The sequence below is a fragment of the Equus asinus genome, chromosome 15, assembly GCF_041296235.1.
Source record: "Equus asinus isolate D_3611 breed Donkey chromosome 15, EquAss-T2T_v2, whole genome shotgun sequence".
Classification (NCBI taxonomy): domain Eukaryota; kingdom Metazoa; phylum Chordata; class Mammalia; order Perissodactyla; family Equidae; genus Equus; species Equus asinus.
The window spans coordinates 2,345,253-2,478,323 of record NC_091804.1 but is presented as its reverse complement, the minus strand read 5'-3'; the positions used below and the strand labels follow the sequence as shown (position 1 = coordinate 2,478,323).

Below are 133,071 nucleotides of genomic sequence, written 5' to 3'. Positions count from 1 at the left end.
TCCTCCTGCCAGAGTGGGAGCCCTCCAGTAGGCAACCTTGGCACCAAGGTTGCCCCTGGGCTGGCTAGGATTTCTCAGAGCTCTCCCTCCCCAATCCTCCGTCCTTTGATTTCTACTTTCATGAATATCAGAGCTGCATTGCACTGGCTCTCTCAACCCTTTCTCCTCTATAGACAAGGATCTCCCCATAAATCTCCTGCATGTCTGATTTCATCTTGGCATCTGCTTCCTGAACTGACACATCATCCAAATTCACCGTGATCACATCTAATGGCAAGAACTCACAGGAAGCCTGTTTCGCTTTGGCATGATTAGAAAGTTCCTTCTTATTGTTTCATCAGGGTGTTGGCAGAAAACAGATTTCAACTCAGATGGTTTAGATAAGCACTTTAATGGAGGGAGACGTATGCAAGTGTAAGGGAACAAACCAGGGGTGATGGAGCCTGTGGAGTGGGCAACCCCTCGAAGCTGTCTACACCCTAGGGCTGAAGGGCTGGGGAGCTCAGTGTTCCTGCAGCCCCGTGGGACTGAAGCCACTCGGGGTGCAGCCACTGTGAGCCGTGGTGCCAAGACAGGGACGGGAAGGGGAAGAAGTGCCACAGCCCAGGCGGGCACAGGAGGCAGGCCACAGGGCACTGGGCAGGGCGGGGACACAGGGGGAAGGGCAAGGAGAGAGCAGCGTCCACTTACCAAACAGTTCTGTCTCTTCTTTTGTGACCACTTGTGGGTCACTGGGTATCTCCTTTATTGCTAGTCTCGTTTTGTGTCCTACCCATGATTGCCTCAATATTTACTTTTTCATTTCAGCATGATATTTACTTTTACCTTTTCCCCACCTCCTCTGGGTTCACTCCACAGGTCCTCATGCAGCACACTCCTCGGGCACACTCCCTTCTTGCCAGGTCCCTTGTGCCATCAACCAAAGCCAGAATGAGCCTTCCATGGAAGGCATGCCGCAGACGGGGACCCTGAAGCCATCTCCCTCTAGACACACTGTATCTTGGCCGACTGAAAATGTTTACCCAACCACAGGACTCTGTGAACCTCTGTTGACAGCTGCGGATTCAGAAGTCAGGGACCACCAGAGACCGCCTCATTCCGTGGATTGTTTGTGGTTAAAACTAGTTTCTAAGACTGACCATGGCCCTCCCCACACCAAGCCCGCAGATCTGCGGTGATCAGGCACAGGGCACTACACACCCACTCAGTGCTTTGAAACCAGAACCAGAGTCCAAGAAAATGTCACCATCATTGAGTTATGATATACAAAATATGTGAAACATACAACAATCCAAATTTACTCAACAAATCCCAAGGGAGTCGATTGCTTAACTGTTGTGCTTTATATGTGAGGGCCACGTGATGCACAAGGCCTGGAGTTTCACCTGCGGTATAGCTTGACTGATGCACTGATCCAAACGTGATGCCATGGCTGTGTCACAGAAAAACCCAGAAGCTGTGGCATGGGATGGAAACAAAGGGTCCGCTTTACCAGCACAGCATCCCAGACCATGCAACTCTTACTCAGGAAAATCAGGGCTTAAAGTTACTGCAAGTTTTTTATTCTAAAAACTATAATATTACAGAAATTTTTGAAAAATGGTGAAAGGCTTTGATTTTTAATGGAATTCTCTGACAGTTCTTTTCAGGCACACATCTGCTGCAGAAGGAAAGAGCCCCTCGACTCAATTGTCTAATTTCACCCTGAGAGTAACGTCGGTTTTCCAGGGGCCAGTGGCCGGTGGAGTGAAAGCCCGTCTCTCCCACCTACCAGCAACACATACCCCAACCTCCCTCGGACCCTGCAGAGACACACCACCCCCAGAGACCTTGGGGGACGGAGGACCCTGGCATGGGCTGTCCCTGTTTGCACGCGGACCTTTACAAAAGTCACCCAGCCTGCACCTAGTGCCTGTGGAGACGATGAGGAGCTCACTCCCCATGGCCTGAGTGGAGGGCAGGGCCAGCTTTGCTCATCTCTGCTTTTTCAGTACTCAGCCAGGCCCGACCTGGCCCAGAGTGGGTGCCAGGCACTGTGCTCACATACCTCTCTCTCTCGTTCTCTCTCCCTCTCTCTCTCCTCCCCCATGTCTACCCATGGGACCAGCCACATTGTGAGGAAGCCCAGGCCACTTGGGGAGCAAATGTGGAGTCCCAGCAGAGAGCCAGCAGCCCCTCCAAGCTCATGGGTGGATGACTTCAGATGACTCTAGTCCCTGGCCTTCACATCTTCCAGATGAGGCCTTGTCATGGAGCAAACACAAGCCATCCTGCTGTGCCGTGTCTGAATTCCTGACCCAGGGACACTGTGGGACATAATCAACGGTGATTGCTGTTTGAAACCCCAGATCTGGGGGCAATGGGTCATGTAGCCATGGACAACCACCCAGGCATAGGGGAGATGGTCAGCAAGTGCCTCAAAGCTCCAAGCTGCTCCTCCTCCTGCCCACCCCCTGCCTCTCCCCGTGGCCTTCCCATGGCCCAGCTCGACTCTCTGCTCTCTCTTTAACTGAAGGCCCTAGTTCTCATCCCAGCACTGTCCCTTTTCTCTCTGTGGTCTGTCTGCCACTGTCTATGCCATGCATTCCTCCCTCCGCTGTGGACCTGGCCAGGTGGTGCAGCTGGGTGATCTGTGGGAGACCCAGCTCCCCAGTTACAAGTGACATTCCAGATGAAACGCCCTGAGAGCTCCACTGCCTCCACACGAGTCACGCTGCAGGGAAGCACCGTGGTAACGAAGTGACTTCTAGAAAGAAGTCCCTAATTGGGATCATCTTTAGGCCATGACGTTCAACCACATCTGAAGTCGAACTTCAAGTGGCCCGCCTGGCACCGCCACCTCCTTCTCCCTCAGCTTGCTTGCTCCACCAGCCCCCACTGCCCTTCAGGAGCTGCACCCAGATGCCAGCTGCTGGCCCCTCCCTCTGCTTCCTCACCACCCGGACGCTCTATTCTTACCCCTCGAAATTCTCACTATAGGCAAACTCATCCATTCTATGAATGGGAAGAGCCCTATTAACCACAATGACGCCCAATTATAAACCCAGGTCGATTTCTCCCCTGACCTCCAGTTTTGATTTTCCAACTGCCTGGGGACCACCCCACATGGGCGCCTCATGGACCTCATGCCCCAAACAGGCTCAGATGGGGCTCTGGCTTCTTCCAGCACATGGTGTTCAAGGCAAAAATCCTGATTCCTCCCTTTTCCTCATCCCATCAGCAAATCCTGTCAATGTAATCTCCAAAATGCATCGACCCATGGCCCCTTTCATCCATTTTCACTGCCACTACCTCCCCTGGCCACTGTGACCTCTTTCCTCAAGTACTTCAAATGTCTCCAGATTGCCTCCACCCCAACCCCAGCATCACCATCACCAGCATCCCCACCCACTCCACCCCCACCACCACCACCACCATCATCACCATCACAACCACCCCCAACACCCCACCCTTCTTCACCACCATCACCATCACCACTACCCAGACCACCCCCCCACCACCACCATCACTGCCTCCACCACAACAACACCCATTCCCACCCCACCCCCAGCCTCCTCACTACCACCACCATCACTGCCCTCACCACCATCACTTGCAACATAATCATCACTACCACCGTTATCCCCACCACCCTCACCATCCCACCACCAATATCACCATTACCATTACCATCAACAACATCCCCACCCCCACCATGACCATAACCATCACGCCACCACCACTTCCACCACCTCACTACTATCAACATTATCCCCCCACCACAACTATAACCGCCAACATTGCCAGCCCCCATACCCACCACTGCCATCACCATCACCCCCACCACCACTACCCACAGCCCCACCATCACCACTACCACCATCACCCCTCTCACTACCACCCTCACCTCCAGTATCACCATTACCACCACCACAACCCCCACCCCCACCCCATCACCCCCACCACCACCATTTCGCTAGCCCCCATATCCAACCCTACCATCATTATTATCACCATGGCTACCACCACCACCATCACCCCTACCACCATCAACACAACCCTCACTCCTATCCTACCCCCACACCCTCACCACCACCACCACTACTCCCATCTGCCACTCTCTCCCCACCCACAGCTCTGCAGCTCATCTCCCGTAGAGTTACAGAGGTGATGCCCTTTAATGTGCGTGTATTACATCACTGCCGTGCTTAAAACTTTTCCAGTGGCTTCCCACCAGTCAAGAACAAAACTCCTCTCTGTTCCTGGCATCTTGGCCCAGTGTGATCTGTCTCTGGAGCCCCCACCAGATTTGTCTCATGCCATTCTCTCCCCACTAACATTGTGCACCAGCCATTGGGGTTGTCCTTCTGCCCCTTGAACTTTCCCAAATCTTATTTCATGGCATTTGCCATAACTGTTCCCTTTGCCTGAAATGATCTTCTCCTCCTCATCTTTAAGGCTTGTCTTAAACGTCCACTCTTGGAGAGGCCATCTCCTAACAATCCTACCTAAAGCCATCTTCACTTTCTTATTCTAGTGACCTAATCTTTATGAGTTATTTAATTTCAAATAGGTCAGGCTGGTTCTGGGTTCTATCTCATCCTCCTGTTTGTTTCCCTCATAACACACAAGTGTGCCCCAACCTTCTTTGTCATTCTGTGTGTGTGTGTGTGTGTGTGTATGTGTGTGTGTGATCTGTTTTCACCACTCAAGGGCAAGACCATGACTATTATTTATTGCTGCATCTCTAATGGCTCTAAGCCGACACTCAGTTAACATCTGTTGAATGAATGAGTGAGCATGCATGGTGGGGCCATACCAAGGACACGGCAGGCTTTCATTTGTAAGCCTTAATCCTAGAAGATGAGAAATGATGCCAAGTTTTGTCATCTGCTGATGTTTTCTGGTGAATGCCCTGTCAGGGACGTGGAAAAATAGGAAAAAAATTCAGAGACTTGTTTTTTCCTGGGTTTTTTTGGTTCATTCATTCATTCACAGAGACTTGTTAGTCACAAGAAAAGAGGTCCCTTTCTCCACAGACTCAAAGAAGGAGGCATTGTTATGCCTTGTGAACTCTGTCTGAGACCATCCGATAAAGAGCTGACACAGCGAGTCTCCCGGGACTGACGCCAGCTGCGTATTAATGGTCCAGAGTGAGGCCGCCTTCATTTCTAGGAGTGACATGAGGCAGGGAGGCAACTGCAGGTCTGTTTGCCCTACTAGAGGCTAGGTACCTTCAGCCACCTGGCATTATGACTGACGTAGGTGTTACTGAACTAATCACAAGCTGGTGACCTTGGCACCAAGGTTCTCAGCTAACAATATGTTGTTTCGTTGCTTCAGCTGATGAAGCTCAGGGAAGTTACATGTTTGCTTCTGTGTTTGCCTCTGGAGTTACAAGGCAAGTAGGGAAAGAGAAACCAGAACATTCTGTCGAAAACATTGTCAGGTTCCCAAAGTGATACTTAGCAAAAAGGCTTATCTGTCTTTAAGTATTAAAAATGGTAATAATGACAAACATAGGCTATTTCAGAGCCCCACATTCTGTCTTTCAGAGACAGGAGACCAGATTGCTCTCTCAAAGATTGCCTTGGGGCCAGCCCAGTGATGCAGCCATGAAGTTTGCACATTCTGCTTTGGCAACTCAGGGTTGGCCAGTTCAGATCCCGGGTGCAGACCTACACACTGCTTATCAAGCCATGCTGTGGTCGGCATCCTACACATAAAGTAGAGGAAGACTGACACAGATGTTGGCTCAGGGCTAATCTTCCTCAAAAAAAAAAAAAAAAAAGGTTGCCTTGTTTATTCATTCCAAAAACACGTATTCAGCCCCAATCGTGGGTCAAGCACTAAGCTATAGCCCAAAAACAAGAATGAGCAAGACACGCCCTGCCCTCCAAGAATTTGCCTGTAAATGGAGAAGGCAGAGAAATAAGCAAACAGTCCCAAAATGGCAGGGCAGTGACAGGTGTGCCCAGGGCATGGCCAGATGGGAATATTGAGGAGTTGGTGAGGGGGCAGCAAGGGCAGAGCCAGAGGAGAGAGCTCTGGAAATGTCATTTGGGTGGAAGTTAACGATGTCGGGGGAGGTGGGGGATGGGATTAAGTAGGGCTGTTAAGACCTACCCTCTTGCCTCAAGGATTAGCATGTAACGCTGCTAGATGAAGAACTTTTCCCACAGGAGGCTGGGCAAGGGAAAGGCTGGTGCCAGGAACGCTCACCTTTTGGAGGTCAGAGTCTTGTGCCCTCTCTTTGTAGAGCACTCAGTGACGATGTGGTTTGATGTGTTATGTCCCATCTTCGCAAAGACCTGGGAAGCTCTTTCCTTCTCCACTATCTGCCCAAACGTCTGCGAGGAGAATCCCAGCCGGGCCAGGCGTTGAGGTGTGAGGATGAAGAAGACGCCATCATCTCCCCAGCCGTGACCACAAAGCAGTCTTTGAAGGCCAAGCCGGCCTTGATGTCAAGTTCAATGGGAACTCTTCAAACATTTGCTGGTTCAGCTTCTTCCCCAACTTTGTCTCTCCTTTCCTCTTAAACTCTAGCCCATGGCACATGCACCAGGAACACACTTCTGGAAGATGGAGAGGTTGTCTGGGGAGCGCAGACAAAGGACAATAGTACTTAAACTTTTCATCACTATCATGTTTAGCAGATGTCATAAACTCTCGAAAATGATTTTGATTGTGATAACTTTGGAATACGGAGTCAAATATTTTTATAACCGCTAATTATGTAAAGCAAACCTCAGACATCATGATATGTCACCCCCTAAATACTTGGCATGGAGACAGGTTAAAATTTGATTCTTGGAGAGCCACCCCTGATGGCCTAGTGGTTACAGTTTGGCATGCTCAGCTTCAGCAGCCCAGGTTTGGCTCCTGGGCACAGAACCACCCCACTCATCTGTCAGTAGCCATGCGATGGCAGAGGCTCACATGGAAGAACTAGAAGGACCTACAACTAGAATATATAACTATGTACTGGGGCTTTGGGGAGGAAAAAGAAGAGAGAGAAAAAGGAAGATTGGCAATAGATGTTAGCTCAGGGTGAATCTTTCCCAACAAAAAAAAAAAACAAACATTGATTCTGGTAGGCTCAGGGCCATGTCTCCAGAAAAAATAAATAAATAAAAATAATAATCCTTGACTCACAAAGAACATACGAAAGGAATGGATTTTTGGTCTACAACTTATAAGTTTAAAAAAAAAACAAGTTTTGATATGGAGAGTGAATTTCATGAATTGGGCAATTCCAAGTAAATTTAGACTATTGTTTATCCTAGGCTCCATATACAGCAGTCGCTGCCACATTCAAAGTACAAAAAATGGCCACATGATACCTTCCAGCCACTCTCCAAAAACATCATCAAGTGAGTATCTGTTTCAGCTGTCTACTGCTTAGTAGCAAACCAACACAGTCCTTTGTGACTCAAAACAACAACAATTTGTTAGTTCTCACAATTCTGTGGACTGCCTGGGCAATTATCTTGTACTCATCTGGGCTCACGCGTGTGGTTCCACTTGGCTGATAATGGGCTGGGTGGTCGATGACAGCCTCACTCACATGTCTGGCTGGCAGTTGATGCTGGCTGTTGGCTGGGGCACCTCGGACCTCCTTGACGTGGCGTCTATCCTCCAGCAGGCAGGACCAAACTTCCAACCACTATGCAAGTCCCAGGGCTCCAAGAGAGTGACAGTGGGAGCTCTCAGGGCTCTTGAGGCTCCAGAACTTGCCCAATGTCACTTCCTCCACATTATTTTGGTCAACGCAGTTCACAGGGCCAGGCAAGATTGAGGGGATGGAAAAACAGGCCCTACTCCTTGATGGGAAGAATATCAGCCCCACAGCGCAAACGGGTGGGGCAAAAGATTCACTGATTTCACTGAGATTCACTGGGGGCCCTTATTACAACCATCTGTCTCCCCGTGTCAAGCAGAGCACAAATTAACCTCAGATTGTGCAATGCATGGAATTCTGCTAAAGGTTCCTAGAAAGGCAGATATCCCCGAGAGATGGCCCTGATGCCTAAGGGGACAGGCTGCTCCACCTGGGGGGGATGCCTGGCCCAAAGTCAAAGCTGCACATTTGCCACAGGTCTCATGGGCCTATTAATCTGTTTCCTTCAAACTTGTGAGCAAATGACCAGCGGGAGCGCCTCCCGGTGGCCTTTGCCTGAGGCACTGTCCCACTCAGATGTGCAATTTCAAACCAGCATTCCTCCAGGAGATGCTACCCAGCCAGCGTGCGTCAGCTGCGCATCCAGTGAACCCATGGATGAGAAAGCGCATTCTCCTGGCCTCACTTTGGGGTGAAGGTCAGTTTATTCACTGCTATTCAAAAAGAGAGCAAGGTCACCCGAGGCCCCTGCAGACGCTGGCTCACCCAAACTGCTGTTCTTGGTGAACCTCTGCAGGTTCGTTCTCGAGGTGGAGTGTTTTCACACTCCATTTCCAGGCTCAGTCCCCCAAGGAAACTGCTCCAGACTCTTAAGCAAACTTGCAGAAAAGCCCGAGGTCTGGTCAGCACAAGCATGCCCCTCCTGACAACTTGAGCTCACCTGGGCAGGAAGGTGTAGCGGGGAGAAGCACCGTCTGTCCCCACCTCAGTACCCTGTCCCAACCACCCTGCAAGCTCAGGAACATGGGCCCCACTTCTTAAGCAAGCACTCTAAATTCAACAACATCCTGGCGAGTCACCAAGAGCTGGTGTCTCATTCATCCATGGTTATCTAGCAAGATTTCCACGCCTGCCAGCCACAGGCCCCAAGCAGGTCGAGACAGTTCCTGTGTATCCCCCGACACATCCTAGCCCCAATACTCCTCATCTCCTCCCAGGCCATCCCTGCCACCAGGAACAGTCAGGGGTCTGGTTTGCAAGTAACAAAATCTGAAGCCAACTATCAGGCAAAAGGGGAAATTTCGTGGAAGGTTTTCAGAGCCCACAGAATGGACGGGAAGTTTGAGAACCACTGTCTTACGTGCTATTCCAGACTCATCTGACGCAGCCGAGGGGCTCCCGGAAGCCTTCCCAGTTCAACGACACCTGAGCGGAGACCTGAGGATGGATAAAAATGGTCAGTGGTGGGGAGTCAGGAAGGCCCAGCAGAACCCTCCCCTCCCCTCCAGCCTCCCTCAGTTCTGCCCAGCCCGCTCTCTTGCACTAGACTTCAGGAAGGAGAGAAAACCAGGCGAGCAGACCTGAAAGTGACCTGGGGGTGGCCTAGTCTGGTCTAGTGAGAAAAGCACGCTCATGGGGTCAGAAGGTGGGAATTTTTGTCCAGGACCCCAGGAATAACACCAAACAGCTCTGGGCCTCCGTCCCTTCCGGATGAGGGAGCAGCTGTTACTGATGACTTTGAAGGCCCGTCCAGCTGACATTCTGATGGGCAGCAGAGAATCCGGGCACGCCTGCACTCTGGTGTCAGCTCTAGAAAATCAGGACCAGGTCTGCAGATCAGTTACAACAGCTGCTCTTTCCTGAGCACCTCTGAAGCCCAGCTCCCGTTCTAATGAACTTCACTCTGAGGTTCCTAAGTTCCAGCACGATGCAGAGTCAGCAGCCCCCCGACTCCCATGTAACCTGTCCGCCAAATGTCTCTGGGTTTCAAAACTCTCAGGGTACAAATGTACAAATGTACAAAATGTGCCAGGAAAAGGACTCCAATGCACACCCCCTCCCCACACACACACAGAGGACGCCCCTACATGGGTCCACAAGGCCAGCTGTTAGTGGCAGTGGCACACGACATCTGTCTACCATGTCCCTCTTCCCCTCTGTGGCTATCCCCTGTTGCCTTCTGCTGTTCACGCACCAGCTGCCACTCAGGAAGGAGCCCGACATACCACAATCCACTCCTGACCTCCCTCACTGTGTGGACGCTGGAGCAGGGCCGGGCCCTCGTAGGGTGAGGGAACTCTCTCCGACTCTGTCACTAATGTGGCTACTTGGTCCCCGAAAAAGCTCAGCCTTTACCCACATTCCACATGGAGTTTGCTCTTTTTTATTTATTTATTTTTTTGGTGAGCAAGATTGTCCCCGAGCTAACATCTGTTGCCGATCTTCCTATTTTTCCTTCTCCCCAAAGCCCCAGTACATAGTTGTATATTCTAGTTGTAGGCCCCTCTGGTTGTGCTATGTGGGACGCTGCCTCAGCATGGCCGAAAGAGCAGTGCCATGTCCACACCCAGGATCCGAATCAGTGAAACCCCCGGCTCGCCAAAATGGAGCACATGAACCTAACCACTAGGCCACAGGGCCGGGCCCTGCAGGAGTCTTGAGGAGCCGTCTCCTGCATCTGGCCTTGCTCACACCCAGTCCACGGCACTGCGTTCAGATGTCATGCCCTCTTCCCTAAGGGCCGCCATGCCCAATCAAATCCTTCCCCCTTCCCCTGGTTCAAAACCCAAAGCCCCGGGCAGAACTGGTTACATGATCTGCTGGGTCCAGTGCAGGCTGAAAATTTGGGATCCCTTTTTCAAAAATTAAGAATTTCGAGATAGCAACTGAAAAGCAATAAACCAAGTTCAGGGCCCTCCTGAGCCAGGGCTCTGTGCGACTGGTCGGGTCGCACACGGGGAGGCTGACCCTGGTCCCCAGGACATGGATGGGCATCCTCTGGTGGTGAAGAGGGTCTCATGGGCAGTGTCGGGTGCTGGAAGACCCGGTGACACACAGATGGGGAAACTGAGGCACTGCATGTCTGCACACTCACCCATGGCTTCCTCCCATTCACTCCCCTCAAAAGTGCTCAGCGAAGGAATTTAACAGTTGAAGGAAGGAAGGACAGAATCAAGGAGGCAGAAGAATCAGGACCCGTGCTTATGTTTTCCAGGCCCTTCCTCACGGTTTCCATTCTCCCACCTACCCAGTGTATTGAGGGAGCGGTTTGCACCCAGGAAAAGTTGTCATGTTTACTTCATGTGGAGCTCAGAGTGACCCTCCTTTCCTACCCTGCAAGGAGCTCAGGCCCCACCCTCTCAACTGACCCTCTCAAATATTTACCAACCTCCTCCCAGTGCCCAGACCTCTCTGTGCTCGCTTGAGATGGGCCTGGCCCCCAGCAAGTCTGGGAACAGAACCAGGCTCCCGGGACCGAGGGCCCTGCTTGGAAATGAGAACCCACGCTCCTTTGAGGAGGACCCTAAGCCGAAACTGCACGTCTGTCCTTCCGCCTTCGCCGGGAAGATGTCTCTGGAAGGCCCGGATTATTCCCCACCAACATTTCTGCTTGTGTCCTGAGCCCAGCATGAAAACCCACTCACCTGGCTCGAGCGCAAGCCTCCTGAGGAGCTGCCGGCATCTCCCCCCCAACGCTGGGGCCGACATGAGGGCCCTGTGGTGGGCTTGTCCTGAGGACGGCTTGCATTTGAATCAGTTCCACCTCAGTCTTTCTTCTTCTTTTCCTCTGCCCTATTCCTCTAAACAAACAACTATTAGCTAACAACGGGGAGAAGATTAAACCAAAGTAATCTTTCCTGTGTTCTTGTTGTGTCCAGATCTCGCAGGCACCGTGCCCTCTGACCCTGATGGCACTTACTCAGTCAGTGGCCCTGGCCCGCAGGATGCTCAATGCCCAGGGTGAGACCTCCTGATGTTGTAAATGGCCCAAGGGCGGCGAGCGCCTGGCTCTGCCCCAGGGCCCACACACAGAGAGCTGCGCAGGGTGGGGCCCCCACACTCAGGGATTCCGGTTTTCATCACGTTTAGGCAAAGCTAACCACACTGACATTCCTGGTCCGCTAATCTCAAACATTCTGATTTCTAAAGTGCGATGAGGTAGCTTACACTCCAGAAGACAGAGGGGAAGAAGACAGAAAGGAGAGACTATTCTGTCCTAAACGCCCAGGACTGGCACGCTAACAGGTGCATGGAAACCAAATGCGGCCCTTCGGGTGACTCCCAGGGTGCTGCCCAGGGGCAGCCCCTTAGAGAAATCCCAGGCTGATCAAAGCAGGCTCCTTTCTCTGCCCCACCCCTGCCAGGGTTTGGTTTCTAAATCTTGATTTTCACATAATGTAAGACCTCGTTCATCAGAATCGAAGTGCCCACAATTTTCAGCCATCACATGTCTTTTGGTTATTCATTTTCTAAGATGAAGTCCAACAAGAGAAGCTGATATCTGGATTAACTAGGGACAGTCCACGTGTGGATTTCCCCATAAAATTAGGGAATGGAGCACCAATGAAATAAACCAATGTGGGGTGGATGCTGTGCATCCCCCAGACACCACCCCATTCCCCAGCAGTCCAGGGTCATCTGCCAAACGCTTATTGCTGAGCCCTCCTCCGTGAAGTTCCCTGGGCCAAAGACAGCCACACTGTCCTAGGCCCCTCGTGAGTCCCTTGTCATCTACCTTCCGACATGTGTTTCATTCATTCGCTCATTACCAGAAGAGGTTCCAATGCACAGCAAGCCTGCAAAAGTTGGGTGACAAGGAAAGGGTGAGTGTGCAGGGGAGTGGAACAAACCAGAAGTAATGACCCAGGATGCAGGCACGTGCTGAATATTCAGTGTTTGCCGGATTATTGACCTATGGATGGAAACACTTGTCAATAACTAAGGATTGACCCTGCCAAAAGCAAAACAGTCCCCCTCCCACGCCCCCTGGACGTGCCAGGCTCCAGAGCCTGCATCCCACACCAGCCCAGCGAGCGTGATCCGAGCACTGTGACTTCACCACGTGCTTACACCAGGGCGTTTCCACTTTGGCACCAGCGACATTTGGGGTTGATTGTTCCCCGTTGTGGGGGCTGACCTGTGCATTGTAGGATGCTTGACACCATCTCTGACCTCTACCCACCAGCCACCAGTAGCACCTCCCACCAGTGTCTCGTAACACCTGAAGACGTCTCAGACACTGACAAATGTCCTTTAAGGGGCAAAATCAGCCCCCTTGAGAACCAATGGTTTAGAGTGACAGGCTGGAAGAATTAAATATTTCTTTAGGGAAAAAAATCTGAATTATCTATCCTCTGCTCTGCAGCATCCTTTTTCAATAAGTACCGGCCCTAAAAGGCTCTACCCTCCCACCTCTGTTGGCAAGAGGCAAACAAGATCCCAGACTCGACAGGAATTTGTTCCAAGCATCCTGTTCTCCAAGGTTCCGTTGTGTCAAGTTTCCCAAAGACCAAGGTTTACTGTATCAGGATTTTGTCTCCCTTCCCCTGAAACAGCTAGAACCCCCACCTGGGAGCAGCTTTTTTGTTCCTTCATGCATCCCATGTATTTACTGAGCGCCTGTTACTTGCCAGCACTGTTCTCAGGAAGGAGCACAGAGCTGTAAACAAAGCAGGGGCCAGCCCAGCCCTCAAGGCCCTCCATCTCCCGGAGGGGAAGGGGAAAACGCACAAGACAGGAATGCGCACCTGCGGTGAGCGGTCGTGGAGAATCACAGCGCACCAGACAGAGTGGGTTTTAGGTAGAAGGGTCAGGGAAGGTCTCCCAGGGGAGGTGAATTTGAGTGGAGCACAGGACAAAGAGGGTGCCCCGGGCAAGGCCTCCACCAGAGTGAACAGTGAGCGCAGGGCCCCAAGACAGGACACACGCCGAGCACTCTGGAAACAGACAGGAGGGCACTGTGGCTGCCGTGGGTACGGGTGCACAAGGGTGGGAGTGGGTGGGAGTAGGTTGGAGTAGGAGGAGACGAGGTCGGCGAGGTGAGGGGGGCATATATCACACGTCACGCAGGGACCTTGATGGCTTGGATATTTTGGTTTTTGGTCAGAATGAGAGGGAAGCCATCGAGGGTTTCCAGCAGAGGAGGGACAACTTACGTTTAAGGAAGCACCCTGGTTGCTATGTTGGGAATAGGGAGGGGCCTGGGCCAAGGCAGAAGTGAGAAGACCATGTAGGACCTGTGTGTTTGTTGGGATCAGCACAAAATCCTCAAATAACAGATTTCAATAACATAGACATTTCTCTCTCTAATGTAAACAAAGTCCACAGATAGGCAGATCAAGGCTGGCATTGCGACTCCAGATTTCCTTCCAGCTTGCTTCCCTACCATCCTAAGTTGCTGCCTCGTGGTCCCAGGTGGTGCTTCTGCTCCAGCCAGTGCAACTGCATTCCAGCCAGCCAGAATGAGGAGAGAGTGAGGACGGATGCAGCCTGAGCCGCTGGACTGACCAGGGACATAAGTCTAAACAGGATCCGGACTCCTGGGGAGGCCGAGGCTCTAACCCCCATACAGGAAAGGCTCCTGGGCCCCCAGCCAGAGCACCCAAGCTGAGAGGACCGGACCAGGGCAAGGGGCCGCATTAATGTGCAGATCCTGAGTCTGCAGGTCTGGGGTGGGCTCCTGGCAGCCAGTTCCTGGGCTGTTCACAGCAGCACGAATGCCTGTCACAGCAGAACAGATTAATAGATTGTGGCATATTTAGTTTTACATTGTGGCTACTACTCCCAATGTACAGATGAGGGAACTGAGGCTGGGGGTTATGCGCTCTGCCCAACATCTCTTGGCTAGCAAGTGGGGCAGTGAGGGTGATGGAGGGAGGTCCCCAGCCCCCACGTGGGAACCCAGGCTGCCGGGGTCCTTGATGGGCTAGGAGCAGCTGCTTCCTCAGTTGGTATGTGAGAAAAGCAGCTCTACCGGGGGCTCCTTCTGCCCTGGCAACCACATCATCAAGTTAACGTGCAGGAAAACGTCCTCTGCAAAGTCACTGGCTGTGAGATCTCGAAGACCAGCAGGGGGCAGAGGGAGCCGAGATGGAGATGCGGCGCTGCTCCAGCAGCGCTCAGCTGCCGTGGGCACGTGGCTGCCTCCACCCCAGGCACAGCGTCTGAGAGGACATCGGTCAAGGTGCCTGGGATGTGGCCCAGCCAGAGTGTCAGCACGAATGTCACAGTTCCTATGCTTCTCCTCTGTTTTGTTTTGTTCTTTTAAACTTGACTCTCAACGATCAGAGTTTCACTTGAAAACTGGAGCTATTCATCCAAGAGCCCTTCCTCGAGGGCCAACAGGCTGTGCTATCTACAAGCTCAGCCCAGGCCAGGACAGTAGGAGGGTGCTGCCCTTTAGCAACACCAGCCTCCTGTGGGATCTGAACTGAGAGCACACTGCCTGCGGCTGTGACGGGTGTGTGATAACGCCTTGCTGCTGTTATGGTACATGAGACGTTCTAACACCTCCCTTCGCTGTGACATAGGATGCGTGACAATCCCTCACTGCTGTCTGGATACCAGCCCCTTGCCCAACTTCCCGCACACCCACTGCGTGCTCACAGTCACAATCTCTGATTGTGTGTTGTTGCCAACATGTAAGCAAGTGTCTCTGAGAGGGAAGAAGGGAGAGAGGGAGGGCCATCTCTTTTAATTGATCAATTATATTTAAATTAAGTTTTATAGGTGCACATGATTTTAAAAATCATATAGATCATATAAAAGTAGAGAATGATATCAAAAGGCAAGTAAAATTCTCCCTCTACCTCCCGCGCCACTCAGCCACCACCAGCTCCAGGGTGGGAACGAGGGTACTAGGAGGGTCTGGCCCCATACAGCGTGCATGGGCCAGCAGCAGCAGCAGAGTGACAGCAGGTCCGTTGTCATGGCGCAAGTGTTCTTGAGCCGCTTCGGCTGCTGACTTCCCACCCATAGCTCCGCCTCCTAGGGTCTATCAGGCGGAGTGGACCCTGCCATGGAAGTTCAGGATTTTAGCTCGCGCCTGAAAAGCTGGTTGGTTGTTGGGTTTAGCTAGAGAAAGTGGCATGCTCAAGGTGACAACCCGTCATCCTGTTTGCCTGGGAATGAGGGTTTCCTGGGACGTGGCACTTTGAGCGCTAAGACGAGGACAGCCCTAAGCAAACTGCAGTGAGTGGTCACCCTGGCTCCAGGCCACACAGTGTGGATGAGAATTGGCATCCTGAGGCAGGGCCTCATCTTCCAGCCTTAGGGACAGACGGGGAAGAGCCTGCGGGCCCACACTGCATGGACACTTGGAGGAGGAGCCTCCTGCCTCAGTGGGCAGAGTTGATGCAGGGCCTGAGAGGCGGGTTCGACCCACGTTCCCAAGGACAGTCACACAGCAAAACCACCAGGATGTGCCCAGCACATGGGCAATAACCAAGTACACCCCAGCCTGGCCTTTCCCAGATCTCGGCCAAATGGACCTGCATCACCTGACCGTGTTCCCACTCCCACCCGTGGAGACGGGGGCCCACCCAGGATTTGTGCCAGCGTACCTCTTGGGGGAGGACTCCAGGCCAGACAAAGCTCCCTGACTCTCCAGCAGACGCTGGACGGCTGAGCTTCCTGGGGACTTCAGCAAGAACTGCTTCTAGACAGAGAGGACACATGCAGAGGCTGGACACCTGGCCAGGTGCCGCGGAAATCGCCACTGAGCCTGCACCTCACAGCCAGAGCCAAGTGACCTTGATGCGGGGTCAGTGAGCCGAGGAGTCAAAAGAAAGATTTCTTAGACTCTTAAGATCTGGCAGTAGTGCTCTTTTATTTAGAGAATAGTGTAGCATGGGGACAGGACCCCATGGGCAGTCAGAGCTTCTGCTGCCACCGCTTCTGCTGCGCCCGCTGGCATGGGGACAGGGCCCATGGGCAGGCAGAGCCGCTGCTGCTGCCCCCACTGGCTTGAGGACAGGACCCATGGGCAGGCAGAGCTGGTGCGTGGGGACAGGACCCACGGGCAGTCAGAGCTCCTACTGCTGCCCCGAGTTGAGGGTTAGGGCTAATTTTATAAGGCATGGGTATGTGAGTCATTTCTTTACAAGATAAAGGAAAGAACATGAAAAAAAAGTTAAAATGGTATCAGTGCAGGTGGGGTCTGGTCATTGGGTGATCCCATGACTTTTAGACAAGAATCAAATCGGATTAAGTAAAGGTTAGAAAGGTTAGATGCCACCACCCTAAACCAGTTACATGAGATTGCCAGACGACATCCAACTTAAGTTCTTGCCTTCCCCATTAAGACTTTCTAGGGACAAGGGCATCGCTCCTCTTCTTCCTGGTACAGAGAGGGAGGCACGTTTTACAGGTAGAGATTTACCTTACAAATGTAAATGTGTCCTAACAAGGGCAAGTTCCATTCCCCAGAGCCTCCTTCCCTGTCCCAGTTTATCGAAAGCAATCAGCCCCAAACAATCCCGATGCCAAAGAGACATATCCTGGGGTGGCCAATTTCAGGTCCCTACAAGGTCATCCCCCCTTCCTTCACAAACGCAAATGTCTCTCAAAAGGCAAGCAAAGTTCCAGTCCTCAGAGCCTGCTTCTCATCTGTAGTTTTAAAAGTAACCAGTCTAAAAATCCTCATCATAAACCGTTTTAAAATTAAGCAGCCTAAAAATCTTCATCAACCTGACCGTGACATTTGAAGCTAGGAACCCTGCCCTTGCCCCAGAGACCAGAGAAGAGCTTGGTAACAGCTGAAGGCCGAGCAAAACTGCCCTGACTAATACCAGCTTGGCACAAGGTGGACGTAAGGGAAGCCATACAGTAGAAAAGACACCGTGCTCACTTTGAATGACCTCTGAATAACCAAGCCAGCTAGATGTGGCCCCTCCGTGAGCTCTACCTGCTCTGCAGATTTTAAGGCACCTTCCAGCTGTGTAAGTAGATAAGTTTGTTCTTTTGAGTTCCTTGGGAATATGATGACCCTAGGCAGAGAGTCTATGCTGATAGCCATCATCAATGACAACAGAAATACCAGGGTATAGGGCGTTGCTCCCATCTCTGAAGCTTATCCAATCAAACAAAAGACTATAAGGAACTAAGAACAGATGTCTGCCCCACCTGAGGCCAGATGTCTGCCCCAACTGAGACCAGAGGTCTGCCCCACCCAGAGACCAGGCCCCTATGTAACTGGCCCGTAGTCTTTGCTCTGTAAGATGGTTCTTTTGGACATTAGCCGGCCATCCTCTCCCTTGCTAGCAGGCTGTAATAAATCCCTTCCTCTCCTACCACCTTGCCTCTTGACATTGGCATGTCTTGTGGCAGGCAGATGACCCCCCTTGGGCAGTAACATGACCAGATTGCAAAACTGTCATCTCGATGTGGGCCTACCCATGTCACATGAAGGGGCGGGACTTGGGGCCTGGATTCAGTTCCCCGGGCAGGACAGCCTGGACAACACTGAGCCAGCCCTTCCTAGAGCCCACGTTGTCCTTACTCTGAGTCTCTGATCAGGACACTGATTTCCCAGTTGGGTCCCCCACCACATTCCACCCCTACCTAGAGGGGCTATGAGGCCAGACCCTGGAATGGAGGAACACGGTGTGAACACCATCCTTCCCAGCTTGGCACCCTGGCAGCCAGGAGACACCCTCTAAACCTCAGCAAGATGGGTGCCAACAGTGAAGGCACCTCTGTGAGGAGACTCAGGGAACCCATCACATGGTGAGTGATGAGGATTTTTAGGCTGCTTAATTTTAAAATGGCTTATGATGAGGATTTTTAGGCTGGTTAGTTTTAAAACCACAGATGAGATTCAGGCTCCAAGGAGTGGAATTTGTTTGCCCCTTTGTTGGGAAACATTTACATTTCTAAGGGAAACCTCTATCTGTGAAGATGCCTCCCTCTCTGTGCCAGGAAGAAGGGGGGATGGTCTTATCTCTAGAAGCTCTTAATGGGGAAGGCAAGAACTTAAGTTGGTTGCTGCCTGGCAATCTCATGTAACTGGTTTAGGGTGGTGGCGTCTAACCTTTCTAACCTTTACTTAATCCGATTTGATTCTTGTCTAAAAGTCATGGGATCACCCAATGGCCAGACCCCACCTGCACTGATGCCATTTTAACTTCTTTTTCATGTTCTTTCCTTTGTCTTGTAAAGAGATGACTCACATACCTATGCCTTAAATTTAGTCCTAACCCTCAACTTGGGGCAGCAGCAGGAGCTCTGACTGCCCGTGGGTCCTGTCCCCACACACCAGCTCTGCCTGCCCATGGGTCCTGTCCCCATGCCAGCGGGGGCAGCAGCAGAAGCTCTGACTGCCCATGGGTCCTGTCCCCATGCTATTCCACACTATTCTCTAAATAAAAGAGCACTACTGCCAGATCTTAAGAGTCTAAGAGATCTTTCTTTCGACTCCTCAGCTCACCGACCCCGCATCAGTGAGCACAGTTCCTGACACACATACTCAATAAATGATAAGTAGGAGGTATAATTAGATGCTACTGAGTAGACAGGAAACAAGTTCTGGCAGAGTCTCTGAGAATGGGCTGGCCACATCAGGGTGCGCCAGCTGCCTGGGTCAAAGCTCGTGTGCGGGCGCTCAGATCTGGAGACCCCTCGTGGCGTCCGTCTCAGATTCGACTAGGGGAAGCAGGCTGCTTGAGTCCAACTTGAGAGCCACGGCAGACACAGAGCTGCTTGCTCCTCGCAAGGCCAGCTGAGGCCTCACGGGGACATGTCCTGCTGCCCTGCTCCCTGCCCTTCTCCACGCAGACTCTCTGATGAACTTCCTGCACACCAGTCTCACCTCAGGACTCCCTCCTCAAGGAAGCAACCACCCAGAGGGACGCATCAGAACTGTGCTGAGCACCTTGAGACATTCCCTCCTCCCTTCCTGCAATGTCACCACGGGGGAGATGCTCCTCCCGTCGCGGACGAGGCACAGAGGGGCTGAGAAGCTACTTGCAGTGGGAAGGGCCCACGAGATCCACAGGGGATGTGGAGGGGCCACAGGTAAGGGAGCCCTAAGGAGTGAAAAGGGGCCAAGAGGCAGGATGTGGGGAAGGGGCGCGTCTGGCGGGATGGCTTGGAGAGGACGGCAGCTGCTCAGTGATGTCATTCCCAGCAATATGCAGGAGGGGAGTGTTCTGGGAAACGAGCACTGAAGGAGGCAAGAGGTGGTTGCAGACGGGAGGCAATTGTCTGGGGTTCTAGCCTCATACAGTCTGGAACCAGTGGCCCTGTGTGCACCCTTCCCCCACCCCAGAGCCCCTCCCCCAGCCAGGACTGTGCACAGTTCTCCTAGGAGCACCAAGAAGGACTGTGGCAGGAGCCAGCCAGGCTGTGACGGTTTTTCCAGATTTTGTTTTGTCTCTTTGGCAAAAGGGCAGAGTTGCAGCCCCAAGCTCCAGGTCAAAGCATTCTCCTGTTTAATTATCCCATTTCTTCTTCTTTTGTTTTTTGTTGCTGAGGATGATTAGCCCTGAGCTAACATCCGCACTGGTCTTCCTCTGTTTTGTATGTGGGTTACTGCCACAGCATCGCTGACAACTGGTATAGGTCCACGCCCAGGTTCCAAACACGAGAACTCTGACCCACCAAAGTGGAGCGTGCCGAATTCAACCACTATGCCACAGGACCGGCCACAGTTATCCACTTCTTATACCTAGGAACTTGGGGTAAAAACAAAATTCCTTTTTAATGGGCAGAGGGACTTTGGACTGCCATTTAGACCAAGGAAAAGCATTCAGTAGGTGTTTATCATATTTCCTTCAAATGAATGCAATTACAAAGAATTTGGCCACATTGTTACAATAATGTAATATTTTACCTTTAAATAATTAAAGTTTTAAAATTTAAATTACTTTTAATTTAAATTTCAATAACATTAAAAGTTGTTTTTAAGTAGTATTGTAGGGGGCCGGCCCCGTGGCCGAGTGGTTAAGTTCATGCACTCTGCTTCAGCAGCCCAGGGTTTCGCTGGTTCGGATCCTGGGCACGGACATGGCACTATTCATCAGGCCAGGTTGAGGCAGCATCCCACATGCCACAACTAGAAGGACCCACAACTAAAAAAATGTACAACTATGTACTGGGGGGATTTGGGGAGAAAAAGCAGAAAAAAAAAATTGGCAATAGTTGTTAGCTCAGGTGCCAATCTTGAAAAAGAAAAAAATAGTATTGTATCGTGAAATGGGTTGCCTCCCCTTGACTCTGAACATGCAGAGCTGCACACAGCAGCGGCGGTCAGCATGGGGGCTCGGGCGGCCTCTTGCACTTGCTCAGCTGCAGGGGCCCGGGCTGGCTGCGGTGTGGTTCTTGGGCTCCAGCAGTTTGGGAGAGGCAACACGGAGGAACTCAGGCAGCTGGTGTCAGTGAACACAAATAACTGTGGAGCAAAAGCTGGTGATATCTATAGGGGATTTGTGGCAGCTGTGTGGCCTTCCGTTTCTTCAGTGGGGAAATCTGCTGGGTTTCTCTGCAGAGCAGGTTGCCTTGAGCCTGGATCGCTCCCACCGCATGGCTGCTGATATAGCCCTTGCTTTTCTTCCTTGTTCCTAGCTGTCTGTCACACAAAGGAACCCACATAAGGCTATCAGCAGATTTCTCAGCAGAGACCTTGCAGGCCAGGAGAGAACAAGATATAGTCAAAGCTCTGAAAAAAAGAAATTGCCAGCTGAGCACACTTAACCCAGCAAAGTTGTCCTTCAGAAATGAAGGGAGATAAAGCCTTTCCTTTACAAATAAAAGCTGAGGAAATTCATCACCACTCAATTTGCCTTACCACTCGATTTGCCTTACAAGAAATGCTAAAAGCTGTTATTCAAGCTGAAATGAAAAGAAGCTAATTAGTAACACGAAAACATGAAAATATACAAAACATTGGTAAAGGTAAACATATAGTCAGATTTGGAATACTTTAACACTGTAAATGTAAACATGGTGGTGTGTTAATCACTTTAATATAAAAGTTAAAGGACAAAAGGATTAAAAATCGCCACAGCTACAGTAATTCGTTAATGCATATACAATATAAAAGTGGTAAATTGTGACATTTTTTGATATGATTTTGTCACATAAAAGGGGGACTAAAAGGGTAGAGTTTTGTATGAGGTCAAAGCTAAATTGCAATCAGTGTAAAATAGACTGTTACATCTATAAGATGTTTCATGTGAGCCTCATTGTAACTACAAAGCAAAACCTACAGTAGATTCACAAAAGATAAACAGAAAGGAATTTAAGCATACCACCAGAGAAAATCGATTCACAAAGGAAAGCAGCAAGAGAGGGAGAAAGGAACAAGGGTACAACAAAACAGCCGGAAAATAATTAATAAGATGGCATTAATAAGTTCTCACCTATCAATTATTACTCTAAATGTAAATGGATTAAAGTCTCCAATCAAAAGACATAGAGTAGCTGGATGAATAAGAAAGCAAGATCCAACTATATGCTGCCTACAAGAGACTCAATTCAGCTTTAAGGATATACACAGGCTCAAAATGAAAAGAAGGAAAAAGATATCCCATGAAAGTGGAAACCAAAAGAGAGCAGGGATGGCTATACCTATATAAGACAAAATGGACTTTAAGCCAAAAACAGTAACAAGAGACAAAGAAGGTCATTATGTAATGATAAAGAGCTCAATTCATCAAGAAGGTATAACAATCACAAATATATATCCACCCGACATTGAAGGACCTAAATATATTAAACACATGTTCACAGATTTGAAGGGACAAATAAACAACAATACATTAATAGCAGGGGACTTTTATACTCTACTTTCAACAATGGATAGATCATCCAGACAGGAAATCAACAAGGATACGTTGAACATGACCCCTACTTTAGACCAAATGGACCTAACAGCCATATATAGAACATTCCATTCAACAGCAGCAGAATACACATTCTTCTCAAGCACACACAGTACATTCTCCAGAATAGATCATATGTTACATCACAGAATAAGTCTTAGATAATTTAAGAAGATAGAAATCATAGTAAATATTTCTTCTGACCACAGTGGCATGAAACTAGAAATCAATAACAGGGGGAAAGCTGGTAATTTTACAAATATGTGGAAATTAAACAACACTCTCCTGAACAATCAACCAATGGGTCAAAGAAGAAACCAAAAGGGAAATAAAAAAAATCTTGAAACAAACAAAAATGGAAACAAAATACATCAAAATCTAAGGGATGCTAGAAAATCAGTTTTAAGAGGAAAGTTTACAGTGATAAATGCCTACATTAAGAAAAAAGAAATATCTCAAATAAACAACCTAACTTTACACTTCAAGGAACTAGAAAAAGAAGAAATTAAGACCAAAGTTAGCACAAGGAAGAAAATTACAAAGATCAGAGCAGAAATAAATGAAATGGACAACAGAAAAAAGAATAGGAAAGATTGATGAAACTAACAGTTGGTATTTTGAAAAGACAAACAAAATTGGCAAAACTTTAGCTAGACTAAGAAATAAAAGAGAAGACTCAAGTAAACAAAATTGGAAATGAAAGAGGAGACACTGCAACTGATGCCACAGAAATACAAACGGTCATAAGAGACTGCTGTGGACAATTATACACCAACGAATTGGATGACCCAGAAGAAATGGAGAAATTCCTAGGAATACACAACATACCAAGACTGAACCAGGAAGAAAACTGAAAATCTGAAGAGAACAGCAATGAGCAAGGAGATTGAATCAGGACTCAGAAACCTCCCAACAAAGAAAAGCCCGGGACCAGATGGTCCCACTGGTGAATTCTACCAAATATTTAAAGAAGAATTAATGCAAATCCTTCTCAAACTCTTCCAAAAAATTGAAGAGAAGGGAACACTCCCAAACTCATTTTACAAGGTGAGCATTACCCTGATTAGCCAGATAAGGACACTACAAGAAAAGAAAACTACAGACCAATATCATTGATGAACATAGATGCAAAAACTCTCAACAGAATGTTAGCACAGCAAATTCAACAACGTGTGAAAAAGATCACACACATTGGTCAAGTGAGATTTATCCCTGGGGTGCAAGGATGATTCCACGTATGCAAATCAATACATGTAATAATAAGTGTAATACACCGCATTAATAGACCAAAAGATAAAAATCATACTATCATCTCAATACATGCAGAAAAGGCATTTGACAACATATGACATCCTTTTGAGTTTCATTGAGCTCAGCAAATTGAATACAGAAGGAGCATGTCTCAACATGATAAAGGCCATATATGACAAGCCCACAGCTAACGTCATACTCAATGGTGAAAATCTGAAAGCTTTTCCTCTAAGATCAGGAACAAGACAAGGATGCCCAGTCTTACTATTCCTATTCAGCTTAGCACTGGAAGTCCTAGTCAGGCAGTCAGGAAAGAAAAGGAAATAAAAGGAATCCAAATTGGAAAGGAAGAAGTAAAACTGTCCTTGTGGGGCCGGCCTGGTGGCGCAGTGGTTAAGTGCGCACGTTCCGCTTTGGCAGCCCAGGGTTCTCCAGTTCAGATCCCGGGTGCGGATATGGCACTGGTTGACAGGCCATGCTGTGGCAGGCATCCCACATATAAAGTGGAGGAAGATGGGCACGGATGTTAGCTCAGGGCCAGTCTTCCTCAGCAAAAAGAGGAGGATTGGCAGCAGATGTTAGCTCAGGGCTAATCTTCCTCAAAAAAAAAAAATTGTCTGTTTGCAGATGATATAGTCTTATATATAGAAAATCCTAAAGACTCCCCCAAAAAACTGTTAGAACTAATCAACAAATTCAGTAAAGTTGTAGGATACAAAATCAACATACAGAAATCAGTTGTGTTTCCATACACTAATGACAAAACATCTGAAAAAGAAAACAACCCCATTCACAACAGCATCAAAAAAGTAAAATACTTAGGAAGAAATTTAACCAAGGAGGGGAGAAATCTGTACACTGAAAACAACAAGACTGATGGTAAAAAATGAAGATACAAACAAATGGAAAGCTATCCCATGTTCATAGATCAGAAGGATTAATATTGTTAAAATGTCCACATTTCCTAAAGCCACCTATAGATTCAACGCAATCCCTTTCAAAATTCTAATGACATTTTTTGCAGAAAAACAAAAGACAATCCTAAAATTTGTATAGAATCCCCAAAAAACAAGAATAGCCAAAGCAATCTCGAGAAAGCAGAACAAAGCTGGAAGTATCACACTTCCTGATTTCAAACTATAATACAAAGCTACAGTGATCAAAACAGTATGGCACGGCATTAAAACAGACACATGTACCAATGGAGTAGAACTGAGAGCCCAGAAAGAAACTCTCACATGTACAGTCAACTAATATTTGACAAGAAAGCCAAGAATATTCACAGGGAAAAGCATTGTCTCTTCAATAAATGATATTGGGAAAACTTCATACCCACGTGCAAAAGAATGAAATTGGACCCCTATTTTACACCAGTCACGAAAATCAACTCAAAATGGATTAAATACTAAAACATAAAAACTGAAACTGTAAAACTCCTTCAAGAACACATAAGGGAAAGTCTCCTTGACATCGGTCTTGGCAATGATTTTTTGGATGACACAAAAGGTACAGGCAATGAAAGCAAAAATTAATAAATGGGACTACGTCAAACTAAGAAGCTTCTGCACAGCAAAACAACAACCTGCAGAACGGGAGAAACTATTTGCAAATCATATATCTGATAAAAGGTCAATACTTAAAATATATAAAGAACTCATGCAACTCAATAGTATAAAAACGATCTGATTGGGGACAGGCTGGTGGCGCAGTGGTTAAGTACGCAAGTTCTACTTCGGTGGCCTGGGGTTTGCTGGTTCGGATCCTGAGTGCCAACATGGCACTGCTTGGCAAGCCATGCTGTGGCAGGCGTCCCACATATAAAGTAGAGGAAGACGGGCATGGATGTTAGCTCAGGGCGAGTCTTCCTCAGCAAAAAGAGGAAGATTAGCAGTAGATGTTAGCTGAGGGCTAATCTTCCTCAAAAACAAAACAAAACAAACAAACAATCTGATTAAAAATTGGGCAAAGGAACATTTTTCCAAAGACATACAAATGGCCAACACATACATGAAAAGGTGCTCAACATCACTAATCATCAGGGAAATGCAAATCAAAACCACAATGAGCTATCACCTCACACCCATTAGAATGGCTGTCATCAAAAAGACAAGGGATAAGAAGTGCTGTAGAAGATGTGGAGAAAAGGGGACCCTTGTGCACTGTTGGTAGGAATGTAAATTGGTGCAGCTGCTATGGAAAACAGTATGCAGGTCCCTCAAAAAATCAAAAATACAACTACCATATCATACAGCAATTCCACTTCTGGCTATGTATATACCCAAAAGAAATGAAATCAGAATCTCAAAGACAGATCTGCACTCTCGTGTTCACTGCAGCATTGTCACAATAGCCAAGATATGGAAACGACCTAAGTGTCTGCCAGTGGATGGATGGACAAAGAAGATGTGGTATATATACAGTGGAATATTATTCAGCCATGAAAAAGGAAGAAATGCTGCTGTTCACAACAAGGATAGACTTTGAGGGCATTATCCTAAGTGAAATAAGTCAGACAGAGAAGACAAACACTGTATGATCTCACTTACATATGGAATCTAAAAACGCCAAACTCGTTGAAACAAAGAGTAGAATGATGATTACCAGGTGCTGGGGTGGGGGAAATGGGGAGATGGTGGTCACAGGGAACAAACTTCCAGGTAGAAAATAGTGAAGTTCTGGGAATCTAACGCACAGCATGGTGACTACAGTTAATACTGTATTACACGCTTGAAAGTTGCTAAGAGAGTAGATCTTAAATGTTCTCACCATTAAAAAGAAAGGGTAACTATGTGACGTGAGGGAGGTGTTAGCCAATGCTATGACAGTAATCATTTTCAAATAAAAAGTCTATCAAATCAACACATTGCACACCATAAATTTACACAGTGTTATGTGTCAATTACATCTCAATAAAACTGGGGAAAATTTTTTTTTTAAAAAAAAAAGAAGAGGAGATGAGGACACAGATACCCAGAGGGAAGACCACATGAAGACGGCCGTCTCCAAGCCGAGGAGAGAGGCCTCAGAAGAAACCAGCCCTGCCAACGCCTTGATCGCACACTCTAGCCTTCAGAAAGTGGCTGGATAAATAAATTTTCCACATGTGAAGAATAAGTGTCTGCTGTTTACGTCCTCCAGGCTTGGTGTTTTGCTGTGGCAGCCTGAGCCGACCACGCAAACGATGACCTCGCCCTCCCAGCCCGGGTGTCCTCATCTGTAAAACGGAAATCGTCACAAACTGTCGCGAAGACGTCTGTAAACTGTGTACAAATCCATACACAGAAAGAAGCAGTCATTATCTAAGACAGTAAAAACAACTTTTAACTCAGAATTACGAAAAACAGTTTTCAGTTTGGAGCATCAATTTGCCTTTCCAAAAATCAATCTCCATAATTCGTGAGCTGCTGCCAGTCATTAATCCTGACAGCGCATGGTGATAAGTTTGCAATCCTTTTACACAGTTCTTTAAAATAAAGTATCGTCTGATCTGGTTTCTAACTTACAAGGTTCGTTCCTAAGCAACAAGCAGCAGTTTTAAGAAATACTCACAAGAGCCGAGAGAACCAGGCTTTGGAGAGGGGATTTCACAGATGTTGGGGGGCAGGGCTGTGCTGGGTCAGCATAGCTGTAGCTGTGTGCCCACCTCTGTCACCACTGGATCCTTGCTCTCGGGGACACCATCTGCTCTTCTTCTGGGAGGCAGTGGACCCCCGAGGCAGGCCCCAAGCCCTGGTGGACCATTTGCTTAATATCTGGGCCCCAAAAGGAAAATTATCCCATGTTCCCAGTCCTCTAAGCCCCTGGGGCCACCCTAGATGCCCTTCCCAGGCCCAACATGGCCCTCTAGCTCCCAGCCATTGCTCCTGTTCCCAAATCACCAAGGTCCAAAGCCCACACTCTTACCCAGAGCTGGGAATGCAGTTTCTGTAGCGCCACCTCAAGTTGGTTGATCGGTTTGTCGGGGTCCATGGGTGAGCTCCCTCCTGCCCCTGCCCTGGGGGTTCCCCCAGAAACAGGCCTCCATGCCCTAAGACCCATGCGCCCAGCCAAACTGAGCTGCCCTTGTGAGGCCTCCTGGTTGTCATGTGCCATGGTCCCCCTGCCATGTCATGTACATTTCCCCTCCCCACCTGGCACCTTCCCCATGCCCGTGAGCACCCAGCAGCTCCCCACTCAGTCCCACCCATCCCTTCTCAGTGGGCGCACACCATAGTTTCCGTCTTCTTCCTCCATGAAAGCTCATCACACATGAAGCCAACCAGACCCCACTGGTGCTTGCTGCTGCTGAGGTCAACAACGGGTTCCAGCAGTGTAACAATCAGATCAAATGCGGGTGGATCCCTCTCTTGTGCAGCTTTGCTATGTCCACCAACGTGTTGATTTCCCACCTTCTGAAAAGATTAGATCCTCGAGAGCTAAAATGGCTACCCCAGCTGAAGAACTTTATCTGAAAAAGGGGATGCTGATCTTGGCTCATGAGACATCTTGGATTTATTCTTTGTCACCACCACCCAAGGACAGAAGTTGGGAGAATTTCTCCATCAAAGACAATTTGTGGAGCTCACTCTTCTTCTGCATGGCTATGATGCAGGGTCGGTGAGCCGAGGAGTCGAAAGAAAGATTTCTTGGACTCTCAACATCTGGCAGTAGTGCTCTTTTTATTTAGAGAATAGTGTGGAATAGCATGGGGACAGGACCCATGGGCAGTCAGAGCTTCTGCTGCTGCTGCATGGGGACAGGACCCATGGGCAGTCAGAGTTCCTGCTGCTGCATGGGGACAGGACCCATGGGCAGTCAGAGCTGCTGCTGCTGCCCTGAGTTGAGGGTTAGGGCTAATTTTATAAGGCATGGGTACGTGACTTATTTTTACCGGAAAAAGAAAAGATGATGTAAAAAGTCATTAAATGATTTCGGTGCAGATGGGGTCTGGTTATTGTGCAGTCATATAACTTTTAGATACGAATCTGGCCATATAGATCGGCATGTGGGTGAGGATGCCCTGGGCTTCTCTCCCTGGGGCAGCCCTAATTCATACCATAAAAAAATCCACTGGGTCATATAGTTTGGCATGTAGGCCAGGTCACCTTGGGCTTCTCTAGCCAGGGCAGCCTTAATCCACATCAGCTACACTCCACTCTCAACAGTCTGGCACACACAGTTCAAGGGTACAACAAAACGTCACTAAGCGTGATGAAACTCAATGTCTCCCATGTCCGCCACTGTCCCCCATGACCACCCACACTCATGCTGCCTGTACTTGGCCTTGCTCCCTCCTCTCTTCTGCATTTTATTCATTTCTTCCTTTGATCAAATATTTAAGACATAGGATTCCTGTACGCAGAGGCCGGGCTAAGCTTGTCTCCCACAAAGATGAAAAGGTTGCACATCTTATCCTCAAAGATGCTCCAGAAAGGAGAACAAAACAGTTGCAGAACTCTAAAAGAAAGCAGGAAAGAAGCAGTGTCATGTGAAACCTAGTTCTCAAAATCCAAACCACCTGGGTGGGGAGGCGTTCTTACAGCTTCGGATTCCTAGGACCTGCCCACGCTGACTGAATCAAAACATCGAGATGGGTATTGGGATCTACATTTTAAGCAAGCCCTTTGTGTAGTTTTTTTGCCTGTGGTTGCACAGCACATAGTTTGAAAACCAAACTGTCAATAGTTAGAGACAAGCACTCATATAAATAGGGAGCTCCTCTGGCCTCGGATGTAGAATGCTTTAAATAAGAGGCAGTGCTGGCCCGCTGGAGGAGGTGAAAGAAGGCAGGCGCCTTGCGATAATCCAAGTGTGACGTCATGACTGAGGGGGAGGGAATGCAAAAGAGCAGGACAGATATAGGAGATGTGGAGACAGAAGGGACTGAAATGACCCTCCCGAATCCGGTCTCAGAAGCAGAGCCTGAGATGGGGATGTGGGCGCCCATAATTTGAGGGAGGCCTCAGGAGAAAGAGAGGGAGAGAGGCAGAATAGGGCCAGCTAAGCATGGACCTCAGCCTCAGCTGGCCCCAAGGGTGCGTGAGCTGTGCCATAGGCTGATCCTACTTGGAGACATGGGTGCCATTGTAGCACTGTTATTGCCAGCCAACACGCGCAGCAGCTAGGGGTGAGGCAGTGACCAGTGAAAGGACTCGGGCAGGGCACCAGCAGCAACACACTCCTGGAACACCCAAGGCTTTCAGACCTACCCACAGGCCCAGTTACAAGCCAAAATACACTCCCCAAAAGGGTGCTGGTGCTGGCTGAGCGAGGCACTATTGGTGTCAGAAGGAGAGAAGGAATTAACCTCTGAAGAAGATGCTGCTTCTTCCGAGATCTGATGGCTTTGTTTACGTGGCTTTTCCTTGGTGTTTTTTCCTAAGCAAAGTATACTGGAAAATTCTACAAGAGACTTGAAGGGGACTGGAGAAGGGAAGAAGGGGGAGGTGACAAATGCAATGGCTTAGGAAGATAAAGGTATCATTAACAGAGATAGATGACGCTCACATCTTTTTTCTGTTTCTCAGATGCTCCCTAAAGCCATATTTGACCTGCTAAGCTCTTTCCCCCAGGGACCCAATCCCTGGTGCATTAATTCACCCTTCCCACCCAAAAGCCTCATCAAAAGCCTCAAATCTCATATTCTCTAGATAAAGGTGAGCTATTTACTGATATTTGTACAAACCTGTGCTTAGCAGGAAATTTCTAAAGAATCATTCAAATGAAATGCCAGACCTGGAAAGAGAGAATCATTTCACTGGGAATGGATTTTCTATTTTCCTACAAACACCAATGATGTCTCCCTCAATCATCCATCCACACTCATCCAGGCACATCCCCTTTTGGCATGGAACTGGTCCAGTGAGTAAAGTGAAGGCAGGACAGGTTGGTTCAAGGACTGAGGGCCAGGTGTGCAGCCTAGATAAGTGGGCTCTGACCTTTGTCCCTGTTGGACCCATGGTTGGACACGAGAATGGCGTAGATGTTCACAGAACTGGTTTCTGCCGAGGTAGTAAATGTTGTTTCACAGACAGCAGGGTCTCTGGGAACTCCTCTTCTGCATCGCCCACTTACAAAACATGATCTTCTTATTTCAGGTGGTTTAGATTGGCCAGTGGTTGGTGGTAATAAGAACATCAACCCTATCATCAACTAACTAATCCCTGAGGATTTTCATTAAAATTATTAATTACTACCCACTATTGTAAAACATCAGTGTTTCCTGAATAAATACTGCTTTTATAACCTTTGGTTTCCATTTTATAATAAATTTTTCAAACCCTTCCTATATGGATTTAACTTATAAGAGCTGTGATCAATGAACAGCCACCAACACATATGAACAAAGACAAATCAATCATCCAGAAGCCGGTTGCCCCTGCCTTTACCTGCGTCCTAGGCCAGAGGAGTCCCTCCTCTTGTCTTCGTTTCCCTGCTAAGTAAGCCCCCTCTGCCCACTGGAGGGAGGCAAATACAAGGGAATAATCCACACCTCCCGCCTCACCGGTGCTCCCCTTCCTGAAACCAGATGCCCTTTTGTCTTCCATCAGCTCCCGGTTAAATAACACTACCGCCCTTAATGCTGTCCCTTTTCAGACTCCGCCAGGGGGACAGCCTGCGGCGCTCACACCTCGCTGAGGTGCTGGTCCCCGTGTGACCTCTCTGCCTTTCCCTGCAGTCTTTCTTAATCTCCTACTTATTGAAACTTTGGCTGACGGGCCTACAGAGAACTCCTTCAGAAAAAGTACCGGATGACCATCTACAAAGGGCTGCAGAACCTCCAGCCTGGAGGCTAAGGAGCCGCTTCCAGCCTGGGAGGCCCAGGCAGCCCAGCGGGTTCCTCCCGCGTCCACTCAGGCCTGAGGCTGGCCCCTCAGTTGCTATAGCAACTGAATCAGCACTTCATCTCACCTCTCAAGTGACTTCAGGCCAAGGTATTTTTGGAGTGTAAGGAGCCTGGAAGAGGATAAGGTCCCAGCTGCTGCCCTTTTCTGGAACTGCAACTAAAGCCCCTCCCCCTTAAATCCTCCCAAATAGCCCCTCCCTCTCCCCGGGGATTTTCCTCCATGAATCATCCACCTGTTCTGTACTTTCAGGTCCTTAAATCATTTAAGTGTCCCCAGGTGACTGTGTGAGCTCTGATTCGTCACACCTCTGCAATCCTTCCCGAGCTCAATTTACTCTGAAAATAACTCTATTTTTCCATCTGATTTGCCATTTTCATTTTTCTCTCCTACTAGAAGTAAATAAATTCTAATATTCAGCAGATACAGAAGAACCTATGGAAAGAGTGAACTACAACTAATACATTGGCTGTCGCAAACCACACAAGACCCTCAAAAACACACCACGTGATATGATCATGGTGACCGCCACTTATTAAGAGCTTCCTCTAGGCCTGCTACATCCCAAATTGGCCCCTTTTACTTCTCATTGTGCCTGTACCCCGAAGCAAGGTCAACCAGGCCAGCCATCCTGCAGCTCTGCAGCCGCTTCTGCTGACCTTCCTGGGACAGACCTCTCCTGACGTCGCGTTCGGTGTTCCTGCTGTGCTGACGGCTCAGGACAAACCTCCCTCAGAAGCTGACCACAGAGCGGCCACTGGCACCAAAGTGACGCAGGCTGGCAGGGGATCCAGGAGCTGATCCAGAGAGCCGTTGGTGGCAAAAGGAGGCCAGCTAGATGCTCCCTGTCTATTACTTCAGCCCTAATGCCAGCCAGGGAGGGGGCCACGCTCAAAGGGCTCTCGCTTTCAGTCTCGTCCAAACTGAAGAAACTTTTCCAGGAAAACTGAGTTGGGCCAAGGGCAGCTCTGGCAGCGTTTCTTGGAGCCCTTTGTTCTCCAGGATCAAATCTACCGATGAGCAGCCACGCATGCAAGTGATACAGACCATCAGCTCCTTCATAGCCACCTCACGACCCTCAGATCCTGCCACTGAGGATACTATGGACCTTCCCAGGCAGGGACCTTGGGGGATCCACGTTCCGCAAGTGCCCTAGAGTGCTGTGACCCTGCACAGGAGCCCCTTCCCAGGAGACGCCCCTCGACCCATCCTTGTCACCTCATACCAGGCTCCCCACGAGGCTGCCCGGTGAGGCCACGGGCTGTGTGTCCTCCCTAAAACCTCTACCCTCCAGGGATGGAGAGGGAGACCCCTGCAAAGAGGAGCTCAGTGGGCCGCACGTCAAACACAGCAAGCCCACACAACCTCAGCTTCAAGCTCTTTGCTTTCTCTCACTCAGTAATTCTTCCACCCAAATTCAGCCCTGCTGCCAGATCCTACAGAGCTGCCCATTTTCACATGCCACAAAGCCCCCTTTCTAGCACGTTTGTCTTACTCAGTGCCCCAGGGGCTGCTTTGGTTTGGCCTGCCCACCATATGCCCCACCCCTTATCTAGGGTCTGAGTTGATTCGACTGGTCACAGAGGTGGCCACAAGCCTGGGCCGAGCCAATCAGATTACTCCATGCTTTGTCACAGCTAAGTGCTTATGGCAGTTACTCTGACTGAGTAACAAATTAGCCCCAAATTTAGTGGCGGTGTAACCGAACTCAAGGGGTTTGCCTCTTGGCGAGAGCAGAGCCAAAAAGCACAACCAAGACTGAAGCAGGTGAAGAAAAGTTTTATTGCTCCCACAAGTGATGGAGTACACCAGGGATATTTCCCAAAAGCAATGTCTCCCTGATGAGCTCAGCACCGTGGGAGACTATGCACAAGGCTGCAAGGATTACAGTTATTTGTTACAACTGTGTAACAACTGTGCTTCCCATGTGTATCAGGTAAGTAGGCCATTACACAGTTCAAGGTAACTTGTAGACACTTGGGGCTGGAGGGTTTTGCTGAAAGCATGCAAGTTTCTCTGCAAGATGGCAACATCTGCAAGACCGGAGGTCAACTTCTGAAAAAATAAAACATTTAGTTTCTCCTTGCTGGGAAACATTTCACAGCCAAGGTCAGTCATTGAACAGATTCCCAATAACCCTTTCCTTGCTGGTTCCCCAGTCACAGCAGGAAACAGTCGTTTATTTCATCCATGGTTTCTGTGGGTCAGGAATTTCAATAGTGTACAGTGGGGACAGCTGGTTTCCGTTTCATGATATCTGGAACCTCAGCTAGATAACTCAGAGGCTCACTCACTACATGTCTGATGGTCAATGCTAGCTGTCACCTGGGCCTCATCTCTTCCTCAGACAGGCCACTCTGTGTCCTCTTTCCAGCTAGAAGTTCAGGCTTCCTCTCAGCGTGACAGCTGGGTTCAAGGGCAAGCGTCGAGAGAGACAGAGAGAGGGACAGAGGGAGAAGTGGAGGGAGTGTGAGAAGGAGAGAGAGCAAGCAAGCCAGGTGGAAGCCATCTCACTTTCTATGACCCGGCTCAGAACACAACTTTCCCAGGTTCCGGGGAAAAGAACATAGATGCTGCCTCTTTTGCGAGGAGTGCCATTCAACTATCAAGATCTGATATGGGAGACAGACAACAGTGTGGCCACCTGTGACTATGTGATCTGCCATAGCACACACCAGAGATGCAAGGCAGGTGACTATAATAGTTAGGATTAGACTTGATGGCATCTAACAAATGGACTCAAAATGAAGTAAACAAAATAGAATTATATTTTTCAGTCACCTAAAAGAAGTCTGTGTGTATGCAATCCAGAGCTCTTGGGGTAGCTCCCGTGAAATCACAAGGGAACCAAGTCCTTCCACCCTCCACTCCACCATCCCTAGGATATGGCCCACATCTACCTGGTCCAAACGGGCAGCCAAAGCACCAGCCATCACATCTGCATTTCAAGTAGTGGAATGGAGAAGGGAGAAAAGATGGTCTACACTCCATTCTTTCAGGAAGTCCCACACAACACTTCAAATTATATCTCATCAACCAAAAGAGTCACATGCCAGGTCTAACTGTGAGAGAAACTAGGAAGCATGGTCTTCAGGCACAGTGGGCATGTGACATTACAAATCAGGATACTGTTACTATAGGAGGAGGCGAGCACGGAGTTGACTGCAACTCGCTAAGACGGGCCTTAGGAAGAAAAGGCTGAGAGGACTGACACTTCATCCGGGAGAGCAGGGAGAGACGATATTCTCTATCACTGATGGGACAGGGAGCAGAGGAGTAATTATTTATTTCAAGCTACAAAGGTAACCCCTGGAACTAAACATAATAAAGTTGGCTGAGCGTCTGTCTTGTAAGTGAGCTTTCCTTATAATGGAGTCATCGGAGACCGTCTAAAGTTGATAAATGAAGCAACTGAATTACAAGCTTATTATTTAGAATTATAGAGGTAACAGCCAAAGAGACAAAAAATAGAAACAGTGGCCAGTGTTGGCCCCAGGGACGTAGACAGGGAGGGGAAGAACGACAGGACAAGAGGCGGTGGATTTTCCTTATAAACTCTTGTATAGTCTTTAATAGCTGTACCATGTGCCAGAACTCGGGCCTAAATCTTTAAATTAAATCAAAGGCAGCCTCTGCTCCACTCAGGGTGGAGCACAGCAGAGTTACTAGAAAGTGGACACAACCACCCGGCCATTTGCTGACGGCTGCCCTTCTCCCCCTCCTGAAGCCAGGCCCTCCTGGGACTATGGAGGGTGGGCTGCGAGGCTTGGGGCACGGCCAGTTCCCCTTGTCAGGGCCCCGTGGGCCCCCCAGCAGAAATGGGATCCCTCACTGCTCTGAGCACCCCGAGGGCCCCGTGGCCCGAGTAGGAAGATCAGCCTGGGAGTGTTTGCCTGCCCTGACCGTCTCAGCGCATCCAGGGGACATCGTGAGGGGCAGTGTCTTCTCAACAACTTCTCCCCACCATTGGCACCTAGCCGGCGAGAACTGGCTCCCTCAGGGACCTTCGCCCCTGAACTGATCCTTCCACCCACTCATCATTTTTGCCATTTTGTCCTACATACACTGTTCATCTATCGCCTTGAAACCTCCCCCAGGCAGAAGTTAAAAATCCCAAATATTTGACCACAACATTAACAAAGCAGCATTTGAGACAGCACCTCAGAGATTCCAAACAGTACAACTCTGCTGCTTTGGGAGGCAAAGAGACAGCCACTTCCCCAAAAGGCTCTACGACCACTCCTAGGGAGAGAAGAAACAACAAAGGCAGCGCAGTGTCCAGACAAGGCTGCTCTTGGCCTTCGCAGCATTTTCAAACGTTTGAGGAATGGAGCACTTCCATTTGGTGATGAGAACACCCTCACAGTCTCGGAGCTGACCAGGCAGCAGAGATGCCCCGGACGCTGTCCCTGCGCCTCCGCTGTGGAGAGCAGCTCCTGCCGGAGCCTGGACGACACTCATGTGGCCACTGCTGTGAACAGCAGCTCAGAACCACGAGCAGGCCGAGCCCAGGCGGCTTCAAAGGCGGGCAAACTACACTCCAGGCAGGTCTGAAGGAATGGCCAGGGGAGCAGAAAGTAATACTTGATTTAATACTTGATGACCATGAGACATCAGAATTCCAGGCATTGTTTTTATCAGCAGACATTAGGAGGCCTTAGCTCTATGGTTGTTTCCTGCCAGCCCTCACAGCCCCTCTGAGCCTGACCCCGTGTGCTCTGTGCTGTGGTTGAGGGCACTGCTTCTCAAGCTGAGGCCCCCTGACCAGCAGCTCCAGCATGCTCTGGGAGTGGGTTAGGAACGCAGTCCTACGGCGGCTGAGGCTCTGGCACCTGTGAGTTAACAACCCTGCAGAGGGTTCCGATGCTCCCTCAAGTCTGGGCGCCTCTGTTTGCAGTTTGTTAGCACTAGATGTGTTTGGTTTTATGACTGCCTGTCACCAAAACAGAGCTGATGACCAAGGCGTTGACCCTTCGCAGGACTGCGACAACCCCTCTGGACAAGCCCCAGGAGTTTCCGTGTGAAGAGAGTCTTGTCTTCTTGCTCACTGCTGAGGCTTGTTCCCCAACAGCAGACTCTGAGACAGTCGCTCCAGTGCAGGCGAGCACTGGGGAGGTGATCCCAGGACGCACCTGATTGGGGGGGGCAGGGAGAAGAGCCAGCCCAGGCTGTGTCAGTGGGCAGGCTGGCAATGGGGGAGGCTGGGGCCAGTCCCTGGGGAGCTCCAGGGACAGTGGAGGGCATGCCCCAGAGATGTCCCACCCAGGGCTAGAAGCCTGGAATATTTATCCTCCATCTGCCCCATCTGCCATTGTTGAGGACAGCTCTTGGGTGTCGACCCCCGGGCCTCCTGCCCTGGGTGATGCTAGGGTCTGTGGCCAGAGGACCCTCCTCTAGGAAGGAGAGTGGAGGCCACTCACTGTCTGCTCCATGCAGCCTCCCCAGGCCTCCAGGGAGTGAAAAGTTCTCGTAACTTCCTTCTGAGCTCCTAAGACTATAGTTTCTGGTTCCACTCCTCCTCATTGATCAGGGGCTCCTGAGTCCCATCTTCCCTGGATGCCTCAGTGTCTGCAGTTTGAGAGCTGCCTCTCCAGACACACAGAGCAGCCCTCGAATCAGCTCCTCACTCAGACGTCTCTGCTGACTCTGGGCAGAAGGAGAGCCACACAGCCTGGCGTGCCCAGTGCTCGGGTGGGAGAGAATCCTTCCACGGAGGACTGAAACTGGGGACGCAGCGAGACGGAGACACACGGAACATTTGAGGGTCTTCCTAGAAGTTGTGAAGTGGGATCTCATTGGGGTTTTGATTGGCATTTCCAGGGCAGGTCATTTTACAGGGTCATTGTTTCCTGATGACCTCACTTTGACAGGCTTCGTGCCCTCAGCTCAAAGGTCAGCTCATTGAGGGTGGGGATCGAGAAACACCTCGCCTTTCCACGTGTGGTCAGCTCAGAGCACCCATGGCTTAAGCAGCTACACACGGGCATTGGTACCTCCAGATCTGCAGTCACCCCGCTTGACTGGGCATCTGGGGGTGATAGCCCTGGCACCAGACACCTCATGGTTGCACCCAGCAACACCAAGGGGTGGCCTGTACAGGACACTGAGTGTGCAGGGTCACCCAGGGCTCATGTGCATGCACGACCACTTACAATGCCTGCCCGAGGCAGCACCATTGTGCCCACCCACCGGCCTAGGCCCTGCCACTTCAGTGGGCTGCAGCTGATTTCCAAATACCTGAGGGCTTTTTTCCAGACTTGTGGAAGAAAAACCTCTCGGCCTCTCTTGCCAGCAGGCCAGAAATACCAGGAAATGACATCCTCCCTGCAGCTCTCCACTCTCAGGAGTCAGTGTGTGCATCCCCTAGCTCCCTCTTCCATCTCCGGTGGGACCACCTGCAGGCAGGTGCGTGCTATGCTGCCATTTGCTGAGTTCTGCAGCGTGGTTTGGCTCCAGCCGCCCACAGTGGGAGCTAGCTGAGTAATCTCCTAATATTCTAATCCTGACACCACTTCCAATGTGTAGGGTTTTTTCCCCCCACACTAAGCAATTCTCCAATACCAGCTGGGAGTCCTACAATTCAACTCAGTTCTGACACTATCTACCTGGAGACAGTATCAGATCCCAGAAGACTGCCCCCACTTCAGATGCCAATCGCCAGTTCAGCGCGTCCCCTGTGCTTCTGACCAGCTGACTATAAACCAAAGTTCCCACGACCCCCTCCTCGGCTTCCATTAATTTGTAGAGCGGCTCACAGAACTCAGAGACACATTTTACTCACTAGATTGCCAGTTTATTATACAAGGATATGACTCAGGAGCGGCCAGATGGAAGAGATGCACAGGGCAAGGTGTGGGGAAGGGGGCGGACCTCCCATGCCCTCTCCAGGTGCCACTCTCCCCACATCGCCACATGTTCACCAGCCAGGTGCTCTCCGAGCCCCGTCCTTCAGAGTTTTTCTCGGGGCTTCAATACTAGGCACAACTGATTGAACCACTGGCCTTTGGTGATTGAACTCCATCTCCAGCCCCTCCCCCCTCTTAGGTGCTTTCCAAAGCTCACCTCATTAATATAACATAAGACACCTTTATCCCTCTCATTAGGGAATTCCAAGTGCTCTAGGAGCTCTGTGCAGGGAGGGGATGAAGACCAAACAGGTGTCTTATTATAAATCACAGTGTCACATCTGCTTCCCCGTCTCCATCCCCACTCCCCTTCCGGTCCTCCTGAGCCTTCCAAATCAACAACTGGCTTCAGTGCCTGCTCTGGATCCGCTTCCTGGGGAATCCAAATAAAGACGTCCACCAGGCACCAGGCACTTCATACACATTAATTCATGGAAACTGTTTAGAAGCAAAGAAATAAGATGGCCCTCCAAGAGTTAAAAGTCAGCAAGACTGATTGGAGCAGACATATGCAATGGCACCTTGGAGAGAAAGGAGGCTCCCTGCCCCCTGGCTATGACGTCAGTGAAGGGATGAAGATATCTACCAGCACAGAGCAGAAATGAAGCACACAAGACCAGGGGTGGGGATATTCACAGGGGCAAATGTGGGCAGTGCTGGTGGAGTGAGCTGTGCTCACAGGACTCCTTGGTCTGGTCTCCCTGGTGACACTTTCCCTCCTGGGAACAGAGATCCTTCAGGCCCTGTCAGCTCCCTGCCGCTGGCTGAGGGGCTCAGGCCATCCCCCTCTCCTCCCACCCCCGTCTCCTTCTTCTGGCCCGTGCTCACGGAGTCGTCTGTCCACGCTGCTGTGGCTCTCACCTCACCTGCCCACACAGAGAGAATGTGCTGTCTTGCAAAGGGGAGTGTTCTAGTCCCTGGGAAACTGGTTGTGGCTATAGACGAACAAACCGACAGCTCTCTCGGAATCACAGTCTTGTGTCTCATTTTCAGAGGTCAGGAGGGAGCCCGCCTCAGGACTGTGGAGAGTTCTTTGAGGTGGTATCACCTTGTAAGGCCTTGTGGGGCCAGGTCTTCCTTTAGCTGCAAGTGGCAAACCCAGTTCCTACAGACTGCATCCTGTGGGCTGGAGGCTCTCTCCTGCAGCCTCAGGGCAGGGCCTCGCGGGCCGCAGGGATAAAGATGAGAAAGGGTTCTGGCTCCCTTGCTACGTAACAGACCACAATGAACCTTAGTGGATTAACAGGGCAACAATCATTTATTTTCCTCACAAATCTGCCATTTGGGCAGGGCATGGCAGAGAAGGCTCATTTCTGCTCTAAGCCACATCAGCCCAGGCAGCCCAACTTGGGCCTGGAGGGTCCATTTCCAAGGCAGCCCACTCACAGGCCTGCTGGCTGTCGGGGGAGCAAGCTGGTTCTTGTCCACAGACCCGTTCATGAAGCCAGGGCTACACACAGCTGGAGAGCCCAGCAGAGGCCGTATTGCTGAGTTCACGGCAGCATCGTTTCTCTCCAGCTCTGTCACTGGAGGGCTGCCTCACACGATCACATAGGTGCCACTGATGAGGGGACCTAACGCATCTCCTGATGGGAGGTGGCAAGGCAAGGTTCTGGACGAGCATGTGGGACCAAAATATTTTTGGGGCCATTCATGGAACATACAATCTGCCACAGTCAGGAAGGAGAAACCACTGGGAATCAAGGCAGCCACTCTGCACAGCTCATGGGTGTGCGTGAGCATGTGTCTGTCTGTCTGTCTTAGTCCAGCTTTCCCTCTCCTTCTCTCTCTCTCTCTGGTCACATGGCTTTACGCTTCTGCTGCATCATCTCCTCTCTGTGCTCATGGCCACGTTTCAGCTTTTAAGCTTACGGGCCTCAGTTCTTCCCAGAATCTCCCCAAAAGTCAGGTCCTCAAGGGACCTCCCAGAAGTGTAGTCCCAGTTCGCTCTGGTACAGCTCGGATGGTTTTTTTAAGGCAAGGGGAAAAACCAACACGTTTCGTTTTGGTGGCAGGGCATTACAGGCACAACTGCCCAGCGCCCGCAGACGGTCTGTCTCCAAGTCATGTAGCCTCTCGCGGCAAACGAATGCTGTTAGAGCCTGCACCAGAGAAGTATGTCACAGTGGGGAGCAGCTCAGTCCTGTGCTTACAGACATGAAGCCCTGTCAGTCAGGCCTGCCTTCAGAGCTGCCAGCGGCTCAGCATGTGTGACCAGATGTGCCCTTCCTCCTGGGACGGACTCCATGTGACAAATGGGGCCGCTGCTTAGGCCAGGCTCATCTTCCGGATGGTGCCCATGGGATTTGTTGACAAATCCTACCAATTTGTCAGTATGCCTGTCCCTAGTTTAAAAGCCAGTTATTGGGAGAATTGCTGGCAAACAAAGCAGTTACTGTCATACAAAACGTCAAAGCATATTGACACTGTCTGCATGCCCCCTTGTGTTTGCCCAGCGGTAAGCACTTACCACACATTGTTTCATTCACTCCTCACATCAACCTAAGGAGATGGCTGTTATTACTATTCCTATCCTACAGATGAGGCAGCTGAGCCTCAGGGAGCTTACTCATTTGCTACAATCACTCTACTAACACACTAAAACACAGTAGTTCAGTTACAAGTACCTTTGCATTTATGCGCCTTTTCAAATAGTATTTAAAAATGAAAGGAATTTATTAGCTCTTGAAACTGGAAAGTACAAACTTCAGGGCTGATTTCATTCCCAACACAGTCATCAAGGCCTAATTTCTCCCCACCTCTCCTGTCTGCAACGTTGTCCAGGGGCTCTTCCTCAGGGTGGCAAGATGGCAGCAGCTGCACCACATGTCCAAAAGGAGAAAAAGAAAAGCATTTCCCCCAAAGCCCCTAGCAAACATTTTCTCCAAGCTCAGTGGCCCTAACTGGGCCTCTCGCCACCCCAGAACTGTGCTCAAGGCATACAATGCCAGTGTTACATCCCTTAGAACCAAAGATGTCTCTAACCACCCAAACTCAAGGACTTCAGGGGGAATAAAAATCAGGCTTGCTTCCAACGGTGGGGTGGTGACTGTTAGAGAGGAGTTATCACAACTAGAATGTTATGGAGCAATGCCTGTCTGTTCATTCAAACAATATTTATTGAGCCCTTGCTGTGGGTCAGGCACCATTTTAGATGTTGGAGACACAAACTGAAAGGTTCGTGCCCTCCCACCCTCCTGCTGTTACCAAACACAAACACAGGTTCATTTACCCGTAGCACGAGAAGGCCAAAACCCAGAAACACCACACTCATGACAAGGAAAGGGGTTTATTATCACAAGGCAGCCAGACGAGCAGATGGGAGTTAGAATTCAGATTCACGTCTTTGAAGGAAGAGAGGCAGGGGGTTTTATCTGGGGTTTTAGGTAGGGGACAGGGAGCATGTGTCCCTGTTGGTTGGCGCCTTCCCACCAGCCTGTGTTTGCCCTTGAAGACTGAATTTCTTTTCCCTTGACTGTCTGGACTTTTCTGGTTAGTTCTCGTCTTCAGCCCGCGTTTGGCCTTGGTGAGGCTGAATCTTTTTCTTTTTTGGGTCGTGGGGGGAAGATTAGGCCTGGGCTAACTACCGCCAATCTTCCTCTTTTTGCTGAGGAAGACTGGCTGAGCCAACATCACACCCATCTTCCTCTATTTTATATATGGGACGCCTACTACAGCATGGCTTTTGCCAATCGGTGCCATGTCCGCACCCGGGATTCGAACTGGTGAACCCCGGGCCACAGAGAAGCAGGATGTGCCAACTTAACCACTGCACCACCGGGCCGCCCCAAGGCTGAATCTTGACATCTGGACCTTGACTTCCTGGGAAAGACAGCTCACTCATATACTAGGGAGGAACAGAAGGACCTGGTTAGTTTTGAACAACAGTTGATTATGCTGAGGATGCACAGCTGCAGTTAGCAAAGCTCATCTTAGAGTTTTTGTTCTCTTCTTCCAGCCCAGGGGAGGTTTTTTAACTTCTTCATTCTCCGTTTCACTGCTGCTGGCTCTGCTGCCTCCCAGGGCTAAAGCCTTGTGTTTTTACAAGACCTTGGAACTGGACAAATGTTCTTCTAACCAGCTTTTCTAGGTTTGTGACTCTGTGACTCCAGACTGGTCATCTAATTTCTGTCTCTTGGCCTCCTCGTCTGTAAAATCAGGAATAATGATACCTCCCTCAAAGTTATGAGAATGAAATGAAAAGGGCTTACATGGGAAATACAAGGAAACTTAAAGCAGCAGGACGTCTAACCTGTATGTTGGATACAGTAAGTCAACTCTCATTTTCATTCCATTAATGCTGTGATTTCGGATTTTTGTACGTTAAATTCTAATTTCACTCTCAGGCTTTATGAAGACATTTTGGTGTGAACACTGCTCCAAAGATGCTAGTTCACCCTCTCTACTCAGTCGCCAACTTATTTTTTTATAATCCAAGTTTTTCACCTACTTTATTTAAGGTGGGGCGGGGTCATCTATATTAAAGGGTCCATCTAGTTTCTAAATTTGTCCTGAAACCTTAGGAATTCAAGCAAAGGTATGCCAGACAGCAGCCAGGAAGGTATGAGTTGAATGCACACACACTCTAAAGATGCCACGACATCACTACACCTCTCCAAGCCCACGGGGCTCCCACTGTTCTGCAAGAATTATTCAGCCTCTCAGACTCGCGGTTGGAGCTGAGAATCTCGTGCCTCAAGAAATCACATTTTAAAATTTCTGCTGTAAACTGTTAAACTGCCCAAGTTGCACAATGCTGTAAGCTGTAAGTTTCCCAATTTCTACGCTAACCTGTTCCATTCTGTTGAACCTGTTGTTGTCAACAAAAATTCGGTTAAAAATCGTCCCAGGTTCCACATTAGGTGAAACGCAGCTGGTTTCAGGGCTGGAGAACAGAAAGAATCGCAATGCCAACCAAGCTCCGAGCCAGAGCTGAGGCCAGCCGGTTTTCCTCCGAGCACCTCTAGTCACAGGACACAAGAATGTAAACTGCTATCGTTTCCCTTTTTGGCCCACTTTTGTCGCTTCCAGACTTATCCACAACTTCAACTTTCTCTTACTTTTAGTTGAGCTTCCCACTGAAAACTGGTTTTCCTCTACGGGTCCTTTAGGAGGTCAACCCTAGGGGGCTTAAACCATAAAGGACAGTGGTCAGCTCAGGTACTGGTCAGGTAGAGTTCAATGGGGGCTCGACCAGCTTCATCCTCTCCGTGGACTTAACGCCCCTGGTGCCACCGGGGGCCATCCTGGCGCCCCACGTGCTATCTGTCTGAAAGCTTAGCTGGGTCACCAGCTTCCCGGCTTCCCGTGACTGCATCAGGTCGCGAAGTTTCACTAGTCTAAGAACAGGTGAGTGGGTCACGTGGGACAGGACCCTCAGCGGGACGGCTCACCTCCGCCTTCCTCTCTCGCCAAGCAGCCTCCACGCCGCTAAGAAAGAGCGGACTCCCCCCAGCTCCGGGGGACGGGACCTGAGAGCCTTCATCCAACCAGGGATCCCACCTAACCAATTGGGCGGATCCTGTGATCCGGTTGGACCAATGAAAACTCGAGCATAGTATGCCGTGGCCTTCTGGGAAGGCGCTTCACCCGGAAACCACTTCCTCCCTTCAGCCACACCTGGGCGGAGTTAACCTCCCAGGCCGCCGTCCCACTGGCTGTCACAGCTGCCCGTCACGGAGAGACGGGGAGGTGGGCGGGGCCAAGCCCTCGCGTCCGCGCGGAGCACGCCGGGCCGCGCGCGGGAATCTACTGGGGGTCCCGGCGCCGGGGGAGCCTCCCGGGAGGCGGAGGCGGCGGGCAGGGCGGATCTTCCTGGCCCCTCCCAAGGCGGGCGGCAGGGGAGAGCACGGGGCCTCGGCCGGCCCGCCCGCGACCTTCGGAGGCGGCTCTTCGGGGGCTGCGGCCCACGCGGCGGCGCCTGACTGCGGGCGCCGCCCGCGCTGACGAGGTCCTGACCCTGCAGCGGGACGCCGGCCCGCCGGCCGAGGTCCCCGCGGAACCCGGGTGGCCGCCGCGCAGGTAGGGGCCCTCCCCCTGGGATCTGGCGACCAGCGCCGCCGGGATGCCGAGACCGCCCGGGCCTGCGCCCTCCCGTCGCCTGGCGAGCCGCGCTCCTTCGGTGCGGCGGCCTGGGAGCCGGGGGCGGGCGGTGGGCGGTCGGGCGTCCCCGGCCGCGCCTCCTCGTCGCCGCATGGTTCGCCTGGACGGCACGGCCGGGGGCGGGCGGCTGCGGGCGGCGGAGCCCCGGGCCCGCGGGAGGGCGTGTCCGCACCGGCGGCCGGGCTGCCCTCCGCCCACAGCCGAACCTGGAGCGGCGCGGGCCGCGGGCGTCGGCGCGGGCCGCGGGCGTCCGCGCGGGGAGGGAGGGCGCGGCGCAGGCCGGCCTGGGGCGACCGGGCGGCTGCGGGCGTCCACGGCCCTCGGCCCCGCCGGCGCGGCCCCCGCGGGTGGCGTGGGGCGGTTGTTGGAGCTGCTGGTAAACAAAAGGCTTTGTCCGCATGCAGGGATGAGCGTGTGCGTTTCCAGCCGCGTTGTAGTATCGCTTTCCCGTGGGTCCTTGAGTGAACGCTCGAGGGACAGAAAGCACGGGACAGCGGCGGTTGCGGCGCCCCCGGCAAAGCGAGCGCTGCGGCGCCTGCGCCCTTCGGGGCTTGCTAGAGCTGCGGCTCCCCTGCCCGCCCCCCGGGGCCCGGCCTGTGCCCGCGCGGACGGCGCTTCCTCGCCCGCGGGGCGCGCACTGCGGCGGGAGGGAGGTTCGGCAGCCCCCGGGCCAGGCGCGGGCGCGCTCGCCGGGTGGTTTGGGGCGCCGCGCTGAGGTCCCCGCCCTCCGGCCAGCAGGCCGAGGCGCGGTGAGATGGGCGCTGGCCCGGGCCTGCAGTCCTCTCCTGCCCGTAGAGAAAGGGTTGCCCTTCGCGGGCGCAGCAGGCAGCGCTCACGCTCTCTCCGCCCTCCTGCCCGCAGCCCGCCGGCTTCCCTGGGCCGAGATGGCGGCCGTGGACTTCAAGACCTACGTGGACCAGGCGTGCAGGGCGGCCGAGGAGTTCGTCAACGTCTACTACACCACCATGGACAAGCGGCGGCGCCTGCTGTCCCGCCTCTACATGGGCACGGCCACGCTCGTGTGGAACGGGAACGCCGTGTCGGGCCAGGAGTCCCTGAGCGAGTTCTTCGAAATGTTGCCCTCCAGTGAGTTCCAGATCAACGTGGTGGACTGCCAGCCCGTGCACGACGAGGCCACCCCGAGCCAGACCACGGTCCTCGTCGTCATCTGTGGGACCGTGAAGTTCGAGGGCAACAAGCAGCGGGACTTCAACCAGAACTTCATCCTGACGGCGCAGGCCTCGCCCAGCAGCACGGTGTGGAGGATCGCGAGCGACTGCTTCCGCTTCCAGGACTGGGCCAGCTAGCGCGGCCGGGGCAGGGGGCGCACGGGCCTCTGCGGTGGCAGGCTGCGCGCCGGGCCCGATGGCCCCCTCCGAGCGTGTGCTTGCTTGTCATAGCTGCCTTTTCAGAGTAGTAAAATTTTCTATTTTTGTACTTGCCCAGTAGACACCCTGGTTCTGGCAATTCTGACGAATAAACAATAATACCAGTGTTATTTTTTCCCCTTGCCTGATATGTTTGACTAGGTTTTGAGGAGGGAGGTGGAGGAGGAGCGTTAAAGGCAGAGGCGTGGTCGGAAGCGCCTGCCGAGGTGAGGCCCGGGACGGCGCCCCTCCGCCGCCACGGTGTGCACGCAGGTGTGCCGCAGCCAGGCTTCGTGGCCTCTGCACACTGGAATCTCTTGGGACACTGAAAATGACCTCTGCGCAGGCCACGCGTGCTTGACCAGTTACGCCGGAATCTGAGGGTAGGGCACGGTGCTGGCATTTTTGAAAAGCACCGTAGCTGTCTGAATGTGGTGTTCACTCTAGAGTACACGGCAATCCCTAGCAGAGGGGCTGGGGCCTGCCTCAGGACCTTGGCTGAGGTGAGGTGAGGATGCGTGAAATGGTAGCTCATAACTGCCTGTAAATGACGCGGCTGTATTAATGACTCGTGGAAAAAGAAAGTGAAGAACTGAGGTTGGGGGTTGGGGAGCCATCAGAATTAGAAACTAGTTTTATTGACCCTAAACACCAACTCTTAATTGCGTTTGTCCAGTGGAAAAGAAGAAAACTAGAAGGTTCCATCATCCTTTGATGAATAGATGAGATCTCATGGCCACATGGCTTCCCCAGTTAAATCTTCTTTGACAAGAGTGTGCTGGGTTTGTGTCAGGGTTGTTAGGATTGGAATGGCAACGTTTGGGAAGGAAGAGAATACTGATGTGTTCGGTGGCACAGATGGCAGTTTCCTCCTAATTCTCCCCTCTCCAGTTACTGAAGCCCAGTGCTTAGCGGGACAGAGCACCCACCCGCAAGACGTCCTGCTGGGTCTGACATTCGACTGAGGCCTGGCCAGTGAAGTGGAAGCAGAAGGGTGGGGCCTGTGGGAATTTGTTTCAACAGACCCTTCCTCTCCCTGCTGCCTGCAAAGTGGCTGTGATGGCTGGACCGTGGCTCTGGCTCAGTGTTGAGCCGCGAGGACAGCTTGGCTATACCCTAGAGCTGGGATTGTATTGAGCTTGAAGGAGCCTGGGTCTCTGCTGGCCACATGGAACCACCAAAATGTCCCCGGTTTCCCTAACCCCGGACTTCATCTTTATTTAAATGAGAGAAATAAATCCTTTCTTTAAGCATTGGTTTGAGGCATGTGTCGCCTGCTGCAGCAAAACCTAATCTCAAGCAAAGAAAAAGATTTGCAGCAGGGGCAGACAGTGGGTGTGTTGGGGACGGCCTCGCCATGGCACCCTGGGAAACGGCCCTCAAGGGGTTCAGAATCTAATCGGGAGGCAAGACACTGAAACGGTAAATTAAGTAAATTCCATTTCAAAGCCACATATAGAGTGGTCCAGCCAGTCTTGCAGATGTGTGCACAGCAAGCCGAGACGAGCACTTCTGCTGAGGTGGTAATAAAATACGTGAGATACAACAGAGGGTCAAGCCTGGCTGCAGAGTTGGGAGAGCGCGAGCACTGTCCCATGGGGAGGAGAGAGGGGTGGGGCAGGACGATTGGTGCAGAGACAATTTGCTGGGCTTCAAATCTCAAAGTCCCCACCCACTGGAAGGGTCGAGGTGGGATGCCACCTTCCTCGCCTCAGGCCTGGGGAGAGGGCACAAGGCCCATCGGGCCTCACAGAGCTTAACGTCAACTCCCTGGGGTCTGAATCACATTGGCCCGAGGAGCTTCAAGACAACAGCTGTGGGTGGCCCCATGGGACACTAAGTTTGGGAAGTAAAAAGTATAGATGGTGTTGGAGGGCGGACCTCTACTGGCCTCCCAATATCCATTCTCCCCTCCTTGAGGAACAAGAGAAAGTGGGTTTTTGGTTGGGGAAGCAGTCAAGTGAGAGACCAGCCTTCCCTAGACGACCTTGCTGGGGGCCCTGCGACTCGATGGGCCCAGGAGGTGTCCAAGGAGGGCTGTGAGACACTTCAGGGAAGTCGCCTTGAAAGAGTGGGACAGCCAGTCTTTCCTCTTTCCCTTCTCTCGTCTCTTCCAACCTCCCTCTGTCCTGCTGTTTGTAAAGCAGGTTTGAGGGTTGATATTCTAGCAGCTCTCTTGGGCCATTGAGGCCCATTTGGCCACATGCGAGGGATAGAGTAATGGTGAGGAGGCCCTGGGGTCCCTGTCAACCTCATGGGCCTCTCACCATCCTTAGATGATCCCTTCCGGCTTCTCTCAGGATCAAGGAATACACTTCCATCTTATTGAAGCCACTGTCGTTTGGCAGCCTTTTTACATGCAGCCAAAGGTAATCATTAGTGGCAAACTGGAGAAAAGTAGGTGCAAAAAAGGACAGGCATACTATTTACTATATAAAGAACTCTCAAATCAGTAAGGGAAAAAATCTATACGAATCAGTAAGAGGAAAAAAACCAATAGCACAAGAAAAGAATTGAACACGCAATCAAAACTACATGTGGAAGAAAGGAAGAAAGTGGAGAAGGAAGGAAATGACTCATAATCTAACAATTTACTGTAATGGAATTAGCCACAGCCTGCCACGGACGCTGGTGGTGTCCCCACATCCATCCCCCTCCCCACCGTGTAGCAGCCACGTGTGTGACAGCAGGAGGCGCCATCACCCCACCCCATCAGACATAATGGCCTGGAAACCTCAGACTGCCCCGTGCTTGGCAGGACGGGAGCTTGGTGCTGACTGCCTCATAAGGGAGTTAGCAGAATGTGGAGAGAATGCGGTGGGAGCACTTTGGGGAGGTTTCCTTGGAGAAAGCTGCCCCCTGCTCCAAGGCCCGTCGACACGGAGGAGTGGTGAGGTGCCATCTCCGAGAGAAGGGCCTTCCGCAGGACCTGGTGAAGGTGACAGGAGCCACCTGGCGTCTGCAAGACCCCTGGACACAGGCTGAGGGCACCTCAGGGCCAGGGCTGTGGCGTATCCCTGCGATGGCTGGCTTGGGGAGGGCATTGCTGCCCACTTGGGAAGGATCTCAACCCCTCTGACAAGGAGCAAAGGGGCCTGAACCCCGAGTCTTGGACGAAGAGCTGGAAGGACTGAGGGACAGGACAGGAGAAGGGACAGTGGCTGCTGCATGGCGGGGGCTGGGCGGGCGGTGCTGCCGCCTGTACTCAGAGGCAAGCCTGGGTCCATTTCCTGGGCTGAGACTTGGGCCTGAGCGGGGAGCCCAGCCTGGGGGCATCTCGGCTCTGAGTGATTGGGCTCCTGGGAGAGTCCAAGAAGAAGGTAGGCGTGGTCCTCAGGGTTCCTCAGAGTTGCTAGGGGAGCAAGAGCCCTCCAGAATAGGAGGTCTTTTCTCCAAGGCAGGAAGACCTCAGCAATGCTGAAGGACCTCAGAAAACCCACTCAGCTGTCCCAGGAGAGAAAAAAATCACAAGTTCAGGACCCGGCATAGTGATTAAGTTGACATGCTCTGCTTCAGTGGCCAGGGGTTCACTGGTTCAGATCCTGAGTGCGGACCTGCACACCGCTTATCAACCCATGCTGTTGCAGTGGCTTACATAGAAGAAGTAGAAGGACTTACAACTAGGATATACAACTATATACTGGAGCTTTGGGGAGGAAAAAGAAGAAGATTGGCAACAGATGTTAGCTCGGGGCCAATCTTCCTCACCAAAAAAAAAAACGTCATAAATTCAGAGAGCAAACTCCTCCTACCAGAACACTCACCTCCAAAGGCTTGCAGTTGAGAAACTCAGGGGATGTGGAGGTGGGTGCTGGGGGCCAGAGGGTGTCTCTGCCTCCAAGATGGCGGCTGGCCTGGCTGAGGGGGGGAGAAAGCATAGAGCCTTCTAACACTTAAGGCTTTGGGGGGATTTAAGTGAATGCAGGACTGTTTCATGTAAGAGCGAGCACAAGGTGTCCTCAAGGTGATAGAGTGCCCCCACTGAAGGGACCGTGGAGCTCATGCTGCCCTGACCGCATCTCACTGTCAGACATCATTTGCTCTGTGGGTCTCAGCTGTGTGGACCAACCACCCCGGTTTGCCCAGGATTGAGGGGGTTCCTGGATGTAAGCTTTCACTGCAAAGATCAAGAACGTCCCAGAGAAACTTGGATTAGGTGTTACCCTGCTCTCAGCCCAATTTATGCTGCAGACCAGCAAACTCGACCCGTGCTGTGGCCTCTGGACATAGGGAAGGAGGGACTGGGGCGGGGCTGCGGCCATTAGTGCTGAGAACAGGAGGGCATCACGGGCCTCAGAGGGGGGACATGTCTCACCAGCCACCAGGGATCCTGAGCACTTGAAGTGTGGCTTCTGTGACTGAGAAACTGGGTTTTCATTTTATCTTAATTAATTTCAATCTGAACAGCCACAATAGCCATTGGTCCCTGTTACTCTGGATGGCACAGCACAGGGAAAGCCCTGGTCCAGTGGAAAACCGGAGATGAGGAAGTGTTGTCACTGCCGGGGCCTGAATGCCCAGAAGGGACAGCGAGCTCCTTAGCAGGATTATGTCTCAAAATCAGACGGGTTTCTGCGGTATTTATCCGGCACAGGACATGAAATGCAGACACCCAGCTTCTGTCTCCTAAGGAGAGTTTCTCCTGCCATCAGGGCTCCGTGGAGGCGAGGCCTGAAAGACCTTGTTCCTTGACTTCCCAAGAACATTAGGAGCCTTACTGCTTCCTGCCTGAAATGAGGCGTAAGACGGGCTTGAAACCGCTCTGGGGAATACCGCCCGGATGTAGATGAAGCTGGACTTGAGATCCGGACTGAAGGGTTCCCTGGCCGCCCCGTTACACCAAGGCCCTTCCCTGCCTGCGCTTGGCCCTCAGCCTGCTCGGGGCTTCCCGATCCATCTCTGCTCCACCGGCTGTTTGGAGAGGAGGGTGACAGGGGACCAGTCAGCTTATTTTCACTGACTAGCGTGGGCCTAAAAGGCGATCCACTTCCAAGGACAGTGTGTCTTCCACCAGAATCAAGTGGGAGCAGAACAGATAAAGCTTTCACCTGAATCTGCTGCGTTAGCCTGATGGTGAGCGCCTTTACTTTCTTTCTAAGGAGTGGGTGCACGTGTGTGAGTGTGTGTGAACTCCTGTGCGCGTGGGCCCAGCCAAGGCGACTGAGCCTGCCATCCCGCCACAGCCGGTGGCCCTTCCCCAAACACTCCTCAACCACCCCCAATCCCAAACGCACAAACCTGGCAACATTCCTGTTGCGTTTTTATTTTTCAGAATTTCAGAACAGGGCCAGTTATAGGGTAACGAAAAAACAGAGGTCGTTACAAGGGAACCATAACAAACAGCAAATTTCTTAGCAGATGGGCTGCTGGTATTCAGTGTGTGAACTTCAGCCCAGCATAGGGCTGCAGCAGCCGCCTGCCACATGGGAAACGTGGCCTCCCCATTAGAGACCACACGGAAGGCATTCCCACTCTTAACGCCCTTCCCAACCCCAGAGCAGGAGCACGCGAGAAACTTCCTATTCATGTGGTTGGACCAAATGAGCAGTTTCAAAATGAAGGTCTGGTGGAAGTTCCATTGTGGGTCGCAGCCTTCAAACTTCACTGTCCCACAGATCACAATGGGGACCTTCATCTGGCTGTCCGTTTCGAGGTGCTTCACAGGCTGGCAGTGGACTGCACTGCCATGGGAGGAGCTGGAAGCCAGCGAGCTGAAAACCTCACCCAGGGCCTTCTGCCCAGAGACTGGGCTCCATCCCACATCAGTGTGGCATCCTCCACGTCCAGCAGGACAGTCGGTCCTTCTTCTCATCCATGCTGGGGTAGTAATCATCGACAAGCTCCGTGTCAACCTTGTACACCTGCTTGTGGCATTTCTTGAAACTGTACAATGAAGAGATCACAACCCCAGGTGCTGGACAAGGGGGCCTGGGAAAATCCTCCATCTCAGGACAGCAGGGGCTGCAAGCCTGGGCAGGGGCCTGGGAATGGCAGTCTTCAAAGACCGACCCCTATTTCTAGAGGCACTCTAGAAGCCTTCTAGAAAGCACTTCTCTGGACCCTCCCCTGGGCACTGGCTAGGGAGGCAGATCCTTAGACCCCACTACTGACCAAACAAGCTGTCCATGGTGATTCTGATGCGCGCTAAGGCTGGAGGACAGATTTAGGGGAAGGTCCCTCCTTTTCTCTTGCTGGGAGACTCTGAACAGTTGGAGGAGTACCAAGGTTAAAAGGCGGGCATTTCAGAGACATGAACAGGGCTCACATTTCAGCCACTGCTGCATGTCTCCACGCCTCAGTTTCCTCAGCTGTACAGCAGGGCTCGTCATCATACCTGCACAAATGCGTGCAGTGTTCTTCGGACAGAGCCTGCGACACGGCTCATTGTCCACAAAAGTGAGCAGGCCCGGTGTGCACCTTGCCAGCTTGGAAAGGACCACATTCAGAAGCTTCTTGATCTCCTGGTGTTCCCTGAATATCTGAATCGGAGTTAAAATGGTCCACAGGGCTCCCCTTAGCTTTGCTCACTGTCCACTTCACACCCCACCCCCAATTTCTCTTCTGCCATAATGCTCCAAGTCACTCTCCTCCTCCCCGAGGCCCCAGCTCCTGTGCCTCCCACCCCTGCTCTGTCAGGGCTTCCCCATTCCTTCCTCAGACCTCCCCACCACTTCCCTCTGCTCTGCCTGCCCACCCCTCTGCTCAGCCACTGTGGCCTTCCTCAGACCCAAACCAAAGCCACAGAAAGAAACCAACAGACCTTGCTGTGCCGGCCTCCTGGCTGCTGTGTGACCTGAGCTGACCTGCTCTGGGACCTGGCAGAGGCTGTGAGCCGGGAGGGCAGGACAGAGAGACGGTGGGCTGCCTTCTCTCCTCTCCTCTTCTCCACACCATGAGGCTTGTGGACTTGGGCCAGAATAAAAAAGAACCCACGGGAGGGGTTATTGAGGATCACTCCTCAGCTCAGTTAATTTTTTAAACTTTAGTTTTAGAATAATTTAAACTTTACACAAACTTACAAAAATGAGAAAAACTAGTAACCTCTTCACCTAGATTTGCCTTACAGTTAATTTTCTAAACCAGATTTATAAGTTCGTGTTCCCTTTCATCTGTTTCTACAGGCTGCAGATATAGCGGTACTGGCAATGTTTGTTTCGAGGTGCCCTTGCTGGGATGAAGGCCATGGGTGTGATGGGTGGAGGAGGGGAGAAGACGCTTACAATGCAGACTTGCACGCAGGACTGAGTGCAAAACCGCCCCATCGTCCTGTAATCTCAGTCATGGTGGAGGTGGGGCAGAACTGGGGCCTGGATGTGGGTCCCTTCCCTGTCCCACCTGCCCTGCTCTCTCTTAGGGCCCCTCCCTGGCTCCCGCTGGCTTCCTGCAACCCTCCCAGGTTGGGCAAGGTCTCTGCCCCAGGGAAGGCAAGAGGCTCTGGTGGGTCCGGCCCAAAGGCTGGACCTCTGGGGCAGCGTGCTGGGCAAGATGGGAGAGGGCGAAGGGCCTCCTGCAGGTAGGAATCCCCACGGGCAGAGAAGAGCCCTGGCCTGATGCCCGCCCTGCGGCTGCTCGGTACATGTAAATACAGAGGGAAGAGGACTCTGCAAGCTTCTGTAGGGTTCCGTGTGAGTTAGCCATGGCTTTATAATGCTGGATAACAAACATTCGCAAAACCTCAGCAGCAGAAGCTTTTATTTAGTTCAGGTGCCATAAGGCTGAGGCTTGGCTGATCTCATTTGAGTTTGCAGGTTCTCAACTGGGCTGAGCTGGTTCACCTTAGCTGGCAAGTCTCTGCTGCATGTGCCCTCATCTTCCTCCTGGGATCAGTGGGCTTTCCCAGGGTCATCTGATGGCGATGGCAGAGTGCAAGCAGGTACAGGCTTGACCTCTTGAGGCCAAGGCTTGGAACTGGCACACTGTCACTCCTGCATATTCTATTGGCCCAATCAAGTCACATGGCTGAGTTCAGGGTCAACAGATATGGAAATAGACCCTGCCTCTTAGGGGAGAAGCTGAAAACACATGGAAAAGTCGGTGGGCACATGTGGATTGAGGAATCGAGGCCATCGACTGTCGATACAATCTAGCCAACCCCTAACGCATGAGGGGTGAGACTCCTTTAGGAGTCTGGCCCTGCAGCTGAGACTTCACAGGGCAACGGGACTGGAGAATCCTAAATTTCCCACAAATCACTTGAAGATGAGTTTATCCTCTCAGATTAGGAAGAAGAGTCTGGTGGGAGCTGACTTTTAGGCTACATAGCTGTGGGGTCTTTGGGGAAGATCAGATATAAAATGTTCCTTTGTTTGACTTTAAACATCAGCCCTGCCTCCCCCACAACCTTGCCTAATTCGGGCAGTCTCTCCCTTGTAAAGAGCCAACTGGAAACTGCAGAAGGTTGCTTTGTCCTCTAGACACAGGGCTGGGCCTGGGTGAGACAAGGAGCCAACTAGGGTGCAAAATTCCAGGAGATGCTGCTCTCAGGGCCGTGCTGGTGCACGGTCAGCGTCTGAAGCAGCCCGGGAGCCAGCGCCTCCTTTCACCATGTGCCTCAGGCGCCCTCTCGCCTCACCTGAGTGTCTGCCCCATTCAGACGACCAACAGAAACAATCTGGTGGCCAGTCAGCTTTCCTCTTGCCATTTCCATGTGATGGGTGGGGGCAGGGTGGGAGTGGAGGGAAGCTTATGAAGAAAGAGGTGTTCACAGCATCCTGAAGGATGCCAGTGAATCCGGGAAAACGTTTGCTACACAGGACAAAGATAATTTCTTTACCATTTACAGAGCTTCTAAAAATCTAAGGCTTAGCAAAATGGAAAACTTGGAAAAGGACTCACGCATGCAGATCACAGAAATACAGATGGCCTACTGATAGCAGACAAGGTGCTCACCTCAACCGCATTTTAAAAATGCACGTTTTAAAGGAGGACCGTAGTGGATGTTGTGGCAATTTCCCTGGAATCCCCTTTGTAACAGGTTTTCAGGAGATCGAACTCCTGCTCATCTCTGGGTAAACCTCCTGATGGGTCTCAGGCAGTCAGAGTAATCCTGATACCAGCCCTGATATCGGTTTCCCCTACATTAAACCCAGCATAAATGGGGTTAAAACCACAGCATTCATCCTGTTTCCCTGCTTACTCCTCAGCTTCCCAGCACCAGAATCCATCGTCCGCCACGGAGGCAGACAACCAGCAGGCAGACAACCAGTGATATCCACCTGGAGATTTCCTTATCTCACCATCCTCTTCCCACAAGCAGCCTCACAGGGCCAAACACAGGCTGGTGGGAAAACGCCAACCAGCAAGGCCACAGGCTCCCCCTCCCTACAAGAGCTGCATTGCTCGCAACCTCTAAGACCCCTTGCCTCACATGTGTTGGAGAGATGAGGTGACTTTGAGGGCTCACTCACCTCCCGGCTGAGGTCACTCAAAATAAAAACACTTCCCTTGCCATAAGCCTGGCATTCCAGTTTTATTTGACCCCTCTTGTGTGGCAGGTAAAGAACCTATATTTGTGGCTGGGAACAATCCTATTGCCCCTTAAAAAGTGGCAGGTTCAGAGACCTGGGCCCAGCAAACAGAACTGAAGAGCAGAAGGGAAAAGGAAATTGTATTCTTGGTAGCTTTGATGCCTTATGGGACTAATCTGACCCCAAAGCCCATGTACTCCACCTGCAGGTCTTATGGGAGTCAATGAAGCCCTTGTAACATCTAAGACAGTTTGATGGGCCTTTCTGCAACTTGCAATCAGTTGTCCAACCAATATGAATCACCACTTTTCATATATCATAGTGATAATGGAGCAAAACATTTTGCTGTACCCAGTGTTGGCCAGGGTCCAGGAAAATGAGTATTCCTTCCCAGTTGTTGGGGGTGTTGATTGGTGCAAGCTCTTCTGAGGGCAAGTGCCATTTAAAACTCCCTCCTTTTATTCCGTTTCTATGGATATGTATTTTGCCAATGTTACATTTCTATGCATATGTATTTTGCAAATGCAATTGCCCAAATACCCACATCTTTATACAAGATAATTGGTCATAGCAGTCTTTGTGATATTAGTGAAAGCACCCTAAATGTCCAACAATAAGAGATTTAAAAGTTCTATTTCCAGGGAATGGATTATTCTGCAGCCTTGAAAACAAGAAGTGATGTGGGGTCGGTGAGCAGAGTCGTCGAAAGAAAGATTTCTTAGAATCTTAAGATCTGGCAGTAGTGCTCTTCTATTTAGAGAATAGAATAGCATGGAGACAGAACCCATGGGCAGTCAGAGCTGCTGCCCCAAGTTGAGGGTTAGAGCTAAATTTAAGGCATAGGTATGTGAGTTATCTCTTTACAAGACAAAGAATATGTAAAAAAGTTAAAATGGTATCAGTGCCCGCAGGTTCTGGCCATTTGGCAGTCCCACAACTTTTAGATAAGAATCAAACCGGATTGAGTAAATGGCAGAAGTCACCGCTTGAATATTATCCTCAGCTAAAGACAAAGGAGGATTGGGGGAGGGGGGTCAGTTACATGAGGTTGCCAGACAGTAAACAACTTAAGTCCTTGCCTCTGGCATTGATTAAGAGCTTCTAGAGATAAGGCCATCCCCCTTCTTCCTGGCACAGAGAGGGAGGCATCTTTACAGATAGAGGTTTCCCTTAGAAACGTAAATGTTTCCCAACAAAGGGGCAAGCAAATTCCACTCCTTGGAGCCTGCTTCTCATCTGTAGTTTTAAAATTAACCAGCCTAAAAATCCTCATCATAAACCGTTTTAAAATTAAGCAGCCTAAAAATCCTCATCACTATTGTGGGGAAAAGCCATTTGCTGCTGTATGTCCTCTTAGACTCTTCATTTTTTATACTGTGGATGTCTTGCTTTTTAAATTGAAATCTCAGTTAACAATCAGCAATGTGTTTTAGCAGCATTCAAGTTGTGGGCATTCGCAGAGCAGCCTCACTTCTCCCCACAGAACGGCCCAACCTGAGCCTGACCTGAGCAATGAAGTCTCCAGGTAGATGTTCCATTGAAACATATTGGGGTCTCATAAAAATACATCTATTTTAAAATTTTAAAAATCACCAACTAACCTTGTGAGAAATAATTTAAAGTTCTGGTAATTTGCCCAGATTTAAGGCAGGTGAAGTCAAGTGCTAAAACTCAAACTCTTGCTGGACCCCCAAGCTACCCTAAATATGCTTAATGTGATCTACTGGAGTATAACCTAATTTGTAGCATTTTAGCGCCTTGGAATTCACACATTAGGAAAATCACCCACTAGGCGGCGAAATCGGTCCTTACTAGAGCCAACCTGCGCCCGGGCTGCAGGCCGCCCGCGACCCCCACGCCGCGCCCGCAACGGCCCTCTGAAGCCACAGGTCTCCGCCCAGCGGGCCGACGGAGGGTGGGCTGCCCGGCCAGCAGGGAGCATTGGAGGACAGCGGGCAGCTCTGCAGGGAAGACGGGCGCACCACGACCCTGCAGCCGGCTGGCCACCAGCCGAGCATTGGGACTCCCTAAGCCTTTTCTACCTGCGCCAGCTGAACGCTTAGCCGCACTTCCGGGTCTCACAGCTGGAGGCTGACGTCATTATCCTGCGATCTCCCAGGACCAATTGACAGCCTCCCTGACAGCCAATGGGCAGCGAGTGCTGCGGTCCTGCCCCTCCGCGGCGCCCTGGCGAGCGTGGCCCGACCTGCCGGGTGGGCGGCAGCGACGCGGGCTGGCGGGGCGGCGGTGGGCGGGGCGGCAGCGTCGCGGGATGGCGGGGCGGTGGTGGGCGGGGCGGCGGTGGGCGGGGCGGAGGGGCCGCGGTGGGCGGGGCTGGGGGCTGGCGGCAGCGGCGGGGTTGCGCACGCTGCTTCCGTGCTCATCTTAGTGGGCTTTAGACTTTGGTTCCGTTCCTTCCAGTCCACTTTTATAGATTTGTTTTTAAATTATATTGTCTCTTATATAAAATACTGTAGCCTTCTTTACTCATTATAATATCTTGAGCCTTTCCCCAAGGCATTAAACATTTTTTCCAGCTTTATTGAAGTATAATTGACAAAATTGTGTATCTTTAAAGTGTACAACGTGATAATTTGATATATATACGCACGTTGTGAAATGATTGCCGCAAGTTCCATTCAACGTTTTTTAAAACGTTATTTTAATGACTCAATAATAAACCGCCGCATGGGGATATAAAATATTCAGTTGTCTCCTTGTGAGAGTAGATTGTTTCCAAGTTTCCACTAATGTAGCGCGTTGCAGTGAACTCCCTTACGTGAAAATTGCTTGCTCCCTTTTACTCTTTCAAGAGGGCTAAGTTACGTGGTTATGTGCATAGTATGTGTGTATATATATATTTATTTTTCAACTGCCCCTGAGCTTGCATTTCTTATGCAAACTGCTGCTGCATCAAACAGTAAGTTTAACTCCAGGTCAGTCTGTGGGTTTCCTTGGTTTATTATTGTTTTTATAATATTCCATTGTCTCTGCCACGTGTACTTTTTTTTTCTGCTTTATCTCCCCAAACCCTCCCTGTACACAGTTGTATATCTTAGTTGCAGGTCCTTCTAGTTGTGGGATGTGGGACGCTGCCTCAACGTGGCCTGACGAGCAGTGCGATGTCCGCACCCAGGATCCGGACCCTGGGCCGCCGCATTGGAGCATGCGAACTTAACTTTTTTTTTTTAAAGATTTTACTTTTCCTTTTTCTCCCAAAGCCCCCAGGTACATAGTTGTATATTTTTAGTTGTGAATCCTTCTAGTTGTGCTATGTGGGACGCTGCCTCAGTATGCCTTGATGAGTGGTGCCAGGTCTGAGTCCAGGATTTGAACCAGCGAAACCCTGGGCCACGGAAGCCGAGTGCACGAACTTAACCACTCGGCCACGGGGCCAGCCCCCCATGCCACGTGTACTCTTATGTGAATTATCTGTGTTCTTTGCTAGCTTTGTATTGTATTGCCCCACTTCAGGTTATTCCGTTTTCCTGCCTCCCTGACCAAATGGAAAAGAAGAAGCTGCTTGTGAGACAGAAAGCTGCTGCCTGAAGCCTGGGAATGTCCTGCACCCTTTTACCAGCTGTGCTGTTCTCAGGCTGTGACGCAGCACCTTGTTCGCCTTGGGACCCTTATAAATAAAGGGAGCATTTCTGGTCCACAAAGCATCTTAGCTGCTTCAAGCAGTTGCTTTAAGGACTTTGTCTCAGAGATGAGATGTCAGGTATTAAAAGAGAGATTGTTTTAGGTGACATTTGCACAGAGGAATTTGTCTACATTGCAGAAATTGACCAGAAAAATTGCACCGAATGAGAGAGGTAGCTGAGAGACATGAGTGCCAGGGTCTGCTGGATATTTGTGATGAAAGGAGGGCAAATGGAAGGCTTGGAGTGGCGTCACTGAAGCATCAGGTGTGAGAGACTGGGGGATCCTCACAGTCTGTGGGCTAGGGCTGGAAAAAACAGACCAGGGACTGCTTCCCAGTGATGTCTCCTGCGAAGAGAAAACTGTAGGATGCACGTGCACAGAGCCTCATCAGCAGGGAGTGACCCCTTGAGTGGGCAGCTACAATGCCCAGATGCAAAGGGCCCGGTGGGATCAGCCTAGAGACTAGAAATACCCTGTGGTCAGATGCGAGGGAGCAGAGCAGATGGGAGCCGCGGCAGAGGCGATGGCCAAGCTGCCTTGCCCTGGTAGGGAAGCCCATGTAGTTACTGCTGTGGTCTCCGGGGATCCCAGGGCCTGGTGGACCGTGGGCAGGCCTGCACCAAGCTCACAGGCAGGATCAGTGTCCTCTGGTCTGGCCATAGTGTGTGCAGGAGGTGTTTCTCCAACCGCCAGAGAAGCAGTGCTCCCCCAGTGCCCTCTGACAAGAGGATAAAGTGTCCTGTCCCCTGGGGGCATGAAAAGAGGAAAACCTCCAGGTTTGTCCTCCTGTCACAAAGTACAGTGGACCAGGAACATTGAAACCTACACCAGCAAGAAGCCATAAGTGTGGATGTGGTTCTCCTGGTTCTACAGAGCGCTGCCTACACGCTCATGCTGCAGGCCACACAGTATGAGTGACTGTGTGTGACAGTGTGTGAGAGACACACACACACTTTTACACTTGTAATCACTTTTCATCTCTTTGACTTAGTGTTGGAATTGCTTAGTGAAGAACCAGCCAAAGGGACAAGACATTTAAATCGCAGATAGAAATATTTGTTTAGTCACCAGAGAGCTAAGATTACAATTTAGTTTGGAACCTTCCTGCTGGACCCATCTGTTTCAAACACTACAGTAGGCCAGCGAGTGAGTCCTTAGCTAACGTTGATTGATTTATAAGAAGTCGAACTTGCACCAGACATTCAGTTGAAAATAATAATAAAATCTCAAACCCAATTTTAATTGAGTGTATGAGAATTTTTACATTGTATTATAGATTCATTACGAAAGAAACCTCTTTCATATATAACTACATTGTAAGTATAATGGACTTGTATTTTAAGATGTATTGGTTTGGGGACTTTGGAATAGAAATATTGAGGCCATAGATTTAATAGGCTTTCTCTCCTGAGAGCATATCTTAGTGCCAAGAATTTTCAGATAGGATTAGAAAGTGACGGTGTTAAACCGAGGGGAAGGGCAAAGAGAACAGCTCAGCCTCAAGCTGGTTAGAGGCTAGAATGGAGGAGTCTGCCCAGGTGTATTAGTCAGGGTTCTCCACAGAAACACAACCAGTGGGGGGTGGGGTGGGGTGGAGAAACGTATGTAAGAAATATATATGGTTTATTGATATATAATGTGTATAAGATTTATTATAGGAATTGGCTCACATAGTTATGGAGGCTGAAAAGTCTGGCAGTCTTCCATGTGCAAGCTGGAGAACCAGAGAAATGGGTGGTATAACTAAGTCCGAGTCTAAAGGCCTGAGAAGCTGGAGATCAGAGTAGGAAGGCAGGAAAAGATGAACATCACAGCTCAAGAAAACAGAGAGAATTCGCCCTCCCTTTGCCTTTTTGTTCCATTCGCGCCCCCATAGGATTGAATGATGCCTCCCACATTGGGGCGGGCGTTTCTCTACTCAGTCTACAGAATCGGTGCTCATCCCTTCCAGAAACAGCCTCACAGACACACTCAGGAATGATGTCTTACCAGCTATCTGGGCATCCCTTAGGCCAGTCAAGGTGACATAAAACTAACCATCACACCTGGGATAAGACCAGAGACTAGAAAAATTGAGAGGAAGAAAAATCTCAGTTGTTAAGTGGGGTATTTTGTATTTCTGTGTAATTCATCCTTATTATTTCTATAAAGAAGCCTGCTAATTGCTCTTCAGTATTTCTGCTGCTGAATTTATGGATGCCTATGTTCTTTTCTTTACCTGTTGGCCCTGCTCACAAATATTATGTACAGATCACATATTTCCTTTCCTGTTCCTTAGAGAATTTTAATCAATTTCCCCTGGTCTATTGCTGGATAATTTGAAGATCTTTTTGGTTCTGATGTTCTGCAATTTCATTACATTGTGAGTAGATGTGAATTTATTTTTATTTATCATTCCCAAACCTGAGAATTTCTTTATTCAATTCTGGAAAATTATCAGCCATTATCCCTGTGAACAGTGCGTCTCAGTCTCTATTTTTTGCCTTCTTGAACTCGTATTACAGTCATGTACTGCATAACGACGTTTCAGTCAGTGACGAATCGCATATGCGAGAGTGGTCCTGTAAGATCAGTGCCCTATGGCCTAGGTATATAGGCCATGCCATCCGGGTGTGTGTAAGTACACTCTGAGGTTTACACAACAACAACACCGGGTAACGAGCGTTTCTCAGAACACAGCCCCGTCATTAAGCCGTGCCTGAGTGAATATTAGACTTTCTTATTCTCTCCTGTCTTTCTTAACCTCTCTTTCTTATTTCCTGTCCTACGTCTCTATTGCACTCTTGGCAATTTCCTCAGTTCTCTTCCCAATCCAGTAATTCTTCAGCTGTGCCTAAACTACTATTTAACTCATCAACAGAGCTCTTAATTTCAGTGAGTATAGTTTAACTTTCAGAAGTTTTATTTAGTCCTTTTTCATATCTGCTTGCTCTTTATTCTTACTTTTCCTAATATGTTTAAGTCCTTCTCTTGTTTTGAATAATATAAACATGTTTATCTTGTAGTTCTTCTGAGTGTGGTACTGAAGTTCTTAGGGTGCACCCTGCTGTCGGTTACATCGCTGCCTCCACTCACTCATGGAAGCCTGTTCTTGTGTTTCGCAACTTTGCACTGTGAGTTTATCTATGGTGAGCAAGACCCTGTGAGCCTGAGCTGGGAGCGTGTCCGTCCCTCCAGAGTGGTTTTACATCTGTTTCTACAGGTGTCCTTGGGCCGTCTCTGGCCAGAGACCAGGTTTTAGGTTAATGTGCAGTCTAAGGAGTTCCCAGGTCTCATGGGTAGCATAATTTTAAACCCCAACTTGACATGTCAGATGGGCCCATAGTTATAAATCCTCAGGGGAGACGTTTATACCTCAAGCTCAGGGTGAGACCAACAACTTTCTTGATTTTCTGTGCTGATGGATAACTATTTTTTCCTAATCTTTCACTGGGGATGGGGTTCTTTGCGGGTTTCAGCTTTATGCAATGATCTCACCTGTTTCCGGACTGTGTGTGGGTGTGGAAATCCAGACTCCTAAACTATTAAGACTAGACCCACGGCCCCTTCCCAGGGCAGCCACAGCTCACTCACAGATTTGATTTTGGGTTCCCTCTTCATTTCTGGACCCTAGAGATTTCCCAAATTTCTTGTAAACTCAGCCATGCGTTTGAAAAGATGCTTGTTCTATTTAAGCCTCCATTTCTATGTGTTTGTAGCAGGAGGTTTTCCAAGTTATCACATAGTTGGCTCTATTGCTCGAACTTCTCAAATCTTGTTTCTATAATCTAACTTGGAAAAGATCCTTGGCTCTTGGCAGGGTCAGCAATTTAAAGTGACACATACCTTTCCTTCTGCGAAGTGGGGCTATAATGCAACTGAAGAGAGAAGAGAAATTCAGTGACCCTAATTATTACAGGTGGGAAGCAAAAGACCAAGGGGGAGAATTGGCCATTTAGCCACATCTGCAGTCAACACTGGGACATGTACACTCATTGTGCACATGTTCTTTTGGTAGAAGAGAATGAGTGTGTCTTCTGTATCCTACTGTAGCAGCAGCCTGCCGTGTGCCCATTCCAGATCAACTCCTCTGCACCCAGAATGCCTGTAAACAGCACATGCAACTTCTTGCCTATCTCTGTATGTTCTAGGATTCCCACCAAGGAACTGCCTTGTTTGGACACTAGGTAGCAAGGAGCCTGCACTAACCCACTGAGCCACTTTCTTTTAGCTTGTCCAACACCGTGGTGAAATAGAATGCCAGGTTAAGTGTAGACACGCGACATTCCCATGGCCTCCACCACGTCCAGGAGCTTTTAGACAGATAGGTACTGATAGACTAGGTGAGGTGCTTGCCCAAAATCACATGGTGAAGTAGCGGCATTTTCGGCCTAGAAGCCACGAGTTTCTCATCAGCCTGCTTCCTTCAGTCCTTTTGTCCCCATGTAGTCCCCCCACAGAGAGGACACAGGCTCTGTAAGGCAGCCCTCACTGACCATCTCTTTCTGATTGTTTACTTCGTTTCTTATAGACACACTGTTCATGTAAATGAGTTTTTATCCACTGAACAACTTGTTTTTCTACAGAATAATACATGAATCTGGACAAGATAAAAACCTTGGCCAGTGTACTGGATGGTTGTCTCACTCACCAGCTGATCAGGGGCAACAGACTATGAAACAGATGGTAGACAAAGCTTTATAGTCTTTTTCTCTTTGGCCACTAGGAATCTCTGAGCCAAGTCTGTAGCCTGTTCTGGACATAGTAGGCTCTCAGGGCATCATCTCTATACTTTCGTGCTTCCTATCCTCTCTTTTTTACATTTAGAAGTATTTTCTGAGTTTCCAATCAGCAGAAGAAACTCAAAAGAAAAGAGTGACTGATATCAAAAACTTCAAAACCTCTCTGAGGAAAAAAAATATATATACACAATAATTAAGACCATGTGGTACTGACATAAGGATAGTCATATGGATCAATTGACTAGAGTTGAGAGTCCAAAAGTAAACCCTCACATTTATGGTCCAAATGATTTCCAACAAGGAGGCCAAGACAGGGTAATAGGGAAAGCATAGTCTTTTCAACAAATGGTGCTGGGACAACTGGATAATCACATGCATAAGAATTAAGTGGGACCCCTACCTCACACCATATACAAAAATTAATTCAAAATGCATCAAAGACCTAAGCGTAAGAGGTAAAACTACAAAAACCTTGAGAAGAAAACAGGTGTAAATCATCATGACCTTGTATTAGGACCTGGTTTCCAAAAACAAAAGAAAAAATAGATTGGATTTCATCAAAATTTAAAAATCCTGTGCTTCAAAAGATACCATCATGGGGCTGGCCCAGTGGCACAGCAGTTAAGTTCACACATTCTGTGTGGGCGGCCCGGAGTTTGCTGATTCGGATCCGGGTACAGACCTATGCACTGCTCCTCAAGCCATGATGATGTGGCAGGCGTCCCACATATAAAGAGGAGGGAGATGGGCGCAGATGTTAGCTAAGGGGTAATCTTTCTCAAGGAAAAAAAAAAAAAAGACACCATCATGAAAACGAAAAGAAAATCCACAGGATGGGAGAAATATTTACAAATTATATTATCTGATAAGGGCCTTTTATCTAGCGTATAAAAAGAACTCTTACAACTCAAAAAAAAAAAACTAAAAAGGATCTGAACAGAAATTTCTCCAAAGGAGATATACAAATGGCCAACAAGCACTGACGTGAGAAAGCAAATCACCTTTTTGTAATGCAAAGCAAAATCATACAATAAAAAATGATTCTGGACCTTCCCTGGGCCATAAGTGAAAACTGTGTTTATTCCAATCTCCTTGAATCGTGTAACCAAATATAAAGATACTGTGCTGAAGCAAAGATGCCTATCATGCATTCTTCAAATCTTGACTGAGCACCTGATGTGTGGGAAGCTGGCTCCCGCTGGGAAAATACAATTAAAATCAAAATCTTCCCGTTACCCAGAAACCTTCTCCACAAAAGGGAGTAGAGAAAGGAAACACTTTCATTGTTGAGTAAGCATTAAACCAGAATTGGATGGCATCACAGGCAGCTGGTAAGAAAGAAATGTCACCCTTTCCTGTGGCCAACCAGGTACAACCCATTACCTATATGCTCTCAACTAAACACTAGCTAGTGCTCCACTAGAGGACTTGGCAACACTGTTGGTCATACTGCATCCTAACTCCACGCGGCAACTGGGATGGCCATCGAGGTCAGTTAGCGCTTTGGTTATCCGGAGGAAAAACACACTTCTCATTATCTTTGCGACAGGAGTTAGTTTTGCAATTTGGAGCAAGGCGCCCGCTGAAATCAGGCGCCTCCACTCTCCGGGAAACTGGAGACGCGCCACCCCCTCGGACGTTTACATTTCAGAGCCGGCTCCCAGCCCTAAGGACTTTCCTAGGTTCTGGGTCATAAAGCTGACACAAGGCCTAGCTAGTCTTCAAAAGGATTTACATACATTTCAGAGAGGATAAAGTATTCATAATGACCAGTTTTCTATGGTAAATGCTCAAAGAAAAAGGGGGAGCGAAAACTATTTCCAACAGGAGGAATTAAGCCTCCTATTTTAATCTGATCGTGCTACACGCCCAGGCATTACCAGCATGACCTGCGGCGGCTCGCACGGGACCCGGGGTCGCAATCGGCCGAGCACCGGGAGCGGGAGCCCAGGGGTCTTTCAAAGCAGGCCGGGCCGGCGGGGCAGCACGGTCCCGAGCCGGGGCTCGGACTCCGAGGGAGGGCGGCGGGCCCGGGGAGCCAGGCCGGCTGCGCCGGCGCCTCCGGATAAGCAGCCGCGCCGCGGGGACAGGGAGGCGCCGAGCGGGTCCCAGGAGTGTGTCCGACCGAGCGACGTCCGGAGGAGGGCGGATCCCACCCAGGCACGCCAGCACGCACGCCGCCCGCGGCCGGGGAGGGGCCCGAGCGTGACCGCGCCCGCCGCTCACGTGACCTTCGGGGCGTGCCCCGGCCCCACCCGCCGCGCCGCAGAGCCGCCCTCCAGGCCTTCTGCGCAGGCGCAGACCTTGGTGGCGGCGCGGGTCGCCGTCCTGCACTGCCGGACCGACGCGCGACCCCCACGTACGGACCGCGTCGCTCTGCCCCAACGGCCTCCGCAGTAGGACGTGCGCGCGCAGGCACTCCCCCGCCCCGGGAAGGGGCGGGGCTGGAGGGGGCGGGGCGGGGCCCGCGGCGGCCAATCGGAGCTGCCCGCGCGGGTGCCGCTCCCCGCCCAGCCGGCCATCGGCCCCGCGGGCCTGGTCCGGCGGATGCGCGGCGGCAGCTGGCCGGCTGGGAGGTGAGTGCGCTGCCCGCGCCCAGCCCGCCCTCTCTCCGGCCGCCGCCTCCCGGCTGTCCGCGCGCAGGAGCGGCCGGCCGCGCGGGCCCCTCCCGAGGAGCGGCGGGCCTCGGGGGTGCGGGATCCGCGGCGGCCCGGGGCCGGAGGCCAGGCCCGATCTCGCGCGCGCCCGTGGATGCCCGGGGCCGAGCCTGCACTCGGGTCCGCCTGCAGCGGGGCCGCGTGCTCTTCGGAAGTCTGGAGTCGGGGCCCGCGGGCCGGCGCCATCGGAGCCGGTGCTGGCTCGGGCTCGCGCCGGGCTGGAGCGCTGCAGACCCTCCGGTGTGGAGGGGCCGCCGACGTGGGCTGATGCTCAGGACGGAGGCGGCGGCCGGGGTGCCAGCCAGTTACAGTGGGAGATGCAGCTGTCACCCAGGCCGAAGTGTTCCTGTCGCCATGATCCCTGCCTTCTCTCCCTGTGGTGGGCAGAATGGGGACTGGTGCTCGGAAGCCGCTGCACTGGGTGGCTCGGCATCCCTGTCAGGCCGCCCGTGAGTCCGCACGGCTGCTCCCGGCCGCGCGGGCCGAGCTTTGGGAAGCGCAGGGCTGCTGGCGGGGTGGGTCTCAGGCTGCGAGCCGGTGCGGCCATTTCTCCGAGCCGGCTGGAGTCGGTCGCCGCCCCGCCCGGCGCCGCGCATCCTTTACTCAGGCCAGGGCGGTGTTTGCAGTGTCTGAGTCTCCTTCAGGTGACACTGGTCAGGCCTCGTGGATGTCCTTTTACCGTTGAGCTCTCCGAGGGCGGCCTTTTCCTGGTTGGGGGGCTGGCGGTTGCGGAGAGCCGGTTGTAGCCCCAGGTACTGAAGGCAGGGTGGTGGATGCGACTGGAGAGGACGGAGAGGTGGGCTTGGGGAGGTGAAGACCAGTTATGCTCTAGACGTGTTGAATCTGAGGTGACATCAGAGAGCTGGCTAAAGGAGGTCAGAAAGAAGGGGGGTGGAGATTTCGGAACCAGAGCAAACTTGAGGAAGAAGGTAGATTCAAGAGCAGAAGGTCGGGGACGAACTTGAGGAGAAAGCACACATTCACAGAGCCTGAATGACAGAAGAGCCAGCAGAGCCGAAGAAATGACCCAGGGTGGCGTGGGGTACCATGGAAGCCAAGGAGGGGCGACTCGGGCGGGGTGCTGATGAAGTCTGCGATGCCCACTGCTGTGGGACGATCCAGGGAGCAGAAGTTGCTGTCTGCATGTGGCAAGGCTGAGCTGAGGGGTGTGCTGAGCAGCTCAGAGTCCAGAGTCCACCAGGCTTAGGCCCAGGCTCCAGGCCCAGCCCAACCACTTACTGTGCCCGTGTGGGTTCCTGATCTGTGAAATGGGATGATGGGCACCCAGGGCTGGCACATGGGAAGCCAGTAACAACTCACAAGTCTCAGGCATGGCTGTAAGCGCTTGACATGTTTGCACTCCTTGAAGCCTTACGATGACCTGCCAAACCTTCTGTAGAGGAGGAAATTAAGGTTCAGAGAAGTTACGTTACTTATTCAAGATGACACAGCTTGTAAAAGCTGTGGAACTTGCCTTACTTCAGTAGAGTAACAGTAATTCAAATTATGGAGTGTTGTAAACAGCCATGGCTTGTGGACTACTTTTCCGTGAACTTTTTTCTCATGGAAAGTAGTTATTTATTTATTTGGTTGTTTTCAAAGGCAGATATGATTCTCTAAGGTTTGCTCCCAGACAGTGGTGGCTGTATGTTTTGTTTTAATTATTTGGTTTCCTGATCAAAGGACTAGATATTATTGTTGTCATAAATTCTGTTATAGTTTTGGGGCCTGTGTCTGTAAGAAAATTACTGCTTTAATGTATTTCATTAATTAAAACCTTAATCATTTATGTTTTTCTTCAGGGGAAATCTTAGTAATATTCTATTTTTTCATGCACATATTATCTTATGAGGGTGCATCAGGAATTGACTTCAGAAAACTAAGAAGCGAAGTGTGATTTAAATGTTTACATGAGAAAAGTTAGGTTGAGGTTGTTAATCAGTTTATATCCTCTAAAGATCTGAAATAATCCTCATAATTTTTAATCCTTGTATTTCAGTGATTGCTCATTCATGAATAATTCTTGATTTTGTTTTCAGAGCTGTTTTGGGAAAGAAGAAACATGGAAAGTGGTGCAGTTCTGCTGGAATCCAAATCCTCACCCTTTAACCTTCTGCATGAAATGCATCAACTCCGTCTTCTCGGTCACCTGTGTGACGTGACTGTCAGTGTGGAGTACCAGGGTGTCCGCGAAGAATTCATGGCCCATAAGGTGGTGCTGGCAGCCACCAGCAAGTTTTTTAAGGAAATGTTCCTTAACGAGAAGACTGTGGATGGCACTAGGACTAATGTCTACTTAAACGAAGTGCAAGTTGTCGACTTTGCTTCGTTCCTTGAGTTTGTCTACACTGCAAAGGTACAGGTGGAAGAAGATCGGGTGCAGCGAATGCTGGAAATGGCTGAAAAGCTGAAATGTTTGGACTTATCAGAAACTTGTTTTCAATTAAAGAAACAGATGTTGGAGTCGGTGCTTTTGGAGTTGCAGAGTTTCTCAGAGTCTCAGCAGGTGGAAGGGAGCAGTGGTGCCCAAGTCACTGTGGCTCCTGGCCCCCGGGCAAGTGCAGCTCTGGATGGTCCTGTCGCCAGCAGCCTTGCGGATTCCCCAAATCCCCCGGTGGCGAGAATTAACAATGGCATGCTGTCAGATATGCCCTTGAGGAAGTCCAAGGAGAAACCAGACAAGAAAAAAGATGTAGTTAAGCCTCCCTACCCTAAACTCAGAAGAGCTAGTGGAAGGCTGGCCGGAAGAAAGGTCTTTGTGGAGATCCCTAAAAAGAAATACACGAGAAGACTCCGAGAGCAGCAGAAAAGTCCCGAGGCCGACATGAAGGACTACAGGGGTCCCCAAGTCCCCAGTCCAGAGGCGGTGGGCACAGAGCTGGACCCAATTACAAAAAACGAGGATGGCACTGCTGGGGTGGAGGTGGAGGAGGGGCTGCAGAAAGCAGGGCGGGGCGATGAGGAGGACGAGGAGGACCAGGAGGCAGAGAAGAGGAAGAGCAACTTTAAGTGCACCATCTGCGAGAAAGCCTTTCTGTATGAGAAGAGCTTCCTGAAGCACGTCAGGCTCCACCATGGGGTGGCCACCGAGGTGGTTCACCGTTGCGACACCTGCGGCCAGACCTTCGCCAACCGCTGCAACCTGAAGAGCCACCAGCGCCACGTGCACAGCAGTGAGCGCCACTTCCCGTGCGACCTGTGCGGGAAGAAGTTCAAAAGGAAGAAGGACGTCAAGCGGCACGTGGTGCAGGTGCACGAGGGTGGGGGCGAGCGGCACCAGTGCCAGCAGTGCGGCAAGGGCCTGAGCTCCAAGACGGCCCTGCGGCTGCACGAGCGGACGCACACGGGCCACAAGCCCTACGGCTGCACCGAGTGCGAGGCCAAGTTCTCGCAGCCCTCGGCTCTGAAGACCCACATGAGGTGCGGGCGCGTGGCTCCGGGCGAAGGAGTGTCCTGGGAAATATCAGAGACCCTATGAAAATAGCTTTTTTTCAGAACGTGGCTTATTCCCTTGAATGCATGTTGAGAAATTGAGGTTCTTCTAGCATTTGGACCAGTGTGGCTATCTCTCTAGATATTTCACTTCTTAATTGTTCCCTCGACAAGTTGGGAGGCTCTTTTGAGACATCTTTGAATTCTGTCTCTGGGTAGAGATGCTGAGAGACTGCTCTTCAACACTATGGAATCCCGTAGTGTTCCTACAGGCCTCAGGCCGATGAGGACCCTCCTTCCTCCTGTCCACGTTCACACACAGAAGCCTGACACGGAACTTAGTGTCCCCACCGTAGCAGAGGGCTGCTGAAAACGCCAAGCCCTGCACGTCTTGTCTGCAGGCCTGGGCTCTCCCCCTCCCCAAGTAGCTTCTGGTGCTTACTTCCTGGGGTACCTGAGGGGTTGCAGCTAGTTATCTTTATTTCTCTCTTCCTGACTCTTCACTGAGAACTTGGGCCTGTGACCACCTGGGTCCTACAGTCCTATTAAAAAGACCTCAGTGAGATGACAGTGAGGGCCCTAGGACATCACTCTGGTCTTGTCTGTTGGTTTCCAGTCTTGGAAAGTGTGCACTGGGTAGTCTAAACTCCAGAATTAGTACCGTGTTTTCTGTTATTTGCGTCTGAACTGCAGTTGGGTGACAGCATTTACACTTGACATCCGGACAAGCAGTCTTCTACCCTGTTCTAGACCTGCCCTCAAACCTGGGCCAGCCGTTGGGGTTGGGGTGGTAGCATGGTGTTCATCATCTTTTTACTCTCTGTAAGGTTAAAAACTTGGCGTAGGCAGTGCTCAGTAAATCGTCGTTGCTAGCTACTTCGTGCTAGTTGTGACATTAAAATGCTTATATAGGCTCCTCAGAAACCAGGCTTGGTCAGCATTTTGAGGACAGTTCTTTCTGGACTGGTTATGTCGTTATCAGGAAATGATGGTAAAGTTTTTGATCATGTGGTACTTCGGCAGCACTAGCTCCTAAGGTGTTTGTGGTCGAGTATTCTGAATGAGGAAGTTTTACAGGTATTACACGGTGCTAGTTAGTTTTTAAAAATATGCAAAGGCTTGGTCTCTGCCTGCCCCCGCTGTCCGGCATAAGGCAGACGTGGGTGACATCCAGCGTCTTCCAGGAAGCATGTCGGCCTGTTGGCCTTGTGCAGAAATGGCTTTGGGGATGGAGATTATGGGCCTCTTTACCTTTCACTCCAGTCATTCTTGTCTGGTCTCTTGAAATAAACTATCTTTGCAGGCTAGAGTGGAAATTGTATTGTAAAGTGAGGTTTGAAATACATCCTAAGTTATCATCTGAATGTTGTACTTTCAGAATTCATACAGGGGAAAAACCTTTTGTCTGTGATGAATGTGGTGCAAGATTCACTCAGAACCACATGCTGATTTATCATAAAAGGTGTCACACAGGTAAATACTCATGCTGCTGTGATTGAATGTCTTTCCTAGCTGTAGAAGGAAACTGCAATTTATTAATTTAGAAGTTGGCATCTACCAAAGTCGTGCAGGTTAAAGCCATGATGGAGCTTTTCCATCAGTAAATGAGCCAAAATGGACAATGAAATATGCCCACTGCTCCAGGGCTGTGTGCTCGTGGCGATGGCCTTGCACACTGGGCAGTAGGAATGTGCAGGTGACTCTTAATGTATCGAGAGGTATGAAACAGTTCCTACCCGAATTCCATTTCTAGGCATCTGTTCTAAAGAAATTGTTCAGAATATGGAGAAAGCTATATGCTATTATCTCTCTTCTTGCTATTTCTAATAACAAGGAACTGGAAACAACCTGACTGTCTAACCAAAGGAAGTGGTTCAGTAAACTTCTCCCAGCTAACGACCTGGCTGTCCCCAGTAAGGGCCCTGAACAGTGTGAAAAACTGTGCTTGGATGTTGACTTGAAAAATACACAATTAGGCATAGTTGTTAATCCCAACTGTATTGAAAACCTGCACGTAAAAGACTGGAAGAAAATAAATTATGTGATGTGTTAAGGTGGTGGAATTATCTCATTTCTACTTTTAAAAATTTTTGTGATTTTATTATGTAAGGGAGAAAATTTAAGTTGGCTTTCTTCTGATTCAGCACAATAACCCTGAGGTTTAGAACCCTGTTGTATATGGTACAGAAGCATACAGAGTCTGTCGAATAACTATAGTTAGCATACTAACCCAGTTCCTTCTTATCTGCTTGCATTTTTAAATTTTTACTTCTAAGCACTTCAGGTTCAAATGCAGGCAAGATAGAGACGAGGCATTTAATGACATGAATTTCTAGACTGTAAAATGAGCAGAAGTGGCGTCTACTGGATGCTTGGGGATGGAGGTGAAGTTAGGTCACACTGATAGATTGTTAGAATTGGTCATCTGGTGAAAATATTAATATAGTCAGATTTTATTACAGCCAGTATTTTTAATGTTTGTGAAATCAGGGGCACACCTAATCATCAGATGAATTTGATTTGTGGGATTAAAGGACTCAAACTACTTACTGTGAAATGGTATTGAACATTTTTTTCTCGTCCCATAAGCCAATCCAGGTTGACTGGGAGTTGCTACTCCGGAATAGTCATGCTTGTAGGTCTAATGGGAACTTCCTTGAAGAGACTTTGATTGCGATAAAGACCCAAAGAAGTGCTTTGAAAGGTCCAACAATTCCTCCAAACAAGTTGTAAAATTACTTTGTTTGGAATGACTAAATTTCCCAAACGTGAGCTGCTGAACAATGCCTCTTTAATTCTAGTCTAGTGGAATCTTCCTTGGGATTTCCAAGGGTATTTTACAACGGCTGTCGGCAAGTAGCAAGCGTCTCACATGAATAGATGTTTTATAATAGTTTCAACTGGAGAATGTAACACACTGCCCATCCGAGCACTGTTGAGTTCGTGTGGGTTTAAGAGTGTGGACCCACTCTTCCAGTGTGTTCTCGTGCCTGTATCATTTCTGGCTTTTTGTTTCATCTTTCCATGTAGGTGAAAGACCTTTTATGTGTGAAACATGTGGCAAGAGTTTTGCTTCTAAGGAGTATTTGAAACATCACAATAGAATCCATACTGGATCCAAACCCTTTAAATGTGAAGTTTGTCTCAGGACTTTTGCCCAGCGGAACTCACTTTACCAGCACATTAAAGTCCACACAGGTATGGCTGGGATGTCACCAAAAAGGGAGTTCAGGGTGGCAAGAAAAACATCTCAAAAGTTTTTGATTTACTGGAAAATTATGTGGAATTTAGCTTTAGCAAAGACCTTTGGCCAAACTTTATGTGTCATAATAACATTTTTATATTTTTGAGTTTCTAGTTTCTGGCTCTAAGAAACTGAAGAGGTATGAATGTTTGAATATGGATGTGGATACGCGAACATTTTAACATTAGAATTAGAGATAATGATCTGTACATATTAGGTGCATACACACATGCATGCAAATTCAGCTGTTAGGGGATTTGGGATTTTATACTCCATTACTGTGGGGAATAGGTGAAATGTCTATAGATGTAATACCAGCTGCTTGCATGGGTGTTGGCTCTTTTCTGGCGTAGACCATAAACTCCTGGTGTTATAGGGATGGTCAATCCGTGCCTGTGAGTTCACCCTCATGTCGTTCCCAACATAGCCTTCCTTGTGGTGGAATGCTGACGTTTCTAGCAGTTTACAAACAGTGTTATTCCAGACTGTAAACAAAATAAGGTACAGGAGGCTGAAGAGATCAACCAGTAGTTTTCTTTCCTGTCTCAGGGGAACGTCCCTATTGTTGCGACCAGTGTGGTAAGCAGTTCACCCAGCTCAACGCTCTCCAGCGCCACCATCGCATCCACACAGGAGAGAAGCCGTTCATGTGCAATGCTTGTGGACGGACGTTTACTGATAAGTCTACTCTCCGGCGGCACACTTCAGTAAGCAACAGTCTGGCTTCTTTAAGAATGACACACGGCTGGTCCTTAGGGACGCATAACCCTAGTAGTCAGAAGTGCTGTCACCATTCCATAAGGTGGTTGTAGAAGATGACAGGTCTTTCTCAGGCTTCCTCTGCAGTGAGTACACTCACAGTGTGAATGAAGTGCAGGACCAAGTCTCGAGGCCCAGGAAGGCACAATCTGTGATAAGCGGTGGTAGAAAGATATTTGACCATTAGTGAGAGGGCATTTTGCTGCAGTAGAAACTAAATTTGTTGAAGAGAGACTATTGTTTTAAAAGACAGACTTGTTAGTAAGTAGCTGTGAATTGGGAGACTTACAGATACTTGTTCAGAAACACATCAAGTGACTTTTGTTTTGTGTTTGATTTGTAGATACATGATAAGAATACTCCATGGAAGTCTTTCCTTGTTATTGTAGATGGCTCACCCAAGAATGATGAAGGGCACAAGACTGAACAGCCTGATGAAGAATATGCGTCATCCAAACTTTCAGATAAACTGCTGTCTTTTGCAGAAAACGGCCATTTTCACAACCTGGCCACGGTCCAAGACAGCGTGTCTGCCGTGCAGGAGAACAGTTCTGCAGACACGGCCTGCAAGTCACATGATTCCATGGTGTCCCAGGACGCTCTGCTGGCCACCACCATCAGTGAGCTTAGTGAGCTGACTCCGCAGACAGACTCGATGCCCGCACAGCTTCACTCTTTGACCAACATGGAATAAGAGCTTGGAGTTACCTGCCAAGCAGGTCTCATCCTGTGTCTGTGTGTGCTAAGTGTACACAAGATCACGTCAGGGGCTAAGACAAAGAACTGTCTCTGGGCAAAGCAGTGGGCAAGAATGGCTTCAGCAGGTTTCCCTGAATTTTTGCTAACTTGCACGTCTTTAAAGCTTTCTCTTAAAAACCCTGATCTGCATGACTTCAGCTACACTTTATCAACAAACAAGGCAGTTAACATAACCTCACTTAATTCTGGTGTAGGTTGTATGTGTTAATCATTCTAATGCTTGATTGTCTTGATGTTTATGAAGTGTAAACAACTGCTTAACTTTACAGTACAGAGCATTGATCCAGCTCATGAAATTGTCTCCCTGGTGTCTTAGGCTGCCTTATATTTCCATGTGTGTTTATTTGTGATACTTTCAAAGTATTTTTCTACAAAGCTGAAATAAAACCAGGGCCATGTATTTTCAGCTGTTTCTTTCCTGTTGAAGCAAATCAGATTTGCTCTGGGGACCCTCGAATGGTACTGAAGAAATGGATAATTGCATTCATTCCCTTCCACCCCCGTTTGTAGGCGCTAAAAAGGAATGACAAATTGAACACTTGTGAAATAGCTTAGTATAATGTCTACTTACAGCACATATGCAGCTAGGAAATTTATCACAAAATAACATTTTTTGGGTGAGGAAGATTGGTCCTGAGTAACATCTGTGCCAGCCTTCCTCTTTTGTATGTGGGACCCTGCCACAGCATGGGTTGATGAGTGGTTTGTAGGTCCACTCCCAGAATCTGAACCCGTGAACCCCAGGCTACTGAAGCTGAGGGTGCGAACTTAACCACTACACCATTGGGCTGGTCCCACAAAATAACTTTTTTTTTAAGGAAGATTAGCCCTGAGCTAACATCTGTACCCATCTTCCTCTACTTTATATGTGGGATGCCTACCAGAGCATGGCCTGATAAATGGTGTGCAGGTCCACACCCGGGATCCGAACCAGTGAACCCCAGACCGCTGAAGCAGAATGTGGGAACTTAACCGCTGCACCACCGGGCCAGCCCTCCACAAAATAACTTTTGAAATGAAATGTGGCTGTTCAGTTCCATTCTGGAAAGTCTGATTAGGTAAAAGCTGTCCTACCAAAGATTATAGCAGCAAGCAGTGTAGTAGTTTTTGCAAAGAGGTGTGAAAAATGAAGCAAGGGGCTTTAGAACACCTGAAACATCAGTACAGTCATTTTATTCATGAGTAGCAATGAGATGATTGTGGCAAATCTTAGAACACAGAGTATTAGTATTTTTGCTAGGTTTTCCTGACTTAATTTCTGTAATTTTTAGAAACCCAGAATTTGTCATTTTCCACATCAAGAGCTTGAAACAGACAAGTAATTGTCAGACATTTGTTTCCTTGGAAGCCTGTGAGAATACAGCAGAGGGGAGTGAAAGCCTTGGTACCTTCATCTGTGATGATGCTTTCAAAGTACAGAACCACTAACTGTCTTAAATGCTCCTTTGGCTGTCTCATTCTGGCCTTTTGCTCAAAACGAATTTGCAACAAGACAATTCTGTATTTGCTAACCCTGACTCTTCCAGTGGCTTGGGTGTGTTGCCGCATGCAAAGTGCTTTGGCTCACATATAGCCCTAAACGTGTTACCTTAAAAAGAGAACCTTGAAGGAGGAGAGTTCTTGTGTTCACTAGTTTTTCCTATGTTTTAATTTATTAAACTTGCTGTGAAAACTTTCATTTTCTAAGAGAAAGTTACTTTCTCGGTAAGTTCCAGGATGAAGATACAGCTGCACTATGCCAGAAACTATGAGGGAAGGAGACTTTCTTCCTGAGTGCTTATTTTGTTCTAACTTGTGACATGGGAAAGTGAATACTAAAGCCGCTCTGAGGTGTCTTAGGTGCTGATCACACTTCACACGTACTCTTGAAGGTAGCAGTATTGAATTACTTCAAATTCAATTATGACAACACATCCTGGTTGTGTTTACAGAACAAAACAGTAGTGACTATCACACAACCATTTTATTCTTGGTGAGAGAATGAGCCTGCCTAGCTGAGGTACTGTTTCAAGGAATAAAGTCATCCCAATGAGAAGGAATTTAAATAACAGATTATTTTGTTACCCACTGGAATAATTTTTGTCTTGAATTTGTTTCTTTAGAAGTTCTATAAAAAATTGTTTAATGTGTTAATAAATGTTTGCTTTGTAAAAGTAGTTTTGCAAGTCTAAGTTTATTTCCATTATTAGAATTTAGGCTCTATAGAAATAACACTAACTGAAACAAGTTGAATTTCCTGGACAATGAAATTTAAAACCAGTGTCTATGGTCCTAGGATTAATCCATTTAACTATGTGAATTGCACTGCACATTTATTCTTTAGAAGTGGAAGGCCTGGTGATGAGTAACTGACCTCCGCTTACGTGGAAACCATCTGTGCAGCTGAAGTGTGTAAGGGGACTGTTTCTTCAATGTAATGTTAAAGTCTGCATCACAGAGACTTCTCCAACTATATCCATTTCTCTGGCCTCTTCCTGGGAGGGTAGGGCTGCCCGAGAACAGAGAAATCCAAACACCTTGGAGAAGACTCATCACAGAGAGATTTGTGAGTGTCTCCCTCTATTTCTCTTAATCCAAGTACAGCCTCACTGAGTGACAGCAAGGCAAACCTCGGAGCATGTCAGTCCCAAATCTGTGATTAGGAAAGTGCCCTTGGTGCTGGCCCTGCTTCTGCCAGGGCATCAGGAAAGGCTACTGAGAAGGTAATTAGTGCCTTCCAACCATTTCTGGGAAATACTCAGCCCAAACTCCAAAGTGCTCTAATGCCTTTGGTTTTACCAAAATTTGTTGTACAGTTTGGGGAAAAAAGGGCCATGTGGTGGGGGAGGACCTTTATTAAAGCTGATTTTAACAGAAATGTCATTTTGCTTAGGTAGTCTAAGTTATAATTCTAGCCTGTTAAATGTTATACCTTGCTGCACCAGGGACATTTTTTTGCGACCAAATGAGTCCTGTCCCCTAACTAAGCTTGATGGTGTTCACATCACTTGAGGCAACAATGTTATCTCGGGGAAGGGGGCACACCCATGCAAAGGGGCATTTGTTCACAGGTACCGAGACGAGCAGAAGGAACTGAGCAGGCTACAAACACGGGTCAGAGGGCCATGTGTCATGTCACCCTGGCCAAGCCCCAGAAACCACCCACTTACCTTTGCCAATCTGCACAGGGACTCTGACCAAGACTGGCAAAACCAGGTTTTTAAATCACCATGGTGGCTTCTATTCGGAAATGATGATTCTGAGAAGAGACATTTGAATGATAAACTAACCTTCAATGATCAACAACAACTCAGTATTCCCAGATTGGGATGGCCTGTTCTACCATTCATCTTTTAAAATTTGCTTTGAATTATCTTTAAGTTGTTGTGAATATACTTACAGACCTGAACGCTGCTCTCTGACACGATGAGCTGGCCTGCACTAGCCTCACACAGCATCCTCTTCCTCCACAGAATGAGGCCCAAGTGGCCAGTGGGCTGCACCCACCCCAGGGGCACATGCCACCCCTGTACAGACATCTGCGAAGTTCAACACGGCCAAGAGAGTTGAGTGGCTTCAGAGTTCCTCACCCCCAAAGCCTCCAAGAGTGTTCCAGGAAACACTCTTCCCGCAACTTTCCAAGTGACTGCAGACTAAAGGATGTAATAAGCAAGATTCCTTAATGGGGCAGCAGGAAGAGATGTGAGTGTGAGGCTTCAGAGAGAGAGTGCAAACCTGCAGTCCAGGCTGTAGTCAGCGTTTCCTTCATAAACCCTCTGCCTGCAAAATGGTTACAGTGCCCTGACTTTCCACCAAGTGACAGAGGCTGTAACGTAGTCAAATCCCTGTTTGGATGGACTTTCAAACAGCCTGGAGAATATGAGCGTCCACTGCCTTAAACTTCATGGAACAACTTCAAGGAAGCCAGGAAAGACCCATCAAAGTGTTACTCATAATTTCCACTTTATTTACTGTACAGGTTCACATAAAATATACATACTCTTTCTGCTAAGGTAGATTTATTGTCACATGGTTAGTTTTCATAACATAATCCTCTGCCTGAGAGAATGAGAGAGGAGAACCCCACAGTGACCGACTCAGAACTTCATGGGCAGGAACCTGCTCCTGATCACAGCTCACACGGCAGGCAGGCGGGTCACAGGTGGCATGCTGTGCTGCCAAATCCTCCGAAGAAAGCCACAGCAGTTTGCATTTGGACATTTTAAATGCACAGTATCAGAGGAAACATTAAAAGCACACACTTTGGTTATAGAGACGCCATCACACACAGTCACAACTGTGCAAAAACACTGCTTTCGAATTATTAAATAAAAAAGGAATTCACACAAGGTATAAAAATGCTGCCACAAGAAGCAAAGCTTTCCTGTAAGAAATTTTAACCGACATTGACTATGAACTAACCCCAGATTTGCTAAAATACAAGAACTGTAACGTAAATAGTCATTATGTTTTGTCATAAACAATATAAATTCTGAAACTCTAACTCGGCCTCTGAGTCACGGTGCTGCTCCAACAGTGAGGAGGCATTTCAAGGAACGAAGGCTGGATACTGTTAATGGGACTTTTTTCTGCTCATTTTTCTTTTATCTTCCGGCAGGTCTGTTCTAGCCATTACAATTATTTGTATTCTTTCCATGTGAAAATATTAAAAACAGAAAATTCTTAACTCAGGCACTGAGCCCAGTGTTTATTTCAATAAAATAAGCAATTCTTTGATTGACATAATAAAATGCTACCACTACTATTTTTAAAAAACCATACGTCTTTCTTCAGATAGGTGTTTGTTAGGGGATCATGGTGAAAGCTGAACAGAATTGCCTTAAAAGAAATCACTGGTTTTCATTTTAAGCGGTCAGATCAGAAGGTTCTTTTAACAAGTGGAAACAAACTTTCTAGACCGTCATGAAACAAGCATGCTGGCTGGCTGGGATCTGAATGCTCTCCAGATGGGACAGATTGCATCCAGGGACACAGGCTACAAAGTGCACTTGGTTGTGGAATAGATTATATAGAGCAACAAGAACCCACCGTTCCCTCTCATCTTTTTGTCATAAGGAAACGGGAAAATGAAGAAGTACCAAACGGGCTCCATTTCAGATTGTACCATAGTGATGACTGTCTTTAAGAATCCCAGACCTTTGAAGAAAGGAAAGAATCCTCATCAGATTCTAGGGTGCAAAGCCAGAGTATCCATGTTTTCTGGCCCATTCCCTCCACCCTCAGCCAACACTGTGACATCACTCACCTTCCTCTCCATCAGTCCACCTTGTGTAGGTGACCCCACAACTACGGCCAGGGAATCTTCACGGCCACCTAACAGACAGCCTCCATAATTGGGCCTTAGCTGGCCCTTTTCAACTTCCTTTCCTGCTACTTTCCCCTTCATCCCAGACTGACCTATTCACCATCCCTGAACCTTCCTTCTCTCTCAGCCCTTGGCCTGGGCACACCCACTCTACTTCTGCCAATGAAAGCCTACCAATCCCAGTTGAAGGACATCCAAAAACAAAAACATCATTCAAATACCAGTTACCATCTGACATAATATGGGAAGTTTCATTCTCTATCATTAATGTCAGCAGCACAATTTAGAAAGAACCACAGGCTATCACTGACAACAAATGCACATCAAACATAAATCATTTAAGCCTAAAAATATGCAGAGGAGTTTCTGACCACGTCTAAAGTACAACGTCAGCATGTAACATAATGAGTAGGGATCAAGGTCAACCGAGCACATATTATATCAACCGAAATAACTGGACAGAAATCAAACACACAAGCTAAAACAATTCCAACAGCTAAGAGGAAAAATCAAGTCCCCTTGGAAGCTAATTGGTGTTCTTCCCCAGCTGGGCATATATATATAGTAAACCTGTGTACTGTATTTACTCTACCTAACTCATCACGTTCAATAAATGGATAAAATTAATGACAAACCTTCTCAAGCTTCCACTTAGATAATCTCCAGGCCCTGATGCAGATTTACGTGGTGGTGGCACAGAGGGCACCATCTCAATGTGGGAAAGTGTGTTAACATGAAAGTGAAGAAAAGAGATGTGCCAGTTAAAACATCTTTACGTGAACACAAAGAAAGGGATTTTGAACCCAACTAAAAGTGAAAACTATCTCCAGAAAAAGAAAAAATTCTGTTTCTTATAGATCTTGGGTGTGTACAATCAGTCAAATTCATCCTGACATTCATCCACATGGCAGCAAGCACTGCCAGGAAGCTCCCTTTTCTTACAATGTAAGTGATGCCGGCAGACCTTGGCTGTTCTGAATTTTTGCATGCACGTTAGCATACAGAACAAAAAAAGCAAAGAGACTGGCCACTAGCACCACCAAAAGAATCACAAGACCACACAGACACACACACACACGAAAACAATTTCTAAAGAGGAAAGGCATAAACTCATTCCTAACAACCATCCTAAACTAAATACGTACATTTAGAGAATACATCCAGATGCAAATTTACAGAGAATATGCAGAGCATCTATCAGAAAAATTGGGTGGGGTACTCAAGTCCAAGATAAAGGATACAAAAACGTGGCAAAATGAAACAGGCTCTGCAAATGTCAAAATAACAAGAATATGATTCTGAAGTAATTCTCAGGAAACTCTGGGGACTCTGGCAAGCGTGAAACAGCCCATCACACTCACAATATGCACAGGCACTTCCCATCCGTCCACTTCAGCGACACAAACATGGTGAGCTTAAATTAAACAACACACATATCTTGTTTCACTCATGTGCACAAAATGAAGCCATTAAATGGGCACTCCATAAAGATCACTGGGCCTAAGATGAAGCTAAAGAGCAGTTAGCTGCATGCCACAAAGACAAGCACTTCACTTGAGGTCTCCGTCTCCTTCTCCATCCCCTTGAATGGACTTTTTGATACGAAGCAACATGGTAGTAAGCCACTGATCCAAGCGAGATATTGAGTCAAACTCCTTCACCTAGTTTAAGAAAAGAGGAACAGGGATTATCCCAAGGAAATACAACCAAAACCCAAAACAACATGCGCAAGCTGTTTAAACATTTACAATGATAATCTGACAACTTTTCATTTACAATCATTCATTCCAGTTTATAATTTTCTTCATTAAAAACTGTTTATTTTTTCATTATCCTGTGACTATTTTGATGGAGCTAGTGACAAGTTCCTCTGCTTTTTATATTGCTCTGTATGCTAACATGTGATGGCCAAAATTCCTAACAGCCTTTTTATAATTGGAAGAAAAGCACATTTAATGTGACAAAAGAAATGAGACCCTGCATAAGAAGGAAACACGGAAAATGGATACTGCTCCAGAATTTCACTAAACATGACAAAAACAGACTTGCAGAGATTGGATGTGTGGATGCAGAATTCCTTTAACTCATTTCAATGTGCTATCAAAGAATGAAATTTCAATAGAATGAAAATGGTTTGGTAGCAAAAGTTAAACAGGAAAATATTCTTTTCCACCATGGCTTCAAAGCCATGATGAACATACTAATGGAGGATACTGAGAAATTTGCTCGATTCTAAATATAAGGTGGCAAAAGATGGGAAAACAAAAAACTGCTTAATGGAAAGAAAAAATCTTCCATTTATCTTATGCCAAGAATATTGCAAACTCTCATTGCTGTTTTCATATTTGAAACTGTACTTAACTGACTTTACACCTATTTATGGATCAGATTATTTTCAAAAGAAAACATTCAAATATCAAATTGAAATAGTATGTGATAATCTCTCTCAAATTTGCCTCACAGCTAAATTAAGCATGCCTAATGGAACTGTTTACTTGTAAAGGTTTGTGGGATATATAAAACATGACCTTTGGAAAATACATTTAGGTATACTGGAATAATGTTCAAATAAACATTCAGCATTTACACAATAAAAAGGACAAGAAATTTCTGTAACTTAAAACTTCAAACAATGTACTATATCCCAAAGCACAACTTACTGCTTCAGTGTAAGCTTCACTGTTCTGTTCTTCATGAGCTTCTAGAAGTTTCTGATAGCATAAATATGGAAAAATGAGTTTGGTGGACTAAAAAGTTCCATTTATAAGTAGATATTTTAAATACAGAAATAGCCTTAGTATCACATTAACTGCTGTTGCCAAATACTTTACAAAATTGGGAAAATATTCAAATACAAGTGAATAATTACTCTAAGTCAGGGATCCAGTTTTTATGCCAACAATTTCTGAATTTCTTATTTCAGAATAAAATGCTTAAGTCCCTAACTCCAGTGGCATTTGAGACCTATTACACAAGAGCAACAAAGTACCAGGGCTTTTCAGCAGACTTCGCTTTATATCCAATTCCACCTGACAGCAAAGGTTTTTTCCTTCAAGGTGTACTATTACTTACTTTCAACAATTTACATTCTCTTGAATCAGTAAATGCTGGAAACATTTCCTCATATTTCTCAAGAGCAAGCTGAGAGAAAAAAAGCCACTTGTTAATGTCTGACTCACTGAACCAGAAAAGAAAGCTTTGAACATTCTACTAACTTCAGTAAAGTTCATCTACATCCTGTTTAAGCATATAAAAAGTATGCTGTTAAACTCAACATCAAAATTAACAGAAAATTTACTTTGAATTTTTAATTTCAGTTAAGAATTTTTAGAAGAATTTTTCTGAAATAAGTTGCTGTAGAGAAGAGAACGTGAACCAAATCTAATTCCTGAAAAGTCACAGACCAGGTGTCTGTTTTCATCCATTAAATGGAGAAGCTCTTCCTTAACATTGTCCAGACTCCAAACACATCACAGATAGACCACTGCTCGAGGCCGGAGGGGAAAGCACCTTTTCTCTCAGAGGTTTCAAGCCTGCCCTTCTGACTCCAGAAACTGACAACACCAAGGCTGCCCAAGTCTCTGAGCTTTCACTTTTTCCCAATCCTCATTCCAATTCCCTTTGAGTTTAAAAAAAGGATGTTAGTCTACTTTTATTGTCTCCCCCATAGCCCCTTAATTTCTTTAAAGCAAAACTACTGAAGGAAATGTGGCTACCAGGGAACTTTAAGAGACCAGCTTCGGCAGCTATTACAAGATTACAGGCGAGACATGTATCATGGTATTATTATTATTATCATTATTATTATTATTAACGTACCCAGTTTAGTCTTGCTACTAATGAACACAACCCAAACGAAGTGATCACAAGAATGACAGTTCCCGGCGGCCTGTCCTCATGTGTGAGTGTATCAGAAAACGAGTGCTGAAGGGCTCTTTACCTTGGCATTCAGCTCATCCACTATGAAGTGGCAGAGGGCTGCTTTAAAGAAGTAATCCTTCGCACTGTACTTCAACAAAGGATTATCCATAGTGTTGGCCCCAACCTAGGCACAGAAAGCAGAGCTAGATTTAAAAGATTTACCTCCTTATCTCAGGCAAAGTGATTCTTATCTATTGCCCTTTAGAAAATACTTCCGCTTCTTAGGTTAGTTTAACATGAAATACATTCCTTTAACCCAATATCATATACTAGAAAATTTTACAAGAAACAATACGTAATACTTAAAGTGCTGATCTGTTAAAAATGCCTCAGAAGACCTCCACTTCGAGGAAGGTGGAATAGACATCCTTTCCTCTATTCCTCCTGCTAAGTACAACTAAAAGCCCCATCATTTGATATAAAACAAACATAAGAAGACTGAAAGGTGGAGACAAGAGAGCAGAAGGACTAGGGACCTTGAGACACAGGGGAAAACATGGCAGTGAGTTCCCTAGGTTTTCTTTTTCTTTCATATATCCTTGACTTGGAACAGAAAACCCAGCAACCTATAAATGCCATTGGGTGTAGCAAAAAACAAAAAGGAGAATAGATAAAAGTCTGCTCTCTCTAGTCAAAGGACTAAGAAAGGGGTAGCCTAGAAAGACAGAAAATGTTTAGATAATCAATGTTCTACTCCAGCCAAACACTACTGGAAAACTTCCCCACTCACATGAGCAAAGACTGAATAGGGAACCAATACATCCACCTTTTTAAGACTGCAAGGAGGAGCCCAACATTCCTGTCGAGGTGGCTTCAGAGAAGGCCAAGTAGGGAGCCAAGCCTTCATCCCCATCAGCCAGTAACAACTCTACCCTCCACCCCTGCAGCTGAGGCAATGGAGACCAACCACAGGGGGAGAACGGATTCCACCTTTACTCAGGGGGAATGAGGCACCCCTCATCTCCCAGTGGGCATGCTTTCAGAAGAGGCCTAGTGGAGGGTTAAGACTTTCACCATCACCTGGCTGTAACAAGGAGGACACCAGCATGGCCTTGGTGGAAAGCAAGCAGGGGCTGGGATGGCCGCCTTTGCCCAGAATTAACAAGGGTCTCCCCTAGATGTCAGTGGAGGTTGAGTGGGGAGCCTGAACTTTGAAATCCACCTAGCAGTAATGAGGTGACACACCCCTTCCCTAGTCAGAGCAGTGTCAAAGAAAACTAGCTGACAGAGTTGGTGTAAGTAAGATCCAGTCTCATAACATAATATGAAAACATCCAGTTTTCAATCAAAACTCACACACCATACCAAAAGAAGAAAAGATCTCAAGCTGAAAGAAAAAAAGACAACCAACAGATTACTGCTCTGAGATGACAGAAATATCTAACAAAGATTTTAAAGGAGCTCTCATAAAAATGCTTCAAAGAGCAATTACAAAAACTCTTGAAACTAAAGAAAAAACAGATAGCATCAACAAAGAGAAAGAAATTCCCCACAAAATATCCCCAAAAATATAAAGAAGAAACAAATGAAAATTTCAGAACTTTTTATACAAAAACCCACATAAAAAGTGGATGGGCTGAACAGCAGAATGGATGGGACAGAGAAAAGAATCAGTGAACTGATGATAGAACATTAGAAATTACTCAGTCTGAAAGACAAATACCACACGATTTCGCTCATATGTGGAAGATGAACACACGAACAAAGAGAACAGATTAGTGGCTATAAGAGGGGAAGGAGGCCGTGGGGGTAGTGGGCAAAAGTGGCAGGGCACACATATATGGTCACTGATAATAATAATGTACACCTGAAATTTCACAATGTTAGAAACAATTATGATCCCAATAAAATAATAATAATAAAAAAGAAATTAGTCTAAACAACAGAGAGGTAAGAAACAGAAAAAAAAAATGAACAGAGCGGCAGGGACCTACATGACCAAAAAATAAGGTCCAACATCCAGGCTGTCTGAGCCCTGGAAGAAGAGGAGAAAAAGAGGGGGGCTGTAAAAGTACCTGAAGAAATAACGGCTGAAAACTTCCCAAATTCAGCAAGAAACATACACCTAGAGATTCAAGAAGTTTAGTGAAACCCAAACAGGACAAAAGCAAAGGTATCCATGCCAAGCCACATAAACTTCTGAAAACTGAAGAAAAAAATTTTGAAAGCAACCAGAGGAAAACAACACCTTACTTACAGGGGAAAACAAAGTTGAATGAGAGGAGACTTCTCATCAGAAACCATGCAGGCCACAAGTGTAACATATTTCAAGCACTAAAAGAGAAGGACTATCAAGTCAGAACTGCACACCCAGGAAAATATGCTGCAGGAATGGAGGGGAAATCAAAACATTCCCAGATGATGTAAAACTGAGAGAATCTATCGCCAGTAGACCAACCCTAAAAGAACAGCAAAAGGATATTCTCTAAATAGAAAGGAAACAATAAAAGAAGGAATCTTGGAACATGAGGAACGAAGAAAGCACTCACGAAGCAAAACATGGGAGAATACAATGGGCATTTCTACTCCTCTTGAGTTTTCTAAATTATGTTTGATGGTGGAAGCAAAAATTATTACCACTGACTGACACAGTTCTAAGAGTATGAAGAGGAAATATTTAAGACAATTTATATTGAATGGTGAGAGTAAAAGGTCAGAAAGTAAGATAAGATTTCTATATTTCACTGGAGCTGTTAAAATGATGACACCATTAGCCTGTGATAAGTTAGGTAAATGTAATATCTAAAGCAATCACTAAAAAACTATTCAAAGAGATATACTCAAAAACACTATAGATAAGTAACTTACTGGAAGGCAGGAAAAGAAAACAGAGAAATGAAAACTAAAGCATTCTCCAAGATAGATCACATATTAGGTCAAAAAGAAGTCTCAATAAATTTAAGAAGACTGAAATAATACCAAGCATCTTTTTTGATCACTATAGTATGAAACTAGAAATAACCTACAGGAAGAAAATTGGAAAAGCCACAAATATTTGGAGATTAAACAAAATCTCCTGAACAATGACTGGCTCAAAGAAGAGATCAAAGGAGAAGTAAAAAAAATACCTGGAGACAAATGCAAATGAAAATATGACAAGCCAAAATTTGTGGGATACAGCAAAAGCAGTTCTAAGAGGGAAGTTTATGGCAAAAGGCACCTACTGCAACAAACAAGAAAAATTTCAAATAAACAATCTAACAGTGCACCTAAAGGAACTGGAAAAAAGAAGAACAAATAAAGCCCCAAATCAGCAGAAGGAAAAAAATCAGAGCGGGAATAAATGAAAGAGACTAACAGAAAAAATAAATGCAACCAAGAACTAGTTCTTTTAAAAGATAAACAAAATCGACAAACTTTAGCTAGACTCACCAAGAAAAAGAGAGAAAGTTCAAATAATCTCAGAAATGAAAGAGGACAAATTACAAGAGACACCTCAAAAATACAAAAGATTATAAGACACTACTACAAAAAGCTATAGGCCAACAAATTGGATAATCTAGAAGAAAAGGATAAATTCTTAGACTCATACAACCTTCCAAAACTGAATCAAGAAGAAACAGAGAATTTGAATAGACCAATTACCAGTAAGGAGATTGAAACAGTAATCAAAAACCTCCCAAAAAATAAAAGTCCAGGACCAGACGGCTTCCCTGGTGAATTCTACCAAACATTCAAAGACAACTTAATACCTATTCTTCTCAAACTCTTCCAAAAAACTTAAGAGGAAGGGAAGCTTCCTAACTCATTTTACAAAGCCAACATTACCCTGATACTAAGACTAGACAAGGACAACACATAAAAAGAAAATTATAGGCCAATATCACTGATGAACATTGATGCAAAAACCCTCAACGAAATACTAGAAAATCAAATACAACAATACATTAAAAAGATCATGTACAATGATCAAGTGGGATTTATTCCAGGGATGCAGGGATGGTTCAACATCCACAAATCAATCAATGTGATACACCACATTAACAAAATGAAGAATAAAAATCACATGATCATCTCAATAGATGCAGAGAAAGCATTTGACAAGATACACCATCCATTTATGATAAAAACTCTCAATAAAATGGGTATAGAAGTACCAAAACCTAATAAAGGCCATATATGACAAAGCTAAAGTTAGTATCATACTAAACAGAAAAGAACTGAAAGCTATCCCTCTAAGAAAAGGAACCAGACCAGGATGCCCACTGTCACCACTCTTATTTAACATAGTATTGGAAGTCCTAGCCAGAGCAATAAGGCAAGAAAAACAAATAAAAGGGATCCACACTGGAAAAGAAGAAGAGAAACTGTCACTATTTGCAGATGACATGACTCTTATATATAGAAAACTCTAAAGAATCCACAAAGAACTTTTAGAAATAATAAATGAATACAGTAAAGTTGCAGGATACAAAACAAACATACAAAAGTCAGTTGCACTTCTACACTCTAACAACGAAGTAGCAGAAAGAGAAATTAAGAACATAATCCCATTTACAACTGCAACAAAAAGAATAAAATACCTAGGAATAAATTTAACCAAAGAGGTGCAAGACCTGTAAACTGAAAACTATAAAGCACTGTTGAAAGAAATTGAAGAAGACAAATAAATGGAAAGATATTCTGTGCTCTTGGATTGGAAAAATAAACATAGTTAAAATGTCCATACTTCCTAAAGCAATCTACAGATTCAATGCAATCCCTATCAAAGTGCCAATAACATTTTTCACAGAAATAGAACAAAGAATCCTAAAATTTATATGGAACAATGAAAGACCCCAAATAGCCAAAGGATTCCTGAGGAAAAAGAACAAAGCTGGAGGTATCACACTCCCTGATTTCAAAATATACTACAAAGCCATAGTAACCAAAACAACATGGTACTGGCACAAAAACAGACACACAGATCAATGGAGCAGAATCAAGAGCCCAGAAATAAACCCATACATCTATGGATAGCTAATTTTCAGCAAGGAAGCCAAGAATGTACAATGGAGAAAGGAAAGTCTCTTCAATAAATGGTGTTGGGAAAACTGGATAGCAACACGCAAAAGAATGAAAGGAGACTATTATCTTACATCATACACAAAAATTAACTCAGAATGGATTACAGACTTGAATGTAAGACCTGAAACCATAAAACTTCTAGAAGAAAACATAGGTGGTACTCTCCTCTACATCAGTCTTAGCAGCATATTTTCAAGGACCATGTCTGACCAGGCAAGGAAAACAAAAGAAAAAATAAACAAATGGGACTATATCAAACTAAAAAGCTTCTGCACAGCAAAGGAAACCATCAACAAAAAGAAAAGACAACCTAACAAATGGGAGAAGATATTTGCAAACCATCTATCGGATAAGGGGTTAATATCCAAAATATACAAAGAACTCATATGTCTCAACAACAAAAAAACTAACAACCCAATTAAAAAATGGGCGAAAGATCTGAAAAGACATTTTTCCAAGGAAGATACACAGATGGCCAACACGCACATGAAAAGATGTTCAACATCACTCATTATTAGGGAAATGCAAACCAAAACTACAATGAGATAAGTGTTGGAGAGGATGTGGAGAAAAGGGAACTGTCATACTCTGATGGTGGGACAGCAAACTGGTATACCCACTGTGGAAAACAGTATGGCGATTCCTCAAAAAATTAAAATAGAACTACCATATGATCCATTTATTCCACTGCTGGGTATTTACCCAAAGAACATGGAAACATAAGTGTGTAAAGATACATGCACTCCCATGTTCACTGCAGCATTATTCACAATAGCCAACACTTGGAAGCAACCTAGGTGCCTATTGAGGGACGAATGGATAAAGGAGATGTGGTATATATACACAATGGAATACCACTCAGCCATAAAAAAAATGAAATCTTGCCATTTGCGACAAACTTGAGGGTATCATGCTAAGTGAAATAAGTCAGAGGGAGAAAGTCAAATACTGTATGATCTCACTCATAAATAGAAGATAAAAACAACAACAAACACACACATAGAGACAGAGATTGGATTGGTGGTTACCAGAGAAGAAGGGAGGTGGGAGGAGGGCAAAAGAGGTGATTGGGCATATATGTATTGGTGATGGATGGTAATTAGTCTTTGGGTGGTGAACATGAGGTAATCTACACAGAAATCAAAATATAATGATGTACACCTGAAATTTATATAATGTCATAAACCAATGTTACCTTAATAAAAAAAGTAGATAAGAAAAGCAAAAATAAAGCATATTCTGTATTAATAAAAACAAAAAAACAAGGACCACACATGATCATTCATTGTCACACTCCTGAAGTCTCTTAATTAAAGCTGTCCCTCTCCCTTTTCTCTATGTGATGATCTTGTTGGCCCTACAACTATAAAAAGACAGATAAGAAACACATTTCTATTTCCCATATTGTTCCAAAATGTCTTTGAGAGAGTCTAATAGCACACACTCTTCTTCCACAGAAAGACATGTGGATGTGACTTGGAGTCCAAAGGAACCAGCTTAGGTCTTGCTCAGATATTAAACTCCAGCCCTCGATATGTTGTCCCCACAGCAGCCCCTCTACTCTAAAATTTGAGGAGTCACCTGCTTTTCACCCAAGGGTGCTGAGTAGCTCTACCCAGGTAAAGTGATCTCTGGGTCAGATGGCATCACACCACCAAAAAAAAAAAAAAGAGAGAGAAATGAAATATAGAGCAGAAACAGAAATAAAAAATAAATGGTAGACTTAAGCCCTAATATATCAATAATTACATAAATGTGAATGGTCTAAATACATAAATTAAAAGACAGAGATTGGCAAAGTGGATTAAAAAGTATGACCTAACTATATGCTGTCCATAAGAAACTCATTTCAATTGTAATGATGTAGCAGGTAGAAAAACAATGGATACAAAAAGATGATATATCATATAAATAATAACCAAGAGTGCAGGATAGGCTATACTAATATCAGATAAAGCAGACTTCAGAGCAAAGAAAATTATCAATGACAGAGGGGAATATGATGTAATCATAAAAGGGTCAACCAATCAAGAAGACCTAGCAATCCTAAATATGTATGCAAATAACAGAGCTGCAAAATATGTAAAGCAAAGATTGATAGAAATGAAAGGATAGATAAATCCACAGTTACAGCTGGAGATTTCAACAACTCTACTCTCAACAATGGATGGAAATAGAAAATCAGCAAGTATACAGGAGAATGCAACACCACCATAAATCAAGAGGATCTAATCAACATTTCTAGAACATGCCACCTCCAAAAGCAGAACCACAAAACATATGCAAAGACAGACAATATTCTGGGCCATAAAACAAACCTCAACACATTTATAAGAATTGAAATTACAGAGAATGTGTTTTCCAGCCATAACAGAATCAAAGTGGAAGTCAACAAGAGAAAGATAACAGAAAAATCTCCAAACATTTGGAAATTAAAACACTTCTAAATAATCCATGGGCCTAGGAAGTCTCAAGGGAAATCAATAAATGCAATGAAATGAATTAAAATAAAAATATAACAAAATTGTGAGACAGTCAAAGTAGTGCTGAGAGGAAAACTGAAAGCACTAAAAATGCATACCCACAAAGAGGAAAATTATTAAGCTAATAAACTCCCACTTCAACTTCCTAGGAAAAAAGCAAAATAAATCCAAAGAAAGTGGAAGGAAGGAATAAAGATAACAGTGGAAATCAGTGAATTAGAAAACAGAAAAACAATAGAGAAAAAGCATTGAATTCTATCAAATATTTAAAGAATTAACACCCAATCCTTGAAAACTCTTCCAAAAAATAGAAGAGATGAGGATACTTAGCAACTCATTCTATGAGGCTAGTATTACCTTGTTACCAAAACCAGACAAAGACAACACAAGAAAAGAAAATTAAAGATCAATAGCCCTTATGAATATAGATGCAAGATCCTCAAGAAAATACTAGCAAATTAATTCCGACAACTTACAAAAAGGATTACATACTATGACTATGCAGTAAAGGATTAATTTTGTCCAAAGTGAGGTCTGGCCTTTGCCCATGGCTCCTAGGAAGGATTCTCTAAGTCCTTGGAATGTCCTGCCTGAAAGATTTTTTGCCTACCTGGGGGCCTTGGGCAATGTGGTTCAACTCAACCTACGGAAGGACAGGAAGGGGTGGACCACGCATAAGGTCAACCACGTGAGTGGTTAGCCATGTCTAAGTGACTAAGCCCAAATAAATCTCTGGATACCAGGTTCAGGTGAGCTTCCCCTGTTGACAATACTCTAAGCATCTTTTCACACACTGTTGTTGGGAGAAGTAAGCGCCGTCCACATAATTCCTACTGGGTGAGAACAACAGGAAGGTGCATACTTGGAACTCTCCTTGATGTGCCCTATAGGCCTCTTCCTTTGGCTGATTTTAATTTGTTTCCTTTGCTATAATAAACCATAACTTGAGTATAACAGCTTTCAACAAGTTCTATGAATCCTTCTAGAGAATTATGGAACCTAAAGGTATTCTTGGAGACCCTCAAACTTTGTAATAACCAAGTAGGATTTACCCAAGGAATGTCGTAAAGTTGGTTCAATATATGAAAAATCAATGAAATAGGCCACATTAATAGAATAAATGACAAAAATCACACGATCATCTTAATAGATGCAAAGAAAGCACTTGACAAAATCTAATACCTTTTGATGATAAAAATACTCAACAATCTAGGAAGAAAAGGGACCTTCCTCAAATTGTAGATAAAGGACATCTACAAAAGCCTCAATTAACGTCATACTTAATGGTGAAAGACTGAAAGCTTTCCTTCTAAGATGGGAACAAAACAAGGAGGTCTGCTCTTGCCACTTCTATTTAACACTGTACCAGAGGTTCTAGCCAGGGCAACTGACAAGAATGTGAAGTGAAACGTATCCGGATCGGAGAAGAAGAAATAAAACTACCTCTATTTACAGATGGCATGATTTTGTATACAGAAAATACTCAAGAGTCCACAAAAAACCCATCTGAGCTAATAAACAAGTTCAGCAAGGTTGCAGTATATAAAACTAGCAATTGAAAACTAACAATCTGAAAAGGAAATTGAGAAAATAATTTCATTAACAACAGTGTCAAAAAGAATACAATACTCAGGAGTATATTTTAACCAAAGAAGTGCAAGACTTGCACATTAAAACTATAAAACATTGTTGAACAAAATTAAAGAAGATCTAAATAAATAGAAAGCCACCCTGTGTTCAGAGATGTTAAGATGGCGATACTTTCCAAAAATGGTTTACAGATTCAGTGCAATCCCCATCAGAATCCCAGCGGGCTTCTTGGAGGAGATTGACAAGCCGAACCTAAAATTCAAATGGAAATGCAAGGGACCCTGAATAACCAAAACAATCTCGAAAAAGAACAAAGTTGGAGTTGGAGGACTTACATGCCCTAATTTCAAAACTTACTACAAAGTCATAGTAATCAAAACAGTGTGATACTGTTACAGAATAGAACAGACAGACATACAGACCAATGGAATAGAATAGAGAGCCCAAAATAAACCCTTAATTTTCAACGAGGGTGCCAAGACTAGTCAATAGTAAAAGAACAGTGTATTTAACAAATGGTGCTGGGAAAACTGGATATCCATAAGCAAAAGAATGAAGTTGGACCTTTACCTAATGTCATACAAAAATTTACTCAAAATGGATCAAAGACCTAAACAAGAGCTAAAACTATAAAACTCTTAGAACAAAACACAGGGGAAAAGCTTTATGACCTTGGGTTGGGCAATGATTTCTTGGATGTGACATGAAAAACACAGGCAACGAAAGAAAAAATAGACAAATTGGACTTCATTAAAATTTAAACTTTATGCATCAAAGAATATGAGTAAAAGACTAAAAAGGCAACCCACAGAATGGGAGAAAATATTTGCAAGTCACATATCTGACAAGAGATTAATATCTAGAATACATAAAGAACTTCTAAAACTGAACACCAAAAAAGCAAACAACTCATTTCAAAAATGGGCAAAAGGAACTGAATGGACATTTCTCTAATGAAGATATACAAATGGCTAATAAACACGTGAAAAGACTATCAACAGGGGCCGGCCCGGTGATGCAGCGGTTAAGTGCGCACATTCCACTTCAGCGGCCCGGGGTTCGCCAGTTCGGATCCTGGGTATGGACATGGCACTGATTGGCACGCCATGCTGTGGTAGGTGTCCCACATATAAAATAGAGGAAGATGGGCACGGATGTTAGCTCAGGGCCAGCCTTCCTCAGCAAAAAGAGGAGGAATGACAGCAGTTAGCTCAGGGCTAATCTTCCTCAAAAAAAAAAAAAAAAAAAAAGAAAGAAAAGATTATCAACATCACTAATCATTAGGGAAATGAAAATCAAAAACACAACGAGATACCACTTCACAATCAGTAGAGTGACTATTTAAAGAAAAAAAAGGGAAAATAAGTACTGGTGAGGATGTGAAGCAACTGGAACCCTTGTACATTGCTGGTGGGAATGTAAAATGGTGCAGCCACTGTGGAGAAGAGATTGGCAGTTCCTCAAAAAGTTAAAAATGGACTCGCCATGTGACTCAGCAATCCCAGTCCTAGGTATGCAATCAAGAGAACTACAAACATACACCTCACCAAAAACCAAAAACCTAAACACAGATGTTCACAGCAGCATTACTTATAATAGCCCAAAAGTGAAAAACATCCAAAAGTGGATCAAGTGCTAAGAGGATAAACAAATGATGGGCATACCTTGCTTTACTGCACTTCACAGATACTGCATTTTTCACAAGACCTTTCACAAAGATTTTGACTTGCTGAAGGCTCAGATGAAGGTTAGCATTCTTTAGCAATACAGTTTTTTTCATTAAGGTATGTGCATTGGTTTTTTAGACATAAAGCTATTGCACACTTAAGAGACTACAGTATAGCATAAACATAGCTTCTACATGCACGTGAATCAAAAAAATTAATGTGATTTGCTCAATTGTGATATTTGTTTTATTGCAGTGGTCTGGAAATGAACCCACAATACCGCTGAGGTATGCCTGTATGAAATATTACTCAGCTATGAAAAGGAATGAAGGGTCAAAATTGCTAAAATATAGATGAACCTTGAAGAAATTATACTAAGTGAAAGAAGGGAGTCAAAAAAGGCCACATCTTGTATGATTCCAAATATATTAAAGACCTAGAATAAGCAAATTCATTGAGACAGAAAGCAGATGGTGGTTTCCAGGGACTGGGAGGAGAAAGGAATGGGGTTTCTTTTGGGGATGATGAAAATGTTTTGAAATTAGGTAGTGATGATGGTTACACAACTTTGTGAATATAACTAAACACCATTGACTTGTACTCCTTAAAAGATGAATTATATGATATGTGAATTATTTAATAAAAAGAAAAATTAAATAAAAAGTTTAATTTACAAAAAAGATTCAGAACAACTACTACTTGAAGTTGAACAGACAGCTCACCTGCTCATAGATCTCAATGGCTTTCTGGTACTGCTCAAGCTGGGCGGCATATGCTGCCACCTTCAGCAGACACTTGTTAGCTGAACTGAAACCAAGAACCAGAGCAGAGTAAATAACAGTCTGATAGAAAAATAAAAAGACATCCCAATACACCTCCATTTGGTCCAATACACTGAAAGAATACAGTGAAGGTTTGTCTTTTACCATATGTAACAAAATTCATTTAATTACATTAAGAAAAATACTTGCCTGTTGGATTCTTCTCCTTTGTAATAATCAGCTGATTGTTCATAATGTGCGATAGCCTGAAAACACACACGTTTTATTCAAACTACTTGTTTGAAGAGTTGCATTTAAAAACTACATTTGTATAGGTATTTTTTCCTATAAAAAACCCAATTCCACCAGCAAATCTTTCACAACTTGGCCTACTTTATTTAGGGAACACAAGAAAGCATGCACCTCTGGAAGCCTAATGGCAGAATGCTCTCTGTCCATCAAAATCTCTTCTTCCCCTCCCTCATGGCAAATTCCCAGCTGCACCACTTCCCCCACTGCAGCCCCCACTGCCCTTAGTGGTAGCCATGTGACCCATTCTTTCCAGTGGAATGTAAACAGATATGCTATAGGCTACTTCCAGGCTTGGCCCATCCATCTGACTGTGCATCCTTCTCAAGGCCTTTTCCCCTTCCCATGAGGCAGAGCAGCAATGACCAAGTCTAGAGTGACACTTCACAAGCTGAAGATGGCAGAACTTCCGTCAATCTGGCTCCTAAAAACTACAAAGGGCAGAATGTACCCCAACCCCCATGTCCCCACGACTGTCAAACCCAGAACAGTTACAATGGATTGTTATTTTAGAGACATATGAAGCCCTACTACACTTTAGATCCATGGCTTGCTACAGCAGCACAGACTATCCTCACCATTACCATATGTGTTATCTAGAGTAAGGGTGATGCCTTCAATCTAAAATGTTGGTGCTGAATTAACAGTCAAGAGGAAAGGAAACAGAAATTGCAGGCTGGAAAGCTAGAAGCCCTTGTCATTCTGTGGCATGAGACTTGGTGAAATCAACCATGCAACAATCTGGAAGGCAAAACACAAGCCTCCCGGAACTAGAAAACCCTATGGGAAGAAGCTCTGTGTATACAGCCAGATGCCAGTTTGTATTACTGTTTTCAGCAAGATTTTGTAAGAAAGAAGAACTCTGGAAAGAATTAGCCTGTTTGTAGGCAGTTATGAAAGGAAGAAGAAAGTCCAGAAACAGATAGCCTCATCAGATGGAAAGGCCAATGGCTTCTATACCCCAAATGGCAAGAGGTAAGTCTGAAAAACGTTTTAAACTAGGAGTCTGGCAAACTTTTCTGTAACAGGCCAGATAATAAATATTTTAGGCTTTGTGAGCCATATGATCTGTTGCAACTACTTAGCTCTCCTAAAGTAGCACAAAAGTGGCCAGAGATGATATATAAATGAATGAGTGTGGCTGTGTTCCAATAAACTTTATCTATGGACAATGAAATTACAATTTTATATAATTTTTGTGTGTTGTAAAATGTTTTTTTCCCATCAATAATTAAAAATGTGAAAACCATTCTTAGCTTGGAAGTGTACATAAATAGGTGGTGGGTTTGCAGACCCCTGCCTTAAGTTTCAAGGTTTTCCCAGTAAGCCCAAAAGGGGGAGGCAGTATCATGCAAAAATCAGATTACAAGTGCTGCCTTCCCACTTGAGACTGTCAGTTCAATGACTTCACGGCAGCCCTAATGAGTTAAAAGAGGCCCAGAGACAAGAAAACAACAAGTGAAATAAAACAGGATAGGGAACTCTGTTGGAAAGCCACTTTGGGGTGGTTCCTGGTCAGCAAGCTGACTGGAAACAAAGAGACTTGGCTTGTAAAGCCTCAGACCCTCTCTCCTACAGGCGGTAGTGATAATGACCAAGAGAGCAGAGCCACCTCTGAAGCCACAGGCTGAAGGGCGCAGAGTCAACATTAGCCCAGTCTGGGCTGCAGAGCACCACGGACAGTTTGTGAAAAGCAGACACTTCTGTGTTTGAATGATTATGTTTTGCATCTATTTGTTTCAGTCATTTAGCCTACCCTGACTAACATGCTCCCCTGCCAATTTCATCAGCATTATTTGTTTTGTTTAAAGATTTTTTTTTCCTCTTTCTCCCCAAAGCCCCCCGGTACATAGTTGTATATTCTTCATTGCGGGTCCTTCTAGTTGTGGCACGTGGGATGCTGCCTCAGCGTGGCTTGATGAGCAGTGCCAGGTCCACACCCAGGATTCGAACCAACAAAACACTGGGCTGCCTGCAGCGGAGCACACAAACTTAACCACTCGGCCACGGGGCCACCCCCGATCAGCATTATTTGTAATAGGAGAAAAACTAGAAACAATTTAAAGGATTAAATATAATGGGCAATATGCCATGATTAAAACTAACAGAGAGAAAGCTCAATATGGAAAGTTCTTCATGAAATATTAAATTACACAGCCATAAAAGAACAGGTACACTACAGTCCTCTTTTTACAAATATACTATAGAGGCACCCAGAAAATGCCTGGTAGAATATATTCCTTTGGAGTACAAGTCAGAGCTGTCACAAACATACACACGTATGAGATTATCTGAGGAAGGCACATCTTCTCCCACTAAAATGTAAGCTCTGTGAGGGTAGGTTTCCTCGGGGTTTTGCTCACCATTCTGTCCCAGAGTCCAGCACAATGTCTGTCATACAGTAGGTGCTCAACAAACAGATGCTAGGTGAATGAATGAAACTGTACTTCAAGTAAGGGTCCCCTACTAACTACTGCCAATATCTGGGTTAATCCGAATGCCCAGCAGAGAGAAGTTTTTCGGTGAATTTACGATTAATCAAAAATAATCTTTGAACTGTCCTCACTCTCCCAAGTATATAGCACTCTTTCCCATCACCATAAATGGGGTGAGGTATGAGAAACGTCCAAATCTTTCTGTAGATTATCAGATTATACGAACCTCTTCCCAGAGAGGGAGTGTAGCTACTTATCTTCCTAGTTCTTACAGCACCAGAATTCAAGGAATAGGGTTCAGTTAAACCATATGTAACTGCTGTTTTGGAGGTTAAAAAAAAAGGTCTAATGTCAACAGTTTGGTTTAACCTGACACTAGATAATGGTATTGGTTCATCAAAATGTTATAACTGTAAACTACAGCTAGATTTATCACATAAAAGAAAAACTTAGTTTGGTTTTTAATAACGCTAATTAAACCAACAATCAAATTGCATGGTTTTCCCAAGTTTTGACAGAGACTGGAATTGAAAGGAAAGCTTATCTACTGGCTTAACAGAAGTTTCAGAGAAGAGAGAACGGCCACAGGTTATCTTTGTATGTTTACACGCAGTTTGAAATTTTAACATGTAGTAAAACTTACCAGGCACAAGTAGACCCTTACACACTAGAAATCAGCCCACTGTATCTTACAATTTCAAGGATAATAATAAATAACCAAAATAGAACACGGTCACCAATAACGGCAGCACAATAATGATAAATCCAGACATGAAACCAGCTTGATTATCCTATTAAGTAGCATGCCCAAAGAATCACAATATTGCTTTTTGGGGAATCTGGTACGTATCATGATGCTGCAGAATACATGGATCCTGAAATGAGACAAGGTTCTCTAGGACTGCAGTCATCATTGGTGTCTTAAAGCAAATGCAATTTCCAGGGTTCAAGCTCAAAAGTCCACTTTGTAGGTGAAACAGCCTTAAACAGCCTTCAGATGGGATCAATTCTTTTAGAACACATACCCCGAGACAGGACCTAACATGAACTTGCCACAGACACCTATCCTACATTGTAACAAACAGTATGGAAATCATATTCTCTAGGGGCTGAAACACAAGTGAGTCAAAGTTCCTCTTGATATTTTAACAGACCCTGTAAAAATGACCAATTTATTATTTGGTTCAGTGTTTTACTTCAGGAAGTCAAACAAGTAATGTGAGTATAAGAAACTTCACACTTCATGATTCACTAGCTAAAAACCTGTGAATGAGTCAGAGAACATACAGTGGCCAGTATGAAAAGGGAAGAAATTCATTTGTAATAAATCAGATAAAAGGTATCTTGGTGTGTCTGATTTTTCAAATTTAAACTTCATACACCATCAACCACACTACAGTGAGTCCAACCAGGGAAGCGAAGGCAATGATGTTTCTAAATACAAGAGCCCAAACATCAGGGAACATGAGAAGTTAACCTTGTGTGTGTGTTGAGTAATATTCTTAAATTGCTTTTAAAAGAACACATCATATCAATAAAGAAGATGCCACCTACTGGCCAGCTCACAGAATGGCAGGAACACCATGAGTAACGGGCCTCAGAAACTGCCATGACAAATCATCAATTTTTAGAAAAAAGAAGGAACACAAGACTGAGTATTCATTTTACCTACCCTGCATTTTAAGGAGATCCATGTGGTGAAGTGGCTGCCTGACACTGTGCCCCGGCAACAGAGATGGCATAGTGCTATGGGCTCCTGCCTCCAGAGTCATCTTCTGACCACCAGGGACAAGGAGCTGATGAAGCAGCCTCAGGTGGCAAGATGCCCTGTGCATGAGTGCTTGTCTGCCCAAGATGATTAAACCTCAATAAAGATGTAGTGCCCATCTAAGACACCCTGATCAAATAAATATCCCAGCCACACCAGACCCATCTCCTTCCTGTTACCTCATCAACTCCACACCAGGGAACAAAGAAGGCTTCTGGTCTGGGCTCATCATCTCCCTGCATGGTCTGCAGATACCCTCTCCAAAGAGAAGATGCACATGCACATGCCAATGCAACTGTTAGCCTTGATCTTGTCAAGATCAGAGGGTAGCCTTGGAAAAGCATAGCATATTATGATAAAAACAGCCAAATAATGAATTCTATGTAACAAGTCAGCAAATTTTGTGCTGTATATCCAAAAGCTGGTGGTCAGCATGAAGTCAGAGGGTGAAGGTTAACCACGCCAGTCCAACTTTAGAACTAAGAGATGCCTCCGTGAACCAAGAAAGACTCCATTTGCTCTGGCAGGTACACTGTTACGGCAGAGATGGGGACGTTGTTTGTTGATTTATTAGAACCTACTATGTCCCAGAGCTCTACGCTCTTGGGATACATCAGTAAACCAGAGGCAAAGCTCCCTGTTGACATGGGCGCCCACTCTAGTGGAGAGATGACGAATCACAGGAATGAGGAGCAAGCATATTGTAGCACATGATACAAGGTGACCCGTGCAATGCAAAAAAAAAAAAAAGCTGACGTAGGTGGAGGTACCTGAGTATGTATTTGTGAGGGGCTGAGGTTCCAACTGTAAGTGGTCATTACAGATCTCATGGAAAAGGTGACAAATGAGCAAAAATCTGAAGGACAAGGGGAAGTCAGCTACATGGACATCTAGGGAGCTCTTCAGGCAGAGGGAACAGTCGGGGGAAGGTCCTGAGGCAGGAGCTCCTCTGGCATGTGTGAGGATCAGCAAAGAGGTCAGGGTGGCCGCAGTGAGGTACAGTGTGGGGAGGAAGGAGAAGAGGAAGAGGAGAGGCCTGAGAGGCGAGGGGGCATCTGCAAGGTTCTGGCTGTGCCTCTGACTAAAAGGAGGCCAATACCAGGTGGTGAGCAGGGGAGAAACAATCTGATTTACTGTCTACAAGGATCACTCTGGCTGCTCTGTAACACAGTAGAGGGCACAAGTAAAAGCAGAGAGGCCAGTTTAGAAACTACTTCCATGATCCAGTGAAAGCTAGGGGACAACAAGGCAGTGAGAAGTGCTAAGACTCAGGAACTTTGAGGACAGCACCCACAAAAACTGCTCACAGACTGGATGTGGAGAAAGAAGGCAAGGAGGCCTGTGGTTTGGAGGGGAACATTGGAGTGGGAGGTAGGGCAAGATCAGAATTCAGTCTCAGACATGATGGGTTTAAGATGACTGTTGGACACAAGTAGAGAGATTGGCAGACAGGGGCATACAGGAATGTGAAATTCAAAAGAGGTCTGCACTGCAGACAGATAGAAGAGGCACCAGCCAAGGAGCCGGGAGAGAGCACTCAGCGAGGTGGCCGCAGAGCCAGGTGGAGGCGGTGTTCCAGAAGCCACTGAGGGAAGAAGTGAAACAAAGAGGAAGAGCGACAACTGTCTGATGCGGCAGCAGGCACAGGAGTGCCATGACCATTCAGACAGGAAGGAAGTGCAATCTCTAAGAGCATGCTCAGCGTTCATTAGTCTGACAGTAACTGGTGATGAACTCCTCCACCACCGTTTCTGTCTGATTCACACCTGCTGTCTTTCACAGTACTCAGGAGGACAGTTTTACATAAATACTTGTCTCCAGACTGAGCTGAGACAGCCTCTGGAGTCTGACAAATGTGTTTTCTTCTCACTGAGGAACACTCCAGCCCTGCCGGTGAGCCCATGACTGAGAAGTCAATGTGAGACAGGAGAAAACTCAGCGCTGCGGCCAGCTTTGCATCAGCTCCGATGGTTCCAACCTGAGTGATCCCAGGCAGCGCAACCCTTTTGAGCCCTGAGTTCCACACCCAATAAAAGGGCCTCAGGGTTGGAAAGCTGAAATGTGGTAAAATTCATGGCATGCCACCAAGGACAAAGCCTGGAAGACAGTAGGTGCTCAATAAATGTTTCCTCCTTCTTCTCTTCTTTTGCTACTATAAACCACAGCTCAGAAAACCAGACTGGAGAGAAACACACGTGTGGCCAAGTCAGCATTCACCCAACTTCTTCCTCAAGAAAAGGGCCTGAATATAGAGGGGTGCAATGCCTGCAGGACTTCTGCCTCCTTCACAGGGCTGCAGAGACCTAGCAATAGAGATGAAGATTCCTCTGGTGAGACCAATGTTCCGACACAAATCAGACAAAGCAGAAACAGCGAATGGGCTTGGTAAATCTTAACCAGCTCTCATGTCTCAGACAGTCACTCCAGGCAAACAGCCTGTCTACTCTTCAGCCCATGAGGCCCCTCGAGTCTCCCTGTGAAGTCATCTATGATCACTCTGCACCACTCACCTCCACTGGAAAAGGGAGGGTTCCTCAAGTCAACTTATCTACCTGCTTCACACCAGTTTATGAGGAATCACATTCGTTGCTTTACCTTCTCGATGTCTACAAGTTCAGTCTCATAGATCTCAGCAATGGTGATGTGGTGCTTGGCTGCAATTGTAAACCTTCCCTGGGGAAGAAAAAAAAAAGACAGTCATATTCCTCTTTTATCTATCTAAATGGCAATCAGTTTAGAAACCAAAGAGTACAACTCTAAGCCATCTCAAAGACTCCACCCCACAGCCGCTCAAGCAAGGCAATGTCTTACCATGTCTGTGTAAATGTCGATGGCTGCATTTAAGCAGTTGATAGCCTCTGAAGCGAAGGCATTTAAGAAAAACAATGAAAAATCCATTCAGTCAAAGAGGGTTCAGGTGGGCCTGTCTTCCTGGCTGTTACTAGAATGTTAAGGAGGCCCCATACGGGGTGGAGGGTGGGCAGGTTAGTTAGTGAGAAGCAAACACAAATCACGCACAAGTCCAGACCCCTCAGCATGCTTTGTCTGGAGCAGCTGCAGTGCAATTTAGGGAACTGGAGCTGGAGTGGTATGGCTCAATTACTCTTAACCTGACAATGAGGACTCCATCCAGGGGAAAGACTGCATTATAAAGAAGAAAAAACCATGGGAGTGTCATCAACACCGATCAGCTATATCTGCTAAAACATAAATGTAAATGCATTCTTCATTGATATCATGTGTGTATATATATATATAAAATAATTTTGGAAGATAGTACTTCACAAGAAAGATCACTTCAATAGGCTTCATGCAGCCAAAATCAAAAGTACTTTGAAATCCCTGTTCAGACAACTCTTAAGCAAAGTCAACATTTTTTTACATTGTTAAAAGAGGCTAACTTTTGGTGTAGGAAGGAAGAAAAAAATCTAATAAATGATAGTGCTAATAAATTATATGAATTTTCCAGAACAGCGAGCCAACAAATTTCCCATCACAAAATGGTGGTGTTTATAATGCTGGCATACGGGTGACAGCTCCAAGTTTACTGCTTTTGTTTTAAAAGAGGCAGCAAAGTGAAAAGGCCTGACTGAAGAACTAGAAAGGTAAGAAGATTAACAAAAAGTAAAAGCAATTTCCTCCTAAACTATATAAGAAATGTGGACTCATCATTATACCTTCAAAAATACAGAGAAACAGAACAATAAGTTATCCACAATCCCACTCAAAACCACTGTCAGTATTTTGATGCACTTTTCCTTCCAGCATTTCCTGGATGCAATTCTGTGTGCACAAACTTTCTTAGGAATTTGAGGTCTCAATTCTCATGTGGTTCTTTAGCTACTATGTGAACATCTGCAGGTCACTGAAGATTCTCTGAAACCAGGGATTTTAACATTTGCGTCATATTATAATACAGTAACAGATTATAACTTTACCATTCTACTCTTACTGCTCATTTAGGATGTCTTCTGTTTTTCACTTTCGGAAATAAACTGTGATTAGCCCTTGAAATATCTATTTATGTATGATACATTCATAAAAGTTGAAATTTCTGTGTTAAAATGGACTGCTAAAAGGAAAAAGGGAGACTCCATAGCTACCGCTGTCATGTGTGGAAGGGAAAAAGAAACTAATGCTTTTAATGACTAAGTATACACTCCTCTAACTGAAAAAGAAATAGCAAAACTTCTAACACTTTAAATACCCAAGTTCATTCTTCCTCAAAACCAATACTTTGAAAAACACGTCTTAAAAATCAGATGAATACCGTGTGAATAAGTTGTTTTAAACTATTGGATATTACAACCTCTCATTAACTGGATCTTAAAACACACTAGGTACTTAGGAATAAGGGAACATTAGTTTCCCTTAATGAGCAATATACATATTCATACAATTAAGACAGAAATCGTAGATAAAAGTAAAGCTAATCTCCAAAATATTCTCCAAAATGCAACATAAATGGAGTTTAAACCAGTGCTGACAACTAAACAGCCAAGATAAATTTAATGTATTTTCTCCTCATAAAAGTTCCAAATGATTAAAGAAAAATCCCTAAAGTCACCAAAATCTCTGTCATTCCAAAGTACAAAGATTTCTTTCCACCAAGACTCAAAGGTCCAGCAGTGCCACCTGTGGGAAAGGTCACCCACACTGACCCTACTGTCCTAGTTACTCAGAGGCAGAGGTGAACCTTACCTTGAGGGTCTGCCTTTTTGTAAGCGTTTCCAGCGTCCACAAAGCTGGTAGCAGAATCATGTTTGCTCTGAAGCTGCATGTGGAGCTTGGCTGCCAGACAAAATGCATTTCCTGCAGCTGAAGAAGACAAATTACTACAATGAAACACAGAGGAACAAGTATTCCCACAGAACGACCCACGTTCTAGGTGCTAGGCCTACCCCTAGGAAAGTCCCAGTTCACTGAAAAGAAGCATTCTAGTCAGAAGCACAGAAAACGTGACCAACTGCATCTTAGATGTATCTAAAAATAACCAGAATCAAGTCCAGCAATGATAAGCGCTTCTCTAGGTCCCAGAAGAAGTCCCCAGTGGCACCTGGGCAACAGGCCTCCATTCAATCCCCAGGGCCAGGCCAAGTCCAAGCTCTTCACTTCTGTCCCCAGCACACACCAAACACTGACTGAGGGCTTCAAGCTACGAATGTTTAAAGAAACATAAAACACTGACTGAGATGAAGGATATTTACCTGCCCATCTTTCTATCATACAGTGTCCACTGAACTTTGCTGACAATGTTGAAGTAATTGCTAACGAAGGCTTCACAGACAAGGTAGACTTCTCAAAGAGTGAAAATTAGGCTCATAATTTGAAAATTTGAAGATTTTTCTTAAGTTTATAAGAAAATCTGACTGAAATTTATACAAGGTTTAATCTGTCTTTATTCCACTTTGTGTGAAAATTTGCACATTTCCCTACAGAATCATAGAAGGGGTTGGTTATGGGGTGCTGCCCAGGTCTCTGTCTGGACATGGAACAACGTGAAAGGCTTATGCACTAAAATTTTTCAGAAAAGGCCTGGATCAGGGACCATGGATTCTGGAGCAGCAGAAAAGAATGAGGGAAGGCATCCCTAGCAGAGGAGTCACACGAACAAGGAACAAATGCTGGAAGGCAAGAAAGGACTGGAACTGGAGGCCAGTGACAAGCCTCTGCTGCCTGCTGGAGGAGGCATGAATGTGCTGGGGCAAAGGAAATCAAGGCTGAAGACATGTCAGGCCAGCTCAGGGAGGCTTTAAATGTCAACATGAGAAACATGGACGAGGATGAATCCACTTCATCATGAGCTTCTCAGTTCAGAGAGTGCCACAGCAGTCCTCAGAAAAATGAGCCCCACAGACTGGGGAGCACAAAGGCCTCTGGAGACAAAGTTCAGTAAGGTCTGAAATAGGGAAGTCACTATCAACAGGAATGGAGGGAAAATAATTTGGTCCACTAGGAAGAGCATGATTAAGAATATCACAAGAGGGGAGTGACATCAGCATCATGGCAGAGCGAGCTCTTCCCTCAGACACAATGACAAGGACATTCATAAACCAACACAGGGCAGTCACAGAACACAAAGACACCTGCACACGTCTGCAGGTGGAGGTGCTGGACCCCTAGGAGGAAGTGGAAGGATGTGAGGAGAGGTCCTCTCCCTCCCTGGCAGCTATCTAGGGTGCGGGACTGCATGGCGCTGAGAAAAGAGGGGGAAGAGGCAGTTCTCCACAGGAACACCTTGCTCTCCAAGTTCCCTCACAGCCTGTGGGTAAGCTCCACAAGAGAAGTCTGAGCTATTGCAGGGGTCTCTTCATCAAGCCAGTACCCTAGGAGGGCAGAGAGCGAGGGCAGAGCCAGAAGGGCTCTGCCATCACACATGGAAAGGAAAGCCTCCTCCCTCCACCAAGCACTCCAGCTTGGCTGGTCGGCCAGAGCAACCGCACATAAGTTAGAAAAGCAGCAGCTGTGAGCGGGTAGTCGCAGATGGGCCCTGTCAGCATAGATTCCAAAGTAAACGCACAGACACCAGGGATCGCAGCAGTCTCAGAATACAGAGCTCCTGAGTGGCAGGTGGAATCTGCGACCAGATACCATCACTATGCAAAGGCACAAATCCACCCCATCAAATAGTATGAAGAAATGTATGAATACTCTAGACCAGAAGGAAAAGGAGAAGAACCCAGAAATAATCCTGAAGGCACAGAAATTTACAACCTAAATGACAGAGAATTCAGGGCCGGCCCAGTGGCACAGCTATTAGGTATGCACATTCCGCTTCGGCAGCCTGGGTTTCGACGGTTTGGATCCTGGGTGTGGACGTGGCACCACTTGGCAAGCCATGCTGTGGTAGGCATCCCACATATAAAAGAGAGGAAGATGGGCACAGATGTTAGCTCAGGACCAGCCTTCCTCAGCAAAAAAGAGGAGGATTGGCAGCAGTTGGCTCAGGGCTAATCTTCCTCAAGAAAAAAAAGAAATAAAATTAAAAAAATGAGAGAGAATTCAAAACGCTTACCATAAAAAAAACCTCGATGAGTTATAAGAAAATTCAGATGGACAGTTCAAGGAAATCAGGAACAAAATTCACGAACAGAGAGAAGTCTCCACAAAAGAGATTGAAACTATAAAGAAAAACCAATCAGAAACGTTGAAGATGAAAAACAATAAATGAGATAAAAATCTGGAGTCCTTGAATAACAGAGCTGATATTATGGAGGAGAGAATTAGCAGGTTGGAGGACAGAAATATAGAAATGCTTCAGATGGAACAGGAGAGGCAACTAAGACTAAAATGAAACGAAGAAAGTCTCTGAGAAATATCGGACTCAATTAGGAAATGCAACATAAGGATTATAGGTATTCCAGAGGGGAAAGAGAGGGAGAATGGAGTAGAAAGCTTGTTCAAAGAAATAATAGCTGAGAACTTCCCAAACCTGGGGAAGCAGCTGGAAATACAAATAAAGGAAGCTAACAGAACTCCTAATTATATCAAGGTACAAAGATCTTCTCCAAGTCATATACTAGTAAAACTGGCACAAGTCAATGAAAAGAAAAAATATTAAGAGCAGCAAGGCAGAAGAAAATAACTTACTTAGGAACCCCTATCAGGCTTTCAGCAAATTTCTCAGCAGAAACCTTACAGACCAGGAGAGAGTGGAATGATATATTCAAAAATATGAAACACAAAAACTTTCAGCCAAGAATACTCTATCCAGTGAAAATATCCTTCAGCTACAATAGAGAAATAAAAACTTTCCCAGATAAACAAAAGCTGAGGGAATTCATCACCACAAGATCCACCCTACAAGAAATGCTGAAGAAGGTCCTCATACTGGAAAAAAAATAAAAGTGTTTACAAAGCCTCAAGCAAGGAGACAGACAAAATCAGAAAACTGTGGCTCTCTATCAGAACAGGTTAGCAAGCACTTAAATATAACATTAAAGATAAAGAGAAGGAAAACATCAAGAATAAATACAATCACTTCATTTTAACCATACACTCACAACACAAAATGGAATAAGTTGTGACAACAATAACTTAGGGAAGAGGAAAGGGATGGAATCTGCTTAGACTAAGGAAATAAGAGGTTATCAGAAAACGGACTACCTCATCTATGAGATCTTTTATACACATCTCAGGGTAACCACTAAACAAAAAATCAGAACAGAGACACAAATGATAAAGAGAAAACTGAGAAAACCATCATAGAGATCTACCAAACTGAACTGGTAGTCCAAAATACACGGGATGAGAAACAAGGGAAATACAGAACAAGCAGAAAAATAACTCATAAAATGGCAGCATTAAGCCCTCATATATCAATAATCACTCTAAATGTAAATGGATTGAATTCTACAATCAAAAGACATAGAGTGGTTGGCTGGATTAAAAAATCAGACCCAACAATATGCTGCCTCCAGGAAACACATCTCAGCTCTAAGGACAAAGAGAGGCTTCGAGTGAAAGGATAGAAGACGATACTCCAAGCTAATGGCAAGTAAAAGAAAGCAGGTGTTGACATACTTATATTAGACAAAGGAGACTTCAAGATAAAAAAGCAATGAAAGACAAAGAGGGGCAGTACATAATGATAATAGGAACACTTCACCAAGAATACATAACATTTATAGATACTTATGCACACAACACACGAGCACCAAAGTATATAAAGCAACTATTAACAGAGCTGAAAGGAGATATTAACAGTAATGAAATAATAGTAGGGAACCTTAACACCCACTGACATCAATGGATAGCTTATCCAGACAGAACATCAACAAGGAAATAGTGGAATTAAATGAAAAACTAGACCAGATGGACTTAATAGATATATATACAACGCTCCATCCCAAAACAGGAGAATACACATTCCTCTCAAGTGCACATGGAAGATTCTCAAGGATAGACCAAATGTTGGGAAACAAGGCAAGCCTCAATAAATTTAAGACTGAAATCACATCAAGCATCTTTTCCAACCATAATGCTATGAAATTACAAGAAAATCAACTACAAGAAAAAAGCTAGGAAAGTCACAAATACATGGAGACTAAACAACGTGCTACTGAACAACCAATGGATCATTTAATAAATTTAAGGAGAAATCAAAAAATATCTGGAGACAAATGAAAATGAAAATACACCATACCAACTCATACAGGATGCAGCAAAAGCAGTCCTAAGAGGGAAATTCATAGCAACACAGGCCACCTTCACAAACACGAAAAATCTCAAGCAATCTTAAACTATGTATAACAGAATTAGAAAAAGAACAAAGCAAGCCCAAAATCAGCAGAAGGGGAGAAATAATAAAAATTAGAGCAGAAATAAATGAAACCAAAACCAAAAAAAAAAAAAAACAGTAGAAAGGATCAATGAAACTAAGAGCTGGTTCTTTGAGAAGAGCCCATCTGAGCTGCTAGTCAGCTGGTACATTCCTAAACTGCCACTTGGAAGTTAGCTGCTGCCCAAGTACCCCAGGTGCCTGCCCACTACACTGGCAGCGGCCTTGGCCTCTCTTCTTGGACTCCCAGCCTCATGGTTCACCAGTGTAAGGGTTAAAGCCTGGCTGACTGCAGGAGTTCTGCAGTCCCAGCTCCAGCTGGGAGCTAGTGTCCTCTCTGATTGATCAGTGCCTGTGCCATGCTGGTGGTTAAATATTTTCAAAACTGCCTAGGTACTCTTTTTATCTTGCACAGAACAAGAGTTGAACCTGGGCAGAATGGCTCAGGAATTTGTCCTGCCTCTTTTCCCTCAGCTAAGCCCAGAAACCTGAATGGGAATTATGTGGTTACCTCTGGAGAGGGGTTAGGACAAGGGATGGCAGCTGAAGCTTTAGTGGGATTGAATGTTTTATTTCTTAAAAAGAAATTTAAAGTAAATGTTTAATACCAGCAGTGGGTACTTAGGCATCTGCCACTACTTTCTGTACTTTTCTGAATGTTTATGACAAACCGTTTTTTAAGTACAACAGATTCTGTGATATTCTTTTTTTTATGCTAGTTTCATAAACTTTATTTATTGAGGTCATAATAGTTTATAACATTGTGAAATTTCAGTTGTACATTATTATTTGTCAGTCACCATATAAATGCGCCCCTTTACCCCTTGTATCCACCCCCTGACCCCCCTCTCGTAACCATTAATCTGATGGGTTCTGCCTAAGAAGAGTCTAGTAATAATTTGGATTTCCCAAGTCAAGTGCTTAGAACAGCCTGGCTCCAGTTACACACGTCCTCCCTCTTCCACCAGTAATTTCATTTTACACAGTTTCTCTATGTTGACTGTCCCAGAACCAATCATGGTCCATCCATTCCTGGATGAGTGTAATACCATAGTATCCAGGCTCGCCCAGGCTATCTCCTTTCCCCAGGCAATACTAAGAGCTTTAATTTTAAAATTTCGTGCTCCCACCTTCCAAAATTAACTGCTGGCTGACTTTTTCACTCTGAGCACTCATTTCAATCACTGCTAACAAATGCCAGCTCGACCTCTCCAAACTTGGAAGTGTCTTTAAAGGGGCATATTTTATTTAATTTTTTTTGAGGAAGACTAGTCCTGAGCTAACATCTGCCACCAATCCTCTTTTTTCTGAGGAAGATCTGCCCTAAGGTAACATATGTGCCCATCTTCCTCTATTTTGTATGTGGGACGCCTGCCACAGCATGACTTGATAAGCAGTGCACAGGTCCACATCCGGGATCCAAACCTGTGAACCCTGGGCCACCAAAGCAGAGCACGTGAAGGTAACTGCTACACCACTGGGCCAGCCCCTTAAGGGGCATATTTTAAACCAAAGTCACACAACTTCTCAGGGTCAATTTTCTCAATGGTAAAACTGGTTTAATAGCCTGAGAGGATGAGTTCTCAAAAACTGACTATCATATGAGTTAGCTTAATCTTTATAAAAGAACTTTTAAAACTATCAAGAGATGCAGTGGTGTTATGATCACCATCACTGCAACATGGAAATAATTCTAAAAACCTAGTATTTATGCATTCACTACACAAATATCCTGAGCATCTACTATCTTGCAGGCATCATCTACTATGTTGCTGACACTAGTCCAGGGGCTGCAAATATAGCAGAAAAGAAACACAAAAACATCCTGGCTTTCTAAGGTTTACATTCTAATGATGGACAGCACATAATAAAAACACACAAACAACATAAATGAATAAATACATTTCATTTATTTTGGTTAGATGGTGATGAGGACATTGTCGAAAGGGGAAGGGGGTTTCCCAGAAGGAGAAGATTGCTATCTTTAAAAGGGATGGCCGGGGAAGACCTCACAAAGAAGACAACATTTGAAGAAGGACCTGAAGGGAGCAGGGAACCAGCTATGCTCTATTTGGAGAAGGGAACGTCAGAAAGACGGAACAGCACATGCAAAGGCTCTGAGGAGGGGGCCAGGTGAACCAAGGGAGTGGGTAGGAGATGAGGTCAGAGACTGGAAGGGACTGGGGAGATCAGGTAGGTCTGCGAAGGCCACTGTTAAGGACTTCAGATTTTATTTGAAATGACATAATTGGACTTATGTTTTAACAGGATTACTTTGGTTTCTTCATTAAAACAAACTAGAAAAGTACAGTAGCATGGAGATGTCAGCCCAGGAAGAGACGACTTCAGTGGGGGAAGACACAAAGCCTCCTGAGTTATATAAATGTTAACAGCCCTTCTGAAATGGAATTTCCAACGGTTAGAACATCTGGTCACCAGATAAAATACATAAGTGGTCTTTTTAGATAAGATCACTTTTTACCTATGATTACAGGAACTGAACAAAAGATGGGAATGCTGAGACAATACTCTTTTCTCCTCCATTTTTTTCAACACATTATAATTCAAGCATTAAGTGCATTTTGAAAACATAACATTTCCCTTTTACTCAAAACTAAACCTATAAAGAATTTTAGAGCCAGAAAGGACCTTTCAGATTCATCTAGTTGAACAGCATTTGCTTCATTGAAATGATTTTAGTGTCAGCCTTAAAAGCAAATGAGTAAATCAACACACTGTATTCCTTAAACTTACACAATGTTATGTGTCAGTTATAGCTCATCAAGGCTCGGGGGGAAAAAGCAAATGGGGAAACGGCCTTGTAGAGGGCAATGGCCCAGTTTTAGATCATGCAGCCGGTGCAAGCTGGGCTAGAGACCCATGCCTGCTCTGGCTGAAAGTCCTCTCCATTTTCACTACAGAAACACCCTATCGCTGGGCCATGACAAGCCTCTTTTTCCAGGGGTAGGGGATGAATTTGTTTCTCTAATCAGTGTTAGAAAGAGCAATCCCCTCTCGGATGAATAAAAAGAATAATTCTGTTGATTTTGTTATGTGTAATTTCACTGGGAAAGGCATTACTTTAAAGAATGATGAGTCTTATGGGATTTATATAAATAACACCCCCACTGTCACATTTCTCAATGGAACCACAATCAGTTATCACAGTGCTGTTCTCAGAGTAAGGAATGGTTAGAAATTCTCAAACAATGTTTAGGTAAAGAAAAGCAGGCATTTCTCTTTACCCTACTTGTTTTCAATGAGTTTTACTACAGTTTTCAATCCTTATGGTACTGGATTTAGTTGAGCACTTTAGTAAGAAGCAAAGATTACTCTTCTTAATTCCAAGTTATTTTTTTTTTTTAAAGATTGGCATCTGAGCTAACATCTGTTGCCAATCTTTTGCTTTTTTTCCTTCTTCTCTCCAAAGCCCTCCAGTACATAGTTGTATGTTCTAGTTGTGAGTGCCTCTGGTTGTGCTATGTGGGACGCCACCTCAACATGACCTAACGAGCGGTGCCACGTCTGCACCCAGGATCCGAACTGGCAAAAGCCTGGGCCACCGAAGCGGAGTACACGACCTTAACCACTCGGCCATAGGGCTGGCCCCTAAAGTAATTTGAACACTTTTTAATTACCACATGTCTATTGTATTAAGTGGTTTATAAAAACTAAAACAGAAATAGTGTCTGTGCTTAAACTTTAGCCAGGATTTCAGGTTTTGTTCACTTAGATCAAGGTCCTTTTCTCCCAGCCCACAGAGGCCACACCAGTTATTCAGCACTGACACCTGTCTCAGAGCCAGCAGTCTTTTTCTAAGGGGAATGCAGCCAGTCATTTCCTCCTTCAAAATGAATTTAAAGTTATTTATCTGAAATGTAAACAAACAAAAACTTTATACATACCACTCCAATTTTTAGCCATCTTGAACATATTTGCAGCTCTGGTATACATTTCACAAGCTTCTTCTATTCTTGTGTTTCCTCTAAGAAAAATTTAAAAATGAGATTAAGTTTCACCATAACCATCCATGTCCCTAATCCTCCCTCCCTCCCTCAAATAACAGACATTTAATGGGCACTTACTATGTGCCAGATAAGCATTACAGAATCTTAACAGCTGCTAAAAGGTGGTGATATTATCTCCGTTTTCCAGATGAGGCATATGAAAGTAAAATAACGAGCTCAAGGTCACACGGCAAGGATGCCAGAGAACTGAGACTCAAAACACAAACCTGGCTGACCCCAGAGCCCACATTCTTAACCACAGTCCTTTCCACACATGAAAACTGAAGTTCTAAGTCAGTCTGAGAAATCAGAAGTACATTTTTCAAAGGAGATTAAATTTTGAAGGATAAGGACATCTTTACCTTGCTAATTTCCAAGAGTTTAACATTATGTTTATTCATACTTAAAAACAAAACCTGAAGCCAGAGCATAGGAGAAAGCGCCATGCTGTTTCACAGTTGTATTATCTATCGGCTCTGGCAGGGGACAAGCCCTTCTCCAACGTGGAAGGGGCCTCAGGGTCCAGCTCCTCACCCTATGTGGAAATGCATTTTTCAACATCTTGAGAGGAGGAATTCCATTGCTGCTTCAATGCATACTGTTCTGGAAAGCTCTTCACCAGGTAGCTGATTCCATTGACAGACAGCTTTAGCTGCTTAGAAATTTCTTCTTACATAAAGGCAAAAATAATCCTAACTTCCATCAGTTTTTTAATTCAACCTTGTTTTCACTAAGCTAAGCTAAGGCCTCTCAATGAATGATGTTTCTCTATCTTGTCTCTCTACATTATAAACATAAAATAATCAAAGAACCAAGACAAAGTAGACTGTGCAGTACACATAATGAGGAACTCAGAGTGGAGTAGGCTGTACGGACTAAGAGACAGGAGGGGTCAAGCCTGACCCTTGGAGAGTGGGCACAATATGAATATGAGTGAATGCACATGTTTATGCCAGGAACTCACATAGGCTCCAAAGTCAAGCAGAGGGTTATGCACAGCTGAGTCCCAGTGCAGCCGACCTGAGCATACATTTAGGCTCAGATGTGCCTCGCGCCTTAGGCAGTAACTACTAACTGACCCTAGGCTAGTTCTTTAACTTCTTTGGGCCTCCGTTTTTGCATGTGTAAACTGAAAATAATATGACCTATACTTTGGGGTTATTATGAAGATCAAAAGAAATAATCCAACAGTTTCCAATGCAGGGTTTGACTGAGAATAGGTACGCAATCAGGATGATTATTATAATTAGATTCATGTATTGAAGGCATACAAACTTTAGGGAATATTTGTACATCTGATAAGGGACTTGTATTTAGAAAATACAAAAAACTCATACAACTCGATAATAAAAACACTAATAACTCAATTAAAAAATGGGCAAAGGATCTGAAGAGACATTTCTCCAAAGAAGATACATAAATAGCCAATAAAGACATGAAAGGATACTCAACATCATCAGGCATCAGGGAAATGCAAATCAAAACCACAAATGAGATACTACTTGACTCCCACTAGGGTGGCTAGAATCAAAAGACATAATAACAAGTGTTAAAGAGGATGTATAAACCAGAACTCTCCTATACTGCAGGTACAAATGTGAAACGGTACAGCTGCTTTGGAAAACAGTTTGGCACTTGCCCAAAAGATTAAACACAGAGTTACCATATGACCCAGCCATTCCACTCCCGGGTACACACCCAAGAGAAATGAAAGCATTATGTCCACACAAAAACTTGTATTCAAATGTTCACAACAGCATTATTCATAATTGCCAAAAAGTGAACTTAAATGTCCATCAACTGATGAGTGGACAAATAAAATGTGGTATATATATACAAAGGAATATTACTGGACCATAAAAAGGAATGAAGTACTGATAGACACTACGACATGGATGAGCCTTGAAAACATGTTTAGTGAAGACGGTCACAAATGAGCACACATTGTATGATTCCATTTATATGAAAGGTCTAGAATAGGCAACTTCACAGAGAGAAAACAGATTATTGGTTGCCTACAGCTAGGAGTACTAGAGAAAAATGGAGGGGCAGGGTATAGTTTCTTTCTGGGGAGATGAAAATGTTCTAAAATTGAATGTTGTGTTGGCTCCAAGCTCTGTGAATATACTAAAAACTACTGAATTGGACACTTTAAATGGGTGAATTGTATGGTATGTGAATTATATCTCAATAAAGCTGTATCCCCCCTCCCCAAAAACATCTTTAGGTGCTATGTCACACAGTGAATGACAGGATGGCAACAATCACATCCACAAACTGTCAGAATAACCAAAGCCTTCTCTCACACCTTCATGTCCCTTTTTCATCACTTCAAATCCACGTTTTTAAAAAAATACAATTAGATAATTTCCCCAGTGGAAAATTCCTAACATGAGAGAGTTTTCAATCTTAGTCATAGCTCCTTAGAGCTAACAAAGGCTTGTCACTTTCTTGTCTCTTCTTTTTCTAAAGCGTACTAGGAATTCTGAACTATAATTATAGTGCAATCATTCTTATTAAAGGTTTCCAAATAAAACTAGCTTAATTAAAATGTACTCTATCCTATTATTTTCAGAGATAGATTCAGCTAGGAATAATAGAACGCCTATATTATGCTAGGTTTTATGACGGATATTTCCACATACAACAACCATGAAAGACACTATCTCCATTATACAGAAGAAAAAACTGTATCTGGAGGTCAATAGCTTTCCCAAGGTCATCCAGCCAAGGTCAGCGGTGGTGACACCTGACTTCAAGTTCAGTGGTCTTTTTATAAATATAACGAATGAACCCTGCTAGACTCAAGACCCTCACCTCTACTAAAACAGAATCACCAGAAATATTTTCATTTTAAAAGCACTAGAGAAACTCACTTGTCAGAAACAGAACTTTAACAATTCATGAAAAAATGTACTTTTGAAATTACTCCAAATGTATACTGTTTTATATTGTGAAAGTTAACTTTTATAAGTTTTAAGGGCAAATATTCAGAATTCACATTCAAATAATTCGACTGATTGTTATCTAGAGTCCCTATGGTGAAACAGAAGATCCTTGAAAACAGAAACAAGTCTCTGTGGGGGAACCTACATTATAGTGATACAACATAAGTACATGACCACAAAATGAGCCCAATTATTTTGGGGGATTATGGTATCCTGACCTTGAAGGAGAAAACACTTTCTCTACTACGAAAGAAAACAGTGACCGGCCTGCATAAGAACCACCATCAACACTCCCTCTCCCTCAAACCACCACAACCAACCCCCATGCCCAACCCCCACCATGCAGCCCCAGCCGACACCACCTCCTCTCAATTCCAGGGGCAAAGCCGACTCTCTCTTTTTCTTGGTCATGCTTACTCAGGAAACATTCACTGAGGTCAATATGTGTTAGAAAATACCAAAGAAAGTTCTTGCCCATGAGGAGATAAGAATGCTGAGGAAAGAATATTAAACTTCAGGGCTGGAAAAAATGTGACAGTGTCCAACCCCCACCATGTTCCACTGAGAAAAGATGGTCACAACCACAACATGTCCCATCAGGAGCCAGTGAACAGTAGAGGCATGCCTTGAGCCTGGCCTGCAAGTCCTCGCCTCTCTGCACTACCCCATCCTGCCTATTCCCATCGAGATGTCTGGCGGAAAAAAAAGTCAACCCAGGAAAATTATAGCCTGTTATTTCAAAGAGCTCAGATGACATCCTACACACAGACAAATCATTGATCTTTTAAAAACTAATCTTCAAATAATCTGAAGTCTTGCTTTGTCCTCATCTTGAATAGAACTATTTTGGAGCACTGTAAAACACTGCCAACCATACTACAGGCTCTTTTACAACTGTGGGTGGGAGGAGGGAAACTTTTTTTTTAAGGAAGATTAGCCCTGAGCTAACTGCTGCCTTCAAAGTAGATTTCGTGAAGACTAATGGCATACCGATCATGCCATGTTCCTGGAAGAAAAGGTGGCAACTGCAGAGAAACAAACAGAGCTGTTTCTAAAATCACAAGACAGTAGAGTAGAAACAGCATATAAAGCGACAGTGACAGTGCTGTTGTGATGTGAAAGCAGAACTAGAGACGAAATTCAGCTCTAGCATCAGAATACCCTGAAGAGATGTCAAACTTTGTCAAAAGACTGAACACAGGGATCGTTTTAGTTGTGCCTGGGACCCTCAGGGGAAAACCCCACCAGCTCCTTCTCCTATTTATGAGCAACACCACTTTAGCCACTAACTAGACTGATGCTCTGAGGAGAGGGACCAGCACAGGGCCTGGCACACAGGCCTCAATAACCAGGTGGTCTCAGCTACACCTTACTGGTATAACTGACTCAACCCAGTTAAGGCCTCTATATAAACTTAAGATTCTGGCAGGTGGGTGCAGAGAGCTACTCGTCTCATGGCCACCCAAGAAAGCCTCATAAATAAGTGCCCTTGCTTATTAAATCCACCACCTACCAATCTGGAGGGATTAGCCTCTTTCTTCGGTTTCTCTTTGCCCTCAGTGTATGGGGGCTAGCTTCAGATTACACCCAGGAACAACATTTTTCAAGAAACTCAAGGAGAAAAAAAGCGTGAGCCAAGGATTGTATAGCCAGCCAAGCCATCCATTATGCACCATTGACAGAAGCAAGAATTCAAGGCACACTGCAGTAACTTCTAACTAAGAGATGACTAGGGAACATCAGTAAAAAGACTGGTGGTGGTGGCACTGAATATGTTTTGCTATAGATCCAAGACTAAAATAAGTAAGGGACAGGGGTAGAAAAGTAATATGAAAACGTTTGTTCTGACAAAGTACAAATAACTGAATCCTCTCCTCCACATGCGTGTGTGCGCACATACACACACCCCTTGGAGAAAGGGGGAAGTAGAATATACTCACTGACTAGCACAGAGGTAATGGGTATTTTCCAGAACAGACAAAATACTAGGTGCCTAAGTAAGGAAAAGGAACTAAGCTTATTAAAAAAGACTCATAGTACAATGGTAACCAGTAGAACAAAAATACAAAATTTCCTAAATAAAAAGGAAAGAAAAGAGATCATATGAAGAAAAATTGCAAATGAAACGTAATACATAAATATATAGTAAATATATAACAAAATATGACAGAATTAATAACCAATCATATACCAGTCATACCAATAATGTAGATGGCCTGAAGATTTTTAGATTCGTTCACAAAGCAAAACCCAACTCTGTGCTGAATATGAGAAATCGAGAGACACAATTAAAATAAAGCTATTCCGACAGGCTTAAGATAGAGAGATGGTCAAAAGTATACCAAATTTATCAATGAGCTTTTGTTAGATTTGTTCTAGCAAGAAAAAACCCCAAAACCTCCCAAAGGCTTCTCTCTTACTCACTTTACCTGTTTCAGCAGGCTGGCTGTGACTCTGCTGGTTCTTTCTCTATGGGTCATCTTTTTTTATTCTGGAATGCAGCCCAATCTGGTATGCACTCTTCTTATGACAGAGAGAAAAAACCATGGCAGAAGCACGGGATGGTCCCTGTAGCTTCTGCTCAGATAGAGCATGCATCCCTTCCACTTACACTCTTTCAGTCAAAGTCAGTCATAGGCCAGGATGGGCTCGATGGGGAGGGGAAGTGCACTCTTCCCAGAGCTGGGCAGCACAGGTCACATGGCAACAAACAGAATGTATAATGCTCTTACATAACACAGTCCTAAAGCAGACAAATGCAAATAATAAGGCGGCAGGGATTCCTACCCTGGTATCAGACAAGGCAGAATTTGGGCTTAAAAGTACCAAATAAGATAAAGAAGTTCATTTCATAAACCTATAGATACAATTCATAATGAAATTATATTAGTCATGAATATCTATGTACCAAAATATGGTAGCCAGCTTTTTAAAACAGAAACTACAAGAGATGCAAAGAGAAAGACAGAAATATAAAAGGGGCCATTAATATCTCTTTTAATACAAAGCAGGTTAAGTGGACAAAAAATAAACACAGACATGAAAGACCTAGACAACATAATCAATAACTAGATCTTAGGGATCTCTATCAAGTCATACACTCTGATAAGAGAAAATTCCCCCTGCTTCTCAAGTGCACATGGACCATTCATGAATGCCAATCATATATCAGGTGGCAGAGAAAATCTCAGTAAGGTCTCTTACCATAATGAAATAAAACTAGAAATTAATAATAATATACAAAAAAGGCCCTTCCACCTGGAACAATACCCTCAAACAAGTCTTAGGTCAAAGAGGAAATGAACTAAAATAAAAACACTAGCTATCAGAATCTACTGGACATAATTAAAACATCAATATAATTTTAAAGGAAAATTCATCCATGAATATTTGGATCCATATAAATTAAATACCACTCCCATTGCCCCAAAAAAGCCAGAGGGAAAAATGAAAGAAAGTAATAAAGGTAAAAGCAGAAATTAATAAGGCAGAAAACTAGTAGAACTAATAAGTCAAAATATTAGTTGTTTGGAGAAAAAGAATCAAAAGAATTAAAAAAAGGAGGAAAGCACAAATAAAAAAGAAGTGACAAGAGGGAAATAACTACAGAAATAAAGAACATTTTTAAAAGTTATAAAAGACTACTTTGCACAACTCTGCAAGTAAGTTTTAAAACTTGGATGAAATGAATAACTTCCTAGGAAAAAGTAATTTACCAAAACTGACCTCAGCAGAGAAAGTTTAAACATTACAAATCTTAGAGGAAAAAAGAGAAAGTTATCAAAGAAATACCCACCAAGAAGCCCAAGACAGTTTCACTATACAAAAAAAGGATTCTAAGAGGATTCTACTTAAACCTTAAAGACAAGAGCACAAGAAAAAAGGGAAACTTCCAAATTCTTTTTATGAGGCAGCTGTAACATCAATACTTCAATCTGATAAAGACTATACACAAAAGAATTGTAAATAAAAGAATTTGAAATGAAATATTTAAAAACAGAATCTGATAGCTGATTAAGAAATAACACATTATAAATCCAGAGAAGGTATTCATGGTATTCAAGGACAGTTCAACGAAGATATCCATTAATTAACATATTAATAACTAAGGAGAAAAATCATGTTTATCTCCACATATATTGAACAGGGTTTCAAAATACAACTCTTCATTCAATCCCTAATGAAAATATCCATTAAAACATGAATTGACAGATACTTCCTTACCTTGAAAAAATATTTTAATACTTTAATTCAAGAAAATATTGATCCAATAATTTGTAAGATTTTAACTAAATTTAATTTAAAAAACCTTTACTTATAATAAGCTCCATTTAAATACAGAAATGGTTAACATTCTGAAATTCTACTTCCAAAGTTTCCTTACTGAACTCTAAGTATCAATCACTGAAAATTCTTTAAAGGTACAAAAGCTTTACTGAATTTATCATCTAATCAAATGAACACAAAGTGAAAGCATAAGGACAAGAGAATAAAGTTTCCTATACCTAGCGCGATCCTCTGTCCTGGTTGCATGGACACTCTCGCTTTATACCCATTTTCTTGGCATCTCAAAAATATCCCAGTTTGGACAATATATTCACGGCCACTCTATAACTCACAGAAACAGGGAAATATTTGAAAAAATTTAAAAGTAGAATTGCAGGTTTAAATATGTTATTCACATACAAAAGATAATATTTAGAGAATGAGAAATAGGTAAAAGAAAATGCAAGGCCGTGTAATAAGCTTCACCATTTTTATCAGAATCGATAGACACTATCTAAAATTAATAAATCAGGAAGTCGAAGTATTCTAAAATTATTTAGAATTATAGTGGTAACCATCAGAAGAATTAGAAAGAAAGTTAAAAGATTTAGGACAGGGGAGACAAAGAGAAAATTTCACTTTAACAGTGGTTTCTTGTGATGTTTTCATCCCTTGGCAGCTCTGTTCCTGCAAGGGGGATGTGGGAAAGGAACACTGACATCTTGCCGACAAGCAAGGGACTTGTGCCTTACACACAGAAGAAATACAAGACTGACTCTTTCTCAGAAATATACGATGCACATTTTCATCTAATTTTACTGAAAGCAACAAAAAAGGAAGAGATACAGAACAGTAGTAAAAATACAATATCGCCACAAAACCAGTGTCAGGCAGTGGATAAACACCGAGTGAAGGAGATGAACTCCTAACAGGTTTTAATGTGCAGTTAGGATGCTGAGAATGAGTCTGTGATGTGAAATACATGCAATATGCTGGGCAGCTTTTAATGGCTGCTACAGCCTCAAAACAGCATCCCCTGTTCCCATTAAAGCACTATCTGGTCAGCTCTTAACTATGTGGGCTCAGAGCATACTGATGATAGTATGTATGTTACCTTGTTAATTCAGGAGGCTGACTCAGAGACAGACTACCCGGCTTTAAATAAAGGATAACAAGAAAACGATTAGCAACGAAAATGGGAAAATTTTACAGCTAAGGAAGTGGGGGCAGAGTGAAGTAACATGCACTCCAGCCGAGAAGGGTGATGAGACGTGCAAGTGATGCCAGACACAATGTAGGATTCTAAACATTTAAAAGTGACACAGAAACTATCTTCCTATTGTAATTGACAGAAACTAGGCCTGGTTTTCCGCTTCAAATAAGTATATAACACTATTAAAACTCACAGAACTCTGAGTATTCTTCCTCCCTAAGCTTTCCTGGAGCCAAGTATTACTGAAAATAACCGTCCTCCATGGTATAAACAACACTTACACAGTACAAAGCTCTTTCAGATATTTTATTTCATTGAGAGACCAATGATCCAGCCCAAAAGGTCTCTGGCTCTGAAATCCTGGAAAAAAGTCAATGTGTCTGGCTCTCTGCTTCCTTGATAAATAACTGAGGCTGACAATTTGGATGAATATGCTAATCAAGGTTTCACAATCACGATTTCCGACAGCACTAAACATTTTACAAGCAGACTCACTGAACCCCCATGATGAGATGTACTTTTATTACCCCCATTTTATAGCGGAGGGAACCGAGGCGCAGAGAGGCTAAGCAACTTGCCCCAGGTTCCAAAGCTAGGTTAATAAACTGACCCGCACCCAGGTCAGATCTGGGACGCAGTAACTTTGTGCGAACCGAGTGTGAATGGTGAAGATGAAACTTTTATTATACGGCCTGTCAATGAAACAGGTGATCAACAGTCAAGGAGAAAAGAATTCTTTAAAAACAAAAAGGCTTTTCAAAATCCTTTTAGAATCACTGGCTCAGGATTTGGCCTATTTTCACGCAAACAACGCAACACCCCGAGATGAGCATCGAGCACCAGAAGGCTTTTCTCCTTCGTCCATTACAGGTCCTCTTCCCGGAAGCACATCCTGGCTTGAAACACGCAGCGACATTAAGATCACCTCCTCGCATGAGGTACCACGACACTACTATTTTACCTCAACAGCTTTTACCAGTTTTGCGGATCAGAGAAACGAAGGTCCTGGTGAGAGCACCAAGCATTAGGCAGCGCTCCTTCTGTACTGCCATCGCCTTCACAGGCAGCCAAACCTGAACCGACCGCTAAGCTCCAAACCACACCTGCTCCGAGAAACGCAGGAGCCCCCGGGGGCCCGCACAGCGCGAGAGCCCAGCCCGGGCCGGGGGATGGGGACGCCCCCGGGGGCCCGCACAGCGCCGAGAGCCCGGGCCGGGGGATGGGGACGCCCCCGGGGGCCCGCACAGCGAGAGCCCGAGCCGGGGGAGGGGGACGCCCCCGGGGGCCCGCACAGCGAGAGAGCCCGGGCCGGGGGAGGGGGACGCCCCCGGGGGCCCGCACAGCGAGAGCCCGAGCCGGGGGATGGGGACGCCCCCGGGGGCCCGCACAGCGAGAGAGCCCGGGCCGGGGGAGGGGGACGCGCGCCGGGGCCCACACAGCCCGAGAGTCCGGCCCGCACCCGCGCGGAAACGGCCGGGTCTGACGCATGGCGCCGCCGCTTCTCGGGGGTGAAAGACGCTGCGTAGTCGGGCGGACCTTTTGCTTTCAAAAGGAAAAACAAAAAGCCGCCCGCGCTTTCTGCGCCTCTCCTCGCGAACAGCTGAATCACGCACGCAGCGCGCACGGCCCTCCCGAGCGCAGCCGGCGCAGCCCGCCCCCGGGGCGCCGAGCTCGCGCCCTGCCCGAGAGCCCACAAGGTGCGGGAAGCTGCGGGGGCGCCGCGTCCCCCTCGCCGACGCCAGGCCGGGCCGCTCACAGCCCCTGGGACCCCGCGCCGACGGCCAGCGCTGGGCCGACGCCCGTGGCGGCTGCAGGGGCGCGGGGGCGGCGGCCGCGGAGGGGCCCGCGACCGAGACCCCTCAGGGCACGCGGGCCTGGAGCTCACCCAAACAGCCCTCGGAGGAAGGAGTGGGAGGCCTTGACTCGCTTCTCGGCCTCCGCCATCAACTGCACCGCCTCACGCTCCTTCCCCGCGTTGTCCATGTCGCCCGCCGCCGCCGCCACAACCTCCTCAGGCGGCTCGGACGCGCCTCCCGCGCCCTCGCCCTCCTCTCGCAGCGGTGGGGAGCGCAGGCGCGGCGCGCGGCCTGTCGGGATTTGTAGTCCGGGGCCTGGCGGCGGCGCTGCGCCGGAGTCGGGTGCAGTTCCCAGCTGGCTGCAGAGCCTGGCAGCGCGGGAGCCGAGCTTGAAGACCGCCCGCGCCAGGGGTTTTGGGGCGGGGAGGGTGACCCTCTGCAGGGAACCCAGGCCAAGGTAAATCTTAATCTCTTAAGTATAGAGGTAATGGAAAATGGCCCGTGGCTTGCGGTAAAGATCACCTCAAACACGCAGCATCACGTTGGTTCAGAAATCCCTGCTCAACACGACTGACACATGGCAATGGGATGGATGAAGAAATGGGGCAACAGATTAGAACATTTAACCTACGCCCCAGCTCCGTAAAGGGAATCTAAGGCAGTCACTGAAAGCAATTTCATTAACGTTGTGATGCCCATCCACCCACCCACTCGCAACAGCTGGCAGAAAGAGCTATTTTTATCTCCAGAGCAAGACGTTCAAGAATGTACCATTTCTGCCAATGTAAGCTCACAGTTAGTTTTCAGTCTCCCTGATAACCTGATATCAGTTTCCCTACATTAAACCCAACATGTATGGGGTTAACACCAAAACACTCTTTCCTTGCTTGCCCTGGCTTCTTGGCTCCAGAATCCACTATCCTCCATGGAGACAGACACCACCAAGGACAAGCATCTGGATTCATTATCTCCTTCCTGCAAAGAGATACAGGCTGGTGGGAAAGCTGCTAACCAGCAATGTCACAGGCTCCCTCCTCTCTGCAAGTGTCTCAAGGGCTAACACAGGCTGGTGGGAAAGCTCGGACCATGGAGGCCATATGCTCCTCCTCCCCTACCTAAAACCCCAAATAAAAACCCTTCCTTTTAGCTTTTCGGAGAGTTTGGGATTTCAGCGTTAGCTGCCCTCTCTCCTTGCTCAGCGCTGTGCAATAATAAAATTCCTACTTTCTTCCACTACACTCAGTGTCAGAGATTGGCGTGCTGCACAACGGGTGAGTGAACTCACTTCAGGTTTAATATCATCCATATATTGCAACTTTCTGTGGGTCCTCTCTTTCTTGGTTGTGAATGAGCTGCATACATTCAATATATGCATAATCTACTGTTTTTATTGACTGAATTCTTTTCAATGGATCTGAGCCATTGAGCTCTCTTATCTTTTACGTAATGCTGGCCATGGAGGGTGGGTCTTCTAGGACATAATTCTTGCCTGCCAGGAAGACTTCTAATCTCCTAGGAGAAGTATCTGTAGATAGATGCTTTGGTGTGCCAGTAGTTTCCAGGCCTGTCCCAGAGGGAGTTCTTTTTTAATACGAAGTCTAGACTAGTCATTTACATTGGCAATGCTAAAGCAGAGGTAGTGGAGTAAATATGAAAATCTCTGTCAAATGAGAGCTTGTGACAATTTCAAACTATTAACAAATACACTTGGCACTGACACAAAATATATGTGAGAAAATGAATCTTGTCTTTAGAGAGCAAGGCAAGAGGACCAATTCCTAGAAAGAAAGGTGACTAAAGCACATACCTCAGAGTTTATGCTTTGCAGGCACCCTAGAGGGAGAAGGAAATCTCACATCTTCGGGCAGAGTTTATCTACTCTTACTACATGCAGTATTCTAACTTCGAAAAGCTAATGTGTGTGCTTTTGGAACAGGGAAGAAGGAGGCAGGAAATTAAAGGTGGTACTGAACCTCTTAATCTCGAGTTTGTGTGCCTGATGCACAATAAGCCGATCACTGAGACGTCAGTCTTGGAGATGGAGAAAGTTCTATTTGAATTGGCCCAAACAAGAAAGCAGGAGGATAGTTTCTCTCAAATCTGCCTCAAGGAAAGAAGAAAGCAGGGGATCTTCATAGAGCCAAGGGGCTTAGCAGGAGGAGTTTCAGAGAAACAAGGGGGAATTCTGTGTTTCTTTCACTTCCAATAAGCCTTTGGGCAATCAGATTTCTGGGTGTCAGTAGCAGCTGGGGTCTGGTTATCTGGTGATCATAATCTCCTTAAAGGGACTCGTTTTCTTCTGCAAAACAAGCTCATAAATCCTTGTGACCCTTGAGTCACCCCTCAGGTTAAAAAAGAAAACAGTAAGTTAACGAGATTAACTTCTTTTCATCTGTGTCTGTGTTGGAAACAAGATCTAACGGTAAACACAGGAGGCTAGATTGGAATGTTGAGTGTCCAACTACCCACCCTGAGAGATGGTCTGCAAAGGTAAGGCTGTTCTTGTTGAATATTTACAGTGACCCTCAGGTACCCAGCTTCAGCAATAAATGCAGGAGTAAGGAGAAAAACTGCAAAAAGTGGGCCTCAGCATTTGAAAAGCGTAGCAGTCTTTGGGAATTTAATGGAGTTGGGCCAACTTGAAAGCTCCTAAGGGCAGCATGAGCCTGTTGATCAGCAGATCCTAAGAGCAGCATCAGTTTCCAAAGCTGGCTCAATGTGCAAACTCTTAAGGAGGTTCAAGAAATACTGATTCCCAAGCCACTAGCATTTTGTTTCAGGATCTCCTGGCATCTAGGAAGCATACATATTAAAAAGAACTCTCCACCACTATTCTGAAGCATACAATTTTAGACTCTCAAATCCGTAGTCAGCTGAAAAGGAGATAGAATGGGCTGTCTCCTCTAAACTAGAATGTGCAGTTAAGGCTGGCAGGCGTACACCTCGACATTTTTGATATTTCTGAGTATTTCCATCATTCTCTTCTTTCTCCTGGGCACTCCGACCCTTCCCATAGTCCTTACCCAAGTAAGAGAAAAATTTCAAACCTTAATTATTGTGTAGAGCCTGTTTTCTTCTCCCAGAGGCCAGGTGAGGGGAGTCGGCAAAGAAGAGAGACAAACCTCACAGAATAAGGACCAACTAGAGGGACTAGTGGGGAATTTTTGAAGCAGAAGGCAAAAGAGACCTGCTTTAGTGTGGGCCAGGGAGGGAGGGAGGCCCTCAAACAGGAGCTGTCCAGGAGCAGATCCAAAGGACCTGTGGCCTGCGCCTGTGCTGACCAGGACAGTGGCCACTTGCCATAGGTGGCCATTTAAATTTAAATCAAATAATGAGAAATGAAATACAAAATTTTGCTTCTCAGTCACACTAGCCACATTTCAGCTGCTCAATAGCCACACATAGCTAATGGCTACCATATCAGAGTGCACAAATATAGGACGTTTCTCTTTTTGCACAAAGGTCTGGTGGACAATGCTGACCTGTACACACCTTGTCTTTCACCAGCTCTGGACACTTGGAAGAAAAGAGGGAAAAGGCTTCAGACTGTTTCTGAGAAGATGGAGCAGGAAAGGAGGCGCCTGCACCCTGGACAAGGCAGAACCAAGGAGAACCTGCAGGCCTTTCCTTGCGAGCAGATCAGGGTGGACGCACAGACACTCAGACTGATGAACACATGAGGTTAGATTGGAATGTTGAGTGTCCAGCTGCCCACCCTGAGAGATGGTCCATAAAGGTAAGACTGAAGCCATTTGAGAACAGCCAGCTCTAGGAGAGGCAAGGTCAGGAAAGAACCCATGGGGAAAACAAGGGGTAGCCATCTGTGTGTGTTCACAGGAGGGGGTGTGGCATGGGAAGAGTCCTGTGTGGAGTCTGGCACCACCTGAGCATACAGCAGGCGCAAACGCAGTGTACCTGCAGGATTTCCTGGGCTAGTGTCCTGACTGGCCAGTGCAGATGCCTGGTCCACTGGGTGAGCTCCCACCAGGCAACTGAGTACAGCTGGCTCTCACTGCTGAGTCAGTAAGTTCTCAGCTACCAGTTACTAAGATCACTTAGTGTCACCTACCTCTCCTCCCTCTGGTTCCAAAATCGTTTGGGAACTTCTGATTGTGACTAGCACTTAATATTCACGTGCTTGCTGGTCCCGACTGCCATCACCTGCGATTCTCCTCGGGGTCCTCTTTGGCCTTCCAGCCTGCTCTGCTTGAATGCTGGAGAGGGAGGGGATTAACTAAGTTCATTAATAGAGGAGTTAATGCCTCTTTGCCTCCTGGGAACGGCCCTCAGTCAATGACTCTTGGGAAGTTGGAGGATAAAGACCCCTCTGGTGGGACAACTCTGAGGAGTGTTCTGCGCTCCCTCTCAGAGGCTCCCGTGGGAAGGAGCTCCATCTGCCCACAGTAGAAGGTTGCTTGTTCTATACCCTTTATGGACTTCCTTCCCTTCCCTGTCCCCACACCCCGCTGGTGCTGCCTGATACTGTCACTTCCCAATAAATTGCTTTCTCTAGACTCCTTGTCTCAAGGTCTGCTTCTGGGAGAACACAAACTAAGACAGAGAGGATAGGCACTGACTACAAATAGGTGTGTTCTAGTCGCCATGGATAGTCATGGTGTTCATAACAAATTCGTAAATTGGGATTGTCACCCATGCATAACTGTATACTTATGGTTCTGGTTCCCACTGCAACTTAGTGCTGTGAAACAACAATCATTTAATAGGATTATCATTCGTGGTTTTAGGGGTTGACCGGGCTCAGCTGGGTGGTTCTCAGTCAGATGGGAGCCGGAGGTGAGGCTGACTCAGGGGCTTCTTCCCACACACGCCTGGTGCCTGGGATGGGAAGACTCAAAAGGCCAGAGCAACCGTAGATCCTCGCGTGTCTCTGGTCTCTTACTTGGTGGCCAGGGCTCCAAAGGTGCTGGGGGGAGGGGGAGCCAGGCAGCAGCTGCATCACCTTTAAGACCTAGTCTCCAAAGTTTTGAGGCATCACTTCTGCTTCCCTGAAGCAAATCCCTTAGGCTCACCCATATGCAAGGGATGGATCTCAAAGGATTTACAGACATGTTAAAACCACCATAGTTAGCTTCAAGGGAGCCAGTTCCCACCCTGGTCCACTCTGGTTGCATTGACAGAGCTGTGACTCTGGAGTCCCCCTGGGGGGACTGGGGAGCAGCCCCTTGCCTCCAAGGGTCCTGGAGTCCTGAGGGGACCTGCGTGGCCTTCAGCTGCCTCCTCCAATGACATCTCAGCCTTGCTTCTGTCTGCAAAATAAGAGTGGCTCAGAGGCTGTGCAGTGTGGTCCCCTTTAGAAGGCAGGAAGAAACGAAGCCATTCCAGAAGGCTTTTCATCCAAAAGCATCAAAGTAATGAATTCATGAAAATAAATGTTGACCCTTCCTGGTGATGAGGTGGGGCTTCAGTACTTTGTGCAGCTTTAAGGACAGAATTTACTCGCTCTGTTTGCAGTGGTTCTTTTCTTTTTCCTCATGGACTTGCAAAACTTGAGAGCATTTGAGCGGAGAACTTCAAAGGAATAATTAGATAAGTGTTTTATTACAACTTTTTTTCACTTTTCAAAACAACAGTAGTTTGTATATGTGTGTGTGAGATACATTTCATACCACGTCAAAATTGCTACAAATATTCTCAAAGGCAGCTTGTTAATGTTATTTAACATTTCCTTAAGAAATCATCCTGTAAAATTTAGACCAAAGAATTAGAAAAGGTAAAATTCAATATACACAAATATCTGTTAGAGGAAACATACAAAATGGTAAATTAAGTTAAAATACTTATGAAAAATAATAGTCATTAATTAACATTATTCTTTTCATTAGTTGACATGAAATTCCACAAACATTTTGAAATTAACTTGATGCTTTTAAATATGGCAAATGGGCATAAGAACAAAGATGACTCAACTTTTATTTATATGATACATCCTAAGACTTTTCTTCTTTATGTTTAAAATAGTTCTTCTCAAAGTTATGGTTCTGAGCTACAGGTACAATGACTTAAAGGGAAAAGTCGTTTATTTCTCAGAATGTCTTTTGATATCCTATCACGTTATTATTTAATGTTACATTAAAGAAATTTTAGGAAAATTTTTTCACCTATATTTCTACCTAACCAGAGTGTTTTCCTTTTTTATGTATATGTGTTCCTATCAAATCTTTATCAAACCTACAAGTATGTAGACATTATAAGCATATATATTCGTTTGTATTTTGTTTGCTTAGGAAGGATAAGCATTTTCTATATTGCTACAAGTCTTTGTGATTAATTATTATTGAATAATAATTCAATGTACCAAATTTTACAGAACTCTTTCCCATCATGGCAGATGTGCGTTTCATCATATTTGGATATTACCAAAATATTTAGGTCTGTCCCAAAAAGCAGGAAGGGTTTTCCCACGGTGATCCACACTGTCACAGGCTTATTCAGAGTGTGGTGCCAGCATCTCTTCATATTTTGTCTGACAGAACTACGTCTTCATAAACTCACTCTGCACTATAGTGACTGGATTTGAAATTACGGTCAATGATCATTATTCATAGATTCTGTATTTGCAAATTTGCCTTTTTGCTAAAATTTATTTGTAACCCCAAAACCAATACTCATGGCAGTTTTGTGGTCATTATGGACATTTGCAGAGCAGTGAAAAATTTGAGTGGCCTGACACACATGTTCCCAGCTAAGGTTGGACAAGGCAACACTGCCTTTATTTTTAGCTCTTATACTCTAAGTGTCCTTTTTGTGGACTGTTTAGTGCCACATTTTTCATGTTTTTTTCTTGGCGATTTCACTGCTTAAAACTGCCCCAAAACAAAGTGCTGAAGTGCTGTCTGGGCACTTCCTAGACACAAGGAGGCTGTGATGTGCTTTACGGAGAAAATACATGTGGTAGATAAGCTTTGAGCAGGCATGCGTTATAGCGCTGTTGGCTACGAGTTCAATGTTAATGTCAACTATATATGTCACATAAAGTGTTTTGAAACAGAAACACATATGAAACAAGGTTATATATTGATGGGTTGACAAAAATGTGACCAGAGACTCATGAGAATCAAACCTGTATTTCCCTTTAGAGCTATAGTTCAGTATTAATTCAGTGTCTGTGGTGACTGTACAGAACGTAACTACCTCAAATGGCGAGAACTGACTATACATTGGGAGGGAGTCTGGACAAAGAAAATGAAATGAAGCCAGATCATAGAATCTCTCTTTTCCAATCTTTCAAAGAAACAGTAAAGAAAATAAAAAACTAGCAACTCCTCCAGAGAATTAAGACAGAGGGAAATCTCCCTGTGTCAGATCACATTGCTTTCTAGTCCCACTCACTAGCCAGCTTTATGCTGCTCTCTGCCCCAGGACGCTGACCTGTATGAATTCCATCAGTGGGGCTCCCATGCCCTCTGACTTCTTATTGTGTTTGGCTAAGGAGGTGCCCGGCGAGAGGCAGGGGGTGGAAGGGGAATGAGATCATGGCATTTGTCCCCTGGGCCCTCCACAGGTGGCACCTGAGGCTGCCTGACATCTAGATGGGCTCCCTCATCCTTCAGCAAATGACGGCCCTGTAATGGCTCTGGAGTTCCCTTGCACCTGCAGAATTGTAAATACCCCCTGTAAATAAACTCTCCTATGGTGCGTGTGCCTCTGTTTGCTGTGGGGACCCTGACTGACACACTCGCTCCCCAGCTCATTGTGCAAGGCTAGTATAACCTTGAAACCCAGACCAGAAAAGGCCCGTGTGAGAAAGAACAGTCTTGGGCCAGTCTGACTCTTGAACGTGGGTACAAATTTCTGAACAAAGCATCACCACACACCATGCACAGAAATCTAGATGGTTATGGATATGATGTGAAATGCTGAACTTTAAAAGTTTCAGAAGTTTTAAATGAAAATATAGGAAAGTAACTTTATGATCTTGATTTCCTAAATAAGACATTGAAACTGCAAACTCTAAGAGAAAAAAAGTCGATACGTTCCCTGCATTAAGTCTAAGAATTTCTTTTCACCAACGTAGCATAACTCAAATGAAAAGACAAGGTCACAACCCAGAAAAAGATATTTGTAGCACATGTACCCCAAAATAATTATTATTAAGGACATGAAAATCCTACAAATCAATGGAAGACAAATAACCAAAGCGAAAAAATGGGCAAAGGATTTGAAGAATGTTCCAACAGGGTCTTGGCCCTTTTCAGCTTTTGCTGCTCATTACTTCAGAAGGACGATTGTCTGCTCACAGAAAAACAGAAAGATAGCAGGAGAAAAGCAGAAGCAGGGGCGTGGCAGCCTGCAGAAACTGTGCGCTTTTTACTTGCTTTCAACATGGGAATTGATGCTTATTTAAATAGAGTGGTCTGTGCAGGAGCTGGCGAACCAATACTGGATTATGGAAAACATCTGCAGAGAGGAGACCAAAGGCTGCATGAGGACAACGGCCTGCAGACAAACCCTGCCATCCTCGATGCCAGGTGGAAGTCCTATGGAGACAGTGAGAAGGCTTGGCCTCTTATGACACATCCGACTTTCTGAGCTTCATGATTTCTCAGTTTTCTTAGTCTGGAAAGAGAAAATGTACACTGGGCCTTGTTTGGCAATGCCAGCTCTTAGCCATCTCTAGCACCACCTTGTCATTGTTGACATTATGCACCGGCTGCTGGCCTGCTCCCCAGGACCAGCAGGCATTTCCAGCCAAGGTCTGCCACGTCCTTCAGTGCAGCCCTAGGGACAAGGGCTCAGGGTCACAGTGAGGGCTGCCACTGGTGGCCTGGGCAGTGCTCCCCTGCAGCCTCACATGGGAGAGTACTCAGGCAGGTACCCGTACTGTGGATTGCTCCTTGCTGGGCTGGCGTTGAAGGGTTGCTGGCAGTAGGGTGGGTCTCAAATAGCTTTGCTTTCTGCCTGGGTGATACCCAAGTCAGCAGCCAGTCCAGACTAGGACGATTTAGGGGACAAAGAAGAACTTATTGAACAGTGCTACAAAAAGAAAACAAGAAAAGACGGTGGAGAGAAGAACCCAAATGAGAGCAGCACAGTTATTTGCAAGGGCTATTTGTTCACCTAGAGTGAGGAGCAGAAGCACAATAGCAGATGTAGGCTCATGAACAGGGGGTCGCGCTGCAACGCCTCTCGCAGCTCTGATGCTGGTCAGTGGCAATGAAGATGGAGGGAGGGCTTCGGGGAGGAGTTCATAGGAAAGCTTCAGGGCAGCTGCACCTGCTTCACCTCGATGGCCGCTAGAGGAGATTTCCCTCCCTACTGAAATAGCCAACGTGGTTGAGCCCTATGCACCAGGCACTGTGCTGGGCACTTCTGTGCCTCTTATAATTTAATTTTCACAGTCCTCTGAGGTATTTACTATTATACCAATTTTACAGATGAGGAAATTGAGACTCAAGGTGAAGCGATTGCTAAGCAACAGTAGAAAGGCTGCCTCCTTCCCCACTTCTGACCCTATTCTGCAGCTCTCCCACCATTCACAGCAGCCCGAGACGCACAGTGAGACCAGGACGGACCAGCCTGGATGTCTGGACTCAGCCTGGCTGGGCAGAGGATGCCCTAGTTGGCTACCTGTCCTGGAACATGCTGGCATCCTTGGGCATGGCTTCCCACGTGTTAGATGACCTACAGTTTCCCTCCTGTTTTGGGGAGTAAGGGCACCCCACTTCAGGTTCCCAATCAGAGGCATAACATGACGAGCAACGGTTTTTGACCAGACTGATGGGTGATCTGGGCAGACCTGAGAG

General features: G+C 46.2%; 3 protein-coding genes and 1 long non-coding RNA gene across 13 annotated transcripts; 2 read left to right on the top strand and 2 right to left on the bottom strand.

The window, feature by feature from the left end:
* The first annotated feature begins 44,091 nt into the window (after nucleotides 1-44,091).
* NXT1 (nuclear transport factor 2 like export factor 1) lies at nucleotides 44,092-45,998 on the top strand. The gene is made up of 2 exons (XM_044748447.2): nucleotides 44,092-44,419; nucleotides 45,362-45,998. Exon 2 carries the CDS (start codon nucleotides 45,385-45,387, stop codon nucleotides 45,805-45,807), a length of 423 nt encoding a protein of 140 aa, XP_044604382.1. The 5' UTR covers nucleotides 44,092-44,419; nucleotides 45,362-45,384; the 3' UTR covers nucleotides 45,808-45,998.
* Nucleotides 45,999-51,110: 5,112 nt separating this feature from the next.
* Nucleotides 51,111-57,509, bottom strand: LOC123277364 (uncharacterized). Its single transcript, XR_006514254.2, has 3 exons — nucleotides 57,377-57,509; nucleotides 52,628-52,773; nucleotides 51,111-52,346 (listed from the first exon to the last, which is right to left on the bottom strand). It is a non-coding gene; the product is annotated as an uncharacterized lncRNA (long non-coding RNA).
* An 8,634-nt stretch (nucleotides 57,510-66,143) lies between these two features.
* Nucleotides 66,144-75,408, top strand: GZF1 (GDNF inducible zinc finger protein 1). 6 transcript variants are annotated; one of them, XM_070485468.1, is made up of 6 exons: nucleotides 66,144-66,276; nucleotides 68,397-69,777; nucleotides 71,168-71,262; nucleotides 72,820-72,987; nucleotides 73,583-73,740; nucleotides 74,182-75,408. In XM_070485468.1, exons 2-6 carry the CDS (start codon nucleotides 68,420-68,422, stop codon nucleotides 74,428-74,430), a joined length of 2,028 nt encoding a protein of 675 aa, XP_070341569.1. In that variant the 5' UTR covers nucleotides 66,144-66,276; nucleotides 68,397-68,419; the 3' UTR covers nucleotides 74,431-75,408. The 6 variants fall into 6 exon arrangements, with proteins under 6 accessions (XP_070341569.1, XP_044604206.1, XP_044604204.1 ...); XM_044748271.2 differs by having other exon boundaries at nucleotides 74,136-75,408; XM_044748269.2 differs by lacking the exon at nucleotides 66,144-66,276 and adding an exon at nucleotides 66,294-66,736 and having other exon boundaries at nucleotides 74,136-75,408.
* Nucleotides 75,409-78,474: 3,066 nt separating this feature from the next.
* NAPB (NSF attachment protein beta) lies at nucleotides 78,475-123,620 on the bottom strand. 5 transcript variants are annotated; one of them, XR_011494513.1, is made up of 12 exons: nucleotides 123,397-123,585; nucleotides 112,983-113,062; nucleotides 104,499-104,615; nucleotides 102,609-102,655; nucleotides 102,393-102,470; nucleotides 95,496-95,551; nucleotides 95,247-95,331; nucleotides 83,797-83,901; nucleotides 82,929-82,997; nucleotides 82,517-82,567; nucleotides 80,492-81,517; nucleotides 78,475-79,687 (listed from the first exon to the last, which is right to left on the bottom strand). XR_011494513.1 is itself a non-coding variant. In XM_070485470.1 (12 exons), exons 3-12 carry the CDS (start codon nucleotides 113,029-113,031, stop codon nucleotides 81,407-81,409), a joined length of 768 nt encoding a protein of 255 aa, XP_070341571.1. In that variant the 5' UTR covers nucleotides 113,032-113,062; nucleotides 120,538-120,640; nucleotides 123,397-123,554; the 3' UTR covers nucleotides 78,475-81,406. The 5 variants fall into 5 exon arrangements, 3 of the variants coding, with proteins under 3 accessions (XP_070341571.1, XP_070341570.1, XP_070341572.1); XM_070485470.1 differs by adding an exon at nucleotides 120,538-120,640 and having other exon boundaries at nucleotides 78,475-81,517; nucleotides 123,397-123,554; XR_011494515.1 differs by lacking the exon at nucleotides 102,609-102,655 and having other exon boundaries at nucleotides 123,397-123,558.
* Between the last annotated feature and the right edge of the window lie 9,451 nt (nucleotides 123,621-133,071).

What these genes read in the sequence shown, in the direction of transcription:
- NXT1 (XM_044748447.2), top strand. Translation starts at nt 45,385, where the DNA reads ATGGCGGCCGTGGACTTCAAGACCTACGTGGACCAGGCGTGCAGGGCG.
- GZF1 (XM_044748269.2), top strand. Translation starts at nt 66,625, where the DNA reads ATGCTCAGGACGGAGGCGGCGGCCGGGGTGCCAGCCAGTTACAGTGGG. An exon ending in GCTCTGAAGACCCACATGAG is followed by an intron (nt 69,778 to 71,167) that starts GTGCGGGCGCGT and finishes TTGTACTTTCAG; the next exon opens with AATTCATACAGGGGAAAAAC. An exon ending in CTCTCCGGCGGCACACTTCA is followed by an intron (nt 73,741 to 74,135) that starts GTAAGCAACAGT and finishes TTTGATTTGTAG; the next exon opens with ATACATGATAAGAATACTCC.
- NAPB (XM_070485469.1), bottom strand. Translation starts at nt 123,494, where the DNA reads ATGGACAACGCGGGGAAGGAGCGTGAGGCGGTGCAGTTGATGGCGGAG. An exon ending in AACTTGTAGACATCGAGAAG is followed by an intron (nt 95,552 to 102,392) that starts GTAAAGCAACGA and finishes GTGTGTTTTCAG; the next exon opens with GCTATCGCACATTATGAACA. An exon ending in AAAGGAGAAGAATCCAACAG is followed by an intron (nt 95,332 to 95,495) that starts GCAAGTATTTTT and finishes TCTTGGTTTCAG; the next exon opens with TTCAGCTAACAAGTGTCTGC.